The 104457-nt window shown below is 34.8% G+C and overlaps 7 protein-coding genes and 1 non-coding gene across 10 annotated transcripts; 2 read left to right on the forward strand and 6 right to left on the reverse strand.

Moving 5' to 3' along the window:
• Positions 1-1538: 1538 nt before the first annotated feature.
• LOC110663032 (uncharacterized) lies at positions 1539-10883 on the reverse strand. Of its 3 annotated transcripts, none has more exons than XM_021822231.2 (18): positions 9781-10882; positions 8883-9425; positions 8664-8783; positions 6591-8588; positions 6294-6410; positions 5988-6170; positions 5831-5893; positions 5230-5301; positions 4884-5147; positions 4110-4229; positions 3804-3863; positions 3579-3619; positions 3359-3436; positions 3192-3276; positions 2764-2928; positions 2523-2615; positions 2221-2365; positions 1539-2132 (listed from the first exon to the last, which is right to left on the reverse strand). In XM_021822231.2, the coding sequence occupies exons 1-15, from the start codon at positions 10654-10656 to the stop codon at positions 2803-2805; spliced, it is 4746 nt and encodes a 1581-aa protein (XP_021677923.2). In that variant the 5' UTR covers positions 10657-10882; the 3' UTR covers positions 1539-2132; positions 2221-2365; positions 2523-2615; positions 2764-2802. The 3 variants fall into 3 exon arrangements, with proteins under 3 accessions (XP_021677923.2, XP_021677922.2, XP_057998944.1); XM_021822230.2 differs by having other exon boundaries at positions 2204-2365; XM_058142961.1 differs by lacking the exon at positions 2523-2615 and having other exon boundaries at positions 2204-2365; positions 9781-10883.
• Positions 10884-20830: 9947 nt separating this feature from the next.
• On the reverse strand, positions 20831-22093 carry LOC131177850 (zinc finger protein ZAT9-like). The gene has a single exon (XM_058142962.1). It carries the CDS (start codon positions 21897-21899, stop codon positions 20844-20846), a length of 1056 nt encoding a protein of 351 aa, XP_057998945.1. The 5' UTR covers positions 21900-22093; the 3' UTR covers positions 20831-20843.
• Positions 22094-27224: 5131 nt separating this feature from the next.
• Positions 27225-29454, reverse strand: LOC110663035 (zinc finger protein ZAT1-like). Its single transcript, XM_021822236.2, has one exon. It carries the CDS (start codon positions 28849-28851, stop codon positions 27388-27390), a length of 1464 nt encoding a protein of 487 aa, XP_021677928.2. The 5' UTR covers positions 28852-29454; the 3' UTR covers positions 27225-27387.
• Positions 29455-50882: 21428 nt separating this feature from the next.
• LOC110663036 (putative expansin-B2) lies at positions 50883-52310 on the reverse strand. Its single transcript, XM_021822237.2, has 3 exons — positions 52059-52310; positions 51661-51967; positions 50883-51417 (listed from the first exon to the last, which is right to left on the reverse strand). The coding sequence occupies exons 1-3, from the start codon at positions 52240-52242 to the stop codon at positions 51090-51092; spliced, it is 819 nt and encodes a 272-aa protein (XP_021677929.1). The 5' UTR covers positions 52243-52310; the 3' UTR covers positions 50883-51089.
• A 5984-nt stretch (positions 52311-58294) lies between these two features.
• On the reverse strand, positions 58295-59407 carry LOC110663037 (cyclin-U2-2). Its single transcript, XM_021822238.2, has 2 exons — positions 58839-59407; positions 58295-58741 (listed from the first exon to the last, which is right to left on the reverse strand). The coding sequence occupies exons 1-2, from the start codon at positions 59243-59245 to the stop codon at positions 58474-58476; spliced, it is 675 nt and encodes a 224-aa protein (XP_021677930.2). The 5' UTR covers positions 59246-59407; the 3' UTR covers positions 58295-58473.
• A 3857-nt stretch (positions 59408-63264) lies between these two features.
• LOC110663038 (transcription factor UNE10) lies at positions 63265-67944 on the reverse strand. Its single transcript, XM_021822239.2, has 6 exons — positions 67644-67944; positions 66875-67559; positions 66670-66774; positions 66042-66107; positions 63726-64082; positions 63265-63629 (listed from the first exon to the last, which is right to left on the reverse strand). Exons 1-6 carry the CDS (start codon positions 67742-67744, stop codon positions 63543-63545), a joined length of 1401 nt encoding a protein of 466 aa, XP_021677931.1. The 5' UTR covers positions 67745-67944; the 3' UTR covers positions 63265-63542.
• Positions 67945-86182: 18238 nt separating this feature from the next.
• On the forward strand, positions 86183-86289 carry LOC131178187 (small nucleolar RNA R71). The gene has a single exon (XR_009147319.1). It is a non-coding gene; the product is annotated as a small nucleolar RNA R71 (small nucleolar RNA).
• A 6346-nt stretch (positions 86290-92635) lies between these two features.
• LOC110663039 (F-box protein At5g51370) lies at positions 92636-95863 on the forward strand. The gene is made up of 2 exons (XM_021822240.2): positions 92636-94009; positions 95151-95863. The coding sequence occupies exons 1-2, from the start codon at positions 92790-92792 to the stop codon at positions 95422-95424; spliced, it is 1494 nt and encodes a 497-aa protein (XP_021677932.2). The 5' UTR covers positions 92636-92789; the 3' UTR covers positions 95425-95863.
• Positions 95864-104457: the final 8594 nt, after the last annotated feature.

Consider the following 104457-nt stretch of genomic DNA (forward strand, 5'->3'; position numbering starts at 1 on the left):
TGGCTTGCTTATTCTATAAAAGCAGCTTGCGATTTGTATCGAGAATTATGCAGATTGCTATATCAATCAATTGGTCAAGTATTATTGAATGTGCAACTGGGACGCGGCTTCATGCAGGAACAGAATCGACCGCCTGTGTAGGAAGTTGATTATTTATGTTCTGAAATATTTTAGGGAATACTTCTATTTGTTCTATCTTATTGGCTATGGTTGTATCGGAACAAGTTTTACTTTCAGTTTGTCTGTTGTTAACTATGTAAATGCAAGATTTTTCTTGCTTAAATCGGTGTATAAAAATTTTATTATATAATTTTTATCTTAAAATTCATGGTAAATAAAAATTTATAGTCAATGCCCTTTCAATCAAAAGGCAAGCCATGAACAGCATCCTCCAAGGCCCCGTCACAAGGAGCCCAGCAACAGAGCCCATGCAACAGTGTAATTTATTATTATTATTACTATTATTATTATTATTTAAAGGTTTTATAAAAAGCCCACTATAATTAAGTTCTTACTATTTTTAATCCAATTTTGACATTAAGATAGTTTTTGTTTCATAGAGTTACCTAAACTTATCGAATATATTTTAATTGTGTTGATTTAGAGTCTATCTAATTTAACTGTTAAACTATATTTAGTTATTATTGTTGATATATACAATGATAAATATGGTATATATTATATAATTTAATATATTATTAAAATAAATATATAATTATTAATTTATTATATCATATTATTTATTTTATTATATCATATTCTTTTTATAATAAATAAATATTTTATATTTTATATTATTAATAAAAAAATATTTTAACAATGCACTAATTAAGGTGTTAAGATTATAAATAAAAAAAAGATAAATTAATATTTTTAGTTTTTCACAAAAATAATTAAACTATTTAAACTTTTCGATATATTTATTTGTCATGTGATAAAAGAACAAATAATTTTTATAACATTAAATTGTTTGTAATAACACATATGAAAAACAACTTTTATAAATAGTAATAATATTATTTACAAAATATAGTACATCATATGTATATTTATATGATTAGAGAAAAAGGATAAAAAAATTAAAAATAATTTATTATATTATTTAACAGAAAAAATACAAAGAAAAAATAAAATATTATTACTTTTATTATTTCTATCGATCACATTTAAGTTTTATATGATAATAAAAAAAATAATTGAATAATCTCATTTTTATAAAAAATATAACATTTATCTCACATAATTACTATTTATATAAATATTTATAAAAATAAAAGATAAAATTAAAAAATATATAGTTTATATTCCTTAGTATAAAAAAATTCTTCTATAAATGTAGGTATGTATACATAGGTATGTATACATTTAATTAATAAAAAATAAATAAATTATAATTTTAAAATCAGAGTTTATATTGTATAATATTTATAAAATAATTGAATATATACACTTGAAGGTAAATGCTGTAGTGCGGGGCAGGTTTAGGAAGGGAAGTGTTGTTGGGGGTGGGGGGTGAACACTCCCTCACCATACACATGTTATGCTGATCAGAAAATAATCACAGTTGACTTCCTTTCCTCTCTACATCTCTACCTTGCATTGCATCATACAAATCAAATACCAATCAGCAAATGTAATTATTGGCGACTCATGCATCTTATTTTGAATTCTTGCAACCATTTTGCTTCTATTGATTCTCGCCCTGTGTTTTGGGAGGACCATTTTAGCCATATGGTTCTGCTGCTTTGCAAGAGCAAGCATATAGCTCCTACCAGGAATGGTACAAGTTGCTGCTCGATGCGGCTCTCCATCTATTTGAACTGCTCAATACGCTAATAGATCGCGGCTCCACAGAGAAGCAAAATGGGCCACCTGCTGCTGTATGTTGTCACCAATAAAATTCAAGCCGATATGTCCTAATACTATTTGCACAAGTAATTTGCGCTATATGAGAAGCAATATCAATTGGAGGACTCTTGGAAGCGAGAAATCTGATGGGTATGATGTCAATCTAACTTTCTTCTACGAATACAATTTGCATCCACAATAACAGAACCCACTCCCTCTGGCTTCTTACATGCTCAAGCTGTCCATCTTTGATGACAGATCCTAACTTTTAACGGAAGAGTCAACTGAAAAAGCAAAACAATTATATGAAGAATTGAAAGCTAAAAAGTCGTAATCACTATATAGTATACAATACCTTCATCACAATCCTACCAGCCTCAAAATCTAAGAGGTCCACAATGTTCACCCAAGCACGAACATGGCACCAGTGTTTTAACGAACTCCATCCACAGTAGCACAGTGAAACTGGGAGATATTTTCCCGATGAAAACAACAGCTGCAATATGATGCAGTTGTCCTGAATAAAAAAAAAAAGCACAGGAAATTGGTTGGTGCATTCGTATCTTCATGGAAAAGGAAATTGCATGTAATTGGCATCAAATCTATCCTTCCCAATAAACACATCTTTTATAAGAATTGAAGACATGATATTGCATTTCATATATTGAAATTACCACAAGGACTCCACATATCAACTCAAGCAGACATGAACTGCTTTCCAAAAGACATAGACAGCTCTGTTTTTGTCGGGCCAAATCCTAAAAAGCCTTCCATCAAAACAGAAATAAAATAAAGTCACACATCATCATGTAAAGTTGGTTCCTTAAACGAAAAAGCCAGTTGAAAGGCTAAATTTTTCAGGCTAAACAGAAATAATAGCAAATCATTTGATGAATGTTACAGGCAGTTTAATACCTTCCAAACAGATATAAAATCTGCCAACAATTAAATTCCCTATAATGAATTAACACTTGGGATGATTTTAGGAAGCAGTCTGTATGCTGGCCTTGAACACGAATCAACATCATCAGGAAGGGATGTCAGCTCATTCTCCAATATAGAATAGGCCTCTGAAAATGCCTGCATCACACAATTTTTATTATTCGTAAACATCTTTATTTCAGGAATTGTGCCACCAAAAAAAAAAAAAAAAAACACAAACAAACAAACAAACTTGCACAAGAACTTCAAGAAATTTAACATATGTCATTTGTATCAGTCATACTAGTAAGTAAGTGTTGCATTACCAGAGCTCAACTAAGAAATTCTTGACTTCAATGGTCATGCCAATCATAATTTTTATAGACGATGGTAAATGCAGCAAGGACTGCATGCAGGCTTACCTTGATACATTGATGTATCCTAAAGCAGTTTCTCCCCACATTATTCGTTGGAAAAAGAGGATCATCGATGTGTATTGGATCAATACTACAACACAAAGTGTTAAAACATCGAAAAAATTAACAGGATCATTTGTAGATTCTAACAAAAGAGTCCATGCTATTATTACCTATAACCTCTTTCCCTGTTTACATATATTCCACTTCCCTGAACTGAGATACGCATTTGGCGAGGATCAAACACATTTCTGTACAAAGAGATAATAAATTAGTGCCAAAAACAAATTAAATTAAGAACAAATAATTCAAAATTGCTATGTTAAAATCAGGCAGGACAGATACTTCCAACTATGCATTGTAAGAAAAAAAAACTTAGTGTTTTTCACTCACCCAAAGAAGTAAAGAAAATCCATCAGAAGGCTTCCCCAGTTCTGCAAGAGCATGTGGAAAAGCATCAAGGTAAAAACAATTACTCATTGAACTCCAGAAGAGAAAGTAAACAGAACATAAGAACACTTGCATAGCATACATCTATGAAATAATGTATTTCTTATGGAAATATTGCTTCAAAGAATCATCCTCAAGAATAAGTAGAGTTCACAATACAACACTCACTTGATTAATAGGACGCCCAAGATGATGCTCATGCTGCAGAAAACGTGTAATTAGTAGCACCTGCAACAAGAATTTGACAGTGAGGATAAAAAATGCAGAACTCAAAAGAGAAAGAGCATCTAGTTCATGCGATCACAAAATGTGCTTGCAAGTGCTTGGATCACAAAACATGCTACTGGAAAGAAATTTGGCATAGCTTTAATCATCATGCATGCCCAATTTTATGTAAAGTTGAAATTTCCAGGACAAGAACAGTCCCAGTCTATTTGGGAAACCTTATGCCATCAAAGAAGGCAAGAGAATTACCAAGCAATAGGAACTTAAGCCACCAGAGTAGGATTGATCAAGGCTACGATCTGCCAAGAACTGTTTTAGTACCAAAGCTAGAGGTGTTGCGGCTGGAAATTGCTCAGTAAGCTCTTTTACCTGGTAAAACAAGAGTGATTAAAAAAATAAATAAAAAAAAAAGAAGAAGAAGAAGAAAAAGAAAGAGAGAAAGAAAGAAAGAGTTTACTTGCAAATATCGTGAAATTTCATCAGATATAAAATGACATTACCCACAAACATATGCTCATACTTAAAACTCAAAGTTTAAAAATTAGTCAAGCATAGTGAACAACATGAAATCAGAAAAAGAAATTAAATGTTGCCTAGTGTTATGGGTAAATTTCTGTGGAAGTGGAAAAGCCATTAACATTCACCAATGTTTTGTCATGTAAATCCTATACCTGGCACATGAAATCTATGTACACCTATAGATTTGAGTTGAATATCAAAATTTGCAAATGGTACATAATAAAGAAAGGAAAAAAAATAGTATTCTTTGTTTGTATAATCTTTCTTAGATGAAAATCTCATAATTAGTGATTCACCTTGTCAGGAAAGAGGCTAAAGTTTAACATCAGATTACAGGATGCAGTCCATTAAATCTTCAACATATCAACTCATATGATATGATCCTATAATTCTTAAGTGTTTTGTGGGAAATTGACTGAAATGTGAGGTAGAAAAGTATACATAATTTATCACCATTACAAAGATTGAAGTTGTTTAGTAATACATTATTGACAACAAAAGTACCAGTTCTGTAGTTCGGAGCCCAGTATGTGATGGAGACTTAAAGCTGATGTCCAGACGAACTGATTTCACATCCTTCGTACTATCATCATTAATTTGTGAGGACTTTGGTGAAATCGAGTCTTCTGAACCAACTGTATCGCAGTGAACATGGTTTTCATGTTCACCAGTCATACGAGATGACACCTCCTTAGGTGATTGTACATTAGAAGTGGCAGAGTTAATCAGATCATTAGGAACCTCCACGACAAGCATAATAATAGGTATCTGAAAGAAAAGAGGTACCAGCATGAGAAGACAGCAACAAGAGCAAATGAAACTAACAGAGTTCAGGAAAATGAGGCATTACAGCTGTATTTTCCACAGTCTTCAATGAATCATTTTTCACCCACTCTTGGTTTGCAAGATACCTTGCAGCGTGCTGGAAGACAAAGGTAGTAGTTTCAAAACGCAAAAAATAATAACAGCTTAGTGTTTTCTATTGATTAGTTAAAGTGAAAGTATAAAAGAGATTTCCAGTATAAGAGCTCAACTAGGGAGAAGAGAGTTCATTTAGGAAATGAAATTAATCTAAATGACCTTCAAGTGAGGCATCCAGGGGAAAAGGAGAAAATTTTCCTTGTATTTTGAACCAAATGAACAGGCTATGAACTATGCAGCAATAGCAGTATCCTACGACAATAAGCATCAACATTCTTCTTCTATGACAAGAATCAACATTACTCTTATATACCAAGGAAACCATGGCTAGATACCATCAACAGTACTATGAAAGTATAATAGCTAACCAAATACCTAGTCAACAAGGACAACTACTAGCACACTTGGAAGTAAAAAATGGAATAAATATGGAAGTGTTGATGTATTTGGAATCAAAGAAACAAATGTCACCAACAGTCACAGCATCAATGGCCTCAGGTAACGCAGCAAAATTTATGACGCCAACATACCTGAAGGCATGTTTCTTTAATACCGTTACGGCCCTCTAAAATCCCAGCCTCCTTGATAGGCTCCTACAAAAAGTATCTGCTGTTAACACTTCCAGGCTTTATAGTGCTCGCAACAGGGAAAAACAATAAAAGAAACACATCAAGAGAATATTCTTACCAAGTTCCTCACTGGAGGAAGACAAACCACAAGGTCAACATCACTTGTTGGAAGGGACAAACCAGTTGCATTTGATCCAAAGATGTTTGTTCTAGACCTGGGCCATAGGACTTGGAGAGACCTGGTAACCCGCTTGACAGCCCAATTAATAAAAGGCTTCTTCTCCATATTTTCTGCAGCAACCTTAAATGCAACCATGCCAGACAATAATCAATAATAGTCGCTTTCCATGAAAGAGATCTTTCTAACGAAACTTTATTTCAAGATTGTGAGGAAAATTAAAAGAATACCATCTAAGCATTGTACCTGCTTGCAGAAAAAGTCAATTTCATCATGGAGGAGGCTGTGCATCAAAGAAAGAGATGCCTTTCGTGCTGGACAGTTCTGCAACTCAGGTGGTTGAAGTGGAAATGATACATCTGGCTGTGTAACAATTTGAACCAATTAAACCATAACACACTGCATAATAGACTTACAATGGTATAATATAGCCACTGAACGAGTAGCACAGTGTTCATATAGTCGCACCCCAATCCCTCTTTCCATTCCCTCTCCCTGAACCCATGAAAAAAAGTACAAATATAAACACAGAAGCAAACTCACATGTTCCTGGTCACGTCCTAGTTGGGACATAGCAATCAGACGATCTTGCAGCAAACCTCCAGGGAGAGGCTGAATCATTGGGCGAGTAGAAAGATTTTTATTCCTCCAAGAAGGCCAAACAACTTCAGCACCATCCATACGTACACAAGCTTCCTCCAAGTTACTTCCTTCATGGTACCAACCTCTCATACCCCAATGTCTTGGGCTGGAGCTACCAGATCTAACAGTAGGGAAACCCCGGTGTTTTCTAGAGTCACTCACAGGCGAGGGAGGTGGTGGACGCGGAGCCCGTGGAACACAAAGCACTACAGGTGATGGTGGTCTCTTTATCCGAGGTTGTTCCCTCCTAGAAGGAGGAACACATGGACTTTTATGATCATGACTACGCTTAAAATCAGATCTCGATCTTTCCCTTGACATAGTTGGAATGATGATAGGAGGCAATATGGGGTAAGGAAGTGAATCTCCTGCCTTCCCTTCAACATCACCTGACAAATTGGCCAAAGATCCTGCAACCTCCTCTGTAGCTGTGTCCGTCACTGTTGATGAAGAATGCAGGACCTTGCCAGGTACTTCATTTCCTGATACAACATAACCAAGTGCCTGGTGTCCAGGGCCCAAAGGATCAAAAGGAGAACAAAAGGAAGCAGCAGTTGGTGAAGTCAAACCATTAGTACTATAAGAAGAAGAGAAGGCAACCATGTCATCAACTGCCCTATTAATGTCAGCTTCATGCCAAGCCCATGTGCTATCATCAGAACTAAGGGAAAGAGGTCGAGAGAAACCTGTCCCTGGATGATCAGAAGGATTCCAATACATCACACCACCACCAAAGTACTGATTATAATCTATACCAGAAACCGCATGCACTTCCATTTCTTCTTCTGATATCCAGTGGCTTTCATATTCATCCATCACTTCCTGTGCATTTGCTAATTCAGGCATGTCTATAAAATCCCCTGAATACTTTCTCTCATCATCAGCAGTCTCTGCATTAATCGGCATATTATGAGTGAAACTCTGGTGCTGAAACACAGGCTGGCCTCTTGATATAAATCCAGAATCATAATTACATGTCATGGATGGTGCTAATCCGCAAGTGCTCCTAACCACTGGGGGCCAGTCTAAACTCATTGGCAATGGTCGAGATAAAGTTCGGTTGTGCCCACTATCAATGGGAGAATTTCTTGCCTGATGCACTGTGGGAACAAAAGGTTGGCGAATGTGATTATGCCAATTGCGACCAACATCCAGATGCAATCTATCAGTGGCAGGAGGAAGATGTGAATTAATAGATGGAAAATAGACAGGAGTTAAACTAGGCCACTCATATGAAATGCATTCTGAAGGATCTGTGAGCCTGGCATCACTAAAATTTTTATTATGTCCCTGTATTAGCGTAAATTCTTCTTTTACACTAAGAGTTCCAACTGACTTGTCAGCAAGATTTGATTTTGCCTTGGTTTTTTCATTCTGAAAATTGATGTCTTCATTGCTAGAAAAAGTGTCATGCTCCAGCACAGGCACTAAATTAGATGTTAGATTATTGTCCATGTTAAAGTTTACCATTTCTACTCTGGAAGGTATAGTTTCATCCTCAATCAGACTGTTTGAGGACTGCTGATGCTCTGAACCTATACTGCAGATTCCTCCTTTGCACCCAGCAACACAATCTTCTTGAATGCTTTGGGCAACAACACCCTCCTTAGTGGACACATTAGCAGAACTACTGAGCCTCATATTTAATCCAACGGTTACATCACCGACTAAATTATCATTTGATGCATTCTGGATGGATGACCTATCAGATATTCTGCCATGCTTTGCTGCCTCATCCGATGAGACAAAAGCCAAGCAGGGAGCTTTTGCCACTGATCTTTCAGAATTTCTCACTTCAACCAGATTGTTTAGGCTAGAATTTTTATTTTTATTTTTTCCTTTCTTGTTCTTCCTCGTAGCAGTTCGCCCTTTTCCAAGAACCAATCCTTGGGAGTGTTCCTGATGACAGACTACCAGTTATAAACCATTTAAATCATCAATAAGAAAGATTATCCAAATGAAAAACCATATAACCATTTCAACTGCTGATGACAATATGTCTCCTTGTATTTCCTTCCCATGAGTTATATTGGATGTCTCATTGAACTCCACTGAATCCAACTTCTCAGAATAAGCCGGTGCACATTCAGGATCCTAAGACATCATTTGAAGGGATCATAGCCAAATAATCAGAAATGTTCACTTGCAGAAGTCACACAAGTTCAAATACAAACTTATCAAGGGAAAAGATACCTTGAGAGATTTGTTGGAAGAGGATTCTTTTGCACCTGTCCCAGGGGCAGGATTTAGCTTTTTCATGTTCTGAGTCTTCCCTTTTTTCTTACGGCTACCTGAATTAAGCCTTTCCTTTGGTTTATTGGTTAAACACTTGAAATTTCCCTCCCCAAGAAGTTCAAGCTTTGTGCAATCAAGTGAAATAAGCATAACAAGTCCCCGTAGTTTTCTCAATACGTAATCAGCAATGCTACTGACAGAGCCCAAAGTGCTAAAAAATACCTTTGACATATCATACTCACTATGCTGACCTGGTAATATCAAAGTAATAACATCCTGAAGAACGAATAAACTATTAAATAGATTGACCAAAGAAGTATCTTTCCCAGAGGGCGAAGTACACGTAATTGGTGAACCAAACTCTGCATCAACTGAGAGTTTTTGGATAGTTTGTGGCATTGACTTGGCATAAATGTACTTCAATGGCTGTTCTGCTCCTGCTTTAAACAGCCACATCTCATCCTCCCGCGCAGAACTTGCTCCCTTCACAATCTCATGTGTCTGAGAACTTGTAATGATCAAAAGTTTAGGCAACAATTCAGTTTTTTTTTTTTTTTTAATGAAAATATCTTAAAAAGAAACTCATTGCACCATTATTATTTGACATCTCCACAATTAAATAACTAATCATATACTTTCTATTTGGTACATGGGACACACACAAGGGCTTAAATGGTTCATGCAAATTATTCCAGAAATGAGTTAAAATTAATTAGCTAAGAAGATAATATCACCGTTCTATCCTCAAAGAGATCAATTAAAACGCTAACCACTTTGTTTAATACTTAATATATTAAAAGATATTGAATAGAAAATCAAATTCGCATTGAAATAACAAAATCTTTACAGAATATACCAATGATTTTGCAGCTTTACCCAGCGTCACAGTGAAGAATTTCTTCCTCGTTTCAGGATCCAAATTCAGCCACCAATCGACACATCCCTTCTTCCTCCAAAATACATTGGCAGCCACACCCGCAGCAGTCACTTTGTCCTTCAATTTAACCCCTTTTTTCTTACTATTACTACAATTCAGCCACGCCAGCCTCAAAGCAACCTCTAACCTATTTGCCACAAAAGCCTCAATGCTATAATAACCTTTAGCTTTTAGCCACTCCAATTCTACCCAATCCGATCCCAATTCGCTCTCTTCTCCCCTTAAAAATCCTCCACTGGACACCTTATCCATTGCCTCAACAAACTCGTCCACATTTTCAACCAAGGATTCGCTCACAGTCACCGAATCTAAACACTTAATCGAACAAGAACATTCCTCGATCTTCTCGCCTTCTCTGGAGCCAAAAAGCCGGGTGGAGTCGAAAATCAAGCGTTCGGACTCGTTTGACTGGGCGGTTCGGGACAAGAGGCCATGTGACTTCTTGTAGCATAGGCTGGGGAGGTCCGTTGAGGGAAGGTCAGGAAGGATGATGAAACGGCCGTAGCCGTGCGTACGGACTTTGCCAAGCATTTGAATAAGGAGCTGGGTGAATTTATAATCGACGGTGGTGAGATAAGCCTGGCGTTGATAAATGGAGAGAGACGAAAACCATTTGAGGATAGAGGACCTGGGATTGGGATTGTGATTAGGATTGGGAGGAAGAGAGTGAGAATGGTAGAGAGAGATGTGAGCAGTGAGCGAGTCGATGAGTTGGTTCTGAGTCATGAACGAGTTGTTGAGACCGCTCAAAGGGGGTGGCTTGTGAGATGAAGTATCGGGGTTGAGTTTGGACATTTTTCCCCTCTTACTTTGCACAGAGAGAGATAGAAGCGGGCCAAAGAGACCGCGGGATGAGATGACAGTAAAGGAGGCGGCCAAAGGAGAGAATAAAAAACGCAGGAAATGTGTTTGTTTCTGAGGAAAATGCGGCTGGTGGGAATTTGCAGCAGATGTTCAATGATTAATGAATCCTTGTAGTCGAGCAGTAATAGCCGCCTGCGACTCGTAAATAAGCACTGAGCATTAACGGTAAGATGCATGGCTGGGCCGTTCGAGCAAGCAAAAGGCCCAAATCGCCAATCGGCGCCGTCAGTGAACACTTCGAAAGGATCAAACCTCTTCCTCTTTTAGGTGTTCAGCCTAACCAATTTACTTTTATTTTGCTTATTTACCAAATTAAACATCTCGTTTAGAATGAGGTTTTACGTGAGAATAAAATTTTTTGAAGATTTAAAAATTATAAAATTATGTTTGAAAAACCTGTGAATTTTTAAAAATTTTAATTTTTCAATCTATCAAATCAAAAATTTCTATTCAAAATTTCTAAATACTTTCAAGATTTTTTTTTTAAAATATAAAGATTAAAATTTATAAAAATAAATTACTTTAAAATTTTATTTTAATAAATATTACTTTATTTTATTTATTTACCCATCATCTCAAATACAGTGTAAACACAAGATTAATTGACGATGAGGACAAGGAGTTGGTTTATGAAAATATTTAAGATGAGAGGTTCGTGTGTTTTGCTGATGCTAAAGCAGGCCTTAATGAAGTTGACGTGATATTTGTTGAGCAAATAGAGCAACATCATTAGAGGGAAAGCTAGCTTGGATTAATTTGCTAGTGGAGAATTTGCCAAAATCAAATCAACACTAAATTAGATTTGATTCTTTCTCTAATTCTACTGCTTTGCACTTTAATTATTCGGGTTTTAGCATACTTATAGAGTTTTTTTTTTCTTTTATTTTAAATCTAAAAAATTATTAAAAAAATATTAATAATAATTTTTATATAAAGTGAGAAATTCGTCTTTTGATTTTAAAGAATACGAAATCAAATACATTTTTTGATTGTAAATGGCACGTTTTTTTTATAAAGAACCAACACATTTTTACTTAAAGACACATCATTTAAAACAGTTACAATATTTAAAAGACACATCTTTTAGATTAAAACAATACATATTTTGATGATATTTGTTGGTATATATAAATATGTAGAATCCTTTAAAACACTATCTTCATTCTTTTTTTATATTATTTCTTAATTTTCTATATTATTATTTTTTTCTGAATTAAGTTTTTGTGGTAGAAGAAATCAAATAATGTAAACTTTATTTCTTATTAGACATTATATCCTAGTGAGTGATAGAATTTTTATTCAACATTTTACACAAAGAGGGGAAATTATTATCCTGTGGTAGAATTTCTAGTTAATATAGAATTTCTAGTTAACCATTGTACCTAGAGAGGAAATTCTTAATCCTAAAAATAGTTTTTAGAAAATGTCTTACCTATAAAAATCCTCATTCAATTTATTTCTTCATATTCCTTTATTTTTTATATTTTTCCAAATGATCCATATGAAGTTAAATTTCTACAATAATAATAATAATAATAATAAAATAATTAATAAATTCCAAGATTAAAAAAACCTTAAATTCCAAGAAGCCTTGCTGCGTCTCCATGCACGTAATGATGATAGAAAAGAGAGATATATAAAGACATTCTTTAAATATGAGCGTTACATCTAATTAACATAGCTAGCAATAAACTTGTTAAGCGTTCCACAGAAACTTGTTTCAATATGGGAAGGAAAATTGTTTGAAGGTGATTGTAATTTCGATTATAACCACGACTGAAACAGACGCCAAATACGAGAACTGCTTGTATCTACTACATGCAACAATACAGAACTGAGAATTTTACTAGGAGCTGCAGCTACGGTCAGTTCTAAGACTGGCCTTGGCTTTAATAATTGTTAGTTTACAAATTTTAATAAGTTAAACTTCAAATTAAATAATCAGTATATATTGTAATATCCAGAAAAAAAAAAATTTTTGATGATGGGATTTTGGCGTGTTCCACTGTCACAGCCACCCAATTTATTAAAAAAAAAAAATGTCAAAAACGGGAGGAGGAACCCCCCCCCCCCAATTCTCTCTTTTCTCTCCTCTCCTTCCCTCTTTTCTTCTTCTTTCTTTTTCCGGTGACCGGCCGACGACTAGCCAAGCAGCTCCCCACCCGGCCGGCGACCCTCCGGCGGCGGCAAGAGCCACCAGAAACGGCGGCAAGAGAGGGAGGAGAGAGAGAAAACACGCGCACAGTGGGCAACAGCTTTCCGACGCGATTCCGGCTTCATCCGACGTCTGATCGAGCCGATTCAAGTGGCGTTGGAAAGCTTGTTCCGAGAGCTTTCTTTTGATACCCATTTTGCAGCAAATGGAGGTCGGATGAGTGAGATATGGAGGAGAGAAGTTTCGGGTTTTTCAAGCTTTTTCGTTAGATCTACGACGATCCGACCGTTGGATCGATGATCCGAGACCACTTATGGACTGAGGAAGAGGAGAGGAACATGGTGGTATGATCAGATCCGGCAAATATCGCCGGCGACCGGCGGCTGGCCACCGTGCGCGATGGTTCCGGCGGTGACTCCGGTGGGCTATGGAGATGATTCAACTTCCAGAGGCTTTCTCATAAATTTTTGGAATTTTTGAGACACAGATAAACTTCGGATAAGACTATTTTCATTATTTCGCTGTCTGTGGAGCATAAATACAGTGTTTCTTAAACAGGAAAAATTGGAGAAAAATTCTAAGAAAAATATATGATAAAAGCAAAATTATCTGGAGATATTCTATGGTGTTAGTTGAATTTTTGAGTGATTGTAGAATATTTTTGAGAAATATGGATGTATTTTAATTAGATTTTTAGCATATGGGCATATAAGATTGTTTGAAATTAAGATGTTTAAATTTTATATGATTGGTTGAAGCTTAAGGATGGAGGTTTAAATATGTGAATATTAAATTGGGTTGAATTAAGAATATGTTAGCTGTTGGAAACTTATGGAATTGAGTAAAATTCTGGAATAAAATATTCATGGGTGACTAGAAAATTACAATTCATTTTGCAATAGCCTTATAATATTATTAAGGATAGCGATGCAAAATTTTAGAATTTTTAGAGCTTGTTTGAGTGAATTTTTAAAAAATGTCAATTATAAGGACTAAAACGTAATTTTTAAGATTTTGAGTATTGTCTTATTTGGAGGGCCCAGGAGGGGCCATGTGATATTGATGAGATGTTATTGGAAATTGAGAATTTAGAAGTGTTATTTGAACCTTTTTGCAGGTTGGGTAGGTCCCAGGTATAGGGGAAACTCTGTCGGATTTCCGGCATTAATTAGGCTGTCTATTACCTCTTTAGAGTTTTATCTTAACTTAGTACTAATAAATTTATAATGTAATTATTAGGTGATCGAGGTCAGCTATTTTTCTGCATCCAACAGCCACAATAGTCATCGGTGTACTGTGAGTAAAATATTAATTTTAATTGTAATTTCACTATTATTATATGTTCAAGCATGTCCATGCATCACTTATATGCATATATCTATGTAGATAAACTTTAGGCACGATTTATGTTGCATTCATAACTGTGAAAGTGCCATGTATGTTGTTGTGGTAATTTGGAGCAGTGTGCGTGCGTTGGCGTACGTGTGATGTGGTGTGGATTATGGATAGAACGGGTAGTCACGGCTTGAGATCTTCGCTGGGACCCGATCCTTCGGGGGTAGTCACGGCTTGAGTTCTTCGCTGGGACCCCGATTTGGTTTATTAAGCGAAAGTCCGGCAGAGTTCTTCACGCACCAAAGTTGGATTTAAGAGAGTCAGATAGGGATCAGCTCCCATATATTATGATTGATATTACTGGGTGTGTGAGTACTCCAAATTACCTTTTTGATGTTATGATGTGAAATTATTGCTTGTGTTGTATTTCACTCTACAGGGTGCATTAGCTTTAGATAGTTATAGAGATTATGGTTAAAATTGATATTTTACTCTCTGAGTCGAATACTCACTCCTGTTCAATATTTTTTCAGGCCACAGGAGGAGTTATTTTACAGAGCAACCTGTTTTCTTCCTCGCAGGTTTAACGTCGATTATTTAATTGTTTTACTATCTTTTCTAAATTTAAAATCTAGAACTCCGCATGTGTTAGTAATAGTGTGGACCTTATTAGAAATTGTGTTAATTTAAATTTTTGAAATTAATAAATGAAGATTTGTACGGTACTTAAACAGTTTGTAAATGAGGTAACAGGATTGAGCTGGGCTCCCCTGATTTTAGTTTCTGAAAATTTATGGGTTAAGTTGGCTCAAAATATTATTATAACAGTTTAATTTAATTTATTTTATATGCATATTGGGCCTAAATTATGGGCCTGGTTATGGATTTGAGGAATAGTTAGGCTTACTACGGGCCTCGGGGGCTTTAAGCTGGCCAGGTCCTAGTGTCGGTCCGGCCCATAGGTTGGGTCGTGACATATATAATTTAGAATATTTAAGAATTGAATTTAACTTAGATAAATTAATTGTCATTATTGAATGGGAGATGAATTATGTTGTCTTACATGTGAAATTATTAATCTAAAATTAAAATTTATTTTAATTTTTATTTGTTAATCAATTACGTATATAAATTACTTTAAAAAATTGCTACTATTAAGTTCCAAATAGAATTATAAATGAAAAAAAAAATACAGATATATCAATAGTTGAACACTTCATTTTTTAACATTAAAAACGAATATATTGAATCTAATTTTCTTTTTTAAGCAAAATATTTAATTATTCTTCTTAAATTTTAATATATTTTGATATTAATATATAATCATATATATTATAAATACAAATATATATATATATATTATAATTAAATTAAATGCTTAATGATTAAATAATAATAATATTAATTACAATTTAGGAACACAAGGGTTTGAAATCATGGTGTGCCCAAGCTTGGTCCGAGTCCAAATTTCGTAAGGCTCATATGAAAAGACTGCCCAGCTTAAGAGAGCTTATAAGATGTGAAAGGAAGATCGATTACCTAGCCCATTCACAGTGGATGTTTTGTGAATAATTATTTCGAGAAAGTATAAAATGTATTACGTGATTTTACATTTTAGTATTATGAATTTTGTTGCAGATCAAATACTTTAACCTTATTAATTTATATTAGCATGAGATAAAAATATTATTTTGAAGCCTCAATTCTAATATATATATAGAGAGAGAATATTATAAAAAAAATATTTTTATTATTTTAAAGTAATTAATGGTAGAATTCAATATATATACAAGGGCATAAAAGAGGTAAATTGGTGGCACTAACTTAGGTGATGAGAACTTTAGAGGTGAGTGCAAGTTGGCCTAACTTAATGACCCATTTCATATAGCATATGTTTTGTTTTTCCCATCAAGAAACATTCTTACTCCTGCCTTCACGCCATGCTCAACTCATGTGAAAGACTGAAAAAGGGCAGTGCTCCTTAATCTTCAATAAATATGAATGGACGCCCACCAAATTGACCAGTCTAAATATCTAATTCAAACCATGCGTGCATTGATTAGTATATTATTATACCAGTAGTCTTCCGTCACACTTAACCATATTATAAATTTTCCATTCGAAACCGTTGAAGTTTGAAATATTATGGCAGGCAGGAAACCTTTGTTAGACTGAAATTAAGTTTCAATATTGGAAATATGTTTTTCTAAGGAAATTTCTGTCAAATCTGACTTATCATTAATTCAAAATATAATGTCGACATCTACGTGTTTGTGTTTTGAGTGTGAATAAGCCTAGATAATTTTCTTTTTTTTTCATTTTTCTGAAGGGAATTGAAAAAAAAAAAAAAAAAAGTAGAAAATTGCAATGAGAGTGGCCCGTCAATTAAGTTCATTTTTGGTGAGGGCTAACTTTAAAGGTAAGATGCATGTGCAATAATGAAAGTTGAGGAGCTGATGAAGAAGCAGATCCCAATGCAATTCAGCAGTACAAAAGCTACCATCGTCACAAATTTTCCTCTTCTCGTGTCACACGCCCTACACGTGATCTTCTGCCATTATCAAGCTAGGATTGAAAACATTTTATTATGGGACGGGACCATTGATTTATATATACATGTAATGTAAGTAACTGTGAAGGAGAAGAAGGACAAAAGAAAAAAGAGCATCGGAAATGGGTAGTTGCTTGGATTGGTTTGGAGAAGTTCTTATGCGAGACACGAACACTACTTAACTTGGCAGTGGCTTTTTTATTGAGTGATTATGCTTACAAGTAGGGGCATGGAATCATGGCTTGTATAGCGTGAACCATAGGAAAGGAAACAAAACATGTGTGCTGCAATGCAACCCAAAAAGAAAATGCTTTTGTTTAGGATAAGCTGTCTTCCATATATATCCCAAAAAGTCTTAAGAGTTCTAATTTTTGTTTGTTTGCAGAGAAAATCATTCAATTTATCAATTATGCAAATTGTCTTGTTGTGTCATCCAATTCCAAGCTCAGGATGAAATTAAAAGGGTATGGATCAGATTTTTCCTGTGGTTTTGGCTATTGGGGACTAGCTCACATGCTAGGTAATGCAAATCTTCCTTCCTGCAATAGAAAATCAACATCTTTCATTTAAATTTAATTATGATTAAGATCTGAGGTAACATACACCACCAAAGTTGCACAAATATAATTAAGTGATCCTGTTTGACTTTTTTTTTCTTCTCGCCCTCGCACACACTTAGTGGCCAAAATTGAAACAACATTAACCTTTCAGTAATATTTATACCATACTAGATTCGCATCTATTATTATTATTATTATTATTATTATAAAGTTTTGAGTCCAATTCTCAATTAAGATTATATATATATATATATACTTCACCTAGATGATTTTTAAAATTAAAGAAAAAGAAAAAGCGTAGACCTTGAATTTAGTTGCAATGCCAACAAATGCACATGAAGAAAGTCATCCCAAGTCTAATAGACAAGTCCTTTTCCTAGTGCCTTCAACCACTTAGAAGTTGACGGTTGTTATGGTGAAGTCTATGCCCTTAAATATATAATGTCTTTCTCGCAATTAATTTAATTTAATATTAATTATATAAATGTTAAGTTATATTACTTTTTTCTCAAATACTTAAATTATATAATATTAAAATATTTATAATAATAGAAGTAAACTTATATTGGGAATCACAGAGAGTGAGTAAAAGGGGAAAAGTGGTTTTGAATGATGTTAATGATGATGAAGGTGCAGTGTTTGTGAGGGCTTAGAAGAGGAAAAAAATGGAAATTATCGCATTTGTTGACTCTTTGTTTTTGAGGCTTTTTGAAGCTTATGAGTTGATAAATTAAGATTGTTTAGAATTGTGATTAAGAAATTAAAAAATTAATTTTGTTGTTTTAAATTTTTTATAATTAAAATACAATAAATTTAATTAAAAAAATATAAAATTTACAATTAAAAAAAAATAAAATACCAATAAAAATTATCTTATTCGAGCTCAAAAACTTAAATTTATATCAAATATAATTAAAATTTATTTTCAATTAATCAAACTCTTCATAAACTCAATTATTATTCATAATTTATATTTTAAAATTTTAATAATTTTATAAATATTTAAATTTTATTTTATTTAAAATAAAAAATATAAACTTTGTAAATATTATTATAAAAATTATATATTTTATATTTAATTAATTATTTATATAAAAGCGTTCCAATAACATATACTCAATACATAAAATTTAAATTCATTCGAACCCATAACAGATATTATTATTTAAATATGAAATTATCCCAAATTTAATTATGCATTACTCGAACTAATCTTTTTAAAATTTGATCGGATCAAATACCATAAAAACATAATCTATTGTCATAGAATTTATTTGATATAATTATTATATATTTAATAAATGTATTAAAACAAAAATATTATATTATATTTTAGAAATTTCCCTTCTTTTGAGAGGAAAATTCCTTTATAAATGGGCAAAGAATCAAGGATATTTCTTATTTGGAAGCGAAAAATCCATTCCAACCACATGTCTCACCAAAGTATTCATGAGAAAGTTCAAGAAAAATTGGACGGTTAAGGAAAAAAATTATGTACAAAATAACTTTGACATATAACTATCAGAGTAACTTCATTATGATTCCCAGTAAGAAATTAAAAAATAAATAAATAAAAATGTTTATCATCATGGAAGGTCGGATTCCTCATGTGATCAAATTATAAAATCTAGTTATCACTTGAAAATAGTTATATAGCAAAAAAAAAAAAAAATATATATATATATATATATATATATATATATATATATATATATATATATATATATGCTCATAGTTAAATGAATAAATCTGACCAAATCATCAATACTATTTTCCAGAAAATAAAAATAATGAACTTTCCCTTTTCGTCAATTGAAATTAAAGGCATCTGAACCTAAAATTTACAAATGAGATCTCCCTATTCAAAATTTTAAATTTTATAATATGGTAAATTTCAATTATATATAAACTCTCCTTTCCATAATACATAAGTTTGCTTTTAATGTCGCTGAGCATGGTAATTTAGTGATTAACTTGATAAAATGACCTTATTTAATATCAATTCGATTCTTACATCAATATGATAATTAAATATTATTTATATTTAAGAATACAGTGAAAGATAACACAGATTATCTAGTAAATTAAATCGAAAACGTATTAAAAAAAAAGTTTGCTTTTAACTCTAGATATACACTTTATTAATTTTGTCTCTTATATTCACAATTATCAATGAGTATAATTATGTAGTTCCAAGAAATATATAAGCACATGAAGTTAAGGCTCATTTGCCCCTTTTTTTTTTACACAATTGGATATTTTAGAATAATTGATATTAAATTACGTCAAAATATAAACCAAATTATTAATACTATGTTTGAAAGAGTATAAAATGATTTAAAAAAAAAATTAAGATAAAATAAAAACATCCGAAAGATAATATCAAAACATCTCGAAATCAGAGTTTCAAAGATTTTAAAAATTTAAACTTTTAAAAAAAATTATTTTCGAATAAATCACTCATATAATTAATACTTTAAAAACACTTATTTTCAAGAGAGAGTGGAATTCACTTTTTCTGTCACTTAAATGGACAAATTTGTATTATTAATTTAATAACCCATCAAGATTAATAACTAGAAATTTAATGAATGTGATCGAAGTTTCCATACATTTTTACTGATGCGGAGGCTGAGCCTGATTTGGAGAGAATGCTTTGATCACGCCAAACTAAACATGCTATAGTATGTCTCAGTAAAAAGGTAAAGAAAACAGAGGATTTTGCATTTTTTCTCTCTGTCATTCAGGCTCAGCTTTTCAGATTTCCAACATATTGAAAAATATTAAATGTGCAACAGATCATGCAGCCTCAAGTCTGTTGGTGTCATTAAATGCTATTTCTATCTCTGATCTCTGCTTTTGTAGCAGATCTGTACTGTTCAAGTAAAGCTTAGACTCAGAGAAGCAAGAAAATGCTGAGATGAGAGCGAGAAAGTAGGAAAAGAGATTGGAAACGAAGCAGTTGCAGATAAGGTGGAATTGGCTTCTTCTTCGTCAACTCTGTACAATGCCACTAGTGACAGGTGTTGGAATTTATTTTTCTTATTAATAAAATTACAAGGTTTTGATATTCCTTCCTTCGAAGAGAATGACTATTTTTTAAATGCAGAAAACAATCGGTGAAGCAACAAGGTATGACAGCTTACCCATTACCAAGAATTCTTAGCACTTCATTAACGATCCAAGCTTCATAATTTGTTTGTTCTTTTTGAAAACAAAAACCCAGAATTCTTACTGTTAATTCTATTTTAAAAAAAGCATCCTTTTAAGTAAATATATTCATGGATGTTCTAACTCGGCTTGTTACAGAAACACGACAGGAGACAGGACTAAGAAATGAATTACTGTTAGAATTTGAACCGATAAATAGTCTAGATAAATTAACAGGAACCACAAAACTCAATTAAAACTAACAAATTCGCATGATTTTAGATCCCAAAACGCAAAAGTAGCCAAAAGATTTTTACTTTTGGATCCAACCTTCTTTTTCGAATATCATTGCAGATTAAGGAAACACTCACCTCTTGATGTGGTTGACAAATTCTGCATCGGATACCGCAGATAGCTCGATTTGGCTAAGATCATCATCATCAATTGGAGCTGGGAGATTAAGATCTATTAAATTCAAGTTGTCTTCGATCTTTGAAGAACTTCTAGCAGGAGTTGCAGCTACACCAGTTAAATGCGATCTCTTGTGACCGCCCAGAGCTTGTCCAGATGAAAATACTCTGAAACAATATGGACATTCATGAATTTTTTTCTCTGCCATAGAACTTGAAGTTCCTACATTAGATGACTCCAAGTTTGATTCTTTAGATGGTGTATAAACTTTGAGCTTCTTGTGACTTGCCCTGTGTCCACCCAAAGCTTGATAAGATTTAAATACTTTCTTGCATGTGTCACACCTGTACTTTCCGCGAGTTCTTGTCTTGCAAGATTTGAACTCATCTGATTCATCTGTTTCCTCAATGGACTTCTCATCTTCTGCTTCCTCATCTTGTTCTTTTTGTTCCATTTTCTTCCATTTGTCCCTTGAAAGCATCATAAGACAGAAAGCTACATCTTCCTCTGCTGTTGTATCAGAGATTGAACTCACTGGTTCAGCCTCAGCCCATGATTCGGTCTTACTAAATTTGCTAAAATTAATCTTCTTTATATTGCTCTCTTGCTCTTGTCTATGCTGTTGATATGGGTGTTCTAAAAGTTTTCGAGTCCGTTTAGATCGTCTTCGAGTTGGGTTCTTGGAGGACTCAGTCTCGCTTTCTCTATCTTGAAGAACAGAGGCAGCATCGGCAGCAAAAGAGAACTCAGGATCTACCAATCGAATACTTCTCTTGGGATTCTCTCTCAACCCATAACAAAGACTCTTATCTTCTTCCTCTTCTTCTGCTTCTTCCTCCGAAAAAGAAGCTGACCTAGTGTCTTCACTGGGTTGAATGGGTGGGTGTTCTTCTTTTTCTTTTTCTGGTTTTGGAGGAAATGGCAGATTCAACATATGAGACCTCATGTGACCACCCAAAGCTCTTCCATTAGAGAAGCTCTTGAAGCAGAGCTTACATCTGTGCATGTCCATTTACCCAGAAAGAAACAGAGCTATCTCTTTCTCACTCCTTGAGGTTACAAGCTCTGGATTTCTCTTTTTACTCTGATAAAGAGTTTTAAAGAAGCTGTGAGAGAGAGTAGAAAAAAAAGGAGTTGGTGACAAGCATTCCTCCACCAAGAGACATATACAATGCAATTTTTTGGTTGGAGAGTAATTTATTTTCTTTAAAACGGCAATAAATACAATTAATAAAAACTTAATAAAAGCGTGTGCACGAAGTGAGAAAGAACGACATGTAACATGCGAGGCTTGCCCGTTTCTGTATTTATTCCTAGCCATCCTTTTTTTTTATCTTTAACCACTCTCCTCTTTCCCATATTACCCCTAACTCCCTGTCCGTTTTCTTTTATTAATTTGGCAAAACCATAAAGGATATTTTAGGAAATAAATTGGAGATTACCAGAACAAACCGCTGGGCGCTGGCTTACTTGTACAAGTCAAGAAAACTGTCAGTGTTTGTTGTAACGACGGAGCACAAAAATAAAACCACCAAGGGTGTCTGTCCTCCATTCAGAAAATGACCTCACAGGTTTAATATCCCCTTGCTGTGACATATAACCATAGACAGCCAAATCAAATCAATCCACATCTCCAAGTTGTCCACGTGTCATGCAAACATCCCAGTTTTCCGGTATTTCTATTGATTTTCTGATCCACCCTAACAATAATAAAAAAAAAAGAGGGAGATTCTGTGATTCTGTCAACTTTAGCACGCCGGCTGGACCGGCTACAGCTTTTTTAAAAAATTTCTTCCAAGAATTGATTTAATTTTAAATAAAAAAATAATAATAATAATGAAAAGAGGTCTTTTAACTTATTTTTAGGGTAAGTCTCTCCTTTAAAATTGGATCTTTTTGTTGAAATGTCTGATGGGAAATGAAGGGTGAGAAATGAGTCGGAAAGTAACCTCTTCCTTCCTTGCTTTGAGAAAAAGGAGTTTTCTATGAAGCCTCAGTAAATGCCGTTTTGTTGGGGGTTGGTAGACCCAGTCCAAGGTCCTTGGGTACTTCCATCCACTGATTTCCCTTTCTAACAATCTGATTATATTATTACCCAATTACCCTCATTCTTCAAATTAGAAGGCTGAAATTAATATATATTTAATTTTATATAAAAAAATAATCATTTTTAAATTAAATTTGTATATCATCAATTAATATGTACATATAATTAAAATATATAAATCTTAATGTGATAAATAATTATTAAACTAATTCTTATATAAAGATAAAACTTGTAATATCAGCGTCCAAAATAAATATTCATTTATATAAATATTTTTATTTTATTGTAATAAATGCTGAAAATGAAAAAAAAAATCTGAGAATATTTTATATTTTTAATATTTTTGTGTAAAAATTAAATATATTATTAAGATATATATAAATGTTGCATAATAAATAAATAATGAAATTTTGATTTTCAAAATGACAATTAGTTCATTAAAATCATTTTATTTATATTAATTAATGTAATATTTAATAAATTTGTTAATAACATATCGATTGAATCCTCAACTCAAAGTTAGAAGTTAGTTCAGTTTCAGATTATTTTTTTTTAATAAGAGTAAAAATATATATATAAAAATTTTCAAAAATTAGATTTGATGATACTGAAATTGAAACCTTAAGATCTTGCTATTACAATTTCTAAACTTTAAACTAAAACCACACATTTGATCAATCCGTTGGCCAAGCTTACCTCATCCAGATGAAGCTCCATACTGAATCTGATAACTATGTCAAATTGAGCCTACTAAGTTTTCTTAATTCCATATATAATAGCAATAAACTGATAAATTCAGAGACTGAGACATATAACTATAGTATCAATAATAATAATTATATGTGTTTAATTGCTAAAACACGTTTCTTTTAGCATTCTTCATATTCTCATGAAGGCATTACATTTCATTTTGGTCAAAGCATGTAAAAAAGAAAAAGCCGATGGCATCGCTCACAGTTCAATCACTTGGTTTTAATTACTTTATTCGTCGGCATGTAATGACTTTTGGGTTATGGTCCAGCCACCTTATTGGTACAATTTGCTCCAGGTTTGACAAAAAGTAGCTCTTGCCTCTCTTTTAATTAAGTTGCTTGAAGCAATCAAATCCACCTAGCCTATTGTTGCGTGACCAAAGCTCCCAAAATGCACATCTGCTGGGATACCATATTGGATTATGTACCCACTGGAGCAATCCTTCAAAGTATCTCCATTATTACATGACATGATGATCATGGTGATTTTAGTACAAATATGGATAAGTGAGATGGACCCACAAACTGGTGACATAATAATCCCGTCATGATCATCAACCTTCACCCCCCATTAACTCAAGAACATATATAGTCTGGTGAGCAAATTTTCCCATGCTGCTTCTGCTTCTGCTTCTGTGATCTGTGAATTCTAGCTAGTTGGAAAATGCAAATATATGAAAGGAAAGTAAGGATTTGCTGCGTTAAAACTTTTCTGCTCTTCTATATATAATCCGAAATGTCAAAGCATGCACCAAGAACGTGACTCAGCTTCCTTTGAGAATGGGCTTCAAGTGAATGCGTGCATAGAGCAGCCGATGCAAAGACCAATTAAGTTCTCCCTATTGGAAAGGATAAAGCATTTCATCATGGGGTTCCCTGCACCACCCTTTATTATATGTGGCCGTCTCCACGCTTTTTTCTCCCATGTACCACAGAGAGGCCAATTTTGCTGATGATATATATATATATGCATGCTTGAAGCAAATATATAGTTAAACAATTGATCCTCAACGTGTCGTTAAATCATGCTAGAACCAGTACATGACATGTATCTGCACGCTCCAGTTAAGGATTCATCTCCATGTTTTGTACAGTTTTAATTAAAAATTCAATATTCCAAGCCAAAAATACTTGAATTTAAAAAATTTCAAAATTAACAACTTCCCCACACACACACATATACCACATGTCATATTTATGATATATTATAATTTTAGATATAATTTATTATGATATTAGATAATATATTATTTATAAATTGAACAGATGTATATATCCGAATACATGCCTCACTTATTTATAATAAATAATATAAAAATTATCATTAAATTGGTTTATGGATACGTGATAGACTAAACTTACACAGGTGTTGCTCCAAAATCAGATTATAATGTGCCAAATAATAGCTTTTTTTTAATTATGTAATGTGAATGCTGCCCAAGAGAAAAGCAAACCGTCTCCTTCCGCGCCATAGTCCTATTGAGGTTATTAAGACCAAATAATGTAGTCATTACTACACATATGGAAAATGGTAAATTTGAAAAAAAAAAGACCACTGTCACTTTGGAATTTGAACTGAAGTTCTGGGTTGTGGGGGATTTTATGACGATGGAATTGGGCCCTCCCAGCGGGTTGGAATATTGCATTTCCAAGTTGACAAGCCAACCCCAACCTAAAGGAAAAAAATATTTTAATTGTATTGTGACTATTAATTAGATTAAATTTTATAATTAATTACTAAGGTATATCCATTTTGCATATAACAATGTATTCAATAAATCTTTAACTGCAGGGCACACGTTATATATATATACTTATTTTCTCATTTAAGATTAGAATAAATTATACAAAAAGTATTTAAAATTACGGTTATAACGATAAAATACTTAAATTTAAATTTATAATATAAAATTTATTTTCTTTAATTAGTAACCTTTATAGTTAATTTTAAAGTTATTTATGCTAACATATTGAAAATTTATATTTTTATGAATTGATAGTACTGGGTGAATAGAGTTTACATTATTAGTAATCTGTACAATTTAAATTGTACAATTTAAATCATCAAAATTATGGGTAGATAAAAAATAAAATAAAATTTTTTTTATAAGTGTCAAATTAAAAATAAATATATAAATTTTAATATGATAAGTATTTCGTCAACAAAAATAACTTAAAATTAGCTACTAGAATTTATATGAGATTTTATATTATTTAAATTAAATATTAAAAGATTTTGTATTATAAATTAGACTTCATATATTATTTATTATTATATAACTCTAAATTCATATATATAATTTATGTTCTAATATTATCAATTATATCAAACCACAGTCAATGCTAAATTGAGAGAACATCGACGTGCTGCCAACCACCAGTAGGAAATAAGCTTAATTTGCTTTACCTCAAATCTCCACTTCCATTGATTCAGTATATCACACACAAGAAATTTAAGTTCCATAGTCAAACTTGTAGTGGCTGAGTGGCAAGCACTTTACTCGAAGATAAAGAGAGGGCTATGAGACTATGAAGCTTTTCCTGCAGTTAAGCAAAGCATAAAAAAGGCACAATACCCATATTAACCCTTGCTCTTTTTCTCTTTCGATCGAGTTAAGCAAAGTCTCCTGTTATCACGTAAATCACCTTTTTTCAAACTTGCCAACAAGATTGAATTGTGGGTCATTTGAATTTGATTAACAAGAAATCTTCGTCGGTGCTAGCAGCCGAAGAAGAAGAAGAAGGAGATAACAAAGAGGGGCCACATGCGAGCCCAATGAACACCGGCTCTTCTAGTTTCTACCGTCATTCCGCGTCCAAACCCAAAGAAAGCTTCTCCTTTTTATTGCTATATCTTATTGTTATTATTATTAGTATTATTATTTTGGTGGCTGGACGAGTTTAAATTTGCCATTCTGATTTAACTATATTTGAATTAGCCAATGGATTTATTTTCTGAAAAGATTAATCATTTTTTTTTGGTAGTTCTTCAAATTATTTTATTTTTTAATTTTAAAATTTTAATCTAAAAATAAATAATCTACTCAAATCCAATGAGTACTATTTGCGAGAAGAAAGAGGGAAAAGGGGGAGGGAATTGAGAAAAGGATTGGGCTATAGACTTACATGTTAAGAAATAAATTTGTATAAATAACTTAAAATGTAAAAGCATACAATAAAAATTTAAAAGTAAAAGAAATTTAAAATTAGCAAAACCTAAATATTTTATTAACATTTAGAATAGAATTTTATATTACATATGGGTTAAAATTTAGACTCATAACAAAGAAAGTGTATAAAAAAAAACTTAAATTAATATAGCAAATTAAATAAAAAAATAAATATAATCATAAATAAATTTAATATTATCAAAACCTAAAATTGAATATTTTATTAATTAACCTATAGAATAGGCTTCAAGTTATATAGATTTAGATCAACAATAAAGAAAGTATAAAGAGAGTGCATAAAAAAAAACGTTATCAGCATTTTTTTCATATACAACAAAAATTTTTGATTATTTTATTAGTGAATAAAATTCAATTTAATGATCTACCATCTCCACAAAAAAAATTACAGTAAATGGTGTAGAATTATATATAATTATGAAGCTGTAGAGTCTGTAATTACAGTTTTTAAATACAAAAATGCACAAAAAGGAAAAGTGAGAATACCTTCATATCGCTTCAAAAAAAAAATTTTTATGGGTTAGCACCCACGTTGACATCAGTGGCTGAACCAAGCCCTACCTGCAACCATGGAGATGAGCTTCCATTCATGTTCATATCTTTTAATTCGCTGAGCTTTGCTAACTTCACCTTACTGTCTGCTTCTTCATCAACATTCTGCATTGAACCATTACAATTAATGTTATTGTTGTTGGTGGGGGTGTTATTCTTGTCGTTGTCATCCTCGTTTTGATGGTGGTGGTCGTGGTGATTTTCATCCTTTACTTTTGCTTCAACCCCTATCCAAGTTTGTAAATAAATCTCTGTAGAAACTTCAGCGTTAGGTGGTTTTGCAGGGAGTTCCCGCCGGACTCCGTTTTGCTCATCAGCTGCCGGAGCTGGAAGATTCAGATCAAGCGTAAGATCAAGCGTCTCAGTATTATTGATAAACTTGGGTCTTTGTTGAATTTGCTCAATGTGATCTTGGAACTGATGCAACTTAGCCAAAGAAGATGCATCTGGTGAATTTGAAGTGATCCAGTGACACCTTTTATGTCCACCTAAAGCTTGTCCCGATGAAAATACACGATGACATATGGAGCATTCATGGACCTTTGATTTTCTTTTTGAAGTAGAAGCCAGTGGAGCATTCGAACCATGATCAAACTGGAAAGTTGATGTTGGTTTTGTTGGAAAGAATTCTTCATGTGTAATAACGTCTTCATCAGCTAGACTCTCATCTAGTCCTTGATCAAGCCGGGCTGCGAAACACCCTTTAACCTTCTTGTGACTAGCTCTATGTCCACCTAATGCTTGATGGGAATTGAAAACTTTCTTGCATGCTTTGCATTCGAACGTTCCTTTAGCAACTCCTTTGGCCTTGTCTATGGGTGCCCTATAAGCCATCGGAGCTGTAAAATTCATCGGATTTCTTCTCTCCTCTTCTTTGCTAGCCGAGGCACATGACTCCTCTGGTTCGGCTGCTAGAGGGTCAAAAGCTGCATTAGATAACATCATAAGGCAATTTGCGAGATCTTCCTCTTCGCTGGAAGGGCAATTTGAGTTAAAATTGCCCACTTTAGCTCTCAATGATCTTTTTCTTTTAGACCAACCGCATCCTCTCCTTGGTGTCCCGTCCTCGCCATCGGATCCTGGAGAGGAAACAAGCGACTCGGCATCTTCGGAGCTGCATTTACCGTGTTCAAGAAAGGATTTCCATGATAAAAATTCCTTGCCACAATTTTCACAAGCACGACAACTCTTAAATCGATTGGGATTGGCTCTTAATGCATACATCCGCTTGTTGCTAGGTGGCACATTCCCTCCTAATTTATCTTCCCAATCGCTGGCAGGATCTTCATCGTCCATATGACCATTCTCGTCGCCAATTCCATGAGCCCTCATGTGGCCTCCTAGAGCTCTACCGCAGCCGAAACCTTTCTTGCAAATTTTACAAAAGTGCTTGAAGTTTGATTGTTGATCGACAATCAAAGCCATACAAGGGGTTAAAAATTAAAGAGGCAAAGGAAAAAGAAAAAAGAAGATGAGAAAGAAAGAAAGAAAGTAAAGGAAGTGGGTGAATCAAGAATGGAAAAGAAAAGGGATGGAGTTAATGTTCTTGTAGTGAAAGTTGTTGTAGGGTTGTATGGTGAAGAGGAGTAGGAGTCCTAGTTTTTAGATATAGTAATGGTTGTTTGTGCGGACGAGGGAGAGAGTGAAAAAGAGCTAAATGAGTGTGGTGACAAGTGGTGGGAGGGTAAGAGGGTTAGAGACTTTTTCTACGACTTTGTGGTGGTGGCGCCGCCGGTCGAAGAAACCAACGGAGGTCCGTACGTCCAGTTTAATATGTGTGTGTGTCTGTGTGTTTAACTCTGTGTGTGAGTGATGAGTTTTTGTGTGAGAGATAGAGTGAGTGAGGGAGTGAAAGGAAAGAGAGTGGTTCTAACTGCCATACCTATTCATATCCCTTCAATTCCAAGCCAAGAAAACTAACTCATGCTTCTCCTTGTCTGTCGGTTGGTTCAATCTGCTTTTCCACACAAATATTATACATATTTATGTTACTTAACTATTATTGTCATTAACCTTAATTATTTCTCCCTTTAATTTTTCTTCTTCTTTCCCTCTTTATTTGCTGCCTATGTTTAGTCCACTCCACCTAAGTCCAAACACAGATTCTTAATTTTGGAAAATTACATGACATACTAAAGTAGAATGAACTGCGGGCTTCATATAAGCTTGGGCCATAAAGATATCAATAACGTAGATGATATAGATGCCCTTTTTCAAAAATAAGAAAATTTACAGGTTCTCCGCGCGCCTATTTGTTAAAGCTGGAGAATAACAATATTTTCCATTAAATGAAAGCTGGAGAATTTCCATTTGTTGGCCAAGCAAAGGCTAATTACTGCTTCCATGAGCAGCACAGTAGGAATTTAGTCTGTAAGCAATCAATTATATCATAATTTTCGCTTGAATTTAAAGCATTCACAAAGCCAACTAGTTACTTAAGTAGTGATAGTAACTAGTAAATAGCTCACTTGTAGTTTAGTCTAGGCCTTTAAGCAACCTGTCTATTCTTATTACGTACACATCTCTGTTGCCATAGGCCCATAGCACTTTTAAATATGATTGGGACTGTTTACTAAAGAAGTTAATATATATATATATATTTTTTTTGTTAATTTTGATGATATCTGCTACCTACTACTTCACTGAATGAGGGTGTTAACTTATGAATAATATAATTACTGCCATAACCCTTTGCAAGCTTTAGTTAAGGTGCAGTGTTGCATTCTATTGGTGTAGCAACCACTTCAGTGCCTCTTTATCATGAAATTTATTAGATTTTATTTGGTTTAAAAAATAGAGAAAAAAATAATATATATATATATATATATATATATATATATATATATATATATATATTGCTTATAATTACTCTATTGAATTAAGGATATAAATCTTATACTAATTAAGAATATCTAAAATCTATATTGATTTTTCATAACGTATGCCTTAAAATAAAATTTCATCAATTCGAATACAAACCTTTTTTCTTTTTATTAAAAAAAACATTTAATTTTTAATAATTAAATTTACATTTTTTATTTAATTTTTCTAAATAATTAACTATATTAAATTTATTTTCTTTTAAAAATATTTAATTGGCCAATTCGGAATATGACTGAATTGACCTAACACTAATTCTGAATCTCCCTCAAATCGAATCAAAATCATAATTGCCTTTGAACTGTCGGCTACTCCCCTCAAATTCAGAATGAAATCAAGCCAAAACTTTTGATTCATTCTACTAATTGAGAACAGAAATCACGTTGAATCAAAATTTGAGCTCAAATATGGAACTAAAAACTAAAACTAGATTGAACCAAAAGAAAAAAAAAAAAGAAAAAATCCAAAATTAGAATTAGAACCAAACATTGAAACCTAAATTGAGTTTAACCGGAACTGGATTAAAATCAAGTTAAACTATAATCGAATCAGATAAAAACTAAATTTGAGTTGAATCAAAATCAAAATTAGATTGAATCAGAATCAAAATTAGATTGTATCAAATCAAATCAAAACTCAAAATCAAAATTGAGTTGAGTCAAAGCTAAATTGGATGAAAACTGAAATAAAGTTGAATCAAATAGGGTGGAACCCTCTGCATGCTTAAATTTTGCTCAATAATACTCTATAACTTTTTATTAAAATTTGATTAAACTTTAAATTCATATGTAAATTAAATAAATACAAATTTATTTATTTATTTTAATTAATGTAATCAAACATCCAATTTATGTTTTAAATTTAAATATAATTGTTTCTGAATATATATTCATCCATCCAATCCTGCACATACTTCACGTAAGAAATGAGTCTTTCAATTGATGAAGAATTATAAGGAGTTCAAAAAGTAGGTTAATTTCGTCATAATTAGGAGTTAATATGTTTTGATTTTTGAGAAGACGTTTCCCCACAGTAATATCATTCTTTTACCAAACAAATTACCTAATTAAGAATTTAATTAACAGTAATTCTGTCCTATTCTTGATCAATGTGTGTATTTTTATCTACTTAAATAAAGAAACCAACATGAGAATAGCCCAGAAAAAGAAAGCCAACATGCATGAGAATCAACATTCAAAGAGACCTTCTAGAGCTTGATGGAGTATTAGTCCGGAGTTCAGAAACAACTTTGAGGGTTACCTGCTAGGCACTACAAGAAAAAAGGAGATTTAAAACCGAAGATTCGGTTTCAAATTAAGGAAAATTGATTTCTAAATGAATTTATAAACCGATTTCAAATCGAAATATTCGGTTTCAAATCCGCATGCTTCTAAATAAATTAGAAACGGAATATGAAGTTTGTTTCAAATTCTGAAACTGTTTTGAAACCGATATTCCGTTTCAAAATTTACAAACTAAATTGTTTCAGTTTCAAAATCCGTTTCCATTTAGAAACTAATACTTTCAGTTTTAATTTATCTGAAATAGATTTTCGTTTCCAATCAGTTTCTAAATTATAAACACAAATAAAACACTTTTTAAAATCGAAACTCATTCGGTTTTTAAATAAAAACGAAAATTCCGTTTCAAATCTGTTTCTAATCCATTTTAGATTACTAGAAAAATTTTTATTTTTTTTATTTAATACATTATTTCCTGCATTGAAGTATATAATATAATATTAATTTTAAATACTAAATATCACAATATTTACAATATCAGGCTACCAAATGTCAAAATATCAATTAATATTACATATAGATATGACAGTAATGGGTTATAAAAATAATGTACTATATGAAAAAATAAAATATCATAATAACAAAAAAACAAGCTACTTGTCATATCATCACTCATCACCGCTATCGGCCTCTCTACCATCATCATGATGAGTTGCATTTGGAGTTGGGGCTGTAAACTGTGTACCCTTTATCATTGTGCCATCATGTTTTGCATCATTTGTTGTATGCGCTCCTCCAGTGTTTGCTCGCGTTGTCGGTATCTCTCCTCCAACATCAACTCGCGCTGTTGATCTCTCTCCTCCATTGCAGCCAAACTATCTTTTAGGGTTGCGACAGTCTGATGCAATTTTTTAATTTCTTCCTCCATTGCCTCTGACTGAGCGTGATGGGATGCAGTAGAAGATGATCCATACGATGAGCTAGGGTAGAAAATTGATGCTTTGGATCCAATGCCATAAACCCTGTTCTTCTTCTCTCCCCCTACAACTTGATAATATAGTGCCACCTCATCCACAGTGGGAGGGTCGTTGCACCCCTCTTGTGGTTGAGATGACTGCTCCTTAAGCGCAAAAAATGCATCCTGCATAAAGTCAAAATGCATGTTTTAAATACATTTATTTCGGCAATTGGATAAACAAACTCAATTATTCATTATTTTCCTACAATTGAAAGACAAATAAAATACTTGTTCACTTACCTTAATTGATTGCGTTCGTGCATCAACCATATCAGAAGTACCCTTCCTAGTATGAGTCTTATGCAAAGCTCATAGGGAAAAGGTCTTCGGCCAAGTTGGGCTTCCTGAAAAGATATAATGATTTTAATGATGTTTATAATAATGTTTGATTAATCACTACTAATATGTAGATAGACACTAACAAAACCAATAAATATGAAATCATTACCATTCTATTTGCATAAGTAGTATGTGAAACTGAACCCCCTGTGTGTCTAGAAATGCCTGCCCCAACTCCCCCTATCTCACTAAAGCGGTTAGCAGTAAATTGGTGGCTCTTAGCTTTGAACTCTGGGCTGCTCCATGCCTCCTTCCATTTTTGCATTGTACTATTAGGCACAATGACCTTCAATTTTCCTTTCCTGACATTGCACATTAGTGCCTTATAACGCTCTGCAGCCTTACGCCTCCAAGCTTTATGAGTGGAGTCACCTCCTACCAGTCAAAGTATTTCTGTAGCAAAACAAATAAAAATTAACACAATTGTATTAGTATGATAATATTTTAAAAAAAAAATTTGACAGCATTTTCCCTTAATTTTGGACAGTCCAGCCTAGTTATTAGGCATTAATTACACCTGTTAAAAACACTTCATATATTCTCAACAACAAATAACATCCAACCCAACTACAGCAACTCACGATAATATATATTTTTAACATCCTCAACACACAAGCTGTACATATAACTTTTAAGAATTAAAATACTTTAATTGTGTACTTTTACATTAATTCACAAATTCTCATCACTTGAACAATATTTGTTTGCAACATTCTTTTTGGAGGCTTCATAAACTATGCAAATCAATTATTTGATAGCTAATTATATTTAAATATTTATTTTATTACCTGAAATTCATCCCAGTAAAACTCCTTTGTCTCAAGCGTGACAGTCTTCCAGTAATGCCCCTCTGAGTCCATCCTCTCCTTGAAGATATTCTTCATCTTCTTAGCACATTTCTCAGATAGATGTAACCTGAACACAAGGAAGACAACAAACATGTTGATTTTATGTAAATGTAGAAACATGTTACTTCAATTGCTAATGATAAGTAATACCAAATCATACATAAAGTTAATTAATTTTTAATACTTACATGCCATTAACGAGCTTTGTTCGTTTCTTTCTTCCAAAGGTAGTGAGTGATAGGCCATCCATTGATGATATCGGTACTGCCCCAACAGAATGACCTCCATGACCAGAGGTTGATCCAACTGTAGGCTCAGAAGATGGGGTAGTAGGCGGTGGTGGTGGAGGTGGAGGTGGAGGTGGAGGTGTAGCTCGATGCTGTGTTGAAGCAGTAGACCCCTCTGGATCTGGCATCGACCTCCCAATGGACGGTGAAGGAACCTGAGGCTGACCCTGTGCAGACTAGTCTAGCTGATCATTGGGCTCATCCTGTAGACTTAGCTGCCTTGACTGTGAACGACCCAATAAACCTCCCTTGCGACCGTTGCCTCGCATCCTGCATAAACAATTATATTAATTGGTTAGCTTTATTCAACTTATTATACATAATATAGATGAAGTTTTTCAATAGTTAGAATTTATACTTCAAGTTTAGGAATATAAATTCATTGAGAGAAATACCTGAATTTAATTAGTATCACTATCATATTCATCATCATCTTCCTCATTGCTTTCTGATTCCAATTCAATCTCCTCTTCATCCTCAACATCCTCTTCATCAATTTCAACTAGCACACCGCTTAGATCATTCAAATATTGTTCTTGATCATCATCATCATCATCAATTTCTATCAAAGGGACTTCCATTTCATCTTCTTGAAAGGGTTCTTCCCGTGCAGGGGGGGTTGTCACATTCACTTGATTAGGAAGATTAATAACAGATCTCGCTTTGATTTTGAACACAACCCACCAATCATCCTTGTCATGCTTTAAGCTTGGATATATGGAATAATTGACTTGAGCAGCTTGGATAGCGAGAACAAATGGTTCATATCTATTGAATGATCGTTTATGATTAATATCCACAAGTTTATATTTTGTATGAATCTTTGTTCCCACATTTGGTGTTGGATCAAACCAATCACATTTAAACAATACAGTTCTTTTGATTGGTAATCCAGGGTACTCTAATCATAACACTTCAATTAACTGTCCATAGTAGTCACTCTCGTCAGTACTGTAATTAGTCCCCTTGATGCATACCTCACTGTTCATCATTGCCTTATGCGAACCATAGCTTTTAGTGTGAAATTTATAACCATTAACTACACAACCATTCTGGGACATAACACTTCTTAATGGACCCTTTGATAGATCCTTTAAGAACTGGCTTGATATATTGTTGGAGGCATTGTGAACATATTTATTAAATCACTTATCAAATTCATGCTCCAGTTTCTCATTAAATTGTTTATCATTGATATTTGGATTGGCCATGCGCAACTCATTAACAAAAATGCTGCATGCAATGAAAGCACTCAATTACATGTTTCGAATCAATGCTGGCATTAACAATTATAATATTTGAATATTAGAAAAACTTACTCAATGTACGATTTTACTTCTATACAATTCAACATGATGTACATTTGTGCTGCTTGAAATTCTTCTTCTGTGAGATATCTAACCTTTCCTTTTCCTAGTGGCCTACCAGAATGAGTGAAAACTGATAAATTCCCTGGATGTTCATCCATATGTTCTACTACATCATCATTGTGTGGAACTTTTCGATGCCTTGTATTGACATGCGGTTCAAAATAATGAGCGCAGAACGATGATGCTTCTTCAACTAAGTATGCATTGCATATGGAACCTTCCACTTTGGCTTTATTTTTCACATTATTTTTTAACTTCCTGAGGTACCTGTAGCACTTACTATTTAGTCACAACAAGGTTTTTAATTATCCATATAATGAAATAATGCAATAATATATTAAACTAGTTACCTCTCAAATGGATATATCCACCGATATTGCACAGGACCAGCAATCCATGATTCATAAGCTAAATGTACTGGGAGATATTCCATAGAGTCAAAGAAACTTGGAGGGAATATACGCTTTAGTTTACATAATATTATAGGAATCTCTTCATTGAGCTGTAACATGTCTTCTTCTCTGAGTTTTGTTAAAGTTAACTCTCTAAAGAAATTGCTCAATTTGGTCAATGCCTGCCACACATTTTGTGGAAGCAATTCTCTGAATGCTATTGGGAGTAATCTCTGCATAAAGACATGACAATCATGACTTTTCATCCTGAACAACTTCAGTTTTCGCATGTCTATACACCTACCCATGTTTGACACATAACCATCTGGGAATCTAAGATTTTTAAGCCATTCACACAACACTACTTTTGATTGTTTGTCTAATGTGTAACATGCTTTAGGGTACTTTCTTGTTGCCATATTCCTCTCTAACTCAGGTCGATGACAGAACTCTTTTGAATCTTCTCTTGATTTTGCATTGTCCTTTGTCTTCTCTTCAACATTCATTACAGCGTTAAAAATATTTTCAAAAATATTTTTCTCTATATGCGTGACATTCAGGTTGTGGCGAAGCATATTAGTACTCCAATATGCCAAATCCCAAAAAGAAATTAGCTTAGAATGCATGTCTCTTTCTTATACACGTACAAGAGCCAAGAAGATGCTTCTGCAACTCCAGTTTACAATGAACTACGATAGAAATCAACAGAATGATTTCACTGTAAATATTAGGGACTTAATCTCGAGTAAAGATGCATGGAAAAAATATTAAACGCATATTTAACTATTAGCATATGAAAACTTCCAAAAGATGTGTCATTTCATTCAATTAAAAATAAAGAGAGCACAATTTAACTAATGTACATTAATTGTTTACATAATTGGAAAAAAAGAAAAAGAAATTATATTAGTGACAAGTGAATCATCTTAAATTAGGTGGGAATGAAAACTAAAGAGGAGAATATGCTTCAAAACGTACCTATAGTTGCATTATTAGAATCCAAATTTTTGTAGAATACGATTGATGGTAGTTACTGCAGCCATAATAGTTTGCGCTTTCAGTTGCTGATGTTGGCAGGCTATTAAAAATGAAAAATGTTTGTCACAAACCCTGCCCATATCTATTACCCTCAAATTAATTTTATGGATGACAATCTCTTTGGTGATTGCCACCTCAAAGCTTTGATTAATTCTGCTTTTGTAGTTGTTTAACTGTGAAATTGCTGTATTGGGTTCTGCAGGCCATCTCCTTTTCAAACTTATATGCACCTGAGCACCTGATTGTTAATGTAAAAGATTCAGAAAAGTGGGAGAGTTTTATTAAGAATGCAGGTATGGTCCTACGGTCTTTGTTATATATCGAATTCTCTGTTATTTTCTTGTACTTTTCATCACTGCTATTAATGTGTTTGATTCTATTATGACCATCAATTTCTACCTCAATAGTGGCCTTTTTAGATCTTGTAACTATTGTTGCAAGATAATATTTTTCCTCCAAACTTCATTTTCCCTTCAATGTAAGCATATTTTTTCCCTGGTAACTGAGTTGAGTTTTGGGTCATTTCAACATAGAATTTATAGTTTTTTTTTTTATGAATTTATAGTTTTTTTTTTATGGCTTTAGTAAGGTTGCATGAAGTGAGACAGACACCTATATTTGTTATCATCCTTTCCTGTTAATTATCAAGTAATACGGGTGCTGCTTACTTGGATTGGCTTAAATTTCTTCATTTTTTGCTTTATAGTACTTTCTAATGTGACTATTTGGATTCAAGCAAGTGACATTGTCACGACCCAACCTATGGGCCGGACCGGCACTAGGACCTGGGCCAGCCTAAAGCCCCCGAGGCCCGTAGTAAGCCTAACTGTTCATTAACCCAACTCTAAGGCCCATTTTGGCCCAATTTCAAGAAAACAAACGGACAGAGTCCGGCCATAAAATGGACTTACCAACGGGAGTTTTGACTCACCCGACTGTAAACACAATATATAGTCATTTGGGAGCTCACCACCCTCCACATACTCATCAACATAAAAATAAATGGGGCTCGGCTCCTCATCCAATCCATCAAACATGCATAGCATATTAAGTTTCTGTGTCCCAAAATAATAATTTAGTTTACAGACCCAAATCAAATAAACATTTCTAACACATGCGAAAATTCTAAGATTTAACAAGTTTATACAAACAGTAATAATTGACCTGCGAGGGAGAAAGCAGGTTAACCTCAAAAATATCCTCCTGTGGCCTGTAAAAATTTTTGAACAGGAGTGAGCGTTCGACTCAGAGAGTAAAATATCAATTTTAACCATAATCCCTATAACTATCTAAAACTAATGCACCCTGTAGAGTGAAATGCAACATCAACAACATTTTCACATCATAGCATCAAAAAGGTAATTTGGAGCACTCACACACCCTGTAGTATCAATCATAACATATGGGAGCTGATCCCCTATACAGCTCTCTTAAATCCAACCTGGTGCCAGCGAATTACTCAAGCTCGGACTTCCACTTAATAACCAAATCGAGGGTCCCAGCGAATTACTCAAGCCGTGACTACCCCTCGAAGGATCGGGTCCCAGCGAATTACTCAAGCCGTGACTACCCCGTCCTATCCATAGTCCACACCACATCACACGCACGCCAACGCACGCACACTGCTCCAAATTACCACAACATCCATGGCACATCAACAGTTATGAATGCAACATAAATCGTGCCTAGAGTTTAACTACATAAATATATGCATATAAGTGATGCATGGGCATGCTTGAACATATAATAATATCGAAATTACAATTAAAATTAATATTCTACTCACAGACTTGACGGTGGTCACTGAGGCGGCTGGGCGGAGGAAGAAGGTCATTCGCTCACGACAATTTTTATTACAATCATTTAATAAATTTGACTCAATACAAACAAAGAAAAAGACCAATACATCCTAAGTCGTGCCGAAAATCCGGCAGAGTCTCCCCTATACCTAGGACCTACCCAACCTGCAAAAGGGCTCAAAACACACTTCTATATCCACAATCCATATATCCACAACTCAATCACATCACACAGCCCCTCCTGGGCCCATCAAATCAATCATTCATCACATATGTAAAATTTCAATTTCGTCCTTATAATTGATCATTTTTGCAAAAACTGCTCAAATAAGCTCTAAAAATTATAAAACTCTGCCCTGCGGTCCTTAGAAATATTACTAAGTTATTGCAAAAAGAATCGTAATTTTCTAAACTACCACGAATATTTTATGGATTTTCAATCCTATTTAAGCACTAGAAAATTACGAAAAAGAAATTCGACTTCGAGAACGCGCTCGGGATGCCTGACAATGGTGGGGTAGCCAAAACCTCGATCCAATTCGGAGACTTTTCCTGAGTCGGTCTGTTCGCCGGAAATTCACAGATCCGACAAGCTTGAATTTCCGCGAATTGAGGATACCTACACGAAGCCCAATAATAATATATAAAAAATCAGGGGTGTTACATTCTTCCCCCCTTACAGAAAATTTGTCCTCGAATTTTACACAAGGCAGAATAAAGCACATGATTATACATTGAACAGATAAGGGTACTTGCTACGCATGTCCCGTTCTAACTCCCAGGTGTACTCTTCCACTGACTGACTCCTCCACAAAACCTTAACCATAGGGATCTGTTTTGATCTCAGCTGTCTCACTTGGTAGTCCACTATGGCTCTGCATCGCTCCTCAAATGTCAAGTTCTCTTTTAGCTCTATCACATCCGGCTGCAGTACATGAGAAGGATCGGGAATGTATTTCCTGAGCATGGAGATGTGAAACACGGGATGAACGTGAGAGAGGTTGGGTGGTAACCGGTAGGCAACTGCTCCAACTCTATCAGTAACCTCAAAAGGTCCAATATACCGAGGTGCCAACTTGCCCTTCTTTCCAAATCTCATGACTCTCTTCATTGGAGAAACCTTCAGGAATACATAGTCGCCCACTGCAAACTCCACATCCCTCCGTCTGGGGTCTGCATAACTTTTCTGCCTCTTGAAAGTCGCTTTTTCGTGCTCACGATTAAAGGAACTATCTCTGAAGTGTACTGCACTAGGTTTACATCATGCACCTTCGCTTCCCCCATTTCTGTCCAACACAGAGGAGACCTACACTTTCTTCCATATAGTGCCTCATAGGGCGCCATTCCTATGCTGGAGTGATAACTGTTGTTGTAGGCAAACTCCACCAAAGCTAGCTGATCATCCCATTGACCTCCAAAATCCAAAACACTCATGCGAAGCATGTCTTCCAGTGTTTATATTGTCCTTTCGGACTGTCCGTCTGTCTGAGGGTGGAAAGCCATACTAAAGTTCAACTGTGTGCCAAGTGCCTCCTGCAACTTTCTCCAAAACCGAGAAGTGAACTGGGGCCCTCTGTCAGATATTATGGAAGCCGGAACTCCATGCAATCTGACTATTTCTCGAATGTAGAGCCGGACATATACTGTGCCACAGAGTATGTAGTCTTCTGAGTAAGAAGTGAGCTGATTTGGTCAAGCGGTCTACAATTACCCATATCGAATCATATCCTCGCGTGGTACGAGGCAACCCAGTCACAAAATCCATAGTGATCATTTTCCACTTCCATTTTGGGATAGGGAGCTCTTGCAACTTCCCTGACGGTCTCTAGTGTTCAAACTTCACCTTCTGACAAGTCAAGCACTTGGACACAAAGTCTGCTATGTCTCTCTTCATGCCATTCCACCAATAGCTATCTTTCACATCATGGTACATCTTGGTGGAACACAGGTGGACATCATGCGATGTGTAGTGTGCCTCTCGCATGATTTCATTCTGAGATTGTCCACATCGGGCACACATATCCTAGAACCTTGCACTAGGGCGCCATCATTGGCAAATCCAACTCACCACCTTCACCTTGCTGTACTCTTTCTATAATCTTCATCAATTGTTGGTCTCTGTGCTGGGAAACTCTAACTCTGTCCCTCAAGTCCGCCTCACCAAAAGTGAGCCAACAATACCCCTCATCTGAAAGATCTATGATTAAACCTTGATCCATCATCTCATGTACTTCCTGAATCAACGATCTCTTCTCTGTGAAATGTGCGCCAACCGCGTAAGATTTTTACGCTTAAAGCATCTCTGCTACTACATTGGCCTTCCCGGTGGTACTGGATGGGGCAATCATAGTCTTCCAGAAGCTCCATCCATCTCCTCTGTCTCAAGTTTAAATCCCTCTGTTGGAAGATGTACTTCAAACTCTTATGATCGGTGTATATCTCGCACACTTCACCATACAGGTAGTGTCTCCAGATTTTTAGTGCAAAGACTACAGCCGCCATTTCCAAATCATGGGTGGGATAGTTCTGCTCATGCCTCTTCAGCTGCCTTGAAGCATAAGCCACTACTTTTCCATTCCGCATCAAAACACACCCTAGGCCAACTCTAGAGGCATCACAGTACACGGTGTATCCTTCACCGCTCATAGGTAGTGTTAACACAGGGGCAGTGGTTAGACACTCCTTATCCTCATCATTATAACTGACTCTATCGAGCTCTCTTCCTGTCCTTTGCATCTTATCCACTTCCCTTTTCCTATTTTTGGTATTGTTGGTATCATTTCAACCTGCTGTACTTATTCCTTAATTTTAGTCCTATCTCATCCTTACACCTTTTCCTTCAAAGATGTCTATCCCATCATCAACTTTAACTTTCTTTTTATTTCTTAGTCTTATCTTGAATACTAGTTTCATTACTTCAAGAATTCTAACCCTATGATTTACTCCTACCAAAGACATTCTTCACCTTATGTAACACTTATAATTACCCATAGAAAATTTTTTTTCTTGTATCCCCTTTTTCCAACTTAACTATCGTAACATTATCATTCCCTATCACCTTAGTAGGAAATTGCTTATCTGGATGAATATGAGCCCCATAAACTATAAGTTCCATCCGAACTAACACTATTTGTAGGAAATATGTGTCATGCCTTAATTCCAAACAAGATACTTCACGTGTTCATTCTCCTTAATATAATCATATATACGCCCATAGCTTTCTAAACTTCAACCTCAAATTACCCATCAGAACAATTTCATCTATTGAATCTCAACCATAAATAGTACTTCCTCCACTCATAGTTTAAAAGCAGTTGCAAGCCTTAGTAGCTAACTCAATTTAACTCCTGTCATTACTCTGTTCGTCCTTTCATACTTAATACTAGGTATGCACTTCTGTCATTCTCATATCAGAAATTATGTATGAATTTGTGCCTACTAAACTCTCAATAACTAGGTCTCCTTGACTCGCTTTTGTTCCTTATATAACCTTCTAGAACCAAAAGCACAAGCTAAACTTGAAAAGAAAGAAAATATCATCTTATATTCAACTACACCCGATTGTAATATTATAACGTTTCACCTAAGTTTCTTGGTGTTTATCTCCAAATTTCAGCATCTCCTAGCACAATTATGCTCTACCTATAAGTTATCATCTGCAAAAACCCTTTACTGCATACAATTTTCCTTCTTGACATAATATTTTATAATTTATTAACTTTACTTATACTCGACCTATGATTCATATCTATCATCGTTTTTATTGTGCCCTTAACTTTTGTTGATTCCTGATAGATTTCTCTCACTAATTAATTCTTCCAACACTTATTCCACCCTTATCTAGGGTCATTATTTTGATCCCTTAGACTGACTTTTATTCATCTTAGTGCTTACTTACTTCTCTTTCTCTACCTATTTAGGTAGTCCGCAATACCATCGCACACCTTCTAACATTTACTCATTATTATTGTATTCCATACCTCCATCACTTTTCTCACTAATGTGATCCCATTTTGGGTTTTCCATCCTTGTCATTCTCCTTGCCAAGAATAACACTTAGCCTATCCTATATCTGATCTTTGTTTCTTTTATTATGCTCTTTAGGTTGTCCTTTCATTTATTTCCTTTGTCTTACCCAAAATAGAACTTGACTATTCTATCCTGGTTCCATTCTTCTTCCTAACATAATAGTTGTACTTGCTAACTATATCTTTCGTAGTCTCTATCGCGTTATCATATGTCCTGCTACTCAGATTTGGTCCTTTGACCACTCTAGCTAGTACTTCCACTAGCATTTAGATTATATTGCATCGCAATCAATTGCCCAAACTTTCATTCTGCACTTTCTTTATCCATTGGCCTTCTGTGATTTATCTTCGCTAATTTATTACTCTTAACACTATTATAATTAGATTATACTATTGTTTTGAATAATTTGAAATTAGAAAGGAACTCAGCAAATTACAGTCATACTTTTATTGTATGATCTCTATTCTTATCCTTTAACTTACATAATACCCTTACTACCTCGAGAACTGATTCTGCAGTAATTTTATTTATTATTATTATTATTATTATTATTATTATTATTATTATTTTCCATGTTTACTCAATTCCAAAACTTAAGATTTCGGGCACCCAAACCCGTCATCCAATTCAAAGGATTTACATCCATCGTGATCTGATTATATATGATTCCTATAATGGAACTTGTATCCTCTCCAGATACCCGAGCCAACTACTCTCTACCACACTCTACAGGTCCATCCGACACTATTCCATAAGTCATCATTATCGTAATAACCTTCGATCCATTACGAAAGATAGGACTATATCCTAACTTGCTGCAACAAAGGTACTACATCTACCACCTTGCCTGAACCATGTCAAGTTAATGACTCTTTTATCATATCATAGCTCTATAAATCATCAATTCATAGTTTCGACCTTCTCTAGTTAGTAGAGTTGTACTTTATTCCATACTGATACACACAAGGTATACTATTCTCACTCTATAAGTGTCACCTTTACTTTGCAACTAGTCCAAACCTGCAGTCCGATGGCAACTCTTGATGAAACTCTAGCTCATGTCAGTAATCGAGTCATCGACTCTAGTTATCACCCAACCGTGACCTTTCAATATTCTAACTCTAAACTCTTAGCCGAGTTCCCAACTCCTCTGCAAATATAGAACTCTGCTCGCATAACTGTACCAAAACAAGCCATCTCAAACACCCTCATTATGGAGCACCACGGGGATGCACGCGACTCTACACAATAATCTCATGTCGCATCAGAATCTGCGACTTACAGAGCGGACATCGAGAATATTGTATAGTTACTACGATACGTCTGATGCACTAGGTCTCCTAATTTCTTATCTCTCCGAATCTTCTATTATCACAAACTTATTACATTTGGGTCATCTACCGATGACCGATGAGTGGTATCCTCATCCTTATCTAGGCAACTGCACTTTTAAGACTCACTTTTATGTACTCGTGTCTTACACGAAATGGGCACACCATTTAAACCCATACTGACAAAAATATAACATTTCTTGGAGTACGTATCCTCATGATAGATCTCACATGTCTACTAACTCTATTTCACATTTCTGTGTACTCCACGAAAATCAAGACACTAACTGAGGTAATCTTATATTTCCCGAGGTATAACGTAGAATCTAGAAACAAAGAATTACAGGAAAAGACGAAACAGAATCCTATACTCCGCATGTGACTCCTAGTAGACTCTTCCCAACACTTAGATAATTTTTCCCTATGAATCTGGAGCCTAAGCTCTGATACCACATTTGTCACGACCCAACCTATGGGCCGGACCGGCACTAGGACCTGGGCCAGCCTAAAGCCCCCGAGGCCCGTAGTTAGCATTACTGTTCATTAACCCTACTGTTAGGCCCATTTGTGCCCTATTTCAAGAAAACAAAAGGACAGAGTCCGCCATAAAATGGACTTTCCAACGGAGAGTTTTGACTCACCCGACACAGTAAACACAATATATAGTCATTTGGGGAGCTCAGCTCACCCTCCTCATACTCATCAACATAAAAATAAATGGGAGCTCAGCTCCTTCATCCAATCCATCAAACATGCATAGCATATTAAGTTTACAGGTCCCAAAATAATAATTTAGTTTACAGACCCAAATCAAATAAACATTTCTAACACATGCGGAAATTCTAAGATTTAACAAGTTTATACAAACAGTAATAATTGACCTGCGAGGGAGAAAGCAGGTTAACCTCAAAAAATATCCTCCTGTGGCCTGTAAAAATTTTTGAACAGGAGTGAGCGTTCGACTCAGAGAGTAAAATATCAATTTTAACCATAATCCCTATAACTATCTAAAACTAATGCACCCTGTAGAGTGAAATGCAACATCAACAACATTTTCACATCATAGCATCAAAAAGGTAATTTGGAGCACTCACACACCCTGTAGTATCAATCATAACATATGGGAGCTGATCCCCTATACAGCTCTCTTAAATCCAACCTGGTGCCAGCGAATTACTCAAGCTCGGACTTCCACTTAATAACCAAATCGAGGGTCCTAGCGAATTACTCAAGCCGTGACTACCCCTCGAAGGATCGGGTCCCGAGAAATTACTCAGCGTGACTACCCGCCCTATCCATAGTCCACACCACATCACACGCACGCCAACGCACGCACACTGCTCCAAATTACCACAACAACATCCATGGCACATCAACAGTTATGAATGCAACATAAATCGTGCCTAGAGTTTAACTACATAAATATATGCATATAAGTGATGCATGGGCATGCTTGAACATATAATAATATCGAAATTACAATTAAAATTAATATTCTACTCACAGACTTGACGGTGGTCACTGAGGCGGCTGGGCGGAGGAAGAAGGCTGTCCCGGCTCACCTGACAATTTTTATTACAATCATTTAATAAATTTGACTCAATACAAACAAAGAAAAAGACCAATACGTCCTAAGTCGTGCCGAAAATCCGGCAGAGTCTCCCTTATACCTAGGACCTACCCAACTCGCAAAAGGGCTCAAAACACACTTCTATATCCACAATCCATATATCCACAACTCAATCACATCACACAGCCCCTCTGGGCCCATCAAATCAATCATTCATCACAATATGTAAAATTTCAATTTAGTCCTTATAATTGATCATTTTTGCAAAAAGCGCTCAAATAAGCTCTAAAAATTATAAAACTCGCCCATGTCCTTAGAAATATTACTAAGCTATTGCAAAAAGAATCGTAATTTTCTAAGCTACCACGAATATTTTATGGATTTTCAATCCTATTTAAGCACTAGAAAATTACGAAAAAGAAAGGTTCGGGTTTACCTTTGCCGATTCCGACTTTGGGAACGCGCTCGGGATGCCTGACAATGGTGGGGTAGCCAAAACCTCGATCCAATTCGGAGACTTTTCCAGTAGGTCCTGTTCGCCGGAAATTCACAGATCCGGACAACTGTCGAATTTCCGCGAATTGAGGATACCTACACGAAGCCCAATAATAATATATAAAAAATCAGGGGTGTTACAGACATGCCCTAGATATTACATGATATTTTTAAAATCCGAGCCAAAAAAACTGAATTGAGGCAGTGGAGTTCAATTTTTTGGTTTAAATTGAATACTGCTTATCCCTATCATAATGGGAGCAAATTTCTTCTCAAAATCTTGTTTCCCTATTCTCTGAACCATATTATTCAAAATTGACCTTCCACTGTCAGTTCAACTGTTAAATTGTAACTCGTGACTAAAAATAGTTGTTCACACTTCACATATAAAACTGTAGATGCAAGAAACCACAAGACCATAATTAAACTGTAATAGAACTGCACAATATTTAATTAAAGTGCATGGTTAAATTGTCAGATTATACTTCTTAAAGATAAAAAGAAATCTCTATCTCATATATTATTTAAGTCAAAAATATAAATGTGAGACATGTCATTATATTTTTATTGAAGTTATGATGAAAATCAATGGTATCAGGCAATGGAAGCTTATTTATCTTTTCAATTTTATGCTTCGGTTCAGTCCTAAAGTCTATGCTCCAACACATTTGAAGCCCTTGTAGAAAAGAGGGAAAATAAAACCAAGCCGTATAGGTACAATCAAGCATCATAAAACAAACAAATTAAAAATTAAAACATTGATGATTGCCAATGCAGGTTCTATTTTCTTGGGCCAGTGGACGCCAGAAAGTGTTGGAGATTATGCAAGCGGGACAAATCATGTCCTCCCAACATATGGATAAGCATATTCCCTCCCAAAACCATTTTCATGTTGGAATATAAAGTGCTTAAACAGTTAACCACCAAAAAATTAAAAAGAAAGAAATACAAATTTCAAAAATAATTGCTACAAAAAAAGACTTCAGAGCCAGAAACTTTCAGCAAACCATGTGGAATCTTAAATCTGTCCTCTATATATGCAAAAGGACAAGAGAAAAGTGCTAACTTTTACGAAAGCTTGCTTAAACTTTCAAAAAAAATATACTTAATTGTATTTTTAAACATAAATAAATGAAACTATATGACCCTCAATCTGTGATAGCACCAACTTATTTATGTTTGGTAGCTTTTGTTCAGATCTAACTCGTCACTAGAAACCCCATATGGGTTTTAAAGTTAAACTCGATATGGAGAGAAAAATCAATAGAAAACAAAATTAGGGAATATCAGAAATCCAAAAGCAGATCCAACATGAAAACAAACCTCAACATCGAACCAAAAAGAAAGAATTATGAAAGCAAATAAAATATTAACAGTGGCATACCTTTTTAATCAGAGAGGAATTTAGTTCCATTTTCTGCTTTCTGATTTAGAATCGGCAGGCACCCTGCTCAAAAAATACCTGCAAAAATAGGAAAAAATTAGCAAAACACAAAACCAACACATCAAAATAAAGGAAATATACTATATGATCAGAAAAAAGAAATTGCAAGGAACGGAAAAGACAAACCAACTATCAAACTCGTACTTAGGAAGCAAAAACGAAAAGGTATTATGAATAACATGACATCATTATTTAAAAGCACAGAAAGAGAGAGAGAGGAGAAGGGACCTGCAAAAGAGTAAAGAGAGAAACATTCCATGGCTGAATTTAAGCAGGGAGATTACAGATAGGAGGGCTCTAATCTAGCATGATGTTCAAGGTTGTAAGGGGAGTGTAGATAAAATGAGGAATAGAAAATAAATGCAGAAACAGAGAAAGGTAGGGAGAGAGAGAGAGAGAGATGTGTGATAGTGCTGTAATTATGCCAAAACAAATGCCAACGGTTTCCTTCTATATTCCAACGGTTTCTTAGTAACCAAACAAATGCCAAAACTAAATTGCAAAATATATCCTCCATTATTCACACTAAAATCCATAAAACATAAAATCCAACTGCAACAAAAAAAAAAAAGGATTGCCTTCCAAATCCCCTAGATAAATAACCCAGATTTACAATAAACAGTGAGCTAAAGCCAATAAACAGAAACAGGAAGGCATCATAATAGAAACTAATGAAGTCGGAGATCGTTGGGGATCGAAGCCGAAGCGATTCTGACATGAGAAGAGATATGAAAACAGTACCTGAGAGGCAGATCAATGGTGTATATAGAGATCTTTTTGGGTTGTTAGTCAAAACAAGCGAGTTTGAGTTTGCCCTAAATTGAATTTGAAAGAAGGGAATAAGAGAGTGAGACAGAGAGAGAAATGGTGACCAACTGAAACAAAGGGAAGAAAGGGAAAATGGGAAAGGGATCGAAACTTGAAGGAGCTAAGTTTGTTAAGTTCTCAATCTTAAAACGACATAGTTTTGAATAAGATATGTCATTAGCACTCTCCCCAGATGATTTAGAAAATTTTTTTCCCTATTTTATTTGTTATTTCAAAAAATAAAAAAAATATTAATTATTTTTTAACTTTACTTTAATTATTATTATTATTCTCAATATATTTATTTTTTTCACATATTTTTACATTTCAATGATATTGTAAAGAAATTTTAATTAATTTTGAATATTATTTTTATAAAAATATATTATCTAATAATTTTCTTAATTCTTATAAAAAATTTTAAAAAATTATTGAAATAGAATGGAGCTAGTATGAATTTAATATTCATTTGTAAATATTTTATAATTTTTTATAAAATACAATTAATTATTAATTTAAATTATTTTAATAGGGTAGGTTTATGCAAGACATTTCTCTAGAATAGTTTAAAAAAATTAATATAGTTGACAAAAAATTTAATATAATATATATGTTTGAAATTAAATTGTCCCCTATAGTTTTATGAAAATAAAATTAATATAATTCTATATATTTAAAATTAAATTAGATAAAAATAATTAGATAATACTTTAATTTTTGAAACCGAAAAGTAATCGGTTTTTAAATACATAAAAAAATTAGAAATCGATATAAATCGGTTCCTAATTTGACTTTAAAATTTAATCTGTAAATTTATTCTGAAATCGACAGAAATCAGTTTCTAAAACCATAAAAATAGAAACAGATAGAAATCGGTTTCTAACATAAACTTAAATTTTATTAAATCAAATATATAATTAGATAAATTTTGAAACCAAAATAATCGGTTTCTATTTTAACTTTAAGATTTAGTAAATAAAATAGAAATTATATAAATTTTGAAACCAATATAAATCTGTTTCTAAATATAATTAGATTTCACTTTAATTTTTGAAACCGAAATTAATCAGTTTCTAAATAACTAATGAAATTAGAAACTGATATAAATCGGTTCCTAATGTGACTTGATAAAATCGATCATACATTTAGTTTGACCATAATATTTAGTAAATAAAATAGAAATTATATTAATTTTGAAACCGATATAACTCGATTTCTAAATATAAATAGATAGTAAATCAATTTTGCAACCGAATATAATCGGTTTCTAAATTAAACCTGAATAAATTAGGAACCGACGATATTCGATTTCTAATATGACTCAATTATAATGGAACTAATCTTGATCCTTTGAATTAGAAACCGAACGTTATTCGGTTTCAGAAGTCAGTTTTTAAACGGTTTATATATCGATGCTAAATTTACCGCAAAAATATACCGCGCAATTTAGAAACCAATGGTAAATTTACCGTAAAACAGTTTCAAAATTGTTGCTAATCGGTTTCTGATACATTTAACCCGTTCGACTTAGTTTCTGTTTCAAAAGCTGTTTCAAATTACAAACCGACTTAAATCCATTTCTAAATTCGGTTTCTGTACTGATATTTTCTTGTAGTGAGGGGTGGAACTAAGGCATCATCAGTGGGTCAATTGATCCGACTGAATGTTTTTTAATTTTTATTAAAATTTTTTATAAATATATTTTTTTTCTTGATATCTCACTGAATTTTATTTAATGTTTCCATTGAAATTTTTTCTTAGTCTATATAAATTTTGTAACATGATACTATTAAAAATTTGATTTAAAATACATCAAAAGTCTCATAATTATTTAATTATTTATTAAAGAAATGATTAAAATCTTCTAATAAGTAATTGTAATATTTATAGCATATGAGCTAATGTACAAAAAAATTCATATTTAATATGAATATCAGTAATTACTAATATTTGTATTTAATATATATAATTAATGATCAAATATAAGGGAAATATATAACTATATTTTATCAAATTTTCACGAGGCTATAATAAAATGATATAATTGATCATATTGTAAATTTCATCTGAAGATAAATTTTAATAAATTGAATTTTTAATATAATTATAATTTATTAAAATGTATATTTATTTATTTACTAACTAATTAATATTTTATAAATAAAAGAAAATATTTTTTACAAATATTTTATAAATATAAAAATATAAAAATTTTAGCCCACTTATTAAAAATTCAGGCTCGTCATCATTATCTATAATTTAATACTTTAATTTATTCATATTTTGAATTTATTTATTTATTTAACAGGTAAATTGAGAGATTGAATATTTAAATTTAAATTTGTCAGATAAAAAATGCACATTCATTTATTAAACTAAGTGAAATTAATCAAAATTAATTAATTCTAATTAATACTTAAATTTAAAATTTTATAATTTTAAAATAACTTTATTATTATTAATTAAACCTCATTACTTGTTATTTTATTCAAATTTAATTACCATTTCATTTGGGATTGTCAAATCCCATAAATGCTTTATTCAACAGTAAGTCAGATCTGCACCCAATTAATAATATTGGAAAAACTTAGTTAGTACTTCCATTCAAGGAATGACAATTTGGCAAGTAACCTTCTAGTAGGCAAAACAATTCCACAACTGACATAAGGATTAAAAAGCCTTACAAGAGTTTCCATGTGGACTCTTATTTGAACAAGTCTGCTCCATGGAAATACATATGCTAATAATTATATCATATCATATCATGTAATAATACTAGAAATTGACGACTGATCGATAGGTTTTTCCGGGCTGCCAACCAGCAGGAATTGCGTCACTTGCTACAATGGCCTGCCCGGACTTGAGCGAGGTTAGCCGGAGAGACAATGGGGCACGAAGAACAGAGCCGTAGTTGAGTTTCCAAACTGCACCCCAGGATTGTTGCATCTCAATCCATGAGTCTGTGTCTAACGCCTGTTTTAATTCAACTGAAGCAAGGTCACCGTCTCCGTCTTCGTACTCCACTAAGGTTGCAAAATAATAGGGGTTTGATCCAGAATCAACGTGAAAGGCCAAATTCCTGCCAGGATAGTTGCACTGAACCCTGCTTGCCACAGCATCATTAAACACAGATTAAAGTACTTGATTAGTTGATAGTATAAATAAAGAATTCGACAATTACGAAATTGTAGCCAGGTAGAAGTTCTTGACATGAAGCAATATCGTCACGTGCATAGTAGAAAAAGTGCAATTAATCATATAAATTAATTATATTTGACAAAAATACTTGTGCTTGAAGACGACAACAATTTAGTCAATCTTTATTCTCCATGAATAGTTGAGTTACCTTTTATATTGAATCTGCAAAACTCCGGCATTACGCAGTTGATCAGCCTGGCCAGAAATCGCCATGGCTCCAAAAGCAGTGCCGCTCAAATCGAAATGAACGGACTCTGAGGTACAAGGGCCTCCAGGACACTCATCTGTGATAACTACTGTTACTGGATTCCCCGAGCAAGCTGAATTAGAGGTGCATTTCACCTGATAACAGGCTCCACATCCTTTTCCAGATTTGTATAGAGAAGGCCCTCCAGCTGCTATCATTGAAGAGAATGGTGGTTGGTCTACAGCATTTTGATACCCACAAGCTCCACCTGCAAGGAAAGAAAGAATGGAATTTTTTTTATTAGCTTAATTAATTTTCAAAAACATATATGTATGTTTATTGCCTTTGGAATTGCATACCGTCACTTCCAGCACCGGTGGGACTACCATACCATGTTGCCCCAGCGGGTGCCCAATCAGAATCAGATTGTGTCTTTGAAAAATTGAGGGACTTGGGGTGGAAGCAGTGGCAGAAGTTGAACAGAAAGACAAGTAAAAGAATGGAAAGAAGGAATGGCTTTTGAAGGAAACATACAATAGCCATAATGAGTAATGAATTATCAAAAAACTGCTATGTGTTGTTTTGGGTTGGATGGTATGTAATGGGTTTAAGAGGATATCTATATATAGAAGGAAGGGGGGAGAGTGCATGGAGATGGGGTACGCTTATGGATAATGCTATGTGTCAGCATTCGAGTAAGCTTTTCTTCAGGAACAAGCCAAATAGTAAGATTTTTGAGATATACGGAATTTGTGTGAATTTTTAGTGATAGATTGAGTCGTTTTCACAACTATTTTTAAAATTGCAAGGTTTTAATTTTAAATTTCACTGTAAATTGTTTTAACGTAGCTATGCCCTTCCTGGTCAATGCATTTACCTCCATAATTTTTTAGGATGCAACAATCAACTAATTACGCAGATTAGTACAAGGAAACTTCACCCACCCATGGCAATTTGTTTCAATTCCTTCCATTCACTTTTAGTTTTCTTTTTCTTTTTTTTTTTTTTCTTTCAGGAAATAATAACTGGTTCTTAAATATAACTATTATTGTTATAACATGGATTTTCTCTCTACTCATTTTTTAATTAAATCTTACTCATATTCCCTCTTGAAACTATTGATTCTGATACTACATACTGGCCTAACGTCGTAGATCCTTCTAAAAAACCCAACAAGTTTAGTTTCTTGATCAATTTCTTTAAATTATTAAAATCGCTCTAAAATTATTAATATTAATAATTTAGCTGGCCTCTAGTTTGTGTGTTTCTGCATGAAGGTTGCATATTCAACCGTGAAGGGGTGCCTTAGCTAGTCAGACGGTTATGTCTTTACCATGGTAGGGCCCACTCGATCAGGGTGTTAATACCGGGACCTACCAAACGTTCGTATCGTCTTGCCTTTTTCCCATCCAAACTCAGACCGCATTCCGTTTTCAGGGGGATACGGTATTGACACGTAGAAGATTCGCGTTTCGTAATTGAAAGCGAAACTGTTCGTTAATGTTGCCGTTAATGGCGGTTTTTGGCCGTTGAAATACTTGCCTTGCTACTTGATCTGACGGTCCATAATAATTCCATTTTCCACGTGCGAGTCCACATCATTCAATATCTACGGCACGTAATATTTGGCGGGGATTGGGGTAATTTATTTATATAATATATTTTTTTTCTTACTTGTAATTATCATTTTCGCGAAGATGAGGCAATGCGTTAATGATTTTCTTTTCAAATATATGGCAGTGAGCAATGATTTATCTATTATATTTGACTTTTTATATCTCTTGTTTATTTATTATGTCTAATATAATGTTTATATTAATAATCAATGTGTAATGTGGTATTTATTATTAAATGTGTGGAATAATTTATATATTTCTTATTTTAAATTTTCGACATTATTAATTTAGTGAATAAAGATATAAATCATTTTTTTATTAATTTTAATATATAAAAATTAATTCTAAAATAAATGTAAAAATAATACCTATTTTTGAATCTTTATAAAAAAATGTGAAATAATATAGAGAAAGAATTATGGGTGTTTTCAGTAAAAAACAAATAAAAAGAGAGAAATTAAGGAAGATGTCCACATGGTTATCACAATCAAAGGGAGAATTAATTAGGAATTGAGTATATTTTTTCTCATCAAAGAGAGCATAAGCCACATGGCTATCATTTTCACAGGCGAAATAAGATGGAGTCACAAAAAAGAAAAGGGAAAATGAAGTATTCAAAGTGGCAAGAAAATTTCCCTAACAGACAAATTCCTAGTTGAAGAAATGAAAATGGACCAAAAATAAATACTATACATTGAAAAGAAAAGCATAAGAGAAAGATATGTAATATATCATTTAAATAATTAGAAAAAGTAAAAACCTTTTCAAACTACTCATAAAAAAAATAAATTAATGAAGTTAATTATAATAAAATTTAATATATTTTGCTTATAAAAATTTAATGAAAGAAAAACTACTTTGGACGGGGAAAAGATACAAAGGTTTGTATTTTTTACAAATATAGGAACGCTTGGAGCAATGGGTAAGCATTGAAATTGGCAAAGATAATGTGAAATAATTGGATGAACTCATTCACATGTAAGTAGTTGAATCTCTTGCATTAAGAAGAATGAAGGACAAGATGATTCTTCAATGATTCTGCGGAAGAACTTTCTGAATATTTTATTAAACGTTACAGGGAAATATGCTTCCTTTCACGTAAATACCAAATTCAAGACTTCATCTCCCGCAATATGTTTATATTATTTCAACTTGGAAGCCAAAACATTTCAAAATGGTTATTGATTTTCTTGTTCTTGTCATAATGATGCAATAGGTTAGGATTGGAGTAACGTGACATGTTTAGCGAATTGATGTTGAAAATGAGGCCTCAAACAATAGAATATCAAAAAATTCATCTAACCAGTAAGGAAGAAAGTTTCTCACATTAGTAATATGCAGTTAATGAAAACAATGAAAAGACAGTTTTTCTTTTTCGATTCAAATTAATAGAATTATAATCTAACGACATTTTTAAATAAATAAAATTCAATTGATTTCAGATTGATTTTAAATTAATTTTGATTTAATTTTAATGTCAAATTAATTCTAATTTAGATTTTAAATCGGACCATGGCCGCCCTAGCTTCAAGCCTTCCATCCACATATTATTGGGTCGATAAACACGTTTCAGCCCAGCTATTCAGACACCTAGCCCATCTTCGGAAGTGGTTTAATGCCAATTTATCTGAGAAAAAACGAGAGCTCTGACCTGTACAGAACTTCCCAGAATGCAACTTCCTGCCAACTCTAAAGGGGTTTGGTAGGATATAGTTTTATTAGGGACATACAGTTAGGTATTACATCTCATAATTATATTGATTTTATTTTTTAATGAGAGAAAATTTATTATTTTTATGTGTATCAAAAATATTTTAAAATTTTATTTAGTATGAAATAAACAAGGAGTAATTATTATCAAGTAGTTTTAAATTTTTTATTAATATTATTTAAATATTTAAAAAATTAAGTTAATTTTTTATTCATTAATATTTATTGCTTTATATTAAGTTAAATATTAATTTTTAAAAACTAAATTAATAATTATTTTTTAAAAAATTAAAATTTATAAGAGTAATATTTAACTCTTAATTTTTTAACTTTTTATAGACTATACATTCGTAATTGAGATAAAATAATAAGCACACAAGCATCAAAATGTTCATGCTACTTCCTTTTTCTTATTCAACAACTTGGATGGATGAAGACAATTGAGATTGCTATTTACAAATAAATTTTAGTTCAAAAAATATTAGTTATTTAAATTTTTTATAATTATAATATATTAAATTTATTTTAATATTTTTTAATTAATATATTTTAAAAATTTACTTTTTCTTTTTTTCCCAACAACAATTTCAAATAAATCTTAAAAATAACAAGAATGAAAGAAGCTGAAAATTAATTGTTTCTTGGCAGTGGGGTACGTAAGCTTTTTACCTCTTCCATACAAAAAAAAACAAAGAGCACCGGAATCATGATTATTGGCATTGATTATGCTCACTACTTGTTTCCGATTCCCAAGTTTATATCGAATATTTTTCTAGTTTTCTTGTCAATGCTTTATGGGAACATTGGACTCGACTCAAGTCGTTTCATATGCAGGATTCAAACCTGTGAGATAGCTCAGGCTCAATATCCCAAGCCCAGATCCACTCACCAGGGGAAAATTAATAGGGCCAACATATTGCGCTAGTTGCATGATCTTTAGTTTCTTCTATAATATGTAAAATAAAATTTCATTTTAACTTTTCTTATGTTAATAAGTAATAAAGACAGGTTGCTAGAGGGCAGGCTTTATTGTATTATGAATAAAGAAAGGAGCAAAAGGCTTAGAGGTTGAATTTGAAACTGTGCTTTGTTGAAGTTAAAAAATAATATTAAGGGCTCCCTCCAACATCAATCATTTTCCATTTCCTTATCTTTGGGTAATCCGTACATCAAATCATCAACTAAAGTTGGAGAGAGCTGTTCCCTTTCCTTAATCACAGCAACTTATTCTAATTTGAAAGCGGTTGGATTTAGCTCTAAATAATGCATAAAGGAGTAAAGTGCTTCTCTCATAAGAATTGATTAGATCGCTCATGGGGACCGCTTGCCAAACTTGTGCAATTTGATTAATTCCCTCCTTTCCCTTGTTTTTAACCTCCCATGCAAAGGATAAATATGTATATAGCCAAGTACATAATTGATATCAGTAGCCTAATAATAAGCATTTGATGTCAAAGGGTTTTAATTTAAGTTTGATTTCTCATATCAATATGATAATTAAAAATTTTTTCAATTTACATGAGAATATTAATCGACTCTAATTATATCCATTTTCGATACTTTGAAACCTATATATAATGACCATCATATCTAAATAGCTCTTTTTTTTTAAATAAAAACATAATTGATATAGGTTTAAAATGATAATCTTCTTAAACGTATTTAGATCACTTGGTTTAGATTTTACGCACTTGGAAGCATATGATAATTGAGGACCAATATAAACCATATATATATATATATATATATATATATATATATATATATATATATATATAGTTCTTTGTCCAATGTACCATATCTACAGAATCAAGTTCGTCGGTAGGTAATGGAGCCACTTCTTTTAATTAAATGCCAGAGGCATAATTAAGCTTGGCATTAGGTGTTTGTCCTAGAGCTAATACATATTGAAATGACCAGAAGGAGAACATGTTAAAACGCTAAACCCTCTTTCAAAAGAATAATGTTGATGACGATGGATTGCTTCTAATTATCTATTCCAATCTAGTAAGCCCAAGGGTGGTTCTTTAGTCAACAACTTGTCTCTTGTCGTTTTCAACGTCCTGTTTCTTTCCTCCTTCCCCGGCTTGAGCTGTCTTCTGTTGGTGATACATTATATTCTAATTTAACGTAACCTAGTAATGGGTTCATATTATATATTGCTGCATCTGTCATATCAAACAAAAGTTAGAATCCAAAGGAGGTCTCTTTTTTGGCTAATTTTAGTATTTAGTGGAATTGTTATTATTATTAAAAAATATTTTTAAAAATATATTAATTAAAATTTAATTTCATATTATTAAATTAAATTCAATATATTTTAATTATAAAATTTTAAAATAAGTAAATTATTTTTTAACTTCTAAACTATTATTTTTCTAAAAAATAGCGTTAATGACCATCGTAAATAAATTTTTTAGAGTTTATTTGATATTATTAATGAAGATATTATTAAAAATATATTTTTAAATTATATTAGATAGAGGGTATTAAATATTAATTTTAAATTAAATGTAAATGTTTTAACTTTAATAACCTATAAAATAATATCTTAGTTTTTTAATACACTTTTAAGTAAGTTTGTCCATCAAAAATTCATTTTACTTATTAATCTTTAAGTAGACTACAACAATTAATTATTTATTTTACAGAAGAGTCTTTCTCAAAGTTGGTTATGGCGTCATTAACAATTTGTTTAGCACAGAGATCAGCTTTAAAAGGTTTTCCAGCAAAGGTTACAAAACAAATCTTCAGTGATTCGGTCCCCAATCTATTCATTAGGTTCTCAAATATTCTTCTTAATTATTTTCCTCAATTATAGAAGTGGCCAATAACTTTCTCATGAATTTTAATCAAAATTGCTAATTATGAAATTTATAAACACATCTCTTACCTCACGTCTAGGCATTAGCATAATAAGAAATTTATAAACAAACACATATGTAAGTAGTTCAATATTAAAATAGGGTAAGTGATTCAATATTGAAATAGAATAGATTTTAATATTATATAAATAAAATAATATGAACTTAACTCCACTCTAAATATTAACTAAAAAAGAAGAGATTTATCAAAATTTTACATAAAATATAGATATTTCATTTTAAATTAATGTGAGACAATAATTTTTAATTAAATAAAGAAAAAAATATCATCAAATTTATGAAATTAATTTGATTAATAAATTATTATTATTAATTATAATATATTCTTATATATATTTAACATAGATTCAATTTTATATGCGAAATAGTACAAGAAGCGAGATATGGATTATAAGCAAGCATTTCCTCGCGTAAAAACCCATTCCTTACACTGTTACACATCACTCTGTATGGGCTTCACTGGTTTTTAGCGAAGCCCAAAATCCCAATAAAGCATTACATATTTATACATTTCAATATGTACACAAGATGCCTGAAGAAAATTTCCTAATAAAAAATCTTATCTACAGCATAATTCGAGTAATTTGATTGATATATCTCTTCTCCTCGTTTTGCCCTGATCTGATTTCCTCAGCACATCTCAAAGTCTTCTCTATGTGATATCCTCCTCCAATGCTCACTTCCCTTTCTAAATGGCAACAATAGCTCTCAAAAACACTCAAGTTCACATGCATTTTGAAGCCCATCAAGAACAGAAATTCAAGTTCCAACTTATTCAGCTCATCCGTAGTTAATCCCCCAACTCTTGCAAAATAAGAATTCCTGTAATTCCTGTTCAAGAAAATGGCAAGAATCTTGAGAATTTTTTTTTTCCCTTTGAAAAGAAAACCATGAAAGTAAAAGAGATTGGAGAATGAACGAAACTTACATGTCCTCTACATATTTGGAAGCCACCATGATAGTTGTGATGAGAAGCCTATGCACATTTCTTGCATTGATCCTAAATCCAGGATTGGCCTGGCAAAACCTATCAATGTAAACATAAGCAACAACATAAACGGAGGGCCCTGCTCGAGTGTATCGGAAAATTCTCTCAAGATAGGATTGGATTGTCATGTCCGGCGTCTCGTAGCAATTAAAGACCCTAGTTCTAATGTCTTTTGATAATGCCCATATACAGTTCTTGGCGATTCTCTCATTTCTTGTCATGGTTCTCTCGATCAATGAAGCAAGAACCGATATTACTAGTGGGGTATTGGAGTCATTTTTGTATGAATAGGAATATAGATCTGATCGGAGCTTTCTTGGAGAAATTGTAAGCGAAGCTGTAGCCATTTGAGAACCTAGTATTGAGAGAAAGGAAGGGAGGGAGATCGGGTTTTGTTGTGGAAAATGGATGTCTTGAAAAGGATTTATACCAGAAAGATATCAAAGGTTGAATTTGATACGCTAGGCTCCAGAAAGAGAGAGAGAGAGAGAGAGAGTTGTAGGGTATTTGCCACGAATGCTGAGGTTTTAGGAGGATTTATACTTGGGGAGTTTGGAAGGTAGCTAATAGCAAATAGAGAAGGAGACTAGGGATAGTTTAGCTGTGAAAGTGAATAAATAAAAGTAGTAGACATTGGCTTGGGCCATTTGGAAGGTGGTTGGAAGCAAAGATAATATCAAATTATTAAGATTCGAGTGCCTGTGGGTGTAAAGCCAAAGTACAGACAAAACAGCTAAGCTTTACTCCGTTCCGTTGCATTGTATATTATATAAAATGGAAAATCTCTAGACTCATCACTCTTTCTCGAGCTCGCCGACAGTGCGGTTTGAAGGGTAAGAAATGGGCATGAAAGAGGTGAGACTTTGACAGCGGGTAAGTCTTCGGATTGAGGCTACGGACCCACAAAACAAGACGGCATTTAAAGATGAGTTTGCATAGAGATTTGTGCATGAGAAGTCCAAAGTGGGTCCAATACTAATCACACGTGCATTGCCTGCTTGACCTATCTATATCATCAAATCTGGACTTGCAATTTGAGGCACCTGCCGTATCTTTCATTTTGTCATCCAGGACCAAGGGCCGAGGGTAAGAACTGCAAGTACCATACCCTTGCTTCTCTAAGTTAAAAGAAATCTTCTCATGTTTGCTTCTCTAAGTTACAAGAAATCTCCTCATGCCCCCCCTCCCCCCTCACATCCCCAGGGAGCCTTCTTTATCGCTCAAATGTGAATTACTGTAGTTTTTGCCCTTTTTTAATTTATTTTTGAGGGTAAATCCGGGCAGGTTTCAATAGTAAAACGAAGATCTATGAAGGGGCAAAAGGCAAAGCGCTCACTTGAATCTTTTTAGACAATGGGGAGCATACTGGTTCAGTTTAAAAGCAAAACATTCATATTAATGAAAAATCAGTGAACTAAAAGGTCCACCCAAAAATACAAAGTATGTCAAGTATTATTATTATTATTAGAACTGATGTTAATTTAATAAAATGTTAATTAAAATATTAAAAATAATTTAAATTGTTTTTTAATTATAGTTTTCACTAAACGGAGCTGTAATCCCAGACAAGTAGAAGTGGAGCACAACCTGCCTGGCCCGCAACAAAATTTGGTGGATCCAAATTAAAAAACTGTTTGATATCAGAGATCCAAAATCTAAATTGAGACACCCACAGGCAGTGTTGGGTGGCCCAGTTTAATATCATCCGTAGTTCGTAGGAATCCAATTTCACTTCCCAACCCATTAGATATTTTCATGTTCCACTTCAGACTGTTTAAGTTTAAATCTCTACTTCATCTCTTTTGTTGTTTTTATTTTTTATTATTTTTTACATGTGTTCAAAATATCATCAATGCTCGTAAAAGGTTGGAAGTAATTGATATTTTACATTATTTATTCAAAACATGGGGAAGCGCAATACTCTCTATCTGCATGCTTTAAGAACTAAAAAAATAGATTACTTTATAAAATAAGTTAATCAAACATAATTACTGGATTAATAAACTTGGCCCAAATATGACGGTCTACCAAGCCCAATTAATATCTCCATTGGAAGCCTGGGGGTTCGTCAGGACTCAGACTTGCTCCAAGACCAAGAGAAAATGATCCACCTACCCGAGCTCAACCCAAACAAAACCCAAAACTCCAAAACCCCACACGCAAGAAAATCTTGAAATGTGGAGATCATTTGACTGTGAATCTCATCATAATTCTGGGTCAAAATTTATCTATTGACCTGGTCCCTAACTTTTCCAAATGTTGGGTTTATGACCATATGTATGATATCTAGCAATTTAACCAGTGGAAAAACCACAGTAGTTGCTTGGGTTATTACACCACTTCCCTGTTGAAATTACAAGACATTTTGCATTAGATATACACTCAGTCAGTCACTGATTATTAATTTAATAACATATGAAGTTAAAGATATTTTGAGATAATGAAAATAAAGATATTAAGTACTCTCTAATATAGTCAATAATTCGGTTGGATGAGTTAATAAAGAGAAAAAGAAAGACATGTGATTAACAAGAGAGTAAGGATGGAATTAGACAAAATCTGCTGAACCAAAAAGCTAATAGATTTTCAAGGAAAAGCAAAGTGTGTGGTGATCTTATAGTCCAAGCGTTTCTTGCACAATCATTAATTAATCCTTGGTGATCTTATAGTCCAAGCGTTTCTTGCGCAATCATTAACTAATCCTTTCCTCTATATATCACTTTCTCTGCTTATTACAATTATTTATTATTGAGCACAAAATCACACAAAGCGGGTAGCCATCACATTCACACCCAACACATACAAATATTGATGAATGCCAAAACTTATAAAGTAAGTTGCCTTTTCATATATACATATAATTAAAGAATAATAAAAATCAACAGTATTAATGAAAGTCCCTCTTTTTCATCAATTAAAATTCAACTTAAAAATATCTTTAAAATATTTAATTTTAATATGTAAATAAAAATCTCTCTTCTCATAAAAGTCAGTATGCATATAAGCGTAAGATGAGATTGCTTTTAATCATGAGTTGGAAAACTAGTACTAGTAGTGTTCCTTTGCTTCACTTGTATAAAAAATGGGTCCAAAAGGGCAGAGTTGTTCACACAAGTGCATAAGATCGTCTTTGGGTTTCTGAGCAAACGTGTGGTGACTCTTAATCCAATTTGACATATGAGCATCCAATCATTTTTATGTTTATCTTTTTCTAAACATTGCATGTTACATGTTTTCTTCTAATAACAACCAGTGCATATATATATATATGCATGACTATCTTTTATTTTTCCACTTCAAAAGGCATACAAATATTATAGGGTTGCCGGTAATATTTCAATTTATTTCCTTTATTTTCTTTAAAAACCACCGTTATCTTTTAATATTTTAGGAATAATTATTAATGTTCATGATATTTTAGGAATAAAATAATAATATTATGATAAGACTACATGGTGATTACATGGTGATTAAATGAGATAAGATTATTCTTCCATCGTGGAAAGAAGTCCAATGAGAGTTTATTATTACTCTTTCAATATAAATTGATTGATATCTATAACCAAAATAAATAAATAGATTGATATCATGTATACATCTTATCTAACGCTTATGAATTACACAAACATTAAACTCTAGGCATCTAACTTAATCGTCAGAATGAACTCTTAATTAAAGTTAAAAATCCTCTCTCGCTTGTTTTTTAGTTTTGCAAGTCGCAACGTCAGGCGATGTTGAAAGTCCTTTATCATCAATTCCCATGTCAAAGTCATAAGTGAAGAGATATCTAAGTAATTTCGCTATTGCCAACTTAAGTATATATATATAGCGCTAGCATTGTCTACATGAAACATATTGCTTGTCTCGTATTGAGAGAGTATAAGTTAAAATTGCTACATATATAATTTAGGCAATCTTCTCCCTACCACTTTTAAAGTTAGGTTAGTACAATTTATGTATGATATTAAAATTAAGTCTTATCTTGATATTAGTTACTCTTAGATACATAGTAATACAAATTACACGCTCCAAATATTGATCGATTATAGAGTAAAAATACTTTATACATATAGATTGAGCAATTTTTTCTTATAAAAGTGTCTTTTAGAGTACAGTTAAATTCAATCATTTTTTTATTGGACAAATATTTTTGGACCCATATACTTGTTGTAGGTATAAGCGAATGTGTGCTCAAAGTTAATTACTTATTAATTATGTACATAAAGACTCAATTATAAAGAAAACCAATAGAACCATATGAACAAGTTTTAAAAAATCCAGATATAAACATTGTGAGGGTAGGGGGGAAATTAAAAAAGTTAAAAAAAGGGTGGTGCAAACGTACTATAGCTAACTAGGCCGCATATTAATGAATGAAAACTTGGAAAAATAAAAATTATCATACGCACACTACACAGGTTGTACTGATTGTTACCCAAAATGGAGCATACATATCTAAACAGATATATGCCTCAAACACACAGCCACAGATGCTTGTAGCTAAACATATTTATATTCATATCCACGCCTCTGAGCACTGGAGCACAAGCTTTCCGGACGCATGAGAGCTATATTTCATTTTTTTAAGCTTTAGCTTTTGTTTTAAAGTGGACCCATGAGTACGCAGATCATATATAGCTTAGCTTAGCTTTTGGAGCTAGAAGCAGGAGGTTGCTGTTGCAGCTGCTGGTATATGGCAGCCATCCTACTGTATGCATCCATAGTCATAGGCTGCAACAAATTTATATATATAGCTCATTATCCAACGTACAATTCCAAATCATAGATAATGAACTCTCTATATATTGGGTTGCCAGCTATCTGTACCTGTGATTGGCATGCAAGGAATGCGGATAATGGATCAGGCATAACTGCGGTGGAGGCAGATTGTAAGCGGGCACCGGAGCCATCCCACGAAGCCATGGGCATGAAAGCAGAAGGATGAAGCACTGGAGAGATACCAGGAATATTGAGACGAGCAATTGAGTTCATGTCCATGACGCCCATTCCCATTCCTACACCCAAGCCCATATTCATTGGAGCCAACATTGACATCTGGAGTTGCTGTTGCATTGCCATCGGCAACATCATTGGCTGCATGTTCATTCTACTCATCATTTGGACTTGAGCTTGCAATTGTTTCAGATATTCGATTACTTCATCCAGCATCGAGGCTTTGTCCGTCTAAAACAAACGAGGAAAAGGCATTTATTATTTGGGATACATTTTTCTATGTTCTGCTTTCTCATTAACAAACTAATTAAACATCGACCCTCTTGTCTGTTTACAGTATACTTCACATGATTAAGTATTCTGAATTGTTTTATATATGTGCTTCAATCTGACCAAGACCAAAAGCCCCAGCCAACGCTAGGTCTATCTATCCATCTATCTCCAGAGTCCTAATTTCACCGGCCAGTGGCAACTAGTAAATTGAAACTAGAAACACAGAGGCATCAGGGCCTACAGTGGAGATGAGTTTATGTGGCACCAGGTGATTGTCTCCACACCAAACAACCTTCTGTCAAGTTGTCTTGTCCCCATAGCCAATTGGGCATGTGGATTATAATCAACTGGACCAGTCTCAAGATACGCACAGCCATTTCCCATTCAATCAGTGCAAAAGAATTTGGACCACAATTTTGCCTTGTTTTGTCTGGTGTCCAATTTGGGTATTTACAAGAAGAGCAATTCCATAGGTGTACTAACAATTTTTTTACAGGTAAAGGTGACATCTCTTTTTATCAAATGTCACCTAAAATGATTTAATATTATGTCAGGATAAAACAGTAAAACGATCTTTTGCTAGTCCAAAAGACTTGACTTAGCTTGCTGACAATTTGTCCCCACAAATGGGAATAATTATAAAACATAAAGTCTGGATGATGCCGACGCTCATCCACTCTCGCTAGTGACTCCATTGATGCCTATTTGCTGGGATTCCGCGAGCCTTCCACTTTAATGCTATTTACTGATCAAGAGCATGTTCTTTTCAATTATCTTTTAAAAAAAATTATTTTAAAAATTATTAAAAAAATTTCTAAAAATTGTTTAATTATTTTAAAATTTTTATAATTAATTTTTATAACATTGAATACATTTATTTTTCTTAACATCTGCTTAAATAATAACTATTAAAGATGATCAGCAACTCCAAAAATAGATATTCTTTAGCCCACAAGTTAGAATAAATGATAGTCAAGTGGGATCATGTGGCTCTTTCTTCTTTTCTTTTTCCTCTTTTCTCACTTTATAGCTTCGTTTTTAATAGGTGACAATAGAACAACTTCATGAGTTAACTTTCACATATCATAATCTATATACGCTTAAAATTAATTTTTTTTTCTAACAAGGGATCTATAGATTAAGTAATCTGGGAGTAAGATCAACTAGCTACCACAAAGTGTAAAAATGAAATGCTAGCTATAACTTGAAAATAACTGCAGTTGCTAAAATTAATTAGAAAATGCTTATAATTTTTATTAGATAACGAGGAAGAGCTAGAATGAAAGCTTATTTGTATTGTGAATAAGGGGAAAACCCAATATTGCATTTGCATGCAAAATGCACAATGCACTTTTCAATTTGGATATGTTTTTAAGTTCTTATTTCTTTCTCTTTTCAATTGAAATTCAAATTCTCAACCTCATAATTTTGAGACAAAACTCATTGGCATTTCTCCTATTTTATAAAACCAAAAAAAAAAAAAAGAAGAAATTCAACATTTAAATATAAAAGAGCAAGTGTAATAATCATTTTAGCTGTAAAATTAAAGCAATAAAACTAATACGATAAGCAAGTCACCCTTCAGTTTGGTCAGAATCTGCGATTCAGGGTAAGAAAGAAAATGAATTGATATCGGATGATATATATCTAAGCAATTCTAACTGAAACCATGGCTTGTTCCAATTTAATCCACATGGTGTCTCTTTGTGTCCACAACATTATTATTATTATTATTATTTACATACGATTTGAATTTAACAGCATCGTTGATCATTTGATCCAGTTGAGAGCCAAAACCGGCCCCGGCCATGTCTAAGCTAGTGAAAATTGATGCAGTGTCAAGGTTTGCAGGCTTTAATTGCTCAAATGAGAACATATATGTATTATGCATATATAGAAAAGCGACAACCACCGTACCTTACTGGAATTTGGGACCAGCTTCTGCAGTGTCTTCATCCTTTGGTTTATCTTCTCTCTCCTTTTCTAGCAATAAATAAAATCGGGGATAAGTTAGTGAACAGAAAAGGACACAGTACAAGCAATGATGATGAGAAGAAAATCAATGAAAATGAATGCGTAGTATCAAATGCCGAGTATTCAATGTCGTTTACTTATAATTTTCAAACGTTACAAACGAATTAATAAAAAAAATCCCCAAGAACAAATGATACACTTAAACAATATTTATAATAGAATCATTTGGGTTATCAATTCTAAACTATATAATTCCATCAATATATTCATTAATAATTTATTATTAGCAATATTATAGAGAAGAAACATGCGCCTCCATATTGGTTTTGAATGGCAGTAGCCCTACCTGACTGCTTTAAACTATATTTAAAGTCGAGCAGCCTTCTAGCAAGGTACTTTTTATGACCGTGTCAGTTCAGAACTATTACTACCAACGTTGACTATGATGAAAGAATCAGTTCATTAAGCTTTTAGCTTAATCAAATTTAATAATTTCATTTCTTTTACAAACTAATCATATAATAAACTATTGTGAAGACAACAAACTCTTAGAGAGAGAAAGAGAGCATACACGTTCAGATTGGTTATGAACAGCAGCAGCCCTACTTCTTTTGGTTGAAACCGAGGATTTCCCGTTTCCTTTCTTCTTGTCCTCCTCATCATCGCCTTCATCCATCTTTTTAACCAGAAAACCATAAAATAAATATACAACTTTATTACCCAATTAGATTATTAAATATAAGAGAATTAAAAAAATAATACTAAGAATAATTTGCCTGTGGTCCACTGTGACAAACGGAGTCATTCTCATCTGCGGCGGTCGTCTTGGTTCCGGGCTCGCCGCAGCTGGTGTTTTCCTGCGACCCAAAAGTGGAAGTAAAACCCACACCCAGGTCCCTCTCGCACGTGTCCAGCGTCACCTGCTTGCTATCTCCCCGAAAAGTTGCGCTACCACTAACGCTTTGCCTGCTGCTCCACTCGGGTGCCACAGGGACACGGGCCACCGTCTGGCGTTTCGCGTTGAGGAGAGCGTCCTCGTCTTGCGTGGCAGCTCGGCCGCTGCACGACCGCACGCGAGTGGAACTAGCCACCACGCAGTTACCTAACCCGGGGACGGAGTCCATCACTTGCGCGCTACGGTCATCAGGCCGGTTCGAACAAGGAACCATGGCGTCCATGGTCACAGTAGCGGAGGCGGCTGGTGCTGCGCGGTTGTGTTCTAACCATGGGACAAGCTCTTCTGATCTACATCCACTGTTCTCCAACCCAGGCTTACGTTGGGGCAAGAGAGTAGCTTGATTGACTATGGATTCGAGGGTTCCATTGGCGCGTGGCTTGTCCCAGTTGTACTTGGAGGGAGAGGTGGAGGCCATGGGTTTGGCAGGCACTCGCGGTGGACCTAGTCCGTGCATGGCTAATCGGCCATTCTCCCATGTTAACTCTGCTACTTCGTAGTCTAACCTGTTCGTAACACCACAAGGAATTAACATCCATCATAAACACACAAAACTATAGATGATTTACGGAGAAGAAAGGAGAGAGTACATAGGGACATCAATTGCGGTTGAATTGGAGTGGGAACGAAGGGATTGCTTGGCAGGAGAGGGATTGTCGTCGAGATCCCAGCTGGGAACACACTGGCTCATTGTGTTGGAAAGAGATTAGCGTTAAAATGGAAGGAAGAGAATGTTATTATTCTGTGTTCAATTTGATGTTTGTTTCATGTGGTTGAGAGGGACTTAGGTTCTGTTTTCACTTTCAGGATGTGGTAACGTGGGAATGGAATCATCATAAGATAGAAAGAAAGCGTCGCCTGCCCTTTACTGTGAAAGATAAGAACATCTTGGAGAGGATCCAGATAATCTGGTCCATATGTGGTGGACTTTCCGATCGAGGTATTAAATGAGGACGAATGCTGGTCCTACTTCTGCCAACGTATAGTAGCAATTTCCCAATCATAAGATGACCGCATAGATAAATAATCTAAATACTACATACCCCATTACCAAATACGCATAAGATACCACACGCGAAAATGATCTAATTTATAAAATGCATTATGCGTCACCGAAATAATCACCATGTGCATGCAAAATGAGAAGGAACTCTAATGCATGCAAGAATGATAAATGAAAATTTGTGATGAAATTATTCCGCACAATGATACATACATTTTTACTTATATTTATATAAAGTTTATTTTTTCTAATTTATAAAATGTTTTTATTTTTATGAGTATTGTTTTCAGACAGACATATATCGTGACATATCATAAAATAAATTTTATTTATGAGTAATTTTTATTTATATTTAAATGTATATATTTAATTAATTATTAATTATTGATGTTGTGTCCGCAAGTGCACGGGTCACAGTAGTATAGTTTTAAAAATGATATCGATCCCACAGGGAACTGTGCTTAAATTGGAAATAAAAGTATAAGCTAATTAGAATGGCAAAATTTAAAGATGTAAAATGAAATTTAAAATTTAAGATTGATATTTGAGGAATTTAAGCTAAATCAAACAATTAACTAAATTAATTAAACTAGATTATCAAAATTTAATTCGAAATTTCTATTTATGAAATTGGGAGGAATTAAATCTAAATTTAATAAAAATTAAAGTGATTCTAGAGATTGGATTTTCATTATTGTTTGCATGTGGTTTATCCCTAATTTAGCCAAACACATGAGAATTGCAATTTTGAGGGAAATCAATTCTTAAATTTTTGAAACCTTTTTCAAGCATTTCAAAGTTGGTTTTCATTAAATCAAACCATGTTTTCACGGTATTTCAAACCTAACAAAAACCCAATTAAAGCTCTAATTGATTTTGGAAAATCCCCTTAATTCTCTTAGCTTATCTCTAACACCAAGAAAACCAAGTTTATTGCAAGATTATCTATCACAAATATTCACTTTTCAGTCCATCTATTAAGGATTAAAGCTTAACTTAATGAGGACCCATTCATCAAGCAAGGCAACAAGCTCACAAGCAATAAATCAAAATGTAACAATCCTCATTTAAATGGCTAAATCAGTTCAAAACCACAATACAAAACAATATTTACAAACCCATCTCTAGAATCTCAAACAACTACTCACTAATCATAGTTTCAAGACAAACCCAAATGTATAAATGAAGAAATAATGGAAATCTAAGTTAAGGAATAGAAAAACCCAGAAAAAGCAGAAGAATCTGCTGCTGGATGAGTGCAGAACGCCTCTGCTACTGCTGCAGAAATGGCTTCACGTGCTCCCTCTTTCTCTCCTTCTTTTCTTGCCAAAAATGCCTCTTCTCCTCCTTATGGAAAGAAAATGATAAAGGAGACTTTATATGGGTTAGGGGTCTGCCCTAGAATGGGTAAAAAGGTGGAAGGTTCCAGAGAAAGTGAGGTATAAAATTAGAGTAACGAAAATGCCACGTCATCCATTTCCAGTAAAAACGACATAAGCTGAATTGGTTATATCGCGGGTTGTGTCGCAGGTTGTGTAACTCTCGGCCTGAATATCTAACGATCGACACAACCTGCGACATAAGCTAAATCGGTTGTGCTGCAGGTTGTGTAACTCTCGGCCATTTTTTACTCAACTTCAAAAATTTTTGCAATTCAACTTTAATCTCCTCCAAATGGCTGCTCTGATCAAAATACACCAAATTTCTCTAAATTTAACCTACAAAACAAATAAATTCTAAAAATTAAACTAAGAAGTGTGAAAATTATAAAATTGACTAAATATATGCTAATATCTATAATAATAGCTATGAACAAGGGTAAATTATGTATAAAAATTACCCCTAAATGATGATCTAAAATGCATGCATCAAATTCCCCCATACTCAAACTCTTGCTTGTCCCCAAGCAAAATTTCATTAAAACTCATTTGGAAGGGAATAGAATCAGTCTTTGAAAACACAAAAATCACTAATCCAAACCACCAACTTACCCCTAGCCACCAACATTCCAAGTTCCCACCAGCGAAGCACAAAGAATGAAGCAATCACTCTCAACAATTACAAAATAGCTAAGAATTAACCAATCAACCCAAGCAACAAATACCAACCAACTACAAGAGTCAATTGTGTCAAAACAAACCTAAATGAAATAGATAGCCAATGTGTCTCAAATAGATGGTGAGTAATGTATGAAAGATTATATTGCCAAACCCATATGCAAGCATAAAAGATCTAACTCTACTAATGTAACAAGCCTTTTTCAAAGAATTATTAGATCTTTTTAAGGGTTGTAATGGGGTCAAATAGGGTAAAATTGTGGTTAGCAAAGAAAGGGAATAAGGTAAACAAAATATGAGAATAATATTAATCATAAAACTCAAAGTGCATCCATTTTTTTTTAATAGAATTTTTTTATCAAGAGGAAAGAAATTCACAATGAATCTCAAGTGCTATCACAATGATTATATAAAGGGACTACTTTTATACTCTTTTTTTTATATTTATATATATTATTTTGTATGTGTCCCTATTTCATGTCACACCCAAAATTACATTTGTGATATTTTGGTGACCTTTTTTTTTTATCAACTTTTCACAATTACTCTAGCACTTTTCAAGATGTTTCAATCCTCCATTTTTTTTATAGAAATTTTTTTTTATTATTTTTTATGCACTTAATTGCTAAAATATTATTCTCATAAATAGGTGGTAGTGTTTAGGTTTTATGGCTAGGTAAATGATTTGGGTTCCAAAGAAATTAGGGAATTAAGGTTCAATTGGGTTTGCAAGGGTTGAAATGAAATTAAGGTAGGTTAAGGCTAAATGTGAGGTTTAAAATATGAAGGAATGCCTAAATCATATTCTTATCAAATGCAAGTTAAAAATTTCGCTTTGAAAGATCTAAGATGCTTGTTCTAGGAATGGTGAGACGACAAGGACCATCTTCTTTCTTAAAGGCTTATTCAGACACTCAAAACTCAAAATAACTAATCAGAATCTGCATACCTAGATAGATATATTAATTTTCAGCTATTAAGTAAGAGAAAGAATAATGCTTAAGACTTTGCACCCAGCTGGAACTTTCATTCCACTAACCATCTAAAGGCAAGTTGGATTGCTTGAATAAGTGGCTTATGGAATTCAAAGACTGGTTTAAAAATCCAAAAATTTTAAATGAATAAATGAAATGCATGATTGCATAAATTATAATGAATCTATATGCAACTAAGTATGCATAACTAAGTATATGAAGCTATATGCAAGTGTATATATGTGAATATGTACAAGTATGAAGTAATGAGTATGTCACTATATGCAAGTGAAAAAGGAAAATTAATTTTTGCAAAAAATTTACCCTCTCCCCCATACTCAGAATGAACATTGTCCTCAATGTTAAAAGATTGCAAGGAATGGGATAATTTGGCTATATGTGCAGAAAATGGGTGGCTCATATGTGCATAAAGAATTATTACCCTATTTCATAAGTGATAGCACAACTTGTGTTGAAAGGGACACAAGCTGAGATAAGAGTTGTTACCTCATTGAAGGTGCAGCCAATTTAATTAAATAAAATTTGGACAGCTGCTGCACTCATTATAAAAGAAACAATGGAATGGAATCCATTAAATCAATTAAACTCAAAAAGTTGAAATAGGGAAGTTAAGCTCAAAAATATAACCATGAAGTGTAAATCCGAAGTAGCATATCGAAGCAAGTGAGCAAAGTACTAAAGATTCAAAAGAAAAATGTTCGTATGAGCAACTAAAAAAAATACTGAATAAGTAAATGGTTCAAGTAAAAGAAAAACAACACAAGCAAAATAGTAACTAAACAAGTTAAAAAAAACGCTAATTAATTAAGCAACGAAAATAAAGACATGAAATGTAAATTGAGAATAATAGCTAGTCAGTCAGGTAGGAGAATTTCTTTGCCTTTGCCATCTTGTGGAGGTGGTGGTGCTTTTGGTGTTTGCTGTGGAGAAATGATGCTCAAAATGAGTGCCTGGTTTGTCTCGATCTGCTCTAGCTTAGCTCGCATGACTTTCAACTCGTCTTGCATTTCAGCACTTCTATCCAAATATATATCAGCTAAATCCCTTAATGTTTGAAAAGAAACATCCGTCATTTGTTGAAAAGAATAGATCTCATCACTGAGATTCTCCATGAATGTCAGAAGGGTTGCCATGGATGGTCCAGAAGCTGTTGATGAAGCAGGTGGTGGTGCTGTTGGTGCAGGATTCTCATACAGCTGGGTAGCCTCATTTTTGATACAAAATTTTTGGTTGGCCAAATGAGGTCCATCCAAAAATAGCAAACCAGTTGGAACAGCAGCACACTTGTGAACTTGAGGATTAAAGCCAAAATAATGTGCAATGGGTGTGACCAAACCTCCAAACACAATGTTACCAGTACCCCTAGTAGTTTGGCGGATCACATGATGGCAAAAATAATAACCAGGTGAAGCTCTTTTACCAGTTTTTGCACACCACAAAAAGAATAAATCATAATGAGACATTGTGCCAACACTAGTTCCTCTTCCTAAAATTGTATTTGCAATTAATCTCTGAAGCAATCTCAAGGAATGACTCTCAATCTTAGAGGCCTTACTGTGCCCCGGTTTGAAAATACCTGCTGAAGGTGCAATTTGCTGCCAAAATTCATACCCACTATAATCCCTTTGGCTAATAGGTATTTTGAGCAAATCATCAGTTGGAAAGCCGAATATATGGTGAAAATCATCCATAGAAAGCACCCTATCTTGACCAAGGCATCTAATATTGATTGTCAAGTCATTATCCAAGTCATTCTTATGCTTACTAGTGGACAGGGAGGCCATAAATTCCTGCACTAGAATGGGGTAAACCAGTTCCTGCTTATGTGCAAATCGCACCCAACCTAAAGCATCTAACAAAGTCTACATTTCATCATATATCTTCAAAGATTTAAGTGTAAACACATCCAAATACCGAGTTTGAACCATTTTTCGAGCTTCGACTCTTGCCTTATTTCTTTTCATTTTGGCAGTAGGCAACACCCAATGTCTAGCAGTAGGCAAAGATGAGGGAATGGCGAAGTTACCTTTAGATGTCCCTGGGCGTTTGACCGCTGATTTTGGGATTCCACGGCGGACATCGGGTGCGACAGAAATTGGTGGCGAGACTGGGTGGGGCTGTTCGGGTTTCTTCCTCTTGGCGCCACCTGTTGTTTTGTGGGGGCTTAATGCTCTTCGCCTTTTTCTTCTTGTATGTAGCGATGGGGGCGTCACCAAAATGGGCCGCCGGTGAGTCGGCATTCATGGGTGGAGTGGTTTGGTGCTGCGGCGGCTGTGAGGAATAGGGAGGGGAATTTTTGAAGGAGAGTGGGGAATCGGGCATAGCGAAATGGAGAGGAGGGACTGAAAAAGAGGAAGAATGGGAAGAAGTAGAAGAGGAATGGTGGGTGGTGGAGGTGACGGTGAAGATGCTACGGCGAAAGGGAGGGAGTATCGGGGCTAAGTCGAGAGGAAGAAGGAGGGAATGGGTTTATCGGGTTATGGGCTTTGGGTTTGGGTTTTGGGCTTTGGCTATGGGTTATGGGTTTTGGGCTTTGGTTTAGTTAGTTTTTTTTTTATATCAAAATGGGTTAGTGGGCTTTTGGGCTTGGGCTTGGGGTAGCAGCTGGCCCATTCTGGTGGAGTGAGTTCTTATCCTGCAAAACAAATAAGCGACACAAGTTAGAACATAAGGATGGGGGGTTGTGTCGGAAGTTGTGAAATAATCTGTCCAAAATTTGCCCAGTGAACATAAGCGATGACACAAGCAAAATCAGTTATGTCACAGGTTGTGAAATAATCTGCCCAAAATGTGCCCAGTGAACACAAGCGATGACACAAGTAAAACCGGTTATGTCACAGGTTGTGAAATCTGCTGCCCAATTTTGACAGAATTAAAGAGTACCTAAAAAATTAAAACAAATTAGATTTCAAATGATTAAACCTTCATAGCGTGAATTTTAATTGTTCAACTTGTTATGTTCATCAAATACTCATACAAAATAATTTTTCAAAGTACCAATTCACACATCCACATTCAAATAATTTTCCTTGTTAAACCAAGATGACAAGGTTTGAAAAATTTTTTTTCTTAAAATTAACAAAAAGGGCAATGAATCCAGCAATATGCACCAGCAAATACTCAATAATAGAAAGATGAAAATGGTAAGTGAACAAATTTAAAACTAAAGTTTAAAGCTAAAACTAAAACAAATTTTTTTTTAATGCTCATTTGCTTGCAATGAATTGTATCTCATCTGCACAAGAAAATTAGAACAATGTCAAACTCTGAATAAGGAGTATAGAAAAACTTAAAACAAATATATGTGAAAGAAATAAAGAATCAATGAAAAATTGTGAGTTATGCCCAAAAATGCTAAGTTTAGGTCTTTAGCTTGACCATACTCACTCAAGATTTTATGGAGAATGAGAGAGATAGCAAGTTGCTATCTTCTCAATTGGCTCACCAACTGAATATTGCCTCAACCTTTGTCCATTTACCTTGAAATTATCAGATTTTTCATCAAAAATTTCCACAGCACCATGAGGTAAAACTTTCACAACTTTAAATGGACCGGACCACCTTGATTTTAATTTTCCTGGAAAAAATTTTAACCTTGAATTGAATAAGAGAACCAAATCTCCTTCTTTAAAGTCCTTTTTCTTGATATGCTTATCATGCCATTTTTTAGTTCTTTCTTTATAGATCCTAGCATTTTCATAAGCATCAAGTCTCAATTCTTCTAATTCATCAAGTTGTAAAAGTCTTTTGTGTCCAGCAGCTTGTAAATCAAAATTGATTGCTATAATGGCCAAACAAGCTTTATGTTCTAACTTTACGGGCAAATGGCATGATTTCCCAAAAACTAACCTATAAGGTGTAGTTCCTATGGGGGTTTTAAATGCTGTTCTATATGCCCAAAGAGTGTCATCTAATTTAAGGGACCAATCTTTTATGGACTTGTTGACAGTTTTCTCCAAGATTTGCTTAAGCTCTCTATTTGTGATTTCTACGCCATTTGTTTGGGGGTGATATGGTGTGGCAATCCTATGCTTTACCCCATATTTTCTCATCAATTTTTCAAATTGGTGGTTGCAAAAAGGCTACCACCATCACTGATTATGGCACGTGGGGCACCAAATCTGGTTAAAACAAATTTTTTCAGAAATTTCACCACAACTTTTGCATCATTGGTAGGTGTAGCAATAGCTTCTACCCATTTAGATACATAGTCCACCCCTACCAAGATATATTTATTCCCATAAGAGGATGGAAATGGCCCCATGAAATCAATTCCCCACACATCAAACAATTCAACTTCTAATATGGATTGTTGGGGCATCTCATCTCTCTTGGAAATGTTGCCTACCCTTTGGCACCTATCACACTTGCTTACAAAGTCTCTCATATGTTTAAACATATTAGGCCAATAGAAACCTGATGTCAAGACTTTTTCAACAGTTTTTGAGACACTAAAATGACCACCATATTTAGAGGAATGACAATGGTAAATAACATCATTTATTTCTTCCTCTGGTATACATCTCCTAATTATTCCATCATTACATCTCCTAAACAAAAGAGGCTCTTCCCAAGAATAAAATTTAACATCATGTAAGAATCTTTTCTTTTGCTGCCAAGATAAATCAGGTGGCAAGACACCACAAGATAAGAAATTCACAATAACAGCAAACCATGGAAGTGCAGATTTCAACACATACAACTGCTCATTCATAAAAAACTCATCAATTGGCACAATTTCATCATCTTTATTTTCAGTTTTTATCCTAGAAAGGTGATCAGCCACCACATTCTCAACACCTTTTTTGTCTCTTATTTCCAAATCAAATTCTTGAAGTAACAAAATCCATCTAATCAACCTAGATTTAGCTTCTTTCTTGCTCATTAAATACCTTATTGCTGCATGATCAGTGAAAACTATTACCTTTGAGTTGACCAAATAAGAACGAAATTTATTGAGTGCAAATACTACCGCAAGGAACTCCTTTTCAGTTGTAGCATAATTAACTTGAGCTTCATCAAGGGTTCGGCTTGCATAGTAAATGGCATAAGGTTTTCTATCTTTCCATTGGCCAGGGCGGCTCAACAAGAAACTCGCTTGCATCACACATGATTTCGAATGGCAAAGTCCAATCCGGGGGTTGCATGATAAGAGCTGTTGTTAAGGCCATCTTTAACCTGCAAAAAGCAACCATACAATCTTGATTAAAATCAAATTTAACATCATGATTCAAAAGATTTGCTAAGGGTTTAGCAAGTTTAGAAAAATCCTGAATAAATTACCGGTAAAACCCGGCATGTAACACCCCTGATTTTTTTATATATTATTATTGGGCTTCGTGTAGGTATCCTCAATTCGCGGAAATTCGACAGTTGTCCGGATCTGTGAATTTCGGCCCGAACAGAACCGGACTCTGGAAAAGTCTCCGAATTGGATCGAGATTTTGGCTACCCCACCATTGTTAGGCATCCCGAGCACGTTCCCGAAGTCGGAATCGGCAAAGGTAAACACGAACCTTGCTTTTTCGTAATTTTCTAGTGCTTAAATAGGATTAAAAATCCATAAAATATTCGTGGTAGCTTAGAAAATTATGATTCTTTTTGCAATAGCTTAGTAATATTTCTAAGGACCACGGGGCAGAGTTTTATAATTTTTAGAGCTTATTTGAGCAGTTTTTGCAAAAATGATCAATTATAAGGACTAAATTGAAATTTTACATATTGTGATGGATGATTGATTTGATGGGCCCAGGAGGGGCTGTGTGATGTGATTGAGTTGTGGATATATGGATTGTGGATATAGAAGTGTGTTTTGAGCCATTTTACAGGTTGGGTAGGTCCTAGGTATAGGGGAGACTCTGCCGGATTTCCGGCATGACTTAGGACGTATTGGGTCTTTTCTTGATTTGTATTGAGTCATTTGTATTAAATGATTGTAATAAAATTGTCGTGAGCGGAATGACCTTCTTCCTCCTTGATCGCCTCAGTGACCATCGTCAAGTCTGTGAGTAAAATATTAATTTTAATTGTAACTTCGATATTATTATATGTTCAGCATGCCTATGCATCACTTATATGCATATATTTATGTAGTTAAACTCTAGGCACGATTTATGTTGCATTCATAACTGTTAAAGTGCCATGAATGTTGTTGCGGTAATTTGGAGCAGTGTGCGTGCGTTGGCGTGCGTGTGATGTGGTATGGACTATGGATAGGACGGGTAGTCACGGCTTGAGTTCTTCGCTGGGACCCGATCCTTCGAGGGGTAGTCATGGCTTGAGTTCTTCGCTGGGACCCTCGATTTGGTTATTAAGTGGAAGTCCGAGCTGAGTTCTTCGCTGGCACCAGGTTGGATTTAAGAGAGCTGTATAGGGGATCAGCTCCCATATGTTATGATTGATGCTACAGGGTGCGTGAGTGCTCCAAATTACCTTTTTGATGTTATGATGTGAAAATGTTGTTGCTGTTGCATTCACTCCACAGGTTGCATTAGTACTAGATAGTTATAGAGATTATGGTTAAAATTGATATTTTACTCTCTGAGTCGAACGCTCACTCCTGTTCAATATTTTTTTCAGGCTACAGGAGGATTTTATTTTTGGTTAACCTGCTTTTCTCCTTCGCAGGTTGTTTATCAATATTTGTGTAATTTTATTTACTCCTAGAATTTCCGCATGTGTTAGAAGTATTTATTTGATTATGGTCTGTAATATTATTATCATGTTGGACCTGTAAACGTATAATGATATGCATGTTTGATGGATTGGATGAGGGAGCTGAGCTCCCATTTATTTTTATGAGGATATGAGTATGTGGAGGGTGAGCTGAGCTCCCTAATTGAGTATTTATTATGTTTACAGGTCGGGTGAGTCGAAAACTCCCCGTTGGAAAGTCCATTTTATGGCCGGACTCTGTCCGTTTGGTTTCCTGAAATTGGGCCCAAATGGGCCTTAGAGTTGGGTTAATGAACAGTTAGGCTTACTACGGGCCTCGGGGGCTTTAGGCTGGCCCAGGTCCTAGTGCCGGTCCGGCCCATAGGTTGGGTCGTGACAAATGTGGTATCAGAGCTTAGGCTCCAGATTCATAGGGAAAAATTATCTAAGTGTTGGGAAGAGTCTACTAGGAGTCACATGCGGAGTATAGGATTCTGTTTCGTCTTTTCCTGTAATTCTTTGTTTCTAGATTCTACGTTATACCTCGGGAAATATAAGATTACCTCTGTTAGTGTCTTGATTTTCGTGGAGTACACAGAAATGTGAAATAGAGTTAGTAGACATGTGAGGTCTATCATGAGGATATGTACTCCAAGAAATGTTATATTTTTGTCAGTATGGGTTTAAATGGTGTGCCCATTTCGTGTAAGGCACGAGTACATAAAAGTGAGTCATAAAAGTACAGTTGCCCTAGATAAGGATGAGGATACCACTACTGGCAGTCATCAGTAGATGACCCAGTCAGAATAAGTTTGTAATAATAGAAGATTCAGGAGAGATAAGAAATTAGGAGACCTAGTCTGTCAGGACGTATCGTAGTAACTATACAATGTTCTCGATGTCTGCTCTGTAAGCTACAGATTACAGTATCGACATGAGATTATTGTGTAGAGCTGCGTGCATCCCCGTGGTGCTCCATAATGAGGGTGTTTGAGATGGCTTCTGTTTTGGTACAATTATGCCAGAACAGAGTTCTATATTTGCAGAGGAGTTGGGAACTCCTGGCTAAGAGTCTAGAGTTAGAATATTGAAAGGTCACAGTTGGGTGATAACTAGAGTCAGTGACCCAGTTACCCTAGCATGAGCTAGAGGAAATACTAATTGTGGATGAGTTTCAATAGATGAAATTATTGCTAATGGGTAATTTGAGATTGAAGTTTGGAAAGTTGTGGGCAGTATATGTGATTATATTAAAGAGAATAAACACGTGAAGTATCTTATTTAGAATTAAGGCATGACATACATTTCCAACAGCCGTGTTAGTTCAGATGGAACTTATAGTTTCTGGAGCTCCTATCCATCCAGGATGAGCAATTTCCTACTAAGGCTGGTAGGGAATGATAATGTTCTGATAGTTAAGTTGGGAAAGGGGTTACAAAAATGAATTTTCTATGGTTAATTATAAGTGTTACAAAAGGTGAAGAATGTGCTGGCAGGAGTAAGCCGTAAGGTTAGAATTTTCGAAGTAATGGAACTAGTAATCAAGATAAGACTAAGAAATAAAAAGAAAGTTAAAGTTGATGATGTGATAGACGTCTTTGAAGGAAAAAGGTGTAATGATGAGATATGACTAAAATTAAGGAATAAGTACAGCAGGTTGAAAAGATACCAACAATACCAAAAATAGGAAAAGGGAAGTGGATAAGATGCAAAGGACAGGAAGAGAGCTCGATAGAGTCAGTTATAATGACGAGGATAAGGAGTGTCTAACCACTGCCCCTGTGTTAACACTACCTATGAGCGGTGAAGGATACACCGTGTACTGTGACGCCTCCAGAGTTGGCCTACGGTGTGTTTTGATGCGGAATGGAAAAGTAGTGGCTTATGCTTCAAGGCAGGTGAAGAGGCATGAGCAGAACTATCCCACCCATGATTTGGAAATGGCGGTTGTAGTCTTTGCACTAAAAATCTGGAGACACTACCTGTATGGTGAAGTGTGCGAGATATACACCGACCATAAGAGTTTGAAGTACATCTTCCAACAGAGGGATTTAAACTTGAGACAGAGGAGATGGATGGAGCTTCTGGAAGACTATGATTGCACCATCGGTACCACCACAGGAAGGCCAATGTAGTAGCAGATGCTTTAAGCAAAAAAATCTTCTGGCAGTTTGGCGCACATTTCAGCAGAGAAGAGACCGTTGATTCAGGAAGTACATGAGTTGATGGATCAAAGGTTTAATCCTAGATCTTTCAGATGAGGGGGTATTGTTGGCTCATTCTTGGTGAGGCGGACTTGCAGGGCAGAGTTAGAGTTTCCCGATCTGAGAGACCAACAATTAATGAAGATCATAGAAAGAGTACTGAGAAGGTGAAGGTGGTGAGTTTGGATTTGCCAATGATGGTGCCCTAGTGCAAGGTTCTAGGATATGTGTGCCCGATGTGGACAATCTCGGAGATGAAATCATGCGAGAGGCACACTATACATCTGACAATGTCCACCTGTGTTCTACCAAGATGTACCATGATGTGAATGATAGGTAGTGGTTGAATGGCATGAAGAGAGACATTGCAGACTTTGTGTCCAAGTTCTTGACTTGTCAGAAGGTGAAGTTTGAACACCAGAGACCGTCAGGGAAGTTGCAAGAGCTCCCTATTCCAGGATGGTAGTGGGAAATGATTTCTATGGATTTTGTGGTGGGTTGCCTCGTACCACGCGAGGATATGACTCGATATGGGTAATTGTAGACCGCTTGACCAAATCACTTCTTACCTCAAAGACTACATACTCTGTGGCAAGATGCCCGCTCTACATTCGAGAAATAGTCGATTGCATGGAGTTCCGCTTCCATAATATCTCGCGAGGGCCCATTCACTTCGGTTTTGGAGAAAGTTGCAGGAGCGCTTGGCACACTGATTGAACTTGATGCGGCTTTCCACCCTCGAACAGACGGATGATCGAAAGGACAATCCAAACACTGGAAGACATGCTTCGCATGAGTATTTTGGATTTTGGAGGTCAATGGGATGAGCAGCTAGCTTTGGTGGAGTTTGCCTACAACAACAGTTATCACTCCAGCATAGGGATGGCACCCTATGAGGCACTATATGGAAGAAAGTGTAGGTCTCCTCTGTGTTGGACAGAAATGGGGGAAGCAAAGGTGCATGATGTAGACCTAGTGTAGTACACTTCAGAGGTAGTTCCTTTAATCAGGAACGAGCTTGACTTTCGAGGCGAGAAGAGTTATGCAGACCCCAGACGGAGGGATGTGGAGTTTGCAGTGGGCAACTATGTATTCCTGAAGGTTTCTCCAATGAAGGGAGTCATGAGATTTGGAAAGAAGGGCAAGTTGGCACCTCGGTATATTGGACCTTTTGAGGTTACGGATAGAGTTGGAGCGATTGCCTCTAGGTTGGAGCTACCACCCAACCTTTCTCACGTTCATCCGTGTTTCACATCTCCATGCTCGGAAATACATTCAGATCCTTCTCATGTACTACAACCGGATGTAATAGAGCTAAAAGAGAACTTGACATTTGAGGAGCAACCTGTAGCCATAGTGGACTACCAAGTGAGACAGCTAAGATCAAAACAGATCCCTATGGTTAAGGTTTTGTAGAGGAGCTAGTCAGTGGAAGAGTGCACCTGGGAGTCAGAACGGGACATGCGTAGCAAGTACCCTTATCTGTTCAATGTGTAATCATATACTTTATTCTGCCTTGTGTAAAATTCGAGGACGAATTTTACGTAAGGGGAAGAATGTAACACCCCGATTTTTATATATTATTATTGGGCTTCGTGTAGGTATCCTCAATTCGCGGAAATTCGGCGGTTAATGGGATGCGTGAATTTCGGCAGAACAGACCACTCTGGGAAAAGTCTCCGAATTGGATCGAGATTTTGGCTACCCCACCATTGTTAGGCATCCCGAGCACGTTCCCGAAGTCGGAATCGGCAAAGGTAAACACGAACCTTGCTTTTTCGTAATTTTCTAGTGCTTAAATAGGATTAAAAATCCATAGAATATTCGTGGTAGCTTAGAAAATTACGATTCTTTTTGCAATAGCTTAGTAATATTTCTAAGGACATGCAAGCGAGTTTTATTATTTTTAGAGCTTATTTGAGCGGTTTTGCAAAAATGATCAATTATAAGGACTAAATTGAAATTTTACATATTGTGATGGATGATTGATTTGATGGGCGGGAGGGCTGTGTGATGTGATTGAGTTGTGGATATATGGATTGTGGATATAGAAGTGTGTTTTGAGCCATTTCTGAGTTGGGTAGGTCCTAGGTATAGGGGAGACTCTGCCGGATTTCCGGCATGACTTAGGACGTATTGGGTCTTTTCTTGATTTGTATTGAGTCATTTGTATTAAATGATTGTAATAAAATTGTCAGGTGAGCCGGGACAGCCTTCTTCCTCCGCCCAGTCGCCTCAGTGACCATCGTCAAGTCTGTGAGTAAAATATTAATTTTAATTGTAATTTCGATATTATTATATGTTCAGCATGCCCATGCATCACTTATATGCATATATTTATGTAGTTAAACTCTAGGCACGATTTATGTTGTATTCATAACTGTTAAAGTGCCATGAATGTTGTTGCGGTAATTTGGAGCAGTGTGCGTGCGTTGGCGTGTGTGTGATGTGGTATGGACTATGGATAGGACGGGTAGTCACGGCTTGAGTTCTTCGCTGGGACCCGATCCTTCGAGGGGTAGTCACGGCTTGAGTTCTTCGCTGGGACCCTCGATTTGGTTATTAAGTGGAAGTCCGAAATTTGAGTTCTTCACGGCACGGGTTGGATTTAAGAGAGTCGTATAGGGATCGGCTCCCATATGTTATGATTGATGCTACGAGTGCGTGAGTGCTCCAAATTACCTTTTGATGTTATGATGTGAAAATGTTGTTGCTGTTGCATTCACTCCACAGGTTGCATTAGTACTAGATAGTTATAGAGATTATGGTTAAAATTGATATTTTACTCTCTGAGTCGAACGCTCACTCCTGTTCAATATTTTTTTCAGGCTACAAGAGGATTTTATTTTTGGTTAACCTGCTTTTCTCCTTCGCAGGTTGTTTATCAATATTTGTGTAATTTTATTTACTCCTAGAATTTTCGCATGTGTTAGAAGTATTTATTTGATTATGGTCTGTAATATTATTATCATGTTGGACCTGTAAACGTATAATGATATGTATGTTTGATGGATTGGATGAGGGAGCTGAGCTCCCATTTATTTTTATGAGGATATGAGTATGTGGAGGGTGAGCTGAGCTCCCTAATTGAGTATTTATTATGTTTACAGGTCGGGTGAGTCTAAAACTCCCCGTTGGAAAGTCCATTTTATGGCCGGACTCTGTCCATTTGGTTTCCTGAAATTGGGCCCAAATGGGCCTTAGAGTTGGGTTAATGAACAGTTAGGCTTACTACGGGCCTCGGGGGCTTTAGGCTGGCCCAGGTCCTAGTGCCGGTCCGACCCATAGGTTGGGTCGTGACACGGCATGTCCAAGAAAACTCCGCACTCCTTTGACAGTGGTTGGAGGGGGCATTTTTTTAATAATTTCTATTTTGGCTCTATCCACTTCAATTCCCCTATTTGAGATCAAATGCCCTAAAATGATTCCCTCTTGGACCATAAAGTGGCATTTCTCCCAATTCAACACCAGATCATTATCAGCACATCTCTGCAAGATTTTAGACAAATTAGTCAAGCATGAATCAAATTAGTGCCATATACTGAAAAGTCATCCATGAAGACCTCCATAATTTCTTCAATAAAATCAGAAAAAATGGCCATCATGCACATTTGAAATGTTCCAGGCGCTTTGCACAATCCAAATGGCATCCTTCGATAGGCAAAGGTGCCATAGGGACAGGTAAAGGTAGTTTTTTCTTGATCATCAGGATGGATTGGAATTTGAAAGAAACCAGAATATCCATCTAAATAACAAAAGAATGAATGCTTGGCTAATCTCTCTAACATTTGATCCATAAAAGGAAGGGGAAAATGGTCTTTTCTTTTAGCATTGTTCAACTTCCTATAGTCTATGCACATTCTCCAACCTGTAACAGTTCTAGTGGGTATCAATTCATTATTCTCATTTTTAACAACTGTCACCCCACCTTTTTTTGGTACAACATGCACAGGACTCACCCACTCACTGTCAGAAATGGGGTAGATAATTCCAGCAGCTAGTAATTTTAGGATTTCCTTTTTCACAACATCCTTCATTGTAGGGTTCAATCTTCTTTGGTGTTCAATGGAAGGTTTACTATTTGGCTCTAGGAAAATCCTATGCATACAAACTGTTGGACTAATTCCCTTTATATCATCAATTGCATAACCCAAAACTCTCCTATATTCTCTCAAAACTCTCAACAATTTTTCATTCTCAATATCAGTCAAAGATGCATTAATTATAACAGGATATGTTCCATTGGGTCCAAGAAAAGCATACCTGAGGTTGGAAGGAAGAGGTTTAAGATCTACCTTTGGGGCATCCTCTACCTTTAATGATGGTTGTTTGATCTCCAAATTTTGCACTTCTTCAAGCTGAAAATTTGTGGCTTCAGGATGTGGTGGAGAACTCTCCAAGTGTTGTGCAAAAGCAGCTATGTTGTGATTATCATCATCAATGCTCCCACCATGGACTAAGCAATTTTCAAGAGGGTCTTGTGGATAACTTTTTCTGAAATGCTCTTGAACAATCTCATCAATAATGTCTACCCGCAAACAAGACTCAACTTCTTCATGTTTCCTTTTCATGGCTGGATTGATGTTGAATATCATTTGATCATCTCCCACTCTAAGTGTCAATTTCTCACCCTTTACATCAATTAATGCACCAGCTGTTGCCAAAAAGGGTCTTCCCAATAAGATAGGAACTTTTGTGTCTTCTTCCATATCTAAAATGACAAAGTCCACCGGAATGTAGAATTTCCCAATGTTGATAGGCACATTTTCTAGAATGCCTTCTGGATATTTAATTGAACGGTCAGCCAATGAAAGATACATGTTTGTGGGCTTCAACTCTCCCATATTCAACTTCTCATATATTGAAAGAGGCATTAGGCTGACACTAGCTCCAAGGTCACATAAGGCATTTGCCACACAATTATCACCTATATGACAAGGAATGGAAAACACACTCGGATCTTTGAGTTTGGGAGGTAACTTCTTCTGAATTATAGCACTACATTGCTCTCCCAAGTTGATGGTGTCATAATCTTCTAGCCTTCTCTTATTGGAAAGAATTTCCTTGAAAAACTTGGCATAACTTGGCATTTGGGATAGTGCCTCAGTGAATGGCACATTGATATACAACTTCTTTAGCACTTCAAGGAATTTGCCAAATTGTTTGTCTAGCTTATGCTTGATGAATCTTTGAGGGTAGGGAAGGGTGGGCTTGTAAGGTTTAGGTGGGATGTATGGTTTCTCTCCCTCATCTTGCTCACTTTTACTTTCTTCTTCTTTTTCATTTTTCTTGCTCTCAACTGAATTTTCTTCTTTTGTGCTCTCTTTTTCTTCTCTCTTATTTTCACTCTCTTGACCAACTTTCTTACCACTTCTCAAGGTCACAACCTTACATTGTTCATGAGGGTTTTGTGGTTGGCTAGGTAGTTTCCCATAGGATTTGCTTCCCGATGAGCTTGCTTGTTGAGCCAATTGAGTCTCCAACATGCGGTTGTGGACTTGTAATTGATCCATGGTTTGTCTCATGTGTTGCATTTCTTCCTCCAATTTGCTATTCATCTTGCTTTGTTCAGCAAAAAATTTCTCCATCATGCTTTCCAAGGTTGGCTTCGGTTCATGAGGTGGAAGGGATTGTTGTGCTCTTGCTTGATATCCCGGTGGTGGCTTCCTTATGGGCTGAAATTGAGGCCTATTCTGCTGCATATACTGCTGGTTATGAGCATAATTTGAGCTTTGACCTTGTTGAGCAAAAGTTGCTTGTGGTCTCCATGTTGAGTTGTTCACATTAGAGTAAGAATTTCCCATAGGTTTCTGTTGATAACCTCCTGCATAAGCAGCTTGTTCTTGCAAATAATCATCACCATAAGAAGAGTAATCAACTCCACAACTTTGGCTTCCATCTGTGTAGGCAACTTGTTGCATAGTTGTAGGAGTTGAGGTTGTTGCCTTTGTGCAAAAATCACTAAGAAGCTGAGTTAACTGATCAAATCTTGCATTCATGTAGCTAACTGAGTCAAGTTCATAAATCCCAGCCTTCTTTGGCTCAAGTGCTCTAGGATTTCCCCATAAATGGGTATTATGAGCAATCTTCTCTAATAGATCATAGCATTCTTCACTTGTCATTCTCATGAAATCTCCTCCTGCTTGTGAATCAATTGTGTTTCTTATGGCTGGAGTAACTCTGGTGTAGAAATTCTGAACAATCATCCATTTGGGTATTTCATGATGAGGACATTGCCTTTCAAGCTCCTTAAATCTCATCCAAGATTCATACAAAGTTTCATCATCCCTTGGCTTAAAAGCTACCATCAAATTCCTCAAATGAGTGGTCTTCCCAGGTGGGAAAAATTGAGATAGAAAAGCTTGAGATAGCTGCTCCCAAGTAGCTATAGTAGCTTGTGGAAGTGAGTCATACCACTCCAATGCTGAATCCCGAAGAGAGAATGGAAATAAGGTGAGCCGAATCACTTCATCTGAAACTCCAGGCTGTCTTTGTGTGCCACATATCATCAAAAATTTCTTCAAATGAGAATGAGGATTTTCAAGTGGACTACCTCCAAATTGTGAATTCTGAACCATTTGAATGAGACCAGTCTTTAACTTAAATTGATTAGCTCCAATGATAGGTCTGTTATCTCTTACATCTGCACATCTAGGTAAAGCATAATCTAACATGGATCTTCTTTGAGGATCATTTTGATTAACAACTTCATTTTGTATATTTTGCTCATTTCCTCCATTGTTTCCACCAATAGCTCTATTTTGATTCTCCATATTTTCAATTGTCACCTCTTGCTCAAATCTTTGTTGTTCTTCTTTTTCTGCTTCCTTTCTTCTCTTGTATTCCTTTTTGTTGGCTCGACAGAATTTTTCAATTTCTGGGTTGAACAACAATTCAGTATCACTTGTGCTTTTTGATCGTCTCATAAACAAGAAAAGTACCTGAAAAACACAAGGAGTAGTAGTGAAAACAAAAGAAAATAAAAATTCTAATAAGCTTAAAACAATTAAAATCCAACTTAAAAACAAACAATTCCCCAGCAACGGCGCCAAAAACTTGATGTTGTGTCCACAAGTGCACGGGTCACAGTAGTATAGTTTTAAAAATGATATCGATCCCATAGGGAATTGTACTTAAATTGGAAATAAAAGTATAAGCTAATTAGAATGGCAAAATTTAAAGATGTAAAATGAAATTTAAAATTTAAGATTGATATTTGACGAATTTAAGCTAAATCAAACAATTAACTAAATTAATTAAACTAGATTATCAAAATTTAATTCGAAATTTCTATTTATGAAATTGGGAGGAATTAAATCTAAATTCAATAAAAATTAAAGTGATTCTAGAGATTGGATTTTCAATATTGTTTGCATGTGGTTTATCCCTAATTTAGCCAACACACATGAGAATTGCAATTTTGAGGGAAATCAATTCTTGAATTTTTGAAACCTTTTTCAAGCATTTCAAAGTTAGTTTTCATTAAATCAAACCATATTTCACGGTATTTCAAACCTAACAAAAACCCTATTAAAGCTCTAATTGATTTTGAAAAGTCCCCTTAATTCTCTTAGTTTATCTCTAACACCAAGAAAACCAAGTTTATTGCAAGATTATCTATCCCAAATATTCACTTTTCAGTCCATCTATTAAGGATTAAAGCTTAACTTAATGAGGGCCCATTCATCAAGCAAGGCAACAAGCTCACAAGCAATAAATCAAAATGTAACAATCCTCATTTAAATAGCTAAATCAGTTCAAAACCACAATACAAAACAATATTTACAAACCCATCTCTAGAATCTCAAACAACTACTCACTAGTCATAGTTTCAAGACAAACCCAAATGTATAAATGAAGAAATAATGGAAATCTAAGTTAAGGAATAGAAAAATCCAGAAAAACGCAGAAGAATCTGCTGCTGGATGAGTGCAGAACGCCTCTACTGCTGCTGCAGAAATGGCTTCACGTGCTCCCTCTTTCTCTCCTTCTTTTCTTGCCAAAAATGCCTCATCTCCTCCTTATGGAAAGAAAATGATAAAGGAGACTTTATACGGGTTAGGGGTCTGCCCTAGAATGGGTAAAAAGGTGGAAGGTTCCAGAGAAAGTGAGGTATAAAATCAGAGTAACGAAAATGCCACGTCAGCCATTTCCAGTAAAAATGATATAAGTTGAATCGGTTATGTCGCGGGTTGTGTCGCAGGTTGTGTAACTCTCAGCCTGAATATATGACGATAGACACAATCTGCGACATAAGCTAAATCGATTGTGCTGCAAGTTGTGTAACTCTCGGCCATTTTTTACTCAACTTCAAAAATTTTTGCAATTCAACTTTAATTTCCTCCAAATGGCTACTCTGATCAAAATACACCAAATTTCTCTAAATTTAACCTACAAAATAAATAAATTTCAAAAATTAAATTAAGAAGTGTGAAAATTATAAAATTGACTAAATATATGCTAATATCTATAATAATAGCTATAAACAATGATAAATTATGTGTAAAAATTACTCCTAAATGATGATCTAAAATGCATGCATCAATTATTATTTAATAAGTAGATTTTATATAATAAATATATATATATATATATATATATATATATATATATATATATATATATATATATATATATAATGTTTTATTGATCGGTGGTCGTATCATGGTAAGAAATATTCTTATGCGCAAACAAAAATCAACGAAGAAAAAGGAATCCAAATAATAAGGAAGCTAATTGTGGTTAAATGTTTGGGGAAATTGGTAATTAGGAGTGTGGGGCCCTGTTTTGCGGATGGAAGTGAATGGATGAAGTAATGAGTGGCCGCGCGTGAGAAAGAGAAAGTGTAATGTTGTATGAAGGTGAATCAAGTGGGCTTCTCGCACGTGTAATTCTATTGTAGTGGATAAATGATAATTCAAGTCCAAGCTCCAGAGACACGGTTCTTCTAACTTCATCGCATCCAAATGACACTGCCACAGAACGTCAATGGCCGCTCTCTGTTTCGGTCGGACCTTCACTTCAACGTGTAATTGGCTTGGTTGCCCTTTCAGAAAGTTCAATTTATCTTTTCAGTTGAAAACTTCCAACTACTGTGCATGTTTTCCATATGCATCGCCACGGACCACCGTACCAAATTGTATTAGTTTTATTTATTTATTTTTTATTTAAACAATTAGAGTCGTTTCCAGTGTGAGATCTCAAATGAAACTAATTATATATATATATATATATATATATATATATATATATATATATATATATATATATATATATATATATAAATTAAAGCCATCAATACATGAATCTCAACCTGTAATAAATAATCTAGCTGTATGCCAACTATTATTAGTGAGTGAATCGTATTTATATTCATTGGTATTTATCTAATTAATTTAAATATGACACATTATATAAAATTATGATAATTTTATTTAAATTTCTAATAGAATTTATTCAAAATAATAATTTTTTATTTTAATATGATATAATAAATTTTTTTTTAATATAATTAGATAGAAATTATTTATGTTAATTTTATGAATGTGTGACGACATTTTTTTTTTTGCCTTGCCTCGAAACGACATCCAAGTGTATGGTTTACGATTCTAAAATTAAAAAAAAAAAAAAAAAAAAAAAGAAGTAGATGGTTAACAAGGAGGGCCGAGGGCGTCGTGGGTTTGTTGTTAATGGGCTTAACTCCAAACAACATACGATAACCACATAGCTAGTTTACTATTATCAGATTCCTTTCCATTTTCATGGTTTTTATTTTTCATTTTAGTCTGTTTGGAAGAATAAAGAATAACACCCTTCTCGATAAAAGTTTTTTTAAGTAATATTTAATATTTTAATTTTAGTCAAAATATTATTTCTCTTATTTATATTATTTAGTGACATAATATTTATATTAGTATTTAGAAGTTAAAAAAATAATTTATGAGAAATTATATTTCCTAATTTTTAGATATTGAATGAGCCATTTAATTAAAATCAATAATATGATACCACTATTTTTATATTTAATAGCTAATCTAATAGTTATTTTTACTAAATACTTTTATTTTAAATTACTATATAAATAATTAATCACTAACAGTTAATATCTTATTGCTAACAGCTAGTGAAACAGTTAATAGCTACTAAAATAATCAACAATTACTAAAATAACTAATATTGCTAAATAGGGTTTAAATAAAAGTTTTCTTAAAATAAGATTTTGTTAATAATTTTTATCATTTAAATTATAATTTTTAAAAAAATATTGAAAGATTTTAAAGATAAAATCATCTCCATCTATTGATTTAGTGAGTTAAAAAATAAAGATTTTTAGAGCTTTAAAAAAAACTTTATTTTTATCCTAAAAAAAATCTTTATTTTAAAATTACACTTTCTTTCGATTACAACTTTATAAATTGTAGTCTAATTTGACTTGGTCTAATAACTTAAAGGCATATTATTCATTTCGTAAATTCATATTCGAATCCTCACTTCTCTAATCACCCTACTAAAAAAAAATTATAAACTTAAAAAAAAAATCAATTATCTTATAAAATCTCCTCCTGAATAGGGTGTTAATCAATTTTGCTGCAGCTGGTATGTTATATAAGGGTGACAATAATGCTAAAAAGTTCTCTGAAATAATGGGTTAAATTTACTGGTGTCAATAAGTTTAGTGACCATAACCCAAAATGCCAATTCCTATTGCCCTTTACATGCTTGAATAGGATGCAAGGGCATATGCTTCCTTCCTTTATGGAACTCACTTTCACGTTAAGTAAAACTATGCTGATGCAATAATTTGATAATAGCCGATATCAATCTATTTGCAAACAATCATAATGATGACCAACTTCACTTGACAAATTGAAACCTTGATTAGAGATTATAATAGTTCAACGTAAATTTCATTTTTTAGAAAATTCACAATATGATTATTGCGTTAAATTCGACTGAATATTCTTATTTTTTTTATTCCATAATCATGCATTTTAAAAGTATTAATTGAATTTTATGTATTGTGTGCTTCCTTTGATTCCATTTAGGATTGTGATTGGAATATATTTTTTTTTTATAAAAATCTTCTTAAACTATTATTTTAGATGATATTAAAACATATTTTATTTAATTAATTTGATATTTTTATAATTAAAATATATCAAATTTAATTATTTTCTTAATAATAATTTTAATAATAATGCCAAATATATATATATTTTATGCTTAATATATATTTTTTAAAAGATAAGGTTACATTGACATATAGAAAATACAAGGCTTAAGACATACATTATAAGCATAGGGATAGAACAATCTAAAACTAAAATGGAGCCAGAATCTCAGCTTGCAGAACCTAGGCTGAGGGGGGCTCAGAGACTGGATTCAACACAGTAATCTCTGTCACACTCCTTTCCTTCAAGCTTTTTGCCAAAATTGTTTTAAAAAAAAAAGTAATTGCTATTTGTGTGTGCATGGGAAAGTGAAGTAGGATACAATGGGAATTACTTTGTTTTTTTACACAAATATGGCAAAAAGTTCTACTCCCTCAGCACGAATGATAAGTCAAAGTAGTGGAGAAGTAGAAATAGAGGCACCACCGTCAAAAAATCAGGCTTTTAGGAGAGAGCTTCTCAGAGTTGAAGCTCTTCTTCCAGCCACAAGCATGCAAGGCTGGCATTTCACACCTTAGAGATGCCATCCTCTCGCCATAAACCTATCAGAAATACTATAGCTATAAAACCAAGCATACGCATAACCAAAAGAGCTATAACTAAGTTCAACACAGATCTTCATCCAATTCTCTTTCAATAAGTTTAGAGATCTGTTAATGAAAAATTATAATATGTATATTCCAACCTAAAATTGTGGAGAAAAACCTACACTCTAATTAAGGAGATCTTCCCCTGCTTGGAAGAGATTGAGAAAAGTCTTTAACATGTAAAGCTCGACAAAAACCTCAAGAAAAGAAAGGAGAGAAAATTTCACTATTGGTAAATTAAAGAAAAAATATTTGAAATTGATGATTGATATGTTGTTGTATAATTAACCGATTATAGATATTAAAAGCAAATTTTAATTTTAATTCCAATAATTATTTACAACATGTTTTGGGTGAATTTTGTTTCAATCAATTTGTGTTGCAGTTAAACAAGGAAGTTTTTTTTTTTTTTTTTTTTTACCTCATAGAAAGATTTCAAAAAGGGTTGGGAGGAATTTAAAAATTTGCGCAAATAGCCTCCATTGTCAAACCTCACATGAGACATATGATTTATTTTTTTTTTTTTTCTATTTTTTGGGTTTACCAGATGAGATAAGACAGATTTTAAATTCTTTCACGTAACCCACATATGAAGACGTGGGAAACAGAAAGCTGATCTTAATAATCATTTCAACCCTCAAATGAAACCCACCAATTTAACGTCCCCAATCCACTGCACCCACCCACTTCCTTCAACTAAATAACGCCCAATGAAAATGCACCACGTGACCTGAAGAATGTATGTCCTAAGAACAAGGTTCAAATGAAAAGATACAAGCATAGTCGCTTCCACATTGAATCATTACTACTGCTAATCAAATCATTAGCAAATGAATGGAAAAACCAAAAAAATAATTGTGCACCCCACAAATCTAACAAATCCCAAAAAAAGGAGGAAAAAGAAAATCTACATTGGTTAGGAATCTATAGAGGCGGGGAATAAAAACTAACCTTGAGAAGTAAAAAATGGACGCAGAAAGCTCATTTATGATGCAGTTTTGATATTAACAACAGTAAAAATTGAAGGAAGAGTGGAGGAGGAACCCTAATCCCCAATCCAATTTAATGTCACATTCACCGGACAGAATCCCAAGTCCTAACCCTAACCCCAGTCCAAGGCCACCTCCATCTTCAAAACGGAGCAAAGCTCTAAGCTTGCCAGACTTATGGTTCAAAGATCAATCGCTAAAGAATGCAGCTTTGAAGATGCATCTCAGATCCCTCTCTGCTACCCCATCAGCATCACCTCCCTCTGACACTGACTTTTCATTAATAACACTGGACCCTTCAGGGCCCGATCAGACCTTCCTCCTCTCCGACGAGCTCCTCCTTCAAATTTTCTCCAGGCTCCCTCTCTCTTGTTATGTCTCTAATTCTCTTGTCTGCAAACGCTGGTTGCATCTTCATGGCCGCTTGGTACAATCACTCAAGCTCACCGACTTGTCCTTTCTTAATTCGGGTCGGATATTTTACCGCTTCCCCAATCTCACCGAGATTGACATTGTTAACGCATGTATTAGAACCCCTCGTAACTCCGGTATTTTGTTGACTCATAAGAATTTGTCAATTCATATTGGTACCCAATTCTCAGGGACGGAGTTTATCGAAAAGAGTGATCTCTTACCATCGGATTTGCTTGATAGTGGACTTGAAATGATTGCCCAACGGTACCCTAATTTGAGGAGAATTTCTGCAATTGGCGCGAGCGAAACTGGGCTGTTGAGTATTTCAAATGAGTGCGAGACATTGCAAGAACTGGAGTTGCATTGTTGTGGAGATTTATCTTTGAAGGGCATTTCACGTTGTAGGAATTTGCAATTAGTGAAATTGATTGGTTGTTTTGATGGGTTTTATAATTCGGTGGTGTCTGATATTGGATTAACTATATTAGCGCAAGGGTGTAGGCGTTTAGTGAAGCTTGAGCTATGTGGTTGTGAAGGAAGCTACGATGGGATTAAAGCAATAGGACAATGTTGTCAAATGCTTGAGGAATTGACTCTCTTTGATCATAGGATGGATGGTGGGTGGCTGGCTGCACTGTCATTTTGCAGCAATTTGAAGACCTTGAGGCTGCAGTCCTGCAAGAGCATTGATTCAAGTCCAGGTCTGGACAAGCATTTGGGATCATGTCATACTCTCGAGGAGCTGCATTTGCAACAGTGCCTGATGCGGGATGAGCCGGGGGCGAAGGCTCTATTTTTAGTTTGCGAGGCTGTTAGGGAGATTGTCTTGCAGAACTGCTGGGGATTGAAGGATGAAGTCTTTGGCTTTGCAAGTCTTTGCAGGTATGAGGGCTTCTTCATTGTGGTTTTCGATTCATGATTGCATATTCAATTTTTTGTTCATTTCTAACTTCATATGATATCGGTAAGAGAATGAATATGAACTATGCCAGTTGAAGGACAACTTAGTCATTGCAATTTCAATTTTTGTATCAGTTACTGTATCTTTTTCGTGATATTTAATCATTTGTGTTCTGCTTTAGATTAGTAGTTTCTTTTTTCCATAGCCTTATTGGAAGAAAAAGTCGAGAGTTTTGAAATGTACTCGAAAGTGTATATCCAAACAGCTTTCTTTTTCTCAAAGCGCTTTTTTACCTCATAATTCCTTCTAGTCTTAAAATGTTTAATTATTTCCTTTAAGCCCTAGCATTCAAGCAACAGTACATATGATTACAATTAAATCAATTGTTGAAATCATTCCATTCTTTCATGAAATGCACTTAATCTAATCATATGGCTTATTTCCTTGAGGGCTGCCATTCATTTGTAAATAAAGCAGTCTTTAAGAGGAAAATTAAGTTCAGCGTATGTTCTTGCATTGGAATTTGATTAGGCAAGTGATGTAGCACCAGAAACAGAATAAAGGCAACCAAGAAAAAAATCCTTGAGGAAAAAGAGAACTAATTCCCAAATTGTATTAATTTCAAATTAATAATCATAGTCAAAAGCTAAAAATACTAGAAACCCTAGGTCCTATGTATAGCATTAGTAATTCTACTAGCTTTAGGATTTAGAACCTAATTAGGATGACACAAATCAAATCCTAAATAGGAATCCCAAATCAACAAAATTCCTAAATAATTAAAATAATTTCTTAAATAAAATATTAAAGCTAATAAAATTACTAAATGTAAATTTCCTAACTATACATTGAAAATAATTCCTAAATTGTATTAAGATCTTCATATTCCCATACTCCATTAAGCAAGTTAACATACTCAACCAAAAAGGGAGGAAAAAGGCAAAGTATTGTTATCCAGTTGCTATGACAATATGAACTTTAAACATGAGCCTGTAGCCATTTGGTTTAATAATCTCTTATAATGGAAAGAATGGCAATAGGTTTTTGAATTCAGTGTACTATTACCTTGGGAAGTACAGCGATTCAGTGTTCTGATGAACTTTTTCTTTTGTTTCTTGATAGGAGAGTGAGGCTTCTATCTTTAGAAGGATGTTCGTTGCTGACAACAGGGGGTTTGGAGTCCGTTATTCTTAATTGGAAGGAGCTTCAAAGATTAAGAGTAATATCAAGCAACAAGATCAAGGACAGTGAAGTGAGTCCTGCCCTGGCATCTCTGTTCTCTGTTCTGAAAGAACTGAAATGGCGACCAGACTCCAGGTCTCTCCTTTCCTCAAGTCTTGCTGGAACTGGACTGGGAAACAAAGGTGGTAGATTTTTCAAAGGATTGAAGGGTTGAATGCAGCTCTTGAAGATGAGAATCTAGGTTTCAATTTGGTGAACATTAATGATTTACAAGGCAGATACAAAATGGTTGGGCAATATACAGATGTTCTTTAGATACTCTCTTTGATTATCGTATCTAATTTAGAGCTTAGCAGTCATGCAGAGAAGGATTTGCTAGAGCTTTCCCCAAAGAGCCTGCTAATGGGGGCTGTCATGTGAAGCACATCATTACTCGACCACCCACTTTCATCTATATGGATGATGTGTATGTCAAGCTAAATAAGCTGTGTTGATGTAAACCAGGGCTGCTTTCTTTTCTTTTTTTTTTTCTCCTAACCTTCAACTAGGTCAGATTTTCTAATTCAGTTTGCGTATAATCTGACTTGGTAGGAATAGTACAAGTGTAGATCTCCACTTATTATTTCATGAATTATCTGTGCAGCTTCCTAGTACCTGTTTCTGTATCTTATCTTTCAGGAATGACCAATCTTCTCAAAAGCAAGCACAATGAAGAATATTGGTTGGATATATGGATCTTGTTGAAATAAATTATAAAATTATACAGGACTACAATTAGATGGACCTAATATTTTCTTTCTTTTCTGGAGTCTTTATTAGTTGCACACGCTTAAAAGTATATCTCTCTCAGGCACATGATGGTATTTGTGCAATGAGTTGCTAGGTATCTTGAAGTACAATAATTAAATAGAAGAAGTTACTTAAAACTCGCACATTGGTAAAATGAAGTGATGGTATCCTAATCCAAGTCCTTGCGGAGGAGAAGAACAGAGATGCTTTGGGTTTTTCTCAAAAGCTGATATCCAGTGTTTGGAATTTGCAGGATTGGCGACTAAAGGGCTTGAATTAACTTGAGTTATCCTGGGCAATTTATTCATCATGCTTTTTCTCACATAAGTATGAAGGAGCGGAAGCATGAAAATTGTTACATTAGAATATAGAATTCAAAAATTTCTTCTAGTGTTTCATGCATCATGACATATCCATTATGTACCTAATTGATTTCAATATTCAATTGCATATTAAAAATTAGGATCTACATTTGTCATTTAATATTTTTAAATTAACAAATTGATCCATTAGAACCCTAGATTAATACAAGAACATGTGCACTAATTTTTTGATGCATTGTAGATGTGATTAGTACCTTTGGGAAACACCTAAAACCCCAATTGTTGTCCCTCTAGCTTGTCCACACCAAGATCACCAATGGGCAGCCCCTAAACCAGCTTCTCAAGCCTTGCCAACTAATTGTAATTTAGGTTTTTGCCTTTAAAGAGATTGTAGATGTATATATGACACTAGAAATAATTTATAGCAATTTTAATTCAAAGAAACTTAGATCATTCTCTTTGAATTGATGAGAGAAGATGAAGAGAGGAGAGTGAGATATGGGTGGCAGCACACTTGAGAGAAAATAAGAAGAGTGGCTTATTTTTATTTTCTCATAACATCATATTATATAATTAGGTCATCACTTAAAACCCTTGCCACGTGTCATCACCTGATTGTATCTTAATTTTAATTGACCTAATCACATTAAGCCAAGTGTCAAAGCTAGACTTAATCTTGACTTTGATCATCTTGCATGATAGGAAGACAAATGACATACCATGATGCCATGTGTCACCATCTCATGGTGTCACATGTCACCCTGTGAAATGACCAAATTACCCTTGTATTGTAATTTTGAGTTCTCAACCCAAAATAATTATTTCTCCTCTTCTAATCTATTTATATCAAATATAAATTAATTAATTAATCTCCATTAATTAATTTCTTACAATTAAATTCATATTTAAACACTTTAAATATAAATTTAACTTATACTATACATCCAATAATCTAGATTTGGTTGCAAGCCATGCTAGGGACTTTGCAATCTTATTGCAAATTAAATCTATTTAATTAATCAATTAAACTCTTTAATTAATCAATTACATCACATTTAACTTAGTGATTACTTGTGTATGCGTGTGACTCACTAGGCTCATCACTAATTGGCAATGAGATATGATATTAACTCTTAATATCATCAGAACTCTTTCTTACTATAAATGATTTTTCTAAATCATTTTAGGCACCTCATAGACCATGGTTAACACCTAGCATAGCATGCCATGGCCACCCAATTAGTAATAAGAAATACCTTAAATGAACCTATAATCATATGTTACCATGCACTAGAATCTCTCTGTTACAAAATCCTAATTCCAGCTGGAGCTATGGTTAATGTCAAACTTCATTTGCTATGAACATTATGTTCTCTTTTAATTCCAATTCTTGATTAAAAAGATTTTCTCAGTAGAAACTCTTTTCTGATTAAATCTGTTTGTCCTGGCCAGAAAATTGAAACATCAAGAATAATTAAATGAACATAGGACTTTATTCCTATTTACTTAGGGTAATAGATTCCATCTTGATCAATACTTACCTCCATATATAACTAGTAGGAGCTAACATATGCCCATATACCCATACACAGTATAAGTATGAAAGCAGTATCAAACTCAAATCACTTATATACAAGATAACTGTGTTATCTCAGGTCTAAAGATTATATGCACTGATATGATTTATGAAAATGCATTGACAAGAGTAAACTCCACGTGCTTGTCATAATGTCACTGGTTTGGCCTACTTATCATGCATAAGTGCCTATCATTGTAGACACCATATTTTGGTCGACCTCCGAAGTCAAGGAACTTTAAAATTGACTTTATTATCTGCACTCAACCGATATCCTTCGATCACAAATAGCTTTTCTGAACTCACCGATTGCTCGACCATGGAACAAACCGATCTTACGCTTAAGTTAATTATTTTTTTATCTCTTATCAGATGGGTTCGAATCAATATTGGGTCTCCGGACTATCCAATCTTGCCTACTGATACTCTCCGATCTCTTTGTACAAATATTGTAAAACTTCATTCGACTAATGAGGTGATCGGGCTTCTCATTTGAAGACCTTAGATTTCCCCTAAAACAAAGTTAAGGTTGCTATCCGGTCTAATGATGATTCCAATCTTAAGAGTTCAAGTCAATGTCAAGTCTTTGTAATTCTAATGTTCTAAAGTTTTATCCGGTATTTGGTCATGGCTTAGTCCGATCTCATGCTTATGTGTAATATTTTTCCGATCTCTTATACTCTGATTAATAATCGCTTTCAAGTTTACTGTTCAAATACGTTCAAACAATTAAGTACTCATACAACTTAGACGCTTTTCGATCTCATCAAGAAAATGAACATAAAAAGGGATTTCTATTCATTTTAAAGTAAAATATATATAAGTCATTCAGCAGGTGGATCACCCCCAGCCTGCTCCCCAGGTACATCATCCGCTCTCTGATTTTCTCTCTTTCTGGCTCCTCGTCGCTCTCCTTTTCGGCCTCTAGAATGAGCTGATTCATCCAGGAGAAGTCCTCCTCAGGATAATGCTTCCTTAGCTCGGCCAAGAGATCATTATGGGCGTTCACATATGCCCCAGCCTCTTTCGTTGTGCTTTCCTCTTCCTTGGCCTGGAGCTCCTCCTCCTTCGCTCGAAGCTCCTCAGAAAAATGAGCGAGATCGGCAGATTGACTAGCCCGAGAGTCTTCAAGCTCCCACTCTACCTCCGCTATCCTCTCTTCATAACGCTTCATCTGATCTTCCATTCTGGCGATGTAGTCATTAGCAGAGGAGAGTTGAGCTTGTGCAGCTGAGGCATCCTGGACCACCTTAAGAATCTCCCTCCTTAAGGCGTGGGTTTTCTCTCGGATCACATGTTGATTAGCAATAGCCTCCAAGCCTAAGCTCATTGTCTAAGTTAGAATATCGTCGATGCTTTCCTCTGCCAATCTGTTTCGATCTTTTTGGAAGCAGATAGAGACACCCATGACTTTGGCTAACTCGGGGTTCCCTTCGGTGGAATGATTCCTTTCTAGTGATTGGATCAGGAGTTGAACGCCTGAGAAAGGGTCCTAACAGTAGGACCAGAAGACTCCCCTTCCACATTGGAAGAGATCGGAGGAGGCGGGGGAGGTAGAAGTTCGATCTGCTGAGGAGGAGGAACGACGACCTCTACTTCTGGGATCGGCTGCTCCTGAGGCCGGGGAGGGGAGCTCAGTACCTCTACCAATTCTCGCTGAGGAGTCTGAGCAGCACTAATAGTGGCTTTCTTCATCGCCCATACATTTCGGGAGACCTCCCTCTTTCGCTTGCGGCTCTCCTTAGAAGCGTCTCAACCAGCCATACCTGCACAGAGAAGAAGTCAGTGAGTTCGCTAAGATTCAGAGGCTAGAGATATGGATTATACCAAGACCGAGGCAGAGAGCTAAAGCTCGTAGTCTTCATCAGTGATCAGCAGCATCATCCACCACTTCAGTTCGGCCATAACTGTATCTAAGCACGAGAATTTGTGGATGGACACCTAAGACTTTAACTCTTTCACCATGGCGTCTTCGTCCTTATTTAAGGTGATCTTCTTCAGGATCGAAGTGACCAGGTGTTGCCAACTCCGTGGGATACCCTCAAAACCGTTCGAAATTTTGCTCCTCAATATAAAGAACTGGTTCTTCCAATTCTTCAGCGAAGAAGGGAGATCGGTGAAGAGCCTACAGTTTGGCTTTGCCTGAAAGAACCAAAACTCGTCATCCTTCCTTCGGGCAAGCCTGTGCAGCTTGGCAGAGACCCTGGAAGGCTACCAAAGTCCGCCAGGAGTTCAGATGCATTTGAGCTACCGAGACATAGTGGAACTTTAGGAAAGCTTTATAAAATTCATCCAAAGGAAAACGGAGTCCGGCTTTCAACTGCTCTTCGTATGCCATGATAAGATCGCCTTCATCAAAGAAGTGATCGGCCCGAAGATCGCCATGGCATTTGATTAGCTTAAAAGAGTCGATCCGCAGATTATACTCTTGGCTTATAGATTGGAGATCGATTTCTCTCAGGACCGAAGGCAACTCATCAACTGGCAGGTTTTCTCTTCTCAAAGACGCTCCTCGCCTCGGTCTGGTGGCTGGACTAATAACCGGAACGATAGCTGTGTTGGGACATTCTCTTGGCCCAGTCGCATCGCCTTCTTCTGAGGTCCACGAAATATGGACAGAAGGCAGGCTTGCAACTCTTTAACCCTCAGCACCACTCATTATCTGAAAAACAAAAGAAATTAACCAAGAAAAGAAATCAAAACCCTTACCGGAGTGTGATCGGCGCCTGAAAACTTGAGAAAATGAGAGAAAATGCTGAGATTGCTAGAGAAGCTCTGAAAATGACATAAGGAGACAACTGACTCACCTCTCCCCTTTTTATACCCATCTGAGCATTAAATGCTCGCGAAGTCCCAAGCGACCCATCGGTTAGTCATGATCATCGGATTGAGCAAACTTCTAAAACCATGGATTGGCTAATGGCGATTCATTTAGAGATCAAATCAGATACACATATCAGAGATCAGAAAATAACTACTGCAATAATAAGACAAACATTTAAACAAAAATTTCATTTCATTTCCAAAAAATCAAATTACATCATTTAGGTGATCTCAAAAGATCAGATTACATCATTAGCACGATCTCTAAAGATCGGATTACATCATTTAGGCGATCTCTAAAGATCAGCACTACATCCTACCTAGCTTAAGACTACTCCGAGGTTCAAAAAGTAGGCCTATGTCAAAGCTTAGTCTTGTGGTTGAATCAAAAGATGTGTTTGATCAGAAAGGCAGCCACAAATATTGGATAGATGTGCAGCTCAGATGGGGTGACTATGACTCTCATGATATTGAGCGGAGTCATCACCGATGTCATCGACTAGAACCGAGCTGCAGTCGGGATGCCCGATGTGGATGGGAGCCAAATGAACTTCAAGAGGAGGTCACCGACATTAAGATTGAAATTAGCAGTCCTCTTTCCCGAGATCGGTCCACCGACTATACCGGTAGACCGATTCGAGATTGTCACGATCATCACTTTCGATCTTGATCGGTAAATTAGTCCCGTTCCCTCACTATCATCAGATAATGTCCTCATGATTCTTCGATCGTCGAGTTCATAAATTTTCAAGCGAAGGAAAAGATCAAAAGTAGCCACCATAATCAAAATTATTACCAAAGAAGCTAGAATTTGAGAAATGGAGCATTGAAAAACTGAAGGAGGAAAATTGAAGTGTGAAGGGGATTTCCCGTAGGTGCATATATATAGGGCCTGGGCATTTATTGAATACAGAAACCGAAGTGGATGCATCGATAACTGAAGAATTAATTGCTTCGACCAAGGCAAGTCAGATAAAGAGGAAAAATCTAGAATGGGAGAGATCGTGAAATGAGGGGGGACTAGATATGAGAGAGATCATAAAAGGAGAGGGTCATAATAGGGAGATCAGTCGAAAAGCGCGGTGAGATTAAATAACTTTCAATCAACTCTCTTCATCATCAGAGCCGAGTTAGTTAAAGAGTTGCAGGCGTGATCAAATCCTCACCACACGCCTCATCTGTAGAAATGCCCACCTAACTGACAGATGCCAAAATAGTTATGGCAGTCCTGTACATCTCGATCTCCACCGATGATCATAATCGTAAGGATGGACCTGGAGTCCTTGGATCAAAAAGCAGATAACAGGTTCAGCGCTTTTTATTCCCAGTCGTTGGATCCATCTTGTAAGGCAAGGCCCTGAGCCTTTGGATTAAAAGAAGAAAGGACGAATATTCTGAACGGAATCCCGACCCTCTATTTTGATTCTCGTTAATTCTCAGACATCAGATTATGTCCTTTTTAATCTAAACCCTCCGTCTCCCCTGGTGAGATCCTGACCCTTCATTATGGACACCCATTCCCTATAAATACCTGCATGCAAGGGACGGACGAAAAACTAGAAGGTAGTGATTATAGTGGAAAGGCTCTGAAATTCGATTCAGTCTTGCTACTTGCCATTCTGAGCTTCCGAAGTATTGAGAAACTTTAGAAATAAATTTTCTTAAGTATTTCACTAAAAAGAGCTCTAAGTCCTGAAACTTCCATTTTTAGTTTCTGTGCAGTCATCTTTACATCACCTCATTCCCACTGCTCTAGTATTTGGCATTGCCTTCTGTGTCCAACTTTGTTCCAACCTGGTTCCCATTACTTCGAGTGAGTTCTAGTCTTTCGGCCAACAACTCTTATCTCTATAAGATCTATGGATTCCGGAGTCAGCTCATCTGTCTCCTCAGCTTCCAACAGGTGAGTATCTAGACTGTCATTTTGTCGAATACTCGTGCTTTATTTTCTCCGTTTTTATTCTTACAATTTCTTTTATATTCAGTCGCACTAAAATCTCAAAGTAGGTTATCCAGGCCAATAGTTATTTCCCAGGTTCTCTTTTTCTATTCATTCGTAAACTCTATTTATCTTTTCTTAGTTTTCATTTCCTTCGAGAATAGACGTTCAGGTCGTAAACAACTTGTAGATAATCTAAAGGATATAAGTAGAAGTATCTTAACATGAGAGCTTCAGGCCTGAACGAATAAAAATGGCAAAAGATAGGTGTAGCAAAGGGTCGAATAGATCAGAAATAAGAATAGGTCAAATAAACAAGTTATGAGATCGGGCCTCAGAATGAAACTAGGCGAAAATACAATAGATTGGGAATCGAGATAGGATCGGATCTCGGACTAGCGACTAAAGAGAGATCGGATGTTGTTAATCAAAGAGTTCTGATAAGGCGATCACATAGGAGATCGGTAAGAAGTTCGGTCTTGTATCCACTCTCTAGTTATAAGGTTCGGTGGGTTAGGAAAATCTTGGCAGGGGTTTATTGCTCCCTCAGTCACCAAAATCTTTAGTTCATAATTCTTATAAAATGCAATTCCTATAAACACATTAAGAGTTCGGGGGAGTGTTCTTACCCGAACTCAATCTAATTTTTAACGTAACACATTAAGAGTTCGGGGGAGAGTTCTTGCCCGAGCTTGGTTTAATTTAAAAAAAAAAATATAATATATTAAGACGTCAGGGGAGAGTTCTTACCCGATTCTCAATCAAAATCTTAAAATATATGGAGATCGGAGGAGAATTCTTATCCGAGATCCTTCACTTAAATTTTTAATAGGATACTTTAAGAGATCGGGGGAGAGTTCTTATCCGATTCTCAACCAAAATCTTAAAATATGTGGAGATCGGAGGAGAGTTCTTATTCAAGATCCTTCACTTAAATTTTTAACAGAATACTTTAAGAGATCGAGGGAGAGTTCTTACCCGATTCTCAACCAAAATCTAAAATATATGGAGATCGGAGGAGAGTTCTTATCAGAGATCCTTCACTTAAACTTTAAACAAAATAATAAGAGATCAGGAGAGAGTTCTTACCCGATTCTCAGCCAAAATCTTAATAAAATATGTGAAGATCGGAGGAGAGTTCTTATCCAAAATCTCCCGCTCAAACTCTTAACAAAATACATCAAGAGATCGGAGAAATTTTTTACCCGAATTCTCATAACTAAAATTCACATTAAAATATCACAACTTCAATACACAAAGTAAACCCTAAACAAAAATTCGCTATACGATATCTACTCACTAAGGGTCATCTCATGCACTCATGTTCTTGGACAGCCCTGAATAGTGAAATATCAAATATTCCTTTATTTCATACGAAGGATTAACATCGTCACTTCAACACCCCCCCCCCTGATTACCAATTTTAATTTATAAAGAGCACAATGTTAAATTTGCTTATCCTCATTGAGATATGAGGTGGAGTGCCTAACACCTTCCCCACCCGTATACGGACCCCGAACTTCGAATCTCTGTTTTCGAAGTGGTTTCTTTTTAAATTTACCATCACAAATGGTTTTCTTTAATTCCCCTCAAAATTAAAGTGGTGACTCATCACTTTACCCAATTTGGTGAGAACTCGTCCAGGCGACCGCAAAAACCCTTGCGACAATCATGTTTGTTATATGGCATGAAACTCACAATTCCATCTTATTTACATCTCATATAAATAACTTGGGAACAAATATGATTATAATCTTTCTGGATTTATGAACCAATTTATGATACTTTGTGCTAGAA

The sequence above is a fragment of the Hevea brasiliensis genome, chromosome 2 (assembly GCF_030052815.1).
Source record: "Hevea brasiliensis isolate MT/VB/25A 57/8 chromosome 2, ASM3005281v1, whole genome shotgun sequence".
Classification (NCBI taxonomy): domain Eukaryota; kingdom Viridiplantae; phylum Streptophyta; class Magnoliopsida; order Malpighiales; family Euphorbiaceae; genus Hevea; species Hevea brasiliensis.

Bases quoted from the DNA above. Each gene is read 5' to 3' on its own strand.
- LOC110663039 (XM_021822240.2), top strand. From the start codon at position 92,790: ATGTCACATTCACCGGACAGAATCCCAAGTCCTAACCCTAACCCCAGT. The intron at 94,010-95,150 runs GTATGAGGGCTT...GTTTCTTGATAG, and splicing joins GGCTTTGCAAGTCTTTGCAG to GAGAGTGAGGCTTCTATCTT.
- LOC110663032 (XM_058142961.1), bottom strand. From the start codon at position 10,656: ATGTCCAAACTCAACCCCGATACTTCATCTCACAAGCCACCCCCTTTG. The intron at 6,171-6,293 runs GTACAATGCTTA...GTTGCATTTAAG, and splicing joins TTGACTTTTTCTGCAAGCAG to GTTGCTGCAGAAAATATGGA. The intron at 3,277-3,358 runs GTAATAATAGCA...TTTGTGTTGTAG, and splicing joins AACAGGGAAAGAGGTTATAG to TATTGATCCAATACACATCG.
- LOC131177850 (XM_058142962.1), bottom strand. From the start codon at position 21,899: ATGGACATGCACAGATGTAAGCTCTGCTTCAAGAGCTTCTCTAATGGA.
- LOC110663036 (XM_021822237.2), bottom strand. From the start codon at position 52,242: ATGGCTATTGTATGTTTCCTTCAAAAGCCATTCCTTCTTTCCATTCTT. The intron at 51,968-52,058 runs GTATGCAATTCC...CTTTCCTTGCAG, and splicing joins CACCGGTGCTGGAAGTGACG to GTGGAGCTTGTGGGTATCAA. The intron at 51,418-51,660 runs GTAACTCAACTA...TGTGGCAAGCAG, and splicing joins TTGCAGATTCAATATAAAAG to GGTTCAGTGCAACTATCCTG.
- LOC110663038 (XM_021822239.2), bottom strand. From the start codon at position 67,744: ATGAGCCAGTGTGTTCCCAGCTGGGATCTCGACGACAATCCCTCTCCT. The intron at 66,108-66,669 runs GTATGCTCTCTT...ATTTATTGCTAG, and splicing joins TTCATAACCAATCTGAACGT to AAAAGGAGAGAGAAGATAAA. The intron at 63,630-63,725 runs GTACAGATAGCT...AATTTGTTGCAG, and splicing joins TCCTTGCATGCCAATCACAG to CCTATGACTATGGATGCATA.
- LOC110663035 (XM_021822236.2), bottom strand. From the start codon at position 28,851: ATGGCTTTGATTGTCGATCAACAATCAAACTTCAAGCACTTTTGTAAA.
- LOC110663037 (XM_021822238.2), bottom strand. From the start codon at position 59,245: ATGGCTACAGCTTCGCTTACAATTTCTCCAAGAAAGCTCCGATCAGAT. The intron at 58,742-58,838 runs GTAAGTTTCGTT...TTTCTTGAACAG, and splicing joins TCCAAATATGTAGAGGACAT to GAATTACAGGAATTCTTATT.